We start from the raw sequence: 144179 nt of genomic DNA on the forward strand, positions 1-144179 counted from the left end.
CTGACTTCACAAGACATCAGTGCCTGCCCCGCTTTCAGCCATCTCCGGCCCAGATAAAAGTCAGATCAGACTAAAGCCCTGTGTACACATGCGACTTTTCCCGATTTTTGATTCGATTTTGCTTATAGAAGCAAAATCGAATCGAATCCTAAACGAAATCGAATGTTTTTTGTGTTAATTTCGATCTACATTCGATCCGATTTTCACAAAATCGAACAGAAAAATCTACTGTGCAGCCAAGGAAATATCTAATTCGATGTACCATGAATGTATATCGAATTTGATATTGAATGCAAAAGTACAGATCTAATGCCAAATCGAATGGAAAGATCTAATGCCAGATATAATAGAAAATCGAATCTAACATCGAATCAAAAGCAAATCGATGCATGCAGAGGTAAAAGTCATTTGATGGTCAACGCCTGCATGTGAAGCGATGTCTCAGCGCACACATCCATTTGCATGCCGCCACGGGCATTCAGTCGGCGAAGGGGGGGCAGCTGTTTGCTCCCCAGTGGGTGGTTTAGCAAGATAATCTGAATCAGGCCCCAAATTGCAGTTACCTTTAATTTACGCCGCAGAGATAATCCTGTGACATTTATACCTCCTGCACTTGTGATACAATGCAGACTAATTGGGTTATTTTAATATTGCTACTACTGTATACGTCAGGTATGTCCAAACTATGCTCCTCCAGCTGTTGTGAAGCTACAAGTCCCATCATGCCTTGCCACAGTTTTGCTATTAGAGAATGCTAAAACTATGGCATGGCATGCTGGGATGTGTAGTTTCACAACAGCTGGAGGGCCACAGTTTGGACCTGCCTGGTATACGTAACACATCAAAAGGTATTTACAAATTACAAGTTGCCATTTTTACCCTTTTACCAAGGAGAACGTGTGCAAGGGGCAAACTTTAAAGGTGACGGTCTAATTGGTAAACCAAGGGCTGAGCTCCATGGCTGACACAGCGTTCAATTTCGGGCACATTAATCGTAACCTTAGCCGCAGTCTTGGATCTGTCTGAACCTCTGCAAATGAAGATTTATTGTCTCTCTCCCTTCTCCAATATCTCCTGTAATTTCTGGCAGGGGAAGTGTTAACTGATAAATTAAATTAGCCTCCTTTGTATGTTTGTCTGAGTGCTCAACTAAAACGATGAAGCTGTAATTATGCTTAATTAGTGCAGCGGTGTCTAGAATGCTGGCAATTACCTAGAGGTACAGCCGTTATTTCGGGCCAGGTTACAGATCGGTGTCTCCATTCCCGAGCGACTACAATTAATACACACAGAATTTCTCTGGGTAATGTAAATGAGCACAAACTGGTGTTAGTACATTGTCATTGCAGACTGACTGCCCATTATGTCATAGCCGAGTGCTGCTTCTCTTTCACCTACGGTACAGGGTCTGGAAGCCGGATCTGGCCGGAAGATGAGTTTCTTATACCAGCTGTCTGTGGCATTATACAGGAGCATATATAAGGGGGGTTATTCAAGTTCATTCGGTCCTCCGTGCATCCGATGTTGCGCGTCTGTGCATGTGCGTGGTGGTATGATGTATGATTGCCATCACCTGTGTTCAAGCACCTATCTCATCAATTAACCTTTGCAACACAGGTGATGGTAATCATACATGAGAGGGAAGTCCAGGAGCAGAGCATTGTGTCCCTCCTGGAGAGGGTTATGTTGGGAGGTACCCTCAAACATGACCCATTCCATTAGGTACAAAATGCTCTGCTCCCGGACTTCCCTCTTTATGTATGACATACTTGCCTACCTGAGCCTCTCCATGAGGGAAAAAATGCTTTGTTCCTGGACTTCCCTGGTAATGTATGATTGCCATTACCTGTGGTGAAACACCTTTCTTATCAATTGCCTAGCTCCCCACAGGTGCTGGCAACAGGGCAGGGGGGGGGGGGGGGGGAGCGGGTACTAATTACCTGGGCCCAGGCTTGCTTGCAGGGGCCCTGGTCCGACCCCTCCCTTCCCCCTCCATCCCTCCCAGGCAGAAACAGCAGCACACACCTTCAGCATTTGCTGTGCTGACAGCAGGCTCAGCATGAGCGTCTCACTGACAGCATGATAGCTCATGCTGAGCCTGCTGTCAGCACAGCACATGCTGTAGGTGTGTGCTGCTGCTGAGTTTAGAGTTTTCTTTCATCCCTGTAAACATTTTTGGGGCGTGGCCTAAGCGATGGAGGTGGCCACACCTCCCACACTTAGGCCACGCACAAATTTTTTTACAGCGGCCCGGCATTCCTCTTGGCTGCCCTGGCTGGTGGCAATCATACATTACCAGGGAAGTCCAGGAACAGAGCGTTTTCTCCCTCATGGAGAGGGTCAGGTAGGCAAGTATGCTGTATGGTTGCCGTCACCTGTGTTGATCTAGTAAATTTATAAGAAAGGTGTGTCAACACAGCATACTTGCCTACCTGACCCTCTCCATGAGGGAGAAAATGCTCTGTTCCTGGAATTCCCTGGTAATGTATGATTGCCATCACCTGTGGTGACCTACTGTAGGTAATTGACAAGAAAGGTGGCCCCACAGGTGATGGCAATTATACTTTAAGAGGAAAGTTCAGAAACAGGTCATGTTGTACCTAATGGAATGGGTCATGTTGGAGGGTATGGTAAAACAGAAATTAAGCACCGCCCCTAGAATTGGGGTACTTGTCTCCAAACAGCTTATAAGAGGGTGTTGTCTTATTTTTACTTTGTTTTCAAGTCTGCACATAACAGAAAAAACGCATCCTTGCAAGATCCTTCACCGCGATCCCACGACACCCACTGCGCAGAGCTCAGATGCCGAATTCCACTTTTTGCTCAGACAGTTACCTGGGCTGAATTCATTAGCTGATGAGAAGGGTGTTTTAAAACAACAATTAAGTGATGAGAAGGGTGTTTTCAAACATCAATTAAGTGATAAGAAGGATGTTTTTAAACATTCATTAATGAATTCAGCTCTGTAAATTGCAGTAAGATAATAAGTGGGAAGTTCGGAGACAGAGAACACGTTGCGTTGTAAGGAGTAGCGATGGAGTGGCGGCGTGCTCAGCGTCTGAAGTTTTTATTGGAAAAGTCAACAGTTCTAGAAGACGTGGAGTAATGCGGGATACATTAAAACAAACAAACAAACAATAACCAGAATAATTAACTGCGTCATTATAATATCCTTGCAGTGTTACCTTCCCAAATCTATTATAATGAACAGAAGGGGGAGTTTATTCAGATTAAACTGGCACGAGTTTAAATTCTCGCCCCAGATGCCGCAGAGGCCTCTGGTTCCCACCTGACAGATGATTTTGTTTGAAATTGATTTGACAACTGTACAGTACAGTATAGAAGAAGGTAACATCCACGTGGATCTGTCGCAGGCACTCAGGGAGACAATTTCTCCTGATCCTTCGGTCAATATTGAAGCAGCGATGATCTCGACGTGTAAATAAAGCTTAGGAATGACTCCTGGTTAAACAAGACTTCCCAGTGTGAATCGGCAGCCAATAACAGAGTGATCTATCTCCCCTGAAGTATGTAGCGACACCGTACAGTCCTTACAGATCATCTGACGAGACGGACTCTATCTGGTGCATGTGGCCTGAATTCTAAAATATTCCCCGGGTGCTATGTGATTCTGTGGGGGAAATTGAATGGGATGAGAGATTCAGAAAGTGAGAGATTTGGTAAGAAAGTTCCTGGTTTTTTAAAGCGGCAATCATTTACACTTTAAAAACAAACCGGTTTTGCAGTGTAAATTATTGCCGCTTTTAAAAAACTGGAGATTTCTTACCAAATCTTTCATCTTTCTGAATCTCTCATCCTATTCAATTTCCCCCCATGTCCCCCATTTTCACCCCCACCTCTGCAATCATCTTCAGTTTTGACAGACTTAACTGTTGCAAAACTTTTCTTCCAGCTGTAAACGCTCGCTCACAATAGGAGCTGATTTCAATTTGAAAAAAAAAAGATAATTATATTAATTAAATTTCAAAGATAAAAGCGAGTCCCATGTCCTGGACTTGAACCTTAGCGTAAAGGACCCAACAGATTAGGCAACCTGGTCGCGGTAGGCGGACCAGTATTTATGGCCCAAATTATTACCTTTCCTCCAAATGTCCGTGCAGACCCACGTTATTCCTGACACACCCAGAAAACGGCCATGTGACATGCGCAAAAGCCGGCTTCCTGTCAATCAACTTGCGTACTGGCAGCGATAAAAAAGGAGCAGGATTTTATTGTAGTATGGCCTTACGCATGTGTACTGCGAGCTGTAAGAATGCGCAGTTGTTAGATAACTCATGCCCATGCAGTCAGTTCTGAATAACCCCCTAGGTTATATTGCAGAGTTTATTATAATGAGCAGTGGTAAGCATGTACAGGTCAATTTAAAAAAAAGCATCTAAAAATAGAAAGAGGTTATGTTGCCCATAGCAACCAATCAGATTGTGTCTGTTATTTTTCTATTGCATCTTTGAAAATGAAGAACAGAATTTGATTGGTTGCCCTTAGAAACATCCCATGTGGAAATATAAATCACAAATTCCACCCTACAAGTCTCAGCATAGTAGCACCTGTAATACCCAGAGTTTAGAATTAGGATGTGCAGCCCAAGCGTGGGGAGGGTGAGGAGCAGGGTACTAAATACACAGGCCCAGGCTGTAGAAGGGGCCCTGGTACACTCCACCACCTCCCCCCCCCCATGCCATCTTCCTGGAGATATCTTCAGGAAGATGGTGCCACACATTGAAAGAAAACACTCTAGGAAGGGGATAGGGGTCATTGGTTCTACAGTATGTTGGTCAACAAGCATTGGGTCAACACCGTTAGGTCGGCATGGGGAAATGTCGACATGGTTCTATGTCAACATGGGTCAAGGTCGACATGAGTCTAGGTCGACAGGTCATTAGGTTGATACAAGCGTTAGGTTGACAGTGTCTAGGTAGACAGTCAAAAGGTCAACATGGTGTAGTGGGAGAATAAAATAGTGTACTGAGCACAGCGAGGGACCGTGCCCGAAGCATCGCGGGCAAAGTGGTGCACTGGAAACTGTGTCCATGTCGACTGTGTGGACATTAAGGTAAAAAAAAAAAACTGTGAAAAACCCCATGTCGACCTAACGCTTGTGTCGACCTAATGATCTGTAGTCCTAAACCCATGTCCACCTAGACCCATGTCGATCTAACGGTGTCGACCTAATGCTTGTCAACAAACATGCTGTATACCAAACGATCACAACCCCTAGGAAGATAAAACTTCCCAATCAAGTTCCCAATCAATCCACCCCCCACCCCCCCTCCTTCTTGCAATTATTTCTTTTTTTACATTATTTAATAATAATGGTTGTTATCGTGTTTTTAGGACACACCCTCTTTACTAGGACCTGGAGTGGCTCTCTATGCCGCTGGGTTTGATAGCTCTTCCACTGTATTTTAAATAACTGAAGCTGATTGGTTGTTTTGAGCAACTTCTCCACACTCCAAGGCTTGATAAATAGCATCCAATGTATGAGAATACGCATAAACTATTATTTCTGGAGATTAAATGCACTGCAATGTACACAGATTGTGCCACCTACCTGTAATTGTGCATCTATATAACTTACTTGATGAGAAGCCGTATCATTAAGACCATCCGGAGGAGAGGATATGGAGCACAGAGGATTTGTATTGATTTGCATAGCATTTACATCTTATTGCACGGTACGGTTGGGAAATTTCAATTTTAACAAATTTAGCATCTAGTCTAATGAATGATGTGCAGGCTAGCCTGAAAAGTGTATATTGTATGCAACAGCAATGTCTTGTATATACTGTATCATAATGTAGAGACTCCACAACTACTTTCTGTAAACCGTTAGCCGTCCCGTAAGAACCTTCTGTGTTTTAGTGTTCTTCTTGCCTCTCTAGTCCTTACTATTGAAGTCCATGGTAACACTGGTCGTCTTTTCTGTCTTTAATAATCCACTTTTCTGAATTTCGTCCACTCTGTTTAGATGTCTTTCTAGTTTAGATTACTGCCCCAAGCTGCAGAATCGGAAGAGAATACATAGGAACAAGCCCATCTAGGGACATCTTGACCCCAGTCTTAGGAAACCTGACCTCCCCTCAAGCTTAGATGATTCTTCTTCTGCCGTAGGATAGCTAGAGTCATGGTGTGAGGTCTAGATATCTCTGAGGACATCACTTTATCATAGTCTATGGGGCACTCGTGTCCAATTTTCCCATTTCTGCATTGATGAACTGCACTGACCTCCCATTCATAGGGTCCAAAGTCAGCAGTGGTGTGCGGCGGAGTGAGGCAGGTGAGGCACAGGCTTTACTGTCACATTAACGTATATGCTGGAGTTTTGAATTTATAAAGTATGTCAAAAATATAAAATATATATTAAAAAATTCTTATTTTTATTATTCTAATCATTTTTATAGTCAAAACTCTGGAGTAAAAAGTATATGGCAGGTGAGGCAGTGGCTCACCTGGCTGCCTTCTCTTATCAAAACTCAGCAAATCTCCAGCAGTGTATAAATCCGGCATGTATAATGCCGTGGGAAGGGGGTCATGAAGAAATGAAAGAGGGAGAGAGAAAAAGAAAGAGAGAGAAACAAGGAGAAATAGATACAGAAAAAGGAGATAGCAGTAACAGAATGTGCACGTGAGGTGCCCGGGATACTACTTTTTATTATGTGTATGTGATGTCCTATAAGTATTAAATACATTTTTTTATCATACTGGTTGGTAAATTATTCCTCAAAGCGCAGTTTCTCTTTCTTTTTATCTTGTTAATTACTAAGGACTGACTATCCTTAACCAAAACTGCTGCTAAATTTGAGTCAAAACCCTAAGCAGCGCCTGGTATCAACCCTAGTGGTGATACACCCCATTTCTTTTTACCTCCTGCCAGTATACGAATACGACCTTCTGCCTGCATACCACCCCTACCTGCATACCACCTTCTGCCTGCATACCACCTCCTACCTGCACACCACCCCCTGCCTGCACACCACCTCCTGTCTGAACACCACCCCTACCTACACATCACCTCCTGCCTCCATAACTCCCCCTGCCTGCACACCACCCCCTGCCTGCACACCACCCCTACCTGCACACCACCCCTGCCTGCTTACCACCCCTACCTACACATCACCCCCTGCCTCCATACCACCCCCTGCCTGCACACCACCTCCTACCTACACACCACCCCTACCTGCACACCACCCCCTGCCTTTACACCACCCCTGCCTGCACACCACCTCCTGCCTGCACACCACCCCTACCTGAATACCACCTCCTGCCTGCACACCACCTCCTGCCTGCACACCACCCCCTGCCTGCATACCACACCTACCTACACATCACCTCCTGCCTGCACACCACCCCCTGCCTGCATACCACACCTACCTACACATCACCTCCTGCCTGCATACCACCTCCTGCCTGCACACCACCTCCTGTCTGCATATTACCCCCTGCTTGCATACCACCTTCTACCTGAATACCACCTCCTGCCTGCACACCAACCCTACCTGCACACCCCGTCCTGCCTGCACACCACCTCCTGCCTGCACACCACCTCTGCATACCACCTCCTGCCTGCATACCACCCCCAGCCTGCATACCACCTCCTGCCTGCACACCACCTCCTGCTTGCATACCACACCCTGCCTGCATACGACCTCCTGCCTGCATACCACCCCCTGCCTGCACACCACCTCCTGCCTGCACACCACCTCCTGCCTGCATACCACCTCCTGCCTGCATACCACCTCCTACCTGCACACCACCCCCTGCCTGCACACCACCTCCTGCCTGAACATCACCTCCTGCCTGCACACCACCTCCTGCCTGCACACCACCTCCTGCCTGCACACCACCTCCTGCCTGCACACCACCTCCTGCCTGCACACCACTCCTACCTGCATACCACCCCTACCTAAACATCACCTCCTGCCTCCATACCACCGCCTGCCTGCACACCACCCCCTACCTGCACACCACCCCTACCTGCACACCACCCCCTGCCTGCTTACCACCTCCTGCCTTCACACCACCTCCTGCCTGCACACCACCCCTACCTACACACCTCCTGCCTGCACACCACCCCTACCTGCACACCACCTCCTGCCTGCACACCACCTCCTGCCTGCACACCACCTCCTGCCTGCATACCACCTCCTGCCTGCATATTACCCCCTGCTTGCATACCACCTTCTGCCTGCATACCACCTCCTGCTTGCACACCACCCCTACCTGCACACCACCTCCTGCCTGCACACCACCTCTGCAACCACCTCCTGCCTGCATACTACCCCCAGCCTGCATACCATCTCCTGCCTGCACACCACCTCCTGCTTGCATACCACGCCCTGCCTGCATACGACCTCCTGTCTGCATACCACCTCCTGCCTGCATACCACCTCCTGCCTGCATACCACCCCCTGCCTGCACACCACCTCCTGCCTGCACACCACCTCCTGCCTGCACACTGCATTTGCATACCATCTCCTGCCTGCACACCACCTCCTGCCTGCATACCACGCCCTGCCTGCATACGACCTCCTGCCTGCATAACACCCCCTGCCTGCACACCACCTCCTGCCTGCATACCACCTCCTGCCTGTGATTAGTAAAATTAAAAACTGTGATGCGATTGTGGTTCTAGAATCTAGATATTCATGTGTGACTGCAGCCTTAGTAAGTTTGACCTTACTCAGACTTGCAGTCACAGGAGGCCTTGCAAGGCCAAGGAAATGGTGTTTGCAATGCAGTCCTTGTCCTTTCCACACCCGGACAATGGGGGTGAACGGGTTCTGCGTGTGAGCTGGAATTGAGAAACTGCGCACTTATACACTCCATTAGGAATTAGACACTGTGGGGGACATTTACCAAAATGGATTCGTAGAAAAAAGGTGTATTCGTAGGCAGAAATACACCTTTTTTTTACGAATTTGTATTTTTGGGATTTACAATCCCAAAAATACAACAATTCGTAGTCCTAAAGATGAAACATTCGTATTTGTATTTACAAATACGAATGTCTACACCATCGATAGGATACGACAGAAATCACCATTCAAAAGAATGGTGGTTTCTGATTTACTAAGCAGCCGTACTGACAATACGGCTGCTTAGTGGTGTAAAACACCCACGCAAATACGACAGGAAAATAGAACACCATTTTCCTGTTCTATTTGCGTTTTAGCCTGCACGGATCAGTCAGATCCGTGCAGGCTTCAGTGTAAAAAAATAGAAAAATAAATAAATAAATAAAAAAACGGCGTGGGGTCCCCCCCACAGCTATAACCAGCACCAGGCTGAAGGAGCCGGGGCCGGTAATTAAAAATCAGGGAGCCCGACAAATAGGGGTTCCCCGATTTTTAACAACCAGCCCCAGGCTCCAGGTCCGGGGCTGGTTCCCAAAATACGGGGGACAAAATGAGTAGGGGTCCCCCGTATTTTAAGAACCAGCCCCAGGCACAACCAGCCGGCAGGGTAATGCCACAGCCGGGGGACACTTATAATATAAGGTCCCGCGGCCAAAACATTCTCCCTACCGAACAGTCAGCCTGGCCAGGGGCCCTGGGGGAGTGGGGACCCCCCCAATGAAGGGCTGGTGCTGAAGCCTGGTGCTGTCCTCGATGCCCCTGGGCGGTGGGCATCGAGCTGATAAATGGTGTAAAAAAAAGATGAACCTATTGTTTTTTACTGTGGCACTACAAGTGCCAGCAAGCCTCCCCAGCAAGCTGGGACTTGGAGAACCACAAGTCCCAGCCTGCTGGGCATTAAAGGGCCCGCTGGCACTTGTAGTTCTACAGTTAAAAAAATAGTGCACAAAACACACTGACACACTTTTAAAATAAAACTTTATTACACACAAAGCCCACACATACTAATACTTACCTATCTTCTTCCCATAGGTCGCCCTGGTCCTGTGTCGGCGTCTTCTGGTCCTGTGTCGTCTTCTTCCTCCATGTCGACCGTCGCTGTCGCCGTCCGGATCCGACGAAATCCATTTGGGAAGCTGTGGAAGGAAACCATACTCACCTGTCCCAGCGCGACGTAGTCCAGGTAAGGGTCTTTGCAAAAAAACAAACCGACACCCCGAAACCAGACCGGACTGACGGAGACGCACGGTGTTTACATCGTGCGGCTCCGCCTCCCGAATGCCGCTATTGGCCGCCTTGCGGCCTAGCGGCCAATCAGGAGCCGCTAGGCCGCAAGGCGGCCAATAGCGGCATTCGGGAGGCGGAGCCGCACGATGTAAACAAACACACGTGCGTCTCCGTCAGTCCGGTCTGGTTTCGGGGTGTCGGTTTGTTTTTTTGCAAAGACCCTTACCTGGACTACGTCGCGCTGGGACAGGTGAGTATGGTTTCCTTCCACAGCTTCCCAAATGGATTTCGTCGGATCCGAACGGCGACAGCGACGGTCGACATGGAGGAAGAAGACGACACAGGACCAGAAGACGCCGACACAGGACCAGGGCGACCTATGGGAAGAAGATAGGTAAGTATTAGTATGTGTGGGCTTTGTGTGTAATAAAGTTTTATTTTAAAAGTGTGTCAGTGTGTTTTGTGCACTATTTTTTTAACTGTAGAACTACAAGTGCCAGCGGGCCCTTTAATGCCCAGCAGGCTGGGACTTGTGGTTCTCCAAGTCCCAGCTTGCTGGGGAGGCTTGCTGGCACTTGTAGTGCCACAGTAAAAAACAATAGGTTCATCTTTTTTTTACACCATTTATCAGCTCGATGCCCACCGCCCAGGGGCATCGAGGACAGCACCAGGCTTCAGCCTGGTCAGGTAAGTCCTGGAGGGGGGGACCCCTTCATTGGGGGGGTCCCCACTCCCCCAGGGCCCCTGGCCAGGCTGACTGGTCGGTAGGGAGAATGTTTTGGCCGCGGGACCTTATATTATAAGTGTCCCCCGGCTGTGACATTACCCTGCTGGCTGGTTGTGCCTGGGGCTGGTTCTTAAAATACGGGGGACCCCTACTCATTTTGTCCCCCGTATTTTGGGAACCAGCCCCGGACCTGGAGCCTGGGGCTGGTTGTTAAAAATCGGGGAACCCCTATTTGTCGGGTTCCCTGATTTTTAATTACCGGCCCCGGCTCCTTCAGCCTGGTGCTGGTTTCGGCTGTGGGGGGGACCCCACGCCGGTTTTTTTTTTATTTATTTATTTTTTCTATTTTTTTTTACACCTTGCAGCCTGCACGGATCTGACTGATCCGTGCAGACTGCTAGAAATAATTCGTATTAGCGGCCGTATATACGGCCGCTAATACGAATCATTACACCATCGGAGGGTTACAAAGCAGTCGTATATGACTGCTTTGTAACTGATCCTCCGGAACACGACTTTGCATACGACTTAAACAGTCGTATGCAGTCGTAGGGAAAATACCAATACGAAAAACTAGGTTTTTCATATTGGTAAATTTCCCCCGGTACCTTATAAAATCTCACTTTTATAAAAAAAAATTATCAGTTTTCTCTCTGCGCTCGTCTTCCGCGTCACCATAACATCGCACCACATGACCCGGCAGAGAGCGCGCCATCACAAACGTCCAAGGTAGATTGGTGCTGCAGGGACTGAGAATTTAATGAAAACCAAAGTTAACGATGAATGATGACTTCGTACCCTTAAGGCAAATGGATATTTCATTTGGTAGAATGTAATTATAAGAAATGAATATCATGTTAACATTAATGACCAGATATAACAGATCTGCCATATTTAATTAATATCATGTTAACCTTAATGAATGAATCTATTTTCTATACAATATTGTTATATTGCGGAGGGTCCAAAGTCCCCAACGTCAGCTGCAGAGAGGACTAAGCTCTAGGGAATGAGATTGTTGGTGCAATGCGTGTAGACAAACTGCCCGAGAGTCTACTGTGGCCTAATACGGGGACTGTTGTCCGGCACAAACCTTGGGGGAAGAGCACGGCCTGGACATTTGCAGCACATAACAGAACTGAGCCTATTCCCAGCAAGTCAACGGATTTCCTGTAGCGGAATAAACAGATCTATGGTTAATTGCCGACTGTTCCTATTTTTTTTTTGTACATTATGTTCCAGGGAGACCAGACTGGGGGCAGATGGCTGACATCACATGGCGCACATCAGCGCTCACCGCTCCTCATCACCGTCTCAAACACATCTCAAAATTGCCCAGTGTGTACGGGCCTTTAGGGGGCTATTCAATCTCAGGTCACGACTGTCGGTACGTCCCACCCGCCATGACCTTGGCCCGATTTCATTTTGCATGCCTGCAGACTGGCCGGTGGGATTCAACAAGATCGGCAACAAGTGGGCGTGGCCACGTAAGCGTCCGTGGATTGTCGAGTTACGGCCATGATCGCGGCAATTCACGGCCGTTTTCTGCAAAACGGGCCCAACAGAAGTCGGTCTCGTTCTGTCAATCTGCCTCTTCAATGCTGTTGGTAAAGACAGCATCAAATAGGCGCTCGCCGCTATTGCCCCCATCAGAAATAGCGGCGGGGATCGGATATCCCCCTAAATGATAGCTTCCATGTTACTTTGCAATACACTAAAATGTGTGATGCCTTTATTACTAGTATAACATTCTTTGCTATATAATCATCTCAGATATGTGCATCCCGGTAAAGCAGCGCGGCTTTCATTGCCCCAGCTACAGCCAATATTAACTTATTATTCAAGAGGACAACAGGGGAAATTAGAAATATATTAAATAGCAAACAATCAATAAATCGTAATGAAAGAGGGGCTACCGCTGTGTGCGCGGGAAGCTCTCAGAGTTGTTATATAATTACCTGCTCTACGCCAGCTCAATACCTGGCAGATACCATTACTGGGATCCCCGTGTTACCCTATAACTCACCCTGCTGTTCCGAGACTCCCAGCCTCTGACCAATATTCCTGCAGTGACTGAGTATACTTATATGGCCTATACAAGGATACTCAGTCACTTCAAGAATATTGGTCATTGGGGTGATTCACGTTGGCTCGCAGTCATGCAAATTCGCCACAGGACGTCGGCCGCTACCCCGTCTTCGTCCAGACACTGATAAATAAAAGTCATCCTGGACTGACTTTTATTTGAGAATGGATGGAACAATGATTTTTTCCCCCATACACTCGCATGCGAATGGATGTGTGCGTGTACGTAGGGCCGGATTATAGTGGGGGCACAGGGGGTCAGTACCTTTGGGCCCCCCTCTATCTAGGGGCCCCCTGTGGTTGGCATGTCTTTTTTTTTTTAATGGTTTTGTGCATGGGAGTGGGGTAGTGCTGCAGCTTTACCTGTCTGCCAATGTGACAATGATTAATGGTGCTGAGCATGAGGAGCCATGGCACACTGACTGCACAAGTGTGCAGTGCATTACTGGGAGTTGACTAAATCCCATAACACTTTGCGCAAGAGGTCAGAGGCTGAGAGGCTTGTGCTGAGCTCTGCTTGGTGGAGCTCATCATATGCTTCTCAAGACCATGAAGGATAGCAGCAGCAGCTGCCTTGTCATGGGAGGGTTTTTAATCAGAGGCAGCGCTGAGCCTGTCAGGGCTCCTACAAAGTAATATATATATATATATATATATATATATATACATATATATATATATATATATATATATGTGTTTATATTAATCCCTCCTGCCTGCAGTCTAATATTCTCCCATACAGTTTGCGACCAGTAATGACAAGTAGGAGGGGGTCCCCCTTTCTAAAGTGCCCTAGGCCCCCCAAAGGCTTAATCCAGCACTGCGTGTACGCGTCCATTCACATGCCATTCGCTCGGGATGAAGGCCGGGAGTTTGCTCGCCCAGTGGGCGGTATCTAACCGCTTGGCTAGCAACCAATGTGAATCACCCCCATTATGCTGTATAATTAGCAGAATTAGACTCTCCACTTGCCTCCAAACTTTCAAGCGTTCCCTGAAAACTCACCTCTTCAGGCAAGCCTATCATATTTAAGTACCACACACATAACCAGGCACTTTTGTATTATATAGCTTCCCTTCTGGACTTGTAACTTGGTGGGACTGCTATGCTATTACTGGTGCCTGTCCTTGTGTTCCCCTCCTACGCCCCCTATAGATTGTAAGCTTGCAGCAGGGCCCTCCTACCTCCAAGTCTGTCTGTTGTTACCCAGTTTGTTTTATCACTGTCTACTATTGTAAAGCGCAACGGAATCTGCTGCGCTATATTAGAAACTGTAAATAAATAAATAAAACTGAAGATCTTCTATATAAAGTGATATCACACGGTGACCTGAAATATTTATTTCCTGTACCTAAGAGTGCTACGGACAGCTGTTCAGATGCTTGGTGAAATAATTTATGAAGTTGTAAGTACAAAACTTCTGCAGGTAACATTGGTTGTTGCACTGCAGGCAGGATTAGAGCAGGAAAATATATATTTTCTTGCGGAACGTTCTGGATTTTTTTTATTTTTTATTTTATTAACAATTTCTTATATAGCGCAGCAGATTCCAATGCACTTAACGATTGGAAACAGTGATAAAAAACAAAACAAAAAAAAACTGGGTAGTCACAGACAATAAAAACCAAAACTGACAAAGAAATCCGTGAACCTAGATCGAACATGCCTCTTGTCCAATGTTACAATCAACCCCACTCGGTTTGGAAATTTTAAAAATGAATGATGTTTATGGCATAGTGAGTTCATGTCAGTAACAAAAATTGAGTATTTATTTAACAATATAAACAGTGGTGTCAATATCGACCCGATTCAGGCAAGCATGTTAATGCCGCCCGACTAATGCACAGTCCCCCCCCCTTCTCCGTCCATCTGTGCCCCTGTGCAAAGCTGCGAATGGATGTGGATGGGTACACATCTGTTCGCCAGCGCCCGCACAGATGAAAAATCATTTGATTCTACATTGACAGGGAAGACCAGGCACAGAGCATTTTCTCCCTCATGGAGAGGGTCAGGTAGGCAAGTATCCACGTTGGCATGGAGTTGATTTTAGATAGCGTGGCGAGCCACCGAGCCCGTAGCGTGGGCGAGCACAGCAAGCCGCGCAAGGGGACAGAGAGGCATGGCACCATGCTGGTGCCGTGAAAGTACACAAGTGCCGTAGATTGCAGGTTAGTAAAAGAGCTGTAGTTGAAATGCAAGAAGGGTGCTGTGAGAACAGGAGGGAAGAGGGCCCTGTTCTAAGGAGCTTACAATCTAGAAGGAGGGGGAGACAGACAGGTGACATGGGGTGCAGGTAGGGAAACCTTAGGCAAGAAGTGAGGATGGCAGGGAGGGCCAGGACATGAGACAGCAGGGAGAGAGAATGGACAAAGTAGTCATCTCCCTCCCCCTATCCTGGATTACACAGGGAGAGAGCAGTAGTATATGTGCCTGGGTTACACCAGGTGAGAGCAGTAGTATATGTGCCTGGGTTACATCGGGAGGAAGCAGTAGTATATGTGCCTGGGTTACACCAGGAGAGAGCAGTAGTATATGTGCCTGGGTTACAGCAGGAGAGAGCAGTAGTATATGTGCCTGCCTGGGTTACACCGGGAGAGAGCAGTAGTATATGTGCCTGGGTTACAGCAGGGGGGAGCAGTAGTATATGTGCCCGGGTTACACAGGAGAGAGCAGTAGTATATGTACCTGGGTTACAGCAGGAGAGAGCAGTAGTATATGTGCCTGCGTTACAGCAGGAGAGAGCAGTAGTATATGCACCTGGGTTACAGCAGGAGAGAGCAGTAGTATATGTGCCTGGGTTACAGCAGGAGAGAGCAGTAGTATATGTGCCTGGGTTACACCGGGAGGGAGCAGTAGTATATGTGCCTGGGTTACAGCAGGAGAGAGCAGTAGTATATGTGCCCAGGTTACACCGGGAGAGAGCAGTAGTATATGTGCCTAGGTTACAGTAGGAGAGAGCAGTAGTATATGTGCCTGGGTTACACCGGGAGAGAGCAGTAGTATATGTACCTGGGTTACACCAGGAAAGAGCAGTAGTATATGTGCCTGGGTTACAGCAGGAGAGAGCAGTAGTATATGTGCCTGGGTTTACACCGGGAGGGAGCAGTAGTATATGTGCCTGGGTTACATCGGGAGGGAGCAGTAGTATATGTGCCTGGGTTACACCGGGAGAGAGCAGTAGTATATGTGCCTGGGTTACACCGGGAGAGAGAAGTAGTATATGTGCCTGGGTTACATCAGAAAGGAGCAGTAGTATATGTGCCTGCGTTATACCGGGAGAGAGCAGTAGTATATGTGTCTGGGTTACAGCAGGAGAGAGCAGTAGTATATGTGCCTGGGTTACATCGGGAGAGAGCAGTAGTATATGTGCCTGGGTTACAGCAGGAGAGAGCAGTAGTATATGCGCCCGGGTTACATCGGGAGAGAGAGCAGTAGTACATGTGCCTGGGTTACAGCAGGAGGGAGCAGTAGTATATGTGCCTGGGTTACAGCAGGAGAGAGCAGTAGTATATGTGCCTGGGTTACAGCAGGAGATAGCAGTAGTATATGTGCCTGGGTTACACCGGGAGGGAGCAGTAGTATATGTGCCTGGGTTACATCGGGAGGGAGCAGTAGTATATGTGCCTGGGTTACACCGGGAGAGAGCAGTAGTATATGTGCCTGGGTTACACCGGGAGAGAGCAGTAGTATATGTGCCTGGGTTACATCGGGAGGAAGCAGTAGTATATGTGCCTGGGTTATACCGGGAGAGAGCAGTAGTATATGTGCCTGGGTTACATCGGGAGGGAGCAGTAGTATATGTGCCTGGGTTACACCGGGAGAGAGCGGTAGTATATGTGCCTGGGTTACACCTATCGAGAGCAGTAGTATATGTGCATGGGTTACACCAGGAGAGAGCAGTAATATATGTGCCTGGGTTACAGTAGGAGAGGGCAGTAGTATATGTGCCTGGGTTACAGCAGGAGAGAGCAGTAGTATATGTGCCTGGGTTACAGTAGGAGAGAGCAGTAGTATATGTGCCTGGGTTACAGTAGGAGAGAGCAGTAGTATATGTGCCTGGGTTACACCAGGTGAGAGCAGTAGTATATGTGCCTGGGTTACAGTAGGAGAGAGCAGTAGTATATGTGCCTGGGTTACAGTAGGAGAGAGCAGTAGTATATGTGCCTGGGTTACACCAGGAGAGAGCAGTAGTATATGTGCCTGGGTTACAGTAGGAGAGAGCAGTGGTATATGTGCCTGGGTTACACCGGGAGGGAGCAGTAGTATATGTGCCTGGGTTACAGCAGGAGAGAGCAGTAGTATATGTGCCTGGGTTACAGCAGGAGAGAGCAGTAGTGTATGTGCCTGGGTTACAGCAGGAGAGAGCAGTAGTATATGTGCCTGGGTTACAGTAGGAGAGAGCCGTAGTATATGTGCCTGGGTTACAGCAGGAGAGAGCAGTAGTATATGTGCCTGGGTTACAGCAGGAGAGAGCAGTAGTATATGTGCCCGGGTTACATCGGGAGAGAGCAGTAGTATATGTGCCTGGGTTACAGCAGGAGAGAGCTGTAGTATATGTGCCTGGGTTACAGCAGGAGAGAGCAGTAGTATATGTGCCCGGGTTACAGCAGGAGAGAGCAGTAGTATATGCACCTGGGTTACACCGGGAGGGAGCAGTAGTATATGTGCCTGGGTTACAGCAGGAGAGAGCAGTAGTATATGTGCCTGGGTTACAGCAGGAGAGAGCAGTAGTATATGCACCTGGGTTACACCGGGAGGGAGCAGTAGTATATGTGCGTGGGTTACAGCAGGAGAGAGCAGTAGTATATGTGCCTAGGTTACAGCAGGAGAGGAGATTTCACACGGAATTAACCGTCCATTAAAGTGTTTAAGATACAGCAAAGCCGGTGGGGCAGGAGCACTTGTATTCATGCTGGGGTAATAGGTATCATCTATAACACTGGACCGTGACCTGGACACATTTATAAAGCCTGTTTATTTCCCTAAGTTTGCAGAATAGCTGTGTCCACCACTGCAACCCAACTCCATCTGTAACCATTTGAGCTATAGTGTCTGACGTTGGAAACCTGCCACATCCATCAGGGCCCCCCAAGTACAAGCAATTCGAGGAATGGGAGGGTTTGATGGAGCAGGGAGCAGGCATAGCCGGCGAGCCAGGCCGTTACATTTTATGTTCCTATATATTTCAACCGGACAATAAATAAAGGTGAGAGAAAAGCCAGCGCAGCTGGATAGTGGATTTCATTCTCTTTACTGGAAGAAGCAGGAGTTTAGTTTATTTCCCAGTAACTGCCAGAGGTCTCTATAACGGGTCAGAGCAAGACATTTGTATCACGTGTAATAAAACTCCTATGTGTCATTTTGTGATTCTGGCTGGAATGTAACAATGGTTATAGCTGTGCAGGATTATGTCCGAAGTTGGGCAAAATCACCTGCCGTTATCTCCTAAATCACGGTAATGCGCCGTCCTGCAATCCCACATGTCAGGGACAAGTTTATGGTACTGCAGTATCCATGAGGGGCTTCGGAGAAGCAGGGGGGCAGGTTTTGTGCTTAATGTTATATCTTTTAGCACCTATGCTTAAGCCTCTTACCATAATGGCCCCCGTACACTAGGGCCAGCCTCGAATGAAATGATCGCGCTGCTTCCTGGTTGCTAGATCGCATGCGGTCATTTTGCAAACGATGTATCGCCTGCAATGCCATTCACGGTCCCATGATTCGATGAATGTTTGGTGCATTGGTGACATCGGAATTGTAAGTAAATGATTTGTAAGATTTGTCACTGTTACACAAAGCCACGATTCAGGGTATTGTATTGAAGGGGGCGGGACCATGATGCTGCAAATCAGTTCTGCTGGGCTGCAGGAACCGCTAAGGAAGTGGCTGGCCAGTGTAGCATTGATTGCAGGATACATACTGTACTTACCTTTTCCCCAGTAATCCCAGCAGGCACCACTGCTCCCACAGTTCCCGTGGAGATCTCATGCATACTTGGCCAAAAATCAACAAATAATGGATTTTGTGAGTCTGCGGCGAGAGGGAGGGGCTAAAATGACGCAAATAGCATAATTTTGTTTTATTTTAGCCCCTCCCCAATCCACAAACCCGCAAAATGCCACATTTGACTGGCATGGGGGCAGGGCTTGGTGATGTCATCCACTGAGTGGAGTAGTCAAGTATGAGCTCATGAGACCTTGCCTGGCCCCCAACCAGGAAGACTCCCTGCCATAGCAGCAATCTCCCTCTCTCCCTCATTACTCTAGCAATCTCCCTAATTTCTCCCAGCCCACATTACACCATTACATCATAGTTACCTCCTCCCCTGCATTCTGCAAGAGACTCCCTGACATAGCAGCAATCTCCCTCTCTCCCTCATTAGTCTAGCAATCTCCCTCATGTCACCTAGCCCACATAACACTGTTACATTTTTTGGGGAAAAAGGAATGAGAGACAGATACATTTACATTGAATCATCAGCACCATTTCCCAGCACTTTACCAAGTATAGTATCTCTTACTAACTGCTGTGAGGCTCATCTACATTTGGATATGTCATTTTAAATTATACACCTAGGTGCCACGTTCACAATCTCTTTTCACAATCTCTCCATATATGGAACTAGACACGCCCTTTGGGAGGAGCATGACACGCCCCCTCAACGGGGCTCTTTGCAAAATTCTGCTACCAACTATAATCTCCCTGAAACTAGTTTTCAAAAGTAGGCAAGTATGGTACTAGCTATAAAGCAGAATATATGGCTTAATATATCCTACACAGCGATTCATCAGGCTGCAGCTCCCGGTAGCGGAGATCTACATGTTAAACATTACTGTCCTTTTGGAGAAAGAAATACTCTAATCGCATTACCCTCTCACCAAACTAATGTGACAATATTTTGCTTAAAGGCCTTTAACGGGTTTTGGATGTGTGCACTTATTTCAGATAAACTTAACACATTCAATTAATCACACAATAGTTCAGAGTCTTTAGGCATTGACAGAGGAATCAATACGTAATGGATTCCGGGCAGCTTTGATTCGTGGAGCCTGTGCTCGCACCAAGATCTACTGCAGAGATAAACCGATGCTAAAATGTAACCAGGCTGCTTCCGCTCTGGCCTGTATGTACAGTATATAGCGTCTGTTCTAAGTTACTGCTGGACTTGGTGTGTAGATCTTTCTTTATTGCACGTAATTATATTTTTGTTTTGGGTTGTGTCACCCTTGTTGTTAGTTAGTGTCTGACATGGGTTTGAATATTTTTTATCAACATTTTAAACCTTTTCTGATTTGTCCTTTGCTTGTGAGAACATAATTCCAGCCGACGTGCTGACAGAATGCCGTTAGCGGATTACAATGAGGCGTTGTGATCCCATGTAATGTACTCTGGGAAAATAATTGCGGATGACAGTGTTTGGCTCTTAATGCTCCGTTGCCTGAAAGTATTTCTGTTGTATCAGATATTTAACTAATATTGTTTTTTTTTTTTATTACATTTTTTGGGTCATGACTACTCACTCACATGTCACCTTCATATCACATCATGGGCGGGATTCACTAATAACCCCCGCTGCACATCGTTGTTAATAATCGCATATGCACTAACATATTCGATTATTAACTCAAATGCGATGGCCGGCGATGTGCAGCAGGTTACCCTTCCCTGCCTGCACCCTTACACGGCTGTAAGGGCTCTGTTTCCTCCTCCCTGCACTCGGAAGAGGTGCAGGGAGGAGGAGATCACTGGTCCGGGTAGCACAGCAGGAGGCTGCCCGGACACAGGTGAGTGGGGTGCTTCCATGGGGTTACGCCATCTAGAACTGGCGTAACCCCCCGCAGTGAAGCCCCGGCGGTGGGGCTTTGCTGCATATGGAAATGCGGTAAAAACCCCGAAAACGTTTTTTTTTACGGCATTTTCAGTTTGGTGAATCTCGCCCCATGTATGACGTTTCCAGGTGGGAACATCACAGAATCGTATCAATCTGGCTTATTCATTCTTTGGGGTAATTCCAGTTCCCTTGCAAAGGGTGAGAGGTTCCATTGTCGCGGCATGTAAACGCAGGCAAAGGCACAAGAACTAGCATCCCCCATCTTTTAGGGCCCATGCGCAGATATTTGCTCACAGCCCTCGCGAGACGGCGGTGCCATAAGGGTGGCATAGCGCCACACTTACTCGCACTCGTGAAAACATTGCAGGGGATAGAATTGACCCCTATGTGTTGAGTGTCAGTTAATGGGGTATATTCAATGACAGGGGCAAGCTGTGACAGCGGACAGTGCTGGGAGTTCTATTTTAGATGAGATGTTGCTATGGGCAACCAATAAGATACTGTCACGGACCCACCGGTCGCCTGCTCCGATACGTCAATCTGAGCAGCTCCGGCCGTGACTGGGGTTCACTTTGGACTCTCGGGTCTTTTACTTGAGGTTTGAGGTACACTGCCACCAGCCAAAACCTGATTTTAGCGCTTGAAACTGCTCAAGGGGCGGCTTGGCTCGCACCTGACCGCACAATACAATATACAAATGGTAACACGCTGGAGCGTTCTCTTCTGAGGCTAATGAGTCTTAAGAACACAGAACCACGACTGAGAATATGTACTATTTATTCCTAGAAATACTACAGAGCTTTAGAAAATAGTTACAAAATATTACAATGATTTTAAAAGTACACACAAGATTAAATGCAATTTCAGAAATAAAATAAAAGGGAAAAATTACAGAACCGTATCTTACACTTAAGTACCAATCCTGACGTGGGGGGGGGGGTTTCTCCACAAGAAATCTCTGGTCGCTTACAGCCTGTTTGCTAGACCCCCAGGTAGTGACCACTGACTATCCCAAGGTACATAGGTTTTATCTGCAGCCTCCCTCATCCCTCCCACCCTTGGGATTTTTAACCATTCCCTTGCTGAGCCTAGTGAAGGTCCCTAGATATAGGATCTTTCCCATAAAGAATTTGTCCCTGCTTTGAAGTAGATTTTATACATTCCTCAAGTGATAAGAGGTAATTTAGTGGAGGGCCAGAGCAACTTTGGCCTGTTGGCTGGACACTATTGCTCTCCTCCCCAATCTGGTTTATGAGGGGTCTCAGATCTTTATCTTACATCCTAACTCCAGAGGAGTCCACAGATGTCAAACAGAGGGAATTCAGGCCTCAAACTCAAACCAGGGTCACCTACAGTTTACCCACATAATAAAAGACATGTCCTGATTCCAATACTCACAGGAGACATAACTTTACAACAATACCAGACATACATTGATCGAACAGATAATCATAACAGGAGGCATACGTTAATTTGATCGATCACCTGATCTGATCGTTACAGATACTATCTATTATATTCTAGCAGGTGTTAAATAAATAAGAAGTAGATTGTGATTGGTTGCCCATAGCAACATCCGATGTGAAATAGAACTTCCATCTTAGTAAATTTACCCCACTGTGTCTAAATGTATTGGAAATGTATTTGGCCATACTGGCACACCCTCCTAAAACTGCTCCCAGGCTCCTGAATAGTGGGTGGCACCTGAGCTGGCAACAGAAATCACAGTAAGGTCTATGAGGCCCCCACCTCGACCCTGCACCCCTATCAGTGGGGGGTTACTTTTAGGTTTAACATTTTTTTCATATTATTGCTCTGCCAGCCAACAATATTGTTAATATTGTTACTTTGTGACCCCTAAGCATTTTGGGACCATGCAAGAATCGGGGGCCCTCGATGTCTTGGAGCCTTTGTACCCCCATGTTGCAGGGCAAGGGTGTCAATCCCAATCACTTGGAAGAATTGGCAAGTGTCTCAATTGCAGCCCCAACATGCCCCCTACTAAGTGAAGCGGGTGATCTGGGCATCTGATGACATCAATGCCACGCCCCCTGCTGTAAAATGCGTATTCTCAGCAATATTGTCACATCCACCATGGCGTTTGCCCAAGAGCCCTGTGCTGTGCTCAGCCCTGGACCCTCTAGGTGCACTGGAACCATGGCGCTCACCTTTGCTTATGTCTCTGGCTCCACAGGGGTACATATGGCCGCGCTGTCACCGCGTGGTGACACCGACGTGTTGTGCTCCAGTTTCATGCAGGATATGGGTAGCGTACCGCCATGTGTGTTTGTGCCTGGTTGGCGTCTGTGTAAAAGCCGGTGCTTGCGCAGCTGCGTACCATCAGGGCTGGCTAGAATCTGTCACCCTCTCTGGCGGGCGCCATCTTATTGGTTTCCCCAGCCTCTCCTGCGCGGCTCCGCCTCCCTGTCTGATTGCCTGACCAATCCCGGCACAGCTCACCTGGTAAGTACTGACTGTTCAGGCTAGTCCGGCAGTCAGTACAATGATGTCCACCCCGCAGCATCATTGCTCCTACCTGGCTCTGTAGTTACTCGCTACGATCCTGAGCTTATCCGCTCCTACCTGGCTGTAGTTACTCACTACGGTCCTGAGCTTTTCCCTGAAGAGATCCTGCTGGCCGTTCACTGCTTCACGTACCACTGGACTCTGCTTACCGCCAATAAGGACCACGCAAGGTCAGGTCCTCTAAGGGGTCTCACCTTGCTACTCTCCCAACGGTTACTTCCACGGTTACCTCTGGCAGCAGCCACGACCTCATACAGCAAAGGACAACTCTTCTTCATTTATTATTCTTCAACCAACCATCCAATCTTCAACCAACCATCCAATCTTCCAATCTTCAACCAACCATTTAATCTTCCAATCTCCATCCAATCTTCCAATCTTCAACCAACCATCCAATCTCCAACCAACCATCCAATCTTCCAATCTCCAACCAACCATCCAATCGTCCAATCTCCAACCAATCATCCAATCTTCCAAACTTCAACCAATCCTCCAATCTGCAATACAATCTTCATTCGTTCTTCAAATCATCCAATCATCAATTCCTTCTGCAACCCTTAAGTATTCAACTCCAGTTTATATTCATTTCCACTCTTCAAATTATATTGCAATATTCTTCAAGTACCAAGCTTCGTCGTCTATTACAATAACCTACTGGACAATTGACTTTATATTTGCATATCTGCCATATACCGTTTATACCATCATTATCACTGTTTGCAATATCTTTATTAAATCCATTATATTTTATCCTCATTGTTTCATCTATTCTGTCGTGGATGCAACCCCATATGTCAAGGCACCCAACTTACGATATTCTACAGCTGGTGCTACTCAGGACGTGACAAATATATTGTGTGGGTGTGGCTACAATGATGAAATGACAGTCACCACGCCCCCTATACAGCCTCCATTGATCAGTCACAACCCCAACCCCTATTTTGCATCATGCCGACCTGCACGGCCCCCTGCTGCGTGACCTCCCAGAGCAGGCAGCCCCGATGTTGGCAACTATGGCATTGGATGTTCCTGAGCGGTGACTGATCAGACTTGGAGCTGCTGCAGGTTGCAATGGTGCATCGTCCGATGGGGAGCCGATAGAGATGTACAAAGTGGGATGTTGCAACTGCAGCCGCTCACAGTGGGTGCCCCAGCCCTTGCACTTTCAGATGCGCCTAATGGGTTCCATAAAGACTTGTCCTGTTGGTATCCCCACATGCAAAAATATTCTATGACATCTTCACACATACAAACTTCCCACTGGTTGATTTATAGTCAGGCTGCTTAGCGAGCAGGTAAACACCGCCTGCCGGTTAAGCGAAAGCCCGCCCCCCACTGCTGTACGAATGGCCGCGGCTTTATGCGAATGAATGGGTACGCCTAAACATCCATTTGCATGCAGCTGTACGTACAAAAAAATCATTCGATGGTCGCTGACCATCAAATGTTTTTTTTTACTCACCCCCGTCCGATCAAAGCTGAATCACCCCCATTGCTTTCAATTAAGGACCACTCAAAATCTTGGGTCATCACTTTGGGGCAGATGTACAGTATGAAGCAGTGATAAGGGAGGAGAAGTGAGCCAGCGGAGAAGTGGCTGTGTCGCTGGGGGCCCGGACTGAAGGTCACAACATTTCTAGTGGCGGCCCTGCATCTAACCCATTATAACCCGTTTTTTTATTTGCGTGTGCCAGGACAAAGACAAGGCGGGCGATGTCCTGAGACGTCAGCCCCCGCCCCCAGCACACAACAGGCCACCTGCATAGCCTTGGGAACGCCCAGCATTGTATTGGGGACGCACATAAAACGCTGGCCATTCTCATGGCTGACCCCCGTCCCCGCCTCCGTCCACCCTGAACCTTGCGAATGGTTCGTCGCCTATTCAAGTCGCCAAAGCCATTCACAAAAGGAGAGCTGCACAAAAGACTGTGCACTTGCGCAGACCCCCAAACATCGGAAATGGGCCGAAGTTGACCCGTACGAAGGAATGAGGATGGCCCCCCAGTATCCCCTGTTGACTTTAAATAGCCTTATAATCAATAATACGTCATACACTGTTCCCTGTGGACAGCGCCCATTGCCAGTCCAGCCTGGCACAATTATTACAGAGTTCTGTGCACTGGATGGGAAGAATGCAGTGCTCCTGTATATTTGTAAATGGTGAGAATCCCAACAGCAAATCCTCCAGTAGCATTATTCTGAGAGCGTGCGGCACTTAACGGATTACAATGTTGCAGCACGCGGTCCCCAGGCAATTAGCGTGCCGGGTAAACAGCAGACAATGCACTCAGATCATTATTGTGCTAAACTGACTCCATTCCGATGATGAACTGCCCAAACTCATCTGGCAAAGTGCAGGGGCTTTCTGCGCTCAATACCATATTGCTACACATCTGCTAATGACTATTTAACAATGAATTTAACATCATTACCAACTGTAGCCAATTGATAGTCAATAATAGCGTGTTGTGCATGGCTGTGTTTGCCAATTACTGCGCTGGGAATATTCCTTTGGTGGCGTCAGCAGAGCACACAGCAATTTGTAGCAATGTCAGGGAAGGTGGAAACCTCATTGAAGCACTAAAACACACACATGTATGGATTCTCCTCCTTCACCAGCCTGCTATTAGATTACATAGGAGCGGAGATCAAGGGCCCAATTCAGAACAGTTTGCAGGGCTGTGAAATTTGCAACCCTGCCGACTGTGCATACACACGTTTCCTAGTGTGCAAGCTCAACCTGCAATTGAAAGGCAGCAACGGATTTTCATCGCTGGCCGTATGCAAGATGATTGACAGCCGGATGACATTTTTGGGAGGCACCCGGCTGTTTACAGGGCGTGTCGGGGAAAACCCCTCCCGGGGTTGGGAGGAGTGATGACCTCAGCTCCCCAGTAAGTGTCTGGCTACTCAGGCTGCTGCACACGATGAGTAGCTTTCCCACAGTCTAACACTAACCCTAACCACCCACTCCCACAGCCCAACTGTAACCTCTCATTCCACATTCTAACACTAACCACCGACTCGCACAGTCTATCCCTAACTATTCACTCCCACAGTCTAACTGTAACCTCTCTTCCCGCAGTCTAAACCTAACCATCCACTCCCACATCCCAACTGTAACCTCTCATCCCACAGTCTAACCCTAATCTCCCATACTGCAGTCTAACCCTAACCCTCCATCCCACAGTCTAACCCTAACCCTCCACTACCACAGCCTAACTGTAACTTCTCATCCCACAGTCTAACCCTAACCTCCTATACTGCAGTCTAACCCTAACCCTCCATTCCCTAACCACCGACTCCCACAGTCTAACTGTAACCTCTCTTCCCGCAGTCTAAACCTAACCATCCCCTCCCACAGCCTAACTATGACCTCTCATCCCACAGTCTAACCCTAACCTCCCATACTGCAGTCTAACCCTAACCATCCATTCCCACAGCCAAACTGTAACCTCTCTTCCCACAGTCTAACCCTAACCTCCCATACTACAGTCTAACCCTAACCTCCCATAATGCAGTCTAACCCTAGTCATCCACTCCCACAGCCTAGCTGTAACCTCACATCCCGCAGTCTAACCCTAACCTCCCATACTGCAGTCTAACCCTCCACACTCACAGCCTAGCTGTAACCTCTCATCCCACAGTCTAACCCTAACCTCCCATACTGCAGTCTAACCCTAACCCTCCATCCCACAGTCTAACCCTAACCATCCACTACCACAGCCTAACTGTAACTTCTCATCCCACAGTCTAACCCTAACCTCCTATACTGCAGTCTAACCCTAACCCTCCATTCCCTAACCACCGACTCCCACAGTCTAACTGTAACCTCTCTTCCCGCAGTCTAAACCTAACCATCCCCTCCCACAGCCTAACTATGACCTCTCATCCCACAGTCTAACCCTAACCTCCCATACTGCAGTCTAACCCTAACCATCCATTCCCACAGCCAAACTGTAACCTCTCTTCCCACAGTCTAACCCTAACCTCCCATACTACAGTCTAACCCTAACCTCCCATAATGCAGTCTAACCCTAGTCATCCACTCCCACAGCCTAGCTGTAACCTCACATCCCGCAGTCTAACCCTAACCTCCCATACTGCAGTCTAACCCTCCACACTCACAGCCTAGCTGTAACCTCTCATCCCACAGTCTAACCCTAACCTCCCATACTGCAGTCTAACCCTAACCCTCCATCCCACAGTCTAACCCTAACCATCCACTACCACAGCCTAACTGTAACTTCTCATCCCATAGTCTAACCCTAACCTCCCATACTGCAGTCTAACCCTAACCCTCCATTCAACATTCTAACCCTAACCACCGACTCCCACAGTCTAACTGTAACTTCTCATCCCACAGTCTAACCCTAACCTCCCATACTGCAGTCTAACCCTAACCCTCCATTCAACATTCTAACCCTAAACACCGACTCCCACAGTCTAACTGTAACCTCTCTTCCCGCAGTCTAAATCTAACCATCCACTCCCACAGCCTAACTATAACCTCTCATCCCACAGTCTAACCCTAACCTCCCATACTGCAGTCTAACCCTAACCATCCATTCCCACAGCCAAACTGTAATTTCTCTTCCCACAGTCTAACCCTAACCTCCCATACTACAGTCTAACCCTAACCTCCCATAATGCAGTCTAACCCTAGTCATCCACTCCCACAGCCTAACTGTAACCTCTCATCCCGCAGTCTAACCCTAACCTCCCATACTGCAGTCTAACCCTCCACACTCACAGCCTAGCTGTAACCTCTTATCCCGCAGTCTAAACCTAACCTCCTATACCTCAGTCTAACCCTAACCCTCCACTCCCACAGCCTAACTAACCTCTCATCCCACAGTCTAACCCTAACCTCCCATACTGCAGTCTAACCCTAACCCTCCACAGTCACAGCCTAACTGTTACCTCTCATCCCACAGTCTAACTGTAACCTCTTATCCCACAGTCTAACCCTCCACACCCACAGCCTAACTGTAACCTCTCATCCCCCAGTCTAACCCTCCACACCCACAGCCTAACTGTAACCTCTAATCCCACAGTCTAACCCTCCACACCAACAGCCTAACTGTAACCTCTAATCCCACAGTCTAACCCTCCACACCAACAGCCTAACTGTAACCTCTAATCCCAGTCTAACCCTCCACATCAACAGCCTCACTGTAACCTCTCATACTGCAGTCTAATCCTGACCTCCCACACCGCAGCCTAACCCCCTCTCCCACAGCCTAACTGTAACCTCTCGTCCCACAGCATCATCCTAAACCCTCACTCCCACAGCCTAATCATAATTGTCAGAATACTGAGACTGTCAGCATTTCTTATGTTGACATCTCAAATGTCGACAATGTGAAAATATCGACATTTCAACAATGTCAACATTATAATAGTCGATATTGTGATGTTGACACGACAATTGCCAACATTGTAAACATCAACATGACAACGCAATCTCCTAGGGAGCAGATAGTTGCGGACATTGTACTTGTAAGTTGCACAGAGTTACCAGATGGCTTTCTTGTCTGGTACTTTTTATGGGCAAAAAGAGCAACACTTGGAACCAGTGACGTCACTAGGGTTGGTGTCACCAGGTGCAGGGTGTCACACCCTCTCCCCAACTTTCTGGAAGCTGGAGACGGGAGGCTTGTGCGCGCCGGAGGTGTGTCGGAAAAATTAGGGGCATGGCCTACCAGAAGGGGGCATGGCCTGTATGTGCAACTCTGCCTGTGCAGCAGGTGACATGGAAACATAACTATACATCCTCTGCTTTTTCAACTGCAGAGCCAGACTGCTTGTCTGCAATAATCTGCAACTCAAAGTCCCCCCAGTGTCTGGCAGCCAGAGATTCCCAGCCAATGCCGGGCCTAGCAGCTGCCTGCAGCCCAGCCCTTCCAAGGGTGAGCTCCTCCTTTGCATCCTGGGCAACCTACTGTACCTGGCTCCATGGTGGCTGGTGCCCGGGCCCCGCCGGCCACTGTCCTGCCGCTGCGCCTGCCTCTGCTCCCGGTAGTTGTCACATCCAGTGATGTCACTTGACATACGCGGCGTGCGCCTGCCCATGCTGCGTATCTCCTGTGCCCCCTGCACATTGAGTGACACTATGAGGTATGTTATTAACTGTTTTTATATTATGCTAAATTGATTGTTTTGCACACAGGTGCACATGATTCACCTGAGTACTTCAGGTATAAATACCCCTATCCCTGCCTGTCTCAAACCACCTTGAAAAAGCTGGTCTGTGCAGTGAAACGCGTTGGCTCAGGCTCCTAACTGCCCACCACAATACGCTGCCCTCCACTGCCACCTATTTCCACTGAGAACCGTTTAGAGATTTCTACTTGCTTACCACCACCGGCCATACCGACCTGGAGTGAGGCACTCACCTCTTAAAGGCAAGCCGCCTATCTAATACCCACCCAGGGTCCCACAGCGGACACTCAACCACATTTCCGATCCAAGTTGGGAGGATCGCTACCCCCTACTACAATTGGAAGAAAAACTACATTTGAGTACCGCCGCGGCCAGTTTTTGACATATCCATCTGCTCCTCAATTTAACGGTCATCCATTGGACTGTGGACTCAAACCAGGTGATATCACTTTAAAAGTGGACGCAGCTATTTTCATACATCCTTGCCATTCCCCTTTTCCCCTTCTTTTATATTGTGTACCTCATTATTGTGTACCTTGCATTTTATATGTTTATTATAGCATGCTATTTGTATAATTAAAATACTATTTTTAATTCCTCACTCTGTCATCAATGAGCGCAGTCAACCATCCTTTTCTTGCATACCCTCTCCCCAACTTTCTGGAAGCTGGAGACGGGAGGCTTGTGCGCGCCGGAGGTGTGTCGGAAAAATTAGGGGCATGGCCTACCAGAAGGGGGCATGGCCTGTATGTGCAACTCTGCCTGTGCAGCAGGTGACATGGAAACATAACTATACATCCTCTGCTTTTTCAACTGCAGAGCCAGACTGCTAGTCTGCAATAATCTGCAACCCAAAGTCCCCCCAGTGTCTGGCAGCCAGAGATTCCCAGCCAATGCCGGGCCTAGCAGCTGCCTGCAGCCCAGCCCTTCCAAGGGTGAGCTCCTCCTTTGCATCCTGGGCAACCTACTGTACCTGGCTCCATGGTGGCTGGTGCCCGGGCCCCGCCGGCCACTGTCCTGCCGCTGCGCCTGCCTCTGCTCCCGGTAGTTGTCACATCCAGAGATGTCACTTGACATACGCGGCGTGCGCCTGCCCATGCTGCGTATCTCCTGTGCCCCCTGCACATTGAGTGACAGGGCAGGCCCAGGGTACGCAATGCATACTGAGGTAGGGCTGCCGAGACTGGCCGGTGCAGTGTGCGAGGGGCATGGGGCGGCGGCTGATGGACACGCCCATGGGAACACCCATCGTTTCATGGGTGTTCCCATGAAACTGCTGGGGATTCCCATGGAAATTAAGCTGCTGGGGGGCAGGCAGCTAACATCACCGGTTGTCAGCTGACCCCCTGTCCTTGGACAGGGCGCACGCAAAGCTAAGATACCTGAGAGTGTCTACGTTTTGCGTGCTCATTCCTCATCATTCGATGGTTGGCGTTTATTGAATGATGTGGTCCTCGCCCAGAGGCTGCAAATCGATGTTTAGGCAAAACATCCAATCGCAGCCGTGCGGGTGAATTCGGTGAGCGAGAGAGGGCAGCGTTGCGAATGGTGCAATGCTGTCTGTGAACCAGAATAACCTCCTTAGTATTTTCTGCAAATCTAATCCTTTGTATTATTATTATTATTACATTGCTGAAATGTAATGTTATTATTTATATTAATAATTCCTCCTTGCATTTGAAATATTGACGTAAGAGCTAACATTTACTGCTGTTCGACTAGGTGCAGCGGTCCGCTTGTGCGAATTCCCCCAGAAATTGGCCTCTCTATAAGTGTGTGACTGGGCCTCTCGTCTACTCGCATTGTCTCAGCTGTCACCGCAGTACAGACCCATCTAGAACCCAGCATCATTTAGAATCCACAACTGTGCGACAGTACTTTGTGGATATATTTAGAAGATTATTAATGTGCGGCTTTAATATTACTTAACTGCACATCACACAAGTAGAGCTTGACGTTCCGTCTCTGGAGACTCTAACAATTACACTCTCGGTTGGACTTCCTATTATATCCCGCTGTTTCCTATACATCTAAGGCCAATCACCTGTCACAGCTGTGAAAATTGTTGGATTCTCAGAATCAATACATACAAAATACACAAAAACAATGTATAGCTGAATATGTGCAAAGACATTTTCATTAGAAGCTACAAGAATAATGAGGTTGTTTAGAAACCGGCAAGGCCGGAATTTCACGTCACTGTATATAAAAGAACTGTGTGGACCTACTGTACTTATGTATAAATACTTTATAGTCGGATTACCACTGTACTGGGACTTGGCGATCACTCTTGTGCCAGAGTCCATGCTATCTTCTGCACATTCGCCATCTTTCCGAAGACCTCATGGAAAACATGGCTATGCCGGCAACAGGTATGGGGTTTTGCTGCACAGATAGGTCTGCTGTACAGAGGACCGGGGACTTCACATGTGCCTTCCTTTTCCCAAAATGTCCCAGTGCTCTAGGTGCTAGGAATATGGTGACGGATACTGTTCATATGTTTTATGGGGCTGGTAGCATACCAGTGTGACTTATGCCTTGCAACAGTACCACTTAGATAGGACGGAACCAAATTGAGGGCTGCGTACAGCCTTCTCTAATAAAGGGCAAGTTTGGATTGTAAGTTTGGAGGGCTGGTTCCCAGCTTCTAGTCTGTTCCCTCAGGATTGGCAGGATGGGGGTGTTTGCGAAGTGGGTCTCATGAGCGGTGAGACCACTTCATTGTGGTTCCACACCCCCCCCCCCCTGCTTTGCATTGGCGCAACTGCCAACATTGTAAAGTGGGGCGGAGCCACATTTATACAATTTAGCACAAGGCACGCCATCATCAACAGTCACTTGAGGAAGCGTTGGATGGCTTTGGACAGCCTCTTTGAGACTTACCTACTTTTCCAGCCATCCTAGAGCACCACCTGAGATTTGGGAGCCTCTACAACACTCCAGGAGCATAGGCAAGGATGGTGTGGGGCAGTCTAGTCCATTGCAGTACTTGGCATCCGCCTGGGGTTGTAGTCGTGTGCATGCAGGGCTGCTGACAGGGTCCTTTGCTGAAATTTTGAAATGGCTGAAAAATTCAAAGCATCTCTGACCCAATGAAATCACTAGGGACAAATGACATCACTGAGGCTTGAGTTCCTCGATGAGCGGAATATTAGTTCAAAATGGCCGCCTCCTGAGTGTATTTGTACAGGACTGGCTCGCTTTAAGCAAAAGAAGTTTCTTTTTGACTCATTTTTTTTTTCACTTTTCCCAAGACACGTTGTTATATTTGCAGATAACTGCAGTGAAATGACCTTGTTTATTAACAACATACACAATTAGTTATGCTTGACAGAATATCCGTATTTATAATACACTGACCTATGCAGCGGTATCTTTGTAGAATAAGCCTGAGCTCAAGGTCGTTAAGGAATGTCACAGGGAAATGATGCAAGTAGCTGCACATCCCTTCTGTCTCCGTTTGCAGTTGGATCATTTTTTTGATTCCAAGAGGCAGCTGAAATGTGGTCGGGATTTTAAAGGCAGCCACCATCTTTCATCCTAATGTCTCACACTGATAGGAGAACAGAAGTGCATTAATATGTACCTTCATCTGCTAAATGAAAGCCCTGCACTGAGTCCGCAGCGGGCCGTAACATCGCCATGGCGTTCGCTGATACATTAGCCAACTAGCAAGGTTAACACAACCAACACATCAATGTACTGATTTTATTATATTATATTTTTCTTTGCAGCGTCTGGTAACCGTCTGACAGACAATGATGTCTAGGTCGACATTCAACGGTTGACAAAATCTGGACCAAATACATATGGTCGACATAGTGAAATGGTTGACTCAAGGAATATGTCAACATGGCTATGGATGGCACATAGAAAAGGTCAACATGGTTTTGGCTACACAATCCATGGGTGTGGATCAGTTGTTCACCAGCAAGGTGTTAGTCATTAGGTCGACACGCATTTAGGTCGACATGTGTCTAGGTCAAAATGCAGGAAGGTCGACATGAGTCTAGGTCGACATGAGTCTAGGTCGACATGGGTTAGATCGACAGGGTCATTAGGTCGACAGAGGTAAGGTCGACAATGAAAAAGTCAACATGTTTTTTTATACAGTCAATATAAACACTAAAACGTACCACACTATTTTATTCTCTTTATGCTCGGAACACATTTTATTCTCCCACCACACCCTAGTGGATGGTAGGGCATGAAATACCGCCTGTCGGCACATGTTGTGTCAACATGGGCAATGAAACGTACCACTGCATCCCCTCTCATCTGCTTCGGGCACGGTGCCTCGTTACGCTCGGCACACTATTTTATTCTCCCACCACGGCCTAGTGGATGGTAGGGCATGAAATACCGCCTGTCGGCACATGTCGGCTCAAAAAACAGTAAAAATACCCATGTTGACCTAATGACCCATGTCGACCTAATGACCCTGTCCACCTAACCCAGGTCAACCTAATGACCCTGTCCACCTACCCCATGTCGACCTAAAGTCTTGTCGACGTTACTGCATGTCGACCTAAAGTCACGTTGACCTAAAGTCACGTCGATCTAAACTCATGTCGACTTAGTGTTGTCGACCTAATGCTTGTCAACCTACTTGGTAGTATCCCCTATCCATTTGCTGCCATGTAAATGATCCTCCCTATGTATATAGAAGTTCTACTTTTATTACACACTTGTTTATTGTCCTATTATACATCCCCATAAAATATGTTGCCAATATATACATAAACCATAATAATCCCAGCGTCGGCTGTTTTTAGTTTCTAAGCTTCCATTATAGACATAATCAGTGTCAACTTCACTAAAACAACACAGTGTCTACAAAACAACACAATTGCTGTAATTACCGCACAACAACTGCGCAGGACCTGGCACGACAACTGTTCACTAGCGCAGTCAGCTCCCTTCACCTTCCCCAATGTCTATTTTGGTCTGATTTGCCGCACAGTGCTCTCCTACAGGGGGACATTGTGAGTACTTCTTGCTGAAATCATTCAGGGTAGATTTAATTAAAGGCAGTGGGTATGGTAATTAACAAAGTCAGGAGAATAAAAGAAGGTACAGTTGGAACACAGTGATGGCGTCTTGCAGATCCAGACAAAAGAGAACCAAAATGTAAAATCACACAATGTCTTTCTTTACATTAAAATCCTTCTGATCAATACTTCTATGTGACTTTAATGTGACCACTGTGTTATATTGTTACATCGATCCGATGCTATTGTTATAGTACCCGCTATATTAGCTAACACTGTATTCTGCAGATAGCCTACCTGTGGCTTACCAGCTAATTATAAATTACATGTCCCAGAAAGCTGCTATTGTTACATTGCACCATACTGTACTGTATCTTATTTTCAGAGTGACTTACAGAGCAACGGATTCCATAATATAGACTTTCAGCGAGCACCCTCTTACCGCTTTGTCTATTTCTTAATATCTAGAGTGGCGCTAAGGTGCTGCAAGTTTGCATAAGAGAGAAACTGGGCGAAGCGACAACGCTAAAGTGAGGCAAACTGGAATAAGTTGCGGAGTACCCGCTGATTGTGCGCAGTAGGGGGCCAGAGTCGTAGGGAGTGTGTGAGCGCTGGGATACGCTGTGTAAGTGCTGCTGTTAAATACTATTGAGAGTATAGGACATATATGAGAGATACTGAGAACCAGGGGAGGCTCCGGCGATGGGGATGCACAGCAATTGCCACCAACTGCCATTCCAAACTCACTCACTGTCAGTTTCTGTGGCTCCCCTATGTGAATTTTGGACTGTTCTGCAGCTGATACTGAAATTATCATTATATTCATAGAGATATTAGAAAGTATATTAAAAGTGCGACACCAAGAGGCTGATGTACAGATCTGTATGTTCAGACAGTATGATATACATCTTGTTTAAGGTAGTAGTGCAACAGTGACTGAGATTGAAAGTGTAGAGAGTGAAGAAGCCATTTGTGTGAATCCTTAACTGATTACAGAGTACAGAGTACAGAGTACTGTGGGATTGAGATATTGATACTGTGAAGTGCTTAAGATAATTGTTCTGTTAAAAGAGGAACTTTGTTTTTGCACCATATTATTGGAAACCCAAAGCTATTGTTTTCTGGAACTAGGAAAGACCAGTACTAGATGCAAACCTTATTACTACAGCCTATTGTGGATTACCAATACATGCATTTTGTAGGACAGTGACCATTCAGCAACAGAGTACTCCAATGAAAAAAACTTTTAAAGTGAAATTGAATGTCATATTTATAGTGCTCATTATTTTCATCATATGGAGACCTGCCATACACCTATATCGGCCAACACCCCTATAATACATCTACTTGTCAAGACTGTTACTATATGTCACCTTACTGTGTGTATGGGGCAGGTATCCCTGCTATAGCATGGGGTATCTAGCACTCATGGAGTCAATGTCAGAGAGGAAGGAAAACCCCATAAAGATGCTGGGTGAAATTTAATAGGATGAGAGATTCAGAAAGTGAGAGATTTGGTAAGAAATCTCCAGCGGCAATCATTTACACTGCAAAATCAGACTGGTTTGTTCCCATTCCCAGTCCCCATGTGTTCCTCAGTCCTTATGTGTTCCTCTGTCCTCTGTCCTTATGTGTTCGTCTGTTCTCAGTCCCTATGTGTTCCTCTGTCCTCAGTCCCCATGTGTCCCTCTGTCCTTATGTGTTCCTCTGATCTCAGACCCCATGTGTTCCTCTGATTTCAGACCCCATGTGTTCCTCTTTACTCAGTCCCCATGTGTTCCACTTACCTCAGTCCCCATGTGTTCCACTTTCCTCAGTCCCCATGTGTTTCTCTTTCCTCAGTCCCCATATGTTTCTCTTTCCCCAGTCCCCATGTGTTCCTCTGTCCTCAGTCCCCATGTGTTCCTCTGTCCTCAGTCCCCATGTGTTCCTCTGTCCTCAGTCCCCATGTCCTCCTCTGTTCTCAGTGCCCATGTGTTCCTCTGACCTCAGTTCCCATGTGCTCCTCTGCCCTCAATCACCATGTGTTCCTTTGCATCCAGTCCCCATGTGCTCTTCTGTTGTCAGTCCCCCAGTCCCCATGTCAGTCTGACCTCAGTCTCCATGTGTTCCTCTGCACCCAGTCCCGATGTGCTCCTTTGTACTCAGTCCCCATGTGTTCCTCTGCCGCCAATACCCATGTGTTCATCTGCCCCCTGTTCTTCTCTGTCCTCAGTCCCCATGTGTTCCTCTGACCTCAGTCCTCATATGTCTCTCTGTCCTCAGTGCCCATGTTTTCCTCAGTCCTCAGTGCCAATGTGTTCCTCAGTCCCCAAGTGTTACTCTGTCCTCAGTCCCCATGTGTTCCTCTGTCCTCATGTGTTCCTCTGTTCTCAGTCCCCATATGTTCCTCTGTCCTCAGTCCCCATGTGTTCCTCTGTCCTCATGTGTTCCTCTGTTCTCAGTCCCCATATGTTCCTCTGTCCTCAGTCCCCATGTGTTCCTCTGTCCTCATGTGTTCATCTGTTCTCAGTCCCCATATGTTCCTCTGTCCTCAGTCCCCATGTGTTCCTATGTCCTTATGTGTTCAGGGGTGGGCAACAGGTGGCCCGCGGGCCGGATGCAGCCGGGAGACGCTCAGGGCTGGCCCGCCGCACTGACCTATATCCCAATGACAAGCGGCCTGAACCGCTTGTCATTTAACTCGCAGGGCTAAAAAGTGCGGTGCCGCTGCCGTCGCCGATACCCGACTGCGCCCACCCCGCACAGCATTACTGGGAGTGTGGGAGGGGATGCGGTCACACGGCAGCCGCCTCCCCGCTATTGGTTGGGACGGCCGCCGCGTGACCGTGTCCCCTCCCACACTCCCAGTAATGCTGTGCGGGGCGGGCGCAGTCGGGAATAGGCAGCGGCACGACTCTCCTGGCTTCCCCTGACCTCTCCTGGCTTCCCTCGCTCAGGCACCACGGCACTGAAAAATAATAAACAAAAGTAAGGAGCTGCCAGCCGATTCTTTTATGTATATATGTAATATAGCCGTATTATATATGCTGATTTAAGTGATTTTCTTATCAAGTCCCCAGGATTGCTGCATATACTTGCATATATATATATATATATATATATATATATACATACATATACACACATATACATACATATACATACAGTACATATACACACAGGTATATATGCAAGACATGTATACTGTACACTCCTGTGTATGTACGTGCATATATATGTGCTATATATGTTGGTGGAATGTATGTACATATGTATATATGTGTTATTGTTTTGTCCTGATGACGGGGCGGTGTGGCCCCGAAACGTAGACCAGGGAATAAATCTGGTCCCACCAGTTTTCTCATGCCAAACTGACTCTGAGTGCCACTTCTTCATCTTCATATATCCTAGTGGGGCTTTCTGGCCTTCCACAGTGGGGGCACCGGAGCAAGCTATTTGGATATAACCCATACTTGCCTACCCTCCCGCATTCAGCGGGAGACTCCCGCTTTTTGCAGGAGCCTCCCGCTGCCCCGCAAACCTGCCCCCACCTCCCGGTTTTTGTGGGGACTCCTGCAAAGTCCTTACTGCGCATGCGCGCGCACGGATACCCGGGGGGCGCCGGGCGCTGCCTGCACGCTGCTACATGACAGCCGGCCGACGTGCTGTGGGAAGTCTGTGTAGCAGAAGGAGCAGGAGAGCCGTCAGTCAGGGCTTCCCTGCTGCTGGCCCCGCCCACCTCTCACAGAGTGAGTGAGCTCCGTGCAATGCTCTTCGGCTCTTCCTGCTCCTGTCACCGGCTGCCATGTGCTTCATCTACCACAGTGCCAGTTCCCTGCTGCACCTCCCAGGAAGGGACAACACAGAAAGGTGAGTGCTGTCCTGTGTACTGGGGGAGTGAGGGGATGTGTGTAATGTGGCACTGTGGGGCTATGTGTACTAGTCTGGGGGAGGGGGGCTGTAAATACTGTGGGTACTCTGTGTAGTGTGTGTGTGGGGGGGGGGACTGTGTAATGTAATATGGGGGGGCTGTGTATAATGTAATATGGGGCTGTGTATAATGTAATATGGGGGACTGTGGGGGGACTGTATAATGTGTATAATGTAACATGGGGGTACTGTGTATAATGTAATATGGGGGGACTGTGTAGTGTAATATGGGGGGACTGTGTAATGTAATATGGGGGCTGTGTATAGTGTAATATGGGGGACTGTGTATAATGTAACATGGGGGTACTGTGTATAATGTAATATGGGGGACTGTGTAATGTAATATGGGGGGCTGTGTATAATGTAATATGGGGGGCTGTGGGGGGACTGTGTATAATGTAACATGGGGGTACTGTGTATAATGTAATATGGGGGGACTGTGTAATGTAATATGGGGGGGCTGTGTATACTGTAATATGGGGGGGCTGTGTATACTGTAATATGGGGGGCTGTGTATAATGTAATATGGGGGCTGTGTATAATGCATACTTGCCTACCCTCCCTCATTTAGCGGGAGTCTCCCATTTTTTTTCAATCCTCCTCCCGCTCCCTTGCAAATCCCTCGGTTCCTCCCGCATTTTTGTCCCCTCTCCCAAAATGTTTTACTGCGCATGTGCAAACGGCATGTTCCGTGGGCCACCGCGGGGCTGTGTGGGTAGCCATGGTGCATCACTGGGCAGCAGTAGCAGCGCTGAAGTGAGCGGCAGCAGCAGTGCGAGCGGGAGCCGGAAGCACCAGGAGCAGGAGGGCAGCGGAGAGGAGGAACTGAGGTGCGGCACCAGCATTGAACAGTGGCAGTGAGCCAGAAGCACCAGGAGCAGGAGGGCAGCGGAGAGGAGGAACTGAGGTGCGGCAGCAGCATTGAACAGTGGCAGTGAGCCGGGCAGCGGGAGCCGGGAGGCCGGGAGCAGCAGTAAGTATAACATTGTCTGATTCTTTAACCTCTCTCCCACCCACTAAGCCTGATCCTTATTGATCCTCTCTCCCACCACCCCCGGGCCCCGACTGGCACCCAATACATGCTCCACTCCTCCTGTCATGCTCAGTAATTTACTAGCTGAATGCCTGCCTCACTGATTATTCCAACAAGGGGCACTTACCTATTGCTTTAATATTTGGTTGTTGTATATTTTTTCATACTATTTTATATTTATGCTGCACATTTCCTGTATAGGATCTGTATAGGATCCCCCATTAGTTGCTGGCCAGCGATAAATAGACGCCTCGTCTGACTCCGCGATTATAGGCCACACCCCCTCCCGCGGCAAGCCACGCCCCCTAATTTCGGGCGCGCGCCTACGGCGCGCGCAAGTGTGCCTCCTCTATTGTGATGTATGCTTTCATTTTGCTACCATCTAAAATCTCCCTCAAACTGCTTTTCAAAAGTAGGCAAGTATGGATATAACCTCATAAGACCTGAGTGATGGATGTTCTATCTATCTATCTAAATATACATACACAGTATATATATAGGCTTTCATTACCAAAGAAATGCCAAAGCGTTGGTGGTTGTGGACCCAGTGTATTGGTTTGGCTGCCCTTATCTTGCTTGCTCTCTCTGGTCGTCTTGCCCGCCCTGGAGTCCTGATTAGAGAAGCATGCAGCTGCTGGTAATCCGGTGTGCCTTTGGAGGGTGCAGCGGGACTAAACCTCTAAAACAGGTTATATCAGACACCATGGTGTATGCTCTGCCCAGTGCAGCCCCTCCACTCCCCATAATGTGAATTTGGGCTCAATTCGGGTGACATAACATAATTTTGGGCTCAAGCCGGGTGACTTAAATAAATTTGGGCTCAATCTGGAAGGCATAACTTGAATTTTGGCTTAATCCCAGTTGCATAACGTGTATTTTGGCTTATTCCGTGTGTCATAATGTGAATTTTGACTCCCTCCATGTGAATTTTGGCTCATTTTGTGTGGCATAATGTGTAAGGGGCAAGTATAAAGGGGTCCACTATTGTCATGCATAATGTGAATAAGGTGTGGTACACTACACTCAAGGACAACCCCCATTTTGGTGACCACACCCCCTTTTACATGGCCACACCCACTTTGCCTGAGCTCGGCCCTCGAACATTTACTGGAAGTGTTAAGCGGCCCCCCAGCTGAAATTATTGCCCACCCCTGCGTCTAATCTCAGACCCCATGTGTTCCTCTGATTTCAGACCCCATGTGTTCCTCTTTCCTCAATCCCCAAGTGTTCCTCTGTCCTCAGTCCCCATGTGTTCCTCTGTCCTCAGTCCCCATGTGTCCCTCCATCCTCAGTCCCCATGTGCTCCTCTGACCTCAGTCCCCATGTGTTCCTCTGATCTCAGTCTCCATGTGTTCCTCTGATCTCAGTCTCCATGTGTTCCTCTGCACCAAATCCCGATGTGCTCCATTGTACTCAGTCCCCATGTATTCCTCTGCCGCCAATACCCATGTGTTCCTCTGCCTCCCAGTCCCCATGTGCGTCTCTGTCCTTAGTCCCCATGTGTTCCTATGCCCCCAGTCCCTTTGTGTTCCTATGCCCCCATTCCCCTTGTGTTCCTCTGCGCTCAGTCCCATGTGTTCTTCTGTCCTCAGTCCCATGTGTGCTTCTGTCCTCAGTCCCATGTGTGCTTCTGTCCTCAGTCCCATGTGTGCTTCTGTCCTCAGTCCCATGTGTTCTTCTGTCCTCAGTCCCATGTGTTCTTCTGTCCTCAGTCCCATGTGTGCTTCTGTCCTCAGTCCCATGTGTGCTTCTGTCCTCAGTCCCATGTGTGCTTCTGTCCTCAGTCCCATGTGTGCTTCTGTCCTCAGTCCCATGTGTGCTTCTGTCCTCAGTCCCATGTGTGCTTCTGTCCTCAGTCCCATGTGTTCTTCTGTCCTCAGTCCCATGTGTTCTTCTGTCCTCAGTCCCATGTGATCCTCTGTTCTCAGTCCCATGTGTTCTTCTATCCTCAGTCCAATGTGATCCTCTGTTCTCATTCCCCATGTGTTCCGCATTCCCCATATGTTCCTCTGCCCTTGTCCAAATGTGTGCTTCTGTCCAGTTCTGTAGGGGTTAGGCAGGAGTCTTATAATCCACTTCTCTGGGAGCAGAGACTTCGCGCTATACTTCAGCATCCCACTGGGAGTGAGATAATGGGTTAAAAAGCATTGTATGTATGGTGGGAATGGCTGTATGTTTCATTTGTACTGGCCCACACAATCCTGGAGGAGGTTACTTTGGGCATCTTTGGCCCCCGGAACATTGTACCCCTTTCAGTTCTTCTGAGAATGAGCAGTGCTGTACAAGGTCATTCCTTCCAATGTAGCTACAGTATAGATCAGGGGTGGGCAATAAGTTCAGCTGGGGGGCCGCTTAACACTTCCAGTAAATGTTCGAGGGCCGAGCTCAGGCAAAGTGGGTGTGGCCATGTAAAAGGGGGTGTGGTCACCCAAATGGGGGTTGTCATTGAGTGTAGTGTACCACACCTTATACACATTATGCATGACAATAGTAGACCCCTTTATACTTGCCCCTTACACATTATGCCACACAAAATGAGCCAAAATTCACATGGAGGGAGTCAAAATTCACATTATGACACACGGAATAAGCCAAAATGCACGTTATGCAACTGGGATTAAGCCAAAATTCACGTTATGCCTTCCAGATTGAGCCCAAATTTATTTATGTCACCCGGCTTGAGCCCAAATTTATGTTATGTCACCCGAATTGAGCCCAAACTCACGTTATGGGGAGTGGAGGGGCTGCACTGGGCAGAGCATACACCACGGTGTCTGATATAACCTGTTTTAGAGGTTTAGTCCCGCTGCACCCTCCAAAGGCACACCGGAACACCAGCAGCTGCATGCTTCTCTAGTCAGGACTCCAGGGCGGGCAAGACGACCAGAGACAGCAAGCAAGATAAGGGCAGCCAAACCAATACACTGGGTCCACAACCACCAACGCATTGGCATTTCTTTGGTAATGAAAGCCTAGATATATACTGTGTACTGTATGTATATTTAGATAGATAGATAGATAGATAGAACATCCGTCACTCAGGTCTTATGAGCTTATATCCAAATAGCTTGCTCCGGTGCCCCCACTGTGGAAGCCCAGAAAGCCCCACTAGGATATATGAAGATGAAGAAGTGGCACTCAGAGTCAGTTTGGCATGAGAAAACTGGTGGGACCAGATTTATTCCCTGGTCTACGTTTCGGGGCCACACCGCCCCGTCATCAGGACAAAACAATAACACATATATACATATGTACATACATTCCACCAACATATATAACACATATATATGCACGTACATACACAGGAGTGTACAGTATACATGTCATGCATATATACCTGTGTGTATGTGTACATGTATATGTATGTATATGTGTGTATATATATATATATATATATATATATATATATATGCATGCAAGTATATGCAGCACTCCTGGGGACTTGATAAGAAAATCACTTAAATCAGCATATATAATACGGCTATATTACATATATACATAAAAGAATCGGCTGGCAGCTACTTACTTTTGTTTATTATTTTTGAGTGCCGTGGTGCCTGAGCGAGGGAAGCCAGGAGAGTCACGCCGCTGCCTATTCCCGACTGCGCCCGCCCCGCACAGCATTACTCGGAGTGTGGGAGGGGACGCGGTCATGCGGCGGCCGTCCCAACCAATGGCGGGGAGGCGGCTGCCATGTGACCGCATCCCCTCCCACACTCCAAGTAATGCTGTGCGGGGTGGGCGCAGTCGGGTATCGGCGACAGCAGCGGCACCGCACTTTTTAGCCCTGCAAGTTAAATGACAAGCGGTTCAGCTAGTCGGGCCACTTGTCACTGGGATATAGGTCAGTGCGGTGGGCCAGCCCTGAGCGTCTCGCGGGCCGCATCCGGCCCGCGGGCCGCCTATTGCCCACCCCTGATCTATGTCCACTTTTACAGCACTGAAATTTTATTTTGCAGATTAAAATTATTTTAACAAGAAAAACATATGGAGAGGGTGTAATGTCAGGGGTGTTGCTTCCCCTTCTCTGCCACTCCCATTTCCCATAAGGACTTTCTGAAGATTTTACTGTATATTGTCCTATACTTTTAACGAGACAAGTCCCTATGCAGTGTACAGTACATTTTTGTCCCAAATAAAATAAAATGCAATTGAAATCAAAATAGCCTGCTCCACCCCCAAATACTCACTCCACCCCAAAGCCAGCCTACCTGGGCTAGTTTCCGGGGGCACCATCCTTTTCATAGTGAAGCACGCCCATATGCGTTTGATGGACAATCAACGTACATTAAAACAAGTTAAATTATGAATCTTATTCACATTGCTTATGCAGAGATCCTCACATGCACAAGGGGAATTACAGACGGAAAATGTGTATGGACCGTAAGTGCAATAAGCAGTGTACACATGGAGCAATATCGCTGGCAATATGGTGGCTGAACCGTGTTCAGCCCCCTAATGGTCGCTGATTCCCTCTGTGGCTCCCCCGGCAGAGTCCATCAGAGACCATCGCTGGTCGCTGATGAAAACTGGAGACTGATCAATATATATATACTATACTATAATATATGCTAAGCACTCACAGTTTGACTGACAGGATGTTGGCATTTGGGATGGAAACCTGCTGTTTTCTGGCTGTGTTATATGTGTGCAAATAAGAAACACATTTTGATCAAGAGAAGCACTAGTGAAGATGAGGTCAAGTCTCCCAGGACCTGGCACGCCAAGGAGCTGTGTTGCACGACTGAAGCCACAGTGTAATGGGACACAGTGAGAACCACCTTACAGCTCATACAGTTGTGCCACCCAGGGTATACGACGGAGCTTTGGGTCAGTGGGTTCCACCAGGAGTAGCCTCAGCCCACCACCCTAATGAAACTCATTCCCGTAAAAAACATTTCTAGAATGAATGTTTGTTTTGTCAGATTCCATTAAGGTCCCAAAATAAATCAGCAAATATTATTCTTCCCCAGTATGTATGCATGTATGTATGTATGTATGTATGTATGTATGTATGGGCGACAACAGCTTGCATTGAAGAAATCTGTATGGTTCCCCCATTTATCAATAAAAATAAAAACAGTCCACAAAGGTTTTTAACCCCTTCCCGACATTTGACGTACATTAACGTCATGGTCGGGATGTACTTCCCGACACATGGCATAAATGTACGTCATGAGTTCAAACTGTCACCGCGTCTATAGACGCGGTGACAGAGGGACGATGTCTGCTGTCCCTGACAGCAGACATCTTCTCTCATTGCCCAGGGGGGGCAGCGATGCCCCCCGCCATTGGCGATCGCTGTGATTGGCTGTTCAATGTGAACAGCCAATTACAGCGTTTTCTGTGTACCGGCGAATAACGTTCGCCGGTGACACAGGGATCGGTGGTGATTGGTGCTGTTAAGTACAGCACCAATCACCACCGGGTGTAAGGGTGACGCTGGTGGTCACCCCACCTCACCCCACCTGCCCCCAAAGGCTGTGATTGGTCCGTCGGACCGACGGACCAATCGCAGCCTTTACACCTCAAATGAGGTAACGGAGACAGCCCTGCGGCCGCCATTCCGGTCAGGAACAGTGTGCAGAGCGGTCTCCGTGCCCATCTGTGCCCTATACTTACCTGATCAGCGTTGGTGGCATCCGTGCCAGCTCCTGTGACTTCCTGGTGCTTGTGTTGCTGCTGCTGCTGCAGCAGCGTCATTGTGTCAGAAATTGTGTGATATAATTTTGTATCTGCTGCCCCCTGCTGCCCCCCTTTTGTGCTGATCAGTATAAACTAACTGATCAGCACCTGGGGTGTAGTTTGCAAAATGGGGTCACTTGTGGGGGGGTTCCACTGTATTGGTGCTTCGGGGGTCTTGCTTATGCGACATAGCACCCACCATTCATTCCACCAGAATGTGTGCTGCAAAATCCAAATATCACTCCTTCCCTTCTGAGTCCTGCCGTGCACCCAAATGGTATTTTTTGGTCACATATGAGGCATTGCCGTACTCGGGAGAAATTGGGGCACAGATTTTGGGGTGCTTTGTCTCCTTCATTCCTTGTGAAAATGAAAAATTTTGAGCCAGAACTGCATTTTTGTGTAAAAAATGTAATTTTTCATTTTCACAGCCCAGTTGTACCAAAATTGGTGAAACCCCTGGGGGTTTGAAATGTACACTATACCCCTAGATGAATTCCCTGAGGGGTGTAGTTTGCAAAATGGGGTCACTTGTGGGGGGTTCCACTGTATTGGTGCTTCGGGGGTCTTGCTAATGCGACATAGCACCCACCATTCATTCCACCAGAATCTGTGCTGCAAAATCCAAATATCACTCCTTCCCTTCTGAGTCCTGCCATGCACCCAAATGGTATTTTTTGGTCACATATGAGGCATTGCCGTACTCGGGAGAAATTGGGGCACAGATTTTGGGGTGCTTTGTCTCCTTCATTCCTTGTGAAAATGAAAATTTTTGAGCCAGAACTGCATTTTTGTGTAAAAAATGTAATTTTTCATTTTCACAGCCCAGTTGTACCAAAATTGGTGAAACTCCTGGGGGTTTGAAATGTACACTATACCCCTAGATGAATTCCCTGAGGGGTGTAGTTTGCAAAATGGGGTCACTTGTGGGGGGGTTCCTAACTTTTAGCATCTTATGGTGCCTAGAAACCTACATGGTGCCTAAAAAATAATCTCATAAAAAGGAGGCTCCAAAATCAAGTAGGTGCTCCTTCTATTATGAAGCCTGTGGTTTGGTCAACTTGCACACTAGGGCCACATATAGGATATTTATGAAAACAAAAGAATTGGGGGAACCAATTTTTAGTCACATTTCTCTAGTAAAATCTACTGTGTTCCTTAGAAAAATGTATTAAAATTGAAAATCTGCAAAAAAAAATGAAATTTTGAAATTTCACCTACACTTTGTTTTAATTCCTGTGAAACACCTAAAGGGTTAACAAACTTCCAAAATGCTGTTTTGAATACTGTGAGGGGTGCAGTTTTTGAAATGGCATCATTTATGGGGGTGTCTCACATACAAGTCCCTCAAAGTCACATCAGAACTGAACTGGTCCCTAAAAAAATCAGTGTTTGAAATTTTCTTGAAAATTTGAGAATTTGCTATTCATATTTTAAGCCTCCTAGTGTCCAAAAAAATTAAAAGGAGGTTGAAATAATGATGGAAACATAAAGTATACATATGGTCTATGTTAGTTATTAACTATTTTGAGTGGTATGATTATTTGTCTCACAAGCAGAAAATTTAACATTTTGCAAATTGCAAAATTTTCAATTTTTTTACGACATTTTGGTATTTTTCACAAAAAAACACAGACTGTATCGACCAAAATTTACCACTAACTTGAAGTACAATGTGTCACGAGAAAACAATCTCAAAATCACTGGGATAAGTAAAAGCAAAAAAAAGTTATCCCCACTTAAGTGATACATGTCAGATTTGAAAAAAAGGGCTCTGTCAGGAAGGCAAAAACAGGCTGCGGCGGTAAGGGGTTAAAGGGCTTCTGAAATGTCAGATTTACTGGAGACCCCAGTAGCCAATGTCATCCTCAGATGGCATTATTTTAGAGTACTCTATAGACTGCATGCCACAATTATTTCCAGGAGAAGGATTTATAGGATATCTTTCCCACACAATTGTGCATTTGCACTAGTGCAGATGAGTCCCGATCATTACAAGGACGGTCTCTGATCTCAGGCAGTCCTTGCATGTGACCAGTGATATTCCCCAGGCAATCTTTAATTTTTCATTACCACAATAAGTAATGATCATTTATCGGGACCAATACCTGAGAATTAATAAATACGCCCTTAAAATGTTGCTATTATTATCGCACGGTTAAGGAGATGGATTGTCTTCTGCAACTGGAAGGTGCCGCTGTTGGAACTGATGTCCATCAATGGTTTTGAAGAGGACTACTCTGTCCTCCGCAGATAGCAAAATCCTACAGATCCTAAACATGCTCATAATAACTACGGGAAGGATTCTAACAAGAAAAAGCTATTTCCTCCCTAAAGGTGCCCATACACAGCATTTCAGCAGAAGTGTCTGATTATTACTAGCACAAATAGGTGCAATCAAGAATCTCTGGAGAAAAAAAAAGTCTTTAATCTAATTATTTCTTGGTGTGAGAACTTGAATACAATGAATCTATTTTAAATGTCTCACAAAAAAAAAAAAAAACTCTGACACCCGGATAAATCATTAAAAGAAAGTTTTGGAAGTGGGCGGGGAGGGCAGAAGACAAAGTTGTTGCGCACATGGGAGGGGGGGGGGGGGGGTGGCAAGTTGTTTATTTTCTTGGATCTCAGGAAATAGAAATGCGCTCTTGGTATTTATCCAGCTTCGTGTGTAGGTGGATATTAACACAGCATGAAATTAGGTATCGCTGAACTAGGTTACAACTAGGGATCTTGAGAAATAAAAATAAATGAGTGAGAAGGGGGTGGGGGGGGGGGGGGGTGGGGTAAGGACTAATCAAGAGAAATTTCCACAGAACTGAAAAATATTCAATGTATTTTTTCACCCAGCGCCAACGTCAAGAGTAGCGCGATGGGGGTCAAATATTCTCATGATATTTACAGCAGATGGGCAACATTCTAATTAGTTGTGTCTAATATTCCCCTCGTTCTGCAGTTCACCTCAAACCTTCACATATAATATTTATATTGTCTTTAAATGTTCTCCAGTCCGACATGGTCCGAGCACTCTTTAGGGACTTTAAATTCTGCAGAATAAAAACTCAAGTGATCAGTGCGGAATGGCGCAATCTCACTGGTTTATTACTAAATTACTGCACACTTTCATCCATCTTTACAAAGTATCATAGGTGCCGATTCTGTGGGTCCGAGTCCCGCTGCTGGGCCGCCATATTAAGTTGCTAATTTGCGGCTGCAGCACCCACGTTGCCGGACCCGCCACCTGGGAAACAGTATGCCGGGAAGAGTGTATTCTGTCCGCCGAGTACCTGCACTGTGGGGGCATTTATGTACCTGCACTGTGGGTGCATTTATGTATGTGGAACTCTGTTGCTGTAATTTGAATATTGGAGACAACTGTGCTCCGTAATATAAATTGGTATTATTTTGTGGCCACACCCCTTCCCCATGAAGCCACTCCTCTATATTTTTGGCTTGAGCACCCACCAGCAAAAACATAAATCGGAACCTATGCAAAGTACTGTATGGGTATGAGTGATAGGGACGACAGAACTTGACACACGCATCATGTCGACATGAAAAAAGGTTGACATGAGGTTTTTATTTGGTGTCTATGTTGGCTTAAATCGACATGGACACCGGATAAGTGTACAGCGTTCCCTCGCATGCCACCCTTCGCTCTCCATGCTTTGGATATGGTGCCTCGCTACACTCAACACACTTTTATATATACTCATGCCCACTTGGATAGTAAAGTATGAAAAAAACACCATTTTTGAAAAACAAAATAGGAAAAACTCATGTCAACCTTTTACATGTCGACCAAATGCTTTTTCTGTATTTATTTCTAGGGATGCATGGACCAGCCTCCTGTGATTAGGCCACACCTTTGAAAAGTACCTGGGCCCAGACAGGCTCTCTACTGCCCTGAATAGAGGTGTTGTTATCATGTAGAATAAAATAGAGCGATGGTAATAGGGTGCAATGAACTGCTAATTAGATCAAATAGAATAGAGGGATGGGAATGGGGTAGAATAAAATAGAGGGGTGCTATGACAGGTGGTAGTCAATCCGATTCCCAACCGTAAATAAAACACAAAAACCAAGGAAATAGCTGCACTCAAAGCATAACAAATGATATGTACAAGAATGGGACGTCATAAAAGGGGAACATAAACTCAATTTGAGCTCATTAAACAAACACTGTTCACCAACTGGGTCAAGGTAAAGCGATGGTTGGTATTTACCGGACTGGACTTGAATATATAAGATACATATAGGGCCTTATTCTGGTTGGAGCGGCCGGGCCGTACGCGTACGTCCCGGGATTTTTTTATGATCTGCGCATGCGTACATTCGCTAATGCGCAGGCGCGAACACTCCACAACGCTTACGGACGGGTCTCTCCGTGCGAAAAAACCTATACGCGAGTGTACGGGCATTGGGGGCGGCATAGGGGCGTGATGAGGGGAGCGGCCGAAATAATGAGGGAAAATGGGCGTAAATATGGGCGTACACGGGGGTGTGCACCAAAAATGAGCGGTGCTACTACCGCACGATCGACTAAAGCACCGTTCATTTCGGACACAAAACAGGCGGCCGCCAACCGACATCTCAAACCACCCCTACAGATACCGCATGCCAGCGTGCGCCTGGATGTGCTAATTTACGCTGATTACTACCAAACACATACACCTGAATGTAATAACCAATGCTGCAGTCTATTAAGTCCAAACCATGATTTCACTACCTGCAAGCCACACACAGCACTCAAACACATTGGAAGCTTATCTTTCGAAACTTCTCAACATTTAAAGGTTTGTTTAATTTAAGGTAAGAATCTTTTTAAGACCTGCTTATATATGCTAAGGTAGGTATTTGTTAAACAGTTATACACATTCACTACGTGCTTTCATAGACTTTACACAGTAGCACACTCAATCTACACAAGTCGACATGTGTCAACGTGTTCACTCTAATACAAACATAGGTTTTGTATTTAGGATACAATAACATAAACCACATCTAACACCTACAAAGGATGTTTCAGCAATGTTTTAAGCCCATGTCCACTATTTTGCACATTAATTAATTCGATCAATTAATTAATTTTCATCATTATAGTTCAAAGGCAAGATTTGCAGGTCCATATATATGAAGGGTATGTCAGCGTACACGGACGTACGCTCACTCTCACGAGCGGTGACATAAGCTGACTTTTCTATTGAAAACAATAGGGACCCGTCCGTGCAAGCTGGCGTACGCTCAGATAGCCGCAAGAAGTCGGTGGGAAGACGGCCGAGAGACGTCCGTAAACGGTGGTGTACGCTCAATTGTACGCCAGTTGTCGGAGTGTAAGGGCTGGCCCGTCCGTGTACGTTGGCGTACGCACATTTGTACGCCACTCCCCTTCGACGTTGTTTCTGGCCGTACGTATGCGGCTGAGTTGTGGGTGGACTTAACCCCAACGGCCGCGTACGGATAGCGTACGTTGTTTTGGAACGTACGCACGTTTGGCCGCTACGATCAGAATAAGCTCCATAGTTCCTCATAGACGGTCTATATTGTGATACAGAAAATAATTACCCACGACCAAACCCACTGAAGAGATGCTGGAGCCCTGAAAGGTCTTTTTCTGCAGAGAATCTTCTCAACACCTGCGGCTGTACCTCTGGGAATTGTATTCAGCTTGTATTCAGCCCCACCCCTGGATACGCCATTAATCCCTAACACTCTGTTTAATACAAGTGCTGCAAGGGTTTTCAAAAAATTTCAGGCAGTTGCAAACAAGTACATGAACTGTGGCATTGCATGATGTCCATTTAAAAATGTCCTTTCAATAAAGCTTTTTAAAAAAAAATATATATATTTATGGCCAAAAAAGATTGTGTTCCCGAAATAAGCCCTTGATGGTCACGCCTAATAAAATATTTAGCAAGACAGCCGAATGTGAGCCTGTCTGTTCCGCCTGTTATCTCTTTGATAATCAGCTTTCTCCTTCCGACAAGATTTTCACAGACTGAACTTAGAAAACAAGCTCTCTACAGGTGCTAGGAACCGTTCCCACTGGAATGTATTTAATGCCGCACAGTATATCTGAAATAAGAGGCACTTTGCAACATAAAATAAAACCATTATTAACTGTGAATTACTAGGGGATTATGTGATTGATCCCACAACTCGGCACATGTTCAGTTCGTTAAAGTCGCTTTGCTCAATGCAAAAAAAAATATTGGTGTTTAATTATGTGTAGACAAATATGGCTGCCCCGGGACTGGTTTATTAAAATGATTGGTGGATCTTTTACTCGCCATAGCCTGGACTGTTTCCCCAAGGAGCAACGTAATATTTATGTCGTTTATGATAAGAGTCGAAATATTCCGTAATGTTTTTATATGAGGGCATGTACTGGCATCCTCATAGTCACACAGCCAGTTATGCAGTACATGGGTTACTATTTAGCTTTTACTCATGCTTGCCTACTTTTGAAAACTAGTTTCAGGGAGATTATAGTTGGTAGTAGAATTTTGCACAGCGTCCCATTGAGGGGACGTGTCATGCTCCAACCAAAGGGCGTGTCTAGTTCCATATATGGAGAGATTGTCAACATGGCACCTAGAAGCGTGGGTGTGTACTGCTACATCTGAGAGGAATATTTTAAAATGACTTATATCCAAATGTAGATGAGCCCCAAAGTAGTTAGTAAAAGCTACTATACTTGGTAAAGTGCTGGGAAATTGTGCTGATAATTTTATGTAAATGTATCTATCTCTATATTTTCCCCCAAAAATATAACAGTGTAATGTGGGCTAGGTGACATGAGGGAGATTGCTAGACTAATGAGGGAGAGTGTGAGATTGCTGCTATGTCAGGGAGTCTCCTGCAGAATACAGGACGGGAGGTAACTATGATGTAACAGTGTAAGGTGGGCTAGGTGACATGAAGGAGATTGCTAGACTAATGAGGGAGAGAGGGAGATTGCTGCTATGTCAGGGAGTAGGAGAGTAGGCAGCTATGCTTTTACTGTGGATACAAATGATCATCTGAGTCTTAGGGGCCCATTTATCAACTAATATTTGCGGCTAAATCCCCGAAAACAATTCGGGGGTTAACCGCAAATATTAAGTTTCACCTAAATGTATTAAAGGGGACCGCAGCAGGAATCTCCGATCCGTGCTGCGATCCCCCCCTGCAGCGCCACTGGCCGCATCCCCCATAGAAACCTATGTATCAACATCGGGCAGCCCGGCATCGCACCCCTGGGCTATCGCCATTCTGATATGGCGATAGCCCATTGTAGCCAATGGCTACACTTCACACTGCCCGAGCGGCAGTGCAGTCAGCGGGGTCGCGGGGGGTCAGCGCATAACCGAGCATGCACAGACCCCCCGGCTTCCGGCTCTAGGCATCGCAGGGACGGGCTCCTTTCGGAGCCCTGTCCCTGACAGATGATACATCCCGGCGGTATTGCAGGGTACCGCAATGCAATGTCGGGCGATGTCACTGCCCCAGCATCACATTCCAATGATAAATGCGCCCCTTAATCATCAGGCACGCACCAGCAGCAGCGGGGGTGTCTCGTGCATGCAAAGGGCATATGTGCTAGGGTCGTAAAGACTTTGGGCAATCCCATTTGTGATGGGGATGGGGGGGGGGGGGTGATGACTAGAGGGGCGTGTCTATACCTGTTTTCAGGGTTCCCATCAGAAATTATGGCTCCGGGACTGTCAAAAAAGACATGGCCCCCTGTATATATATGTATGTATGTATGTATGTATGTATGTATGTATGTATGTATGTGTGTGTGAGAGAGAGAAGGGAATAGGTGGAAATGGAGGGAGAGAGGGAGGGAGAGAGAGAACTTAGCAATAGAGAGATCAGCCTGAACAAGAATATATAAGACAAGTACTCACTGTGGTGGGGGCTGACAGGGAGATCCTTGCTGCAGTGTTTGCTTTGGATCCCTGTAAATTGCTGGGTCCTTCTCCTCCCCTCATCCGCACAGGCAGTGCACCATATCTCCTCTTTCCAAGAATTGCTTTCAGGCATCCATTAGTCTGGTCTGCTCTGGTCCCGGGCAGCAGGGGGCTGCTGGGACATGTAGTTTTGTTCAAAGTGCCTGGCTGCCAGACACTTAAAAAAAAATACATGTCCCAGCAGCCCCTGCTGTCCGGGACCAGAGCAGAGTCTGGCTGTAGCAGAGCCGATGGACACACCACAGGGACAGAAATCAGAGCCAGATACATATCTGGTAAGGAGCTATTTAATATTTATAGTTGTAGGACCAGGTCTGGACCCCCTTCTCTGTCAGGTCTGGGACTCCAGCCCCCCCCCCCCCCCCCCCCTTGTTGGTGGGCCTGCATGTTTTGCGAGCTTGGCGGTACAGCGGAACAGTATCTAATTAGTGGGAACAACTAAAAGCTGGGAAAGTTGTGAGGTATAAGTGTGACCTACCGGTAAGTATTTCCTCTTCAGTCCTTTCTCCTTTTCAGGTACTTCAACTCACAATAACATTGACAGTTTAACACAGTAATTCACACAACCAATAAATAACAGATATTTTTATTATGCAGGAACACTGCTTCTTTTCTTCTATGGAGAATAACGGTTAATTGCATGCAAACGATTCATTGAATGAATGAAACAGAACGATCACAGCACAAATACAAGTCAACAATTTATAGTAATGACCTCAACAATTACCTGAGGTTACTTAATGCATTAAGTATTATCCTAACTGCAGTAAAAAAAAAACTTGAATAAGCAATTGTATGTCTTTTGTATCCCTAGATGGAGTTCCTATTTGAGTCTATACCAGAGTCTCGGAAGCTATCCTGCCTAAACCAACAGGTGAATAGTTCGTTGAGTGGTAATTAAGAGCTGTTAAGTGAGCTTGCTTTGTCTTGTTACTTTACTTGTCCGATACAATAGTTTTATAACTAACCGGAAGTTTATAACAAGTAGGTGTCCTTAAGGGATAAACTCCTCTCTTCTGACTGCAGTAGAGCTCTAGAATGAATGACTAACCAGGAAGAAATGTTTTACGGGACACAGGAAATGGTGGGCAGTTTCTGTTTGATAACAAGCCCTGGCAAATCCACCCCTAGGAGATTGTAAATTGGAGGGCTATTAGTTTAATGTCTTGCACAGATAAGTTATACTCCTTCTCTGCAATCACTTAATTCACTGGAGTCCTACTGAAACACTCCTGCGATGAATGGTCTCTATCTCCCTCTCTTTCACTACTCACAGACTTGGTTCAGCAGTTTATCTGTAGGTTCAGGCAGTTCTAAGTGTAGGTGAAATCTTTAGTATAAGTGGTTTATGTAGTAGCAGGCAAATATCCTGAAACTGTAGGCTTCTCACATTAAATACTCACAGCACGGAGTTAAGGGGTTTTAGATAACGATGATAGAACTTTCTAGCTGTTCTCAGATTTATGTACACAGTTGGGGATCAAAGAGCATGTATCCAAAACAAATGGGAGATGGTTACAGTATGTTATTTCCTGAGGTAATTCTAGTCTCTACTGCACTGATATGTTGAACTTTGATCTGCTGGGCTACAGTATACTTTGACTGTCCACTTTTAGTTGTTACACGCTGACTAGCTGTACTGTGGTGAATTGCTGACTCTGAGGTGATGCTGAATTAACAACCATGGGAGGTTTGCTTAGGGATGGACTGTGGGCGGTCTCTAGCCTGCGTGGGGCTGGTTTATCACTCACCGCTCCCTTATGTTTATGCCGACAGGTCTCTCCTGGATCTCCGCCCACAATGACACTTCCCGGCCTGAGGACCGCCCAACAATGGCGCCCACCACTTCTAGTGCCTGCTGCCGGGTGCCGCACCTCGTCCGTCACCGGAGCTGCTGCCGCCTGTCTGCACTGAAGAGAGGGGCTCGCCGTCATCACCGGAGCTGCTGGTAAGTTACCTCTGTGTTCCAGCACCGCTTCTTCCTTCCGCTCTGCTGCGTAGCTCTGCCTGCACCAAACTCCTGAAGGAAACTGCGCCACCGCCGTTACCGGCTCTGTCTATTTATAACCTTGTCCTCGCGCTGGACCAACTTGCCCGCTCAACCCGCGAGCTGTGTAGCTTTATTAGTATCTGTATTCGTTGCCAACTGTCACCAATTTAAGTGCCCCTTCAAACGGGACACATGGATAGGTCCTGCGCTGTCCTTTCTGAAGTGGCTCAGTCCAACTCCCCTCCAGGAGGGGATTTCAGTATATGTTAATAATGGAGCCAGTCCTCCTTACTTTCTATGAAAGTCTCCACTGCCTTCTGTGAGGGAATTATGTACAGGGCAATATGGGTTTCCCCTATGGGGATAAGCTATGCCATAACCTTCAGTAGCCTCTATGAGGCGCATATCAAGTATAACATCATATGTCTGTTAATGATACCTACATATATTCAGTGCTACATTATGGGGTACATTCACCCCGTGCTGGTGACTATCACACACTACCCCACTGAAATTTGCATGTCCCCATGCAACAAGTTAAAAAAAAATTAAACATTCTTATTATTCAAAATAAGATTAAAAAGAAAGAAATCAATAAACTGTATTATACATGACTTAGTCAATAATACATACAAACTTCTATCTTTAAATTCGGTACCTGAGAGGTAAGACGCCTTTGGTACTCCTGCTGGAGCATCTTAACTCTGAGGTACTACAGGTTAGGTCATCCGACAATCCAAGAGCATTATTAAAGTCAAATGGCAATAACAATGGATCATGAACCTCATGTACATTGGATGGTTCACCAGCATTTACAGGGCAAGGATACATGCAAGTATTCATTCCCGGCCAAAACATTTTCAGCATATCTTGGAAAGTGGTATTGGGATCTGGACCTTCCCTAAAATCCGAGTCTCCGATCCCATGTGTAATTGGCACGGTCAATTCAAGCGGTGGGCTATGGCATTTTTTTAACTGGTTCCGGTGCACTACCATCGTAACATCTTCTCCGACTTTGGAGATTTGATAAACATCTTGGCCAGGTTTGGGGATGCTTCGAATGAGGTAAGGTTGACTTTCCCAGTGTGGATCGAGTTTGCTATGGCGGTTATGTCGTTGCTTCCACACCACGTCACCAATTTGCAAGGGTTCGGCCATGGCTCTTGCATCGTAGTTCTCTTTCTGTCGTTGCTGACACTGATCCCTTCTCTGATCGACAAGTTGATAAGCCTTCTTTAATCTGTCACGATGTGCCTGAACCCACTCTGTGCTAATGTTAATGTCTTGATCCAGATCGGAGGGTACATCCAGTTGTATGTCAGCTGGTAACTTTCCATTCCTACCGAACAAAAGGAAGTAGGGGGTGAAACCGGTGGTGGCATGCTCGGTATTGTTATACACAAAAGTTATTTCGGGCAGAAGAACAGGCCAGTCCTTTCTTTCTTCTTCGGGTATGGCTTTTAGGATGTTAATTCGAGTCTGATTTAATCTCTCACATGCCCCATTGCATTGAGGGTGATAGGCAGTGGTGTGGACTTTTTTACATTTGTACAAGGCACAGAGTTCGTGGAACAATCTGGACTCGAACGCAGATCCCTGGTCGGTCAGAATTTTGTCAGGATACCCATAGGGTCTGATGAATGCCCTCCAAAGAAGTTCAGCAGTGGTGCGTGCGGTGATATCTCTTACTGGAAGAATGACAGCAAATTTTGAGTGATCGTGATGGCGTATTGGTAGCCACTTCTGCTCGGTTCCAGCTTTACGTGATCGATCATGAGCAACTCCAGGGGATGATGACTTGAGGATTGGGTGTAGCGGTGCTTTTTGTGTGGGGGCAGGTCTTTTCTTTAAGGCACAATTACTACAGTTCTGGCACCATAATTCCACATCCTTCCTAATGTTGACCCAGAAGAAACGTTGTCGAATAGTAGTTTCCAACTTCTCGATTCCAAGATGACCTGATTGGTCGTGATATGCATGCAATATTCTGCTGATTTGCTGCCTGGGCACAAGGATTTGCGTCACTTGCTCATGTGTCTTCGGGTTGACACTCCGACGGACAATCAGATCTTTCTGAACTCGAAGTCGATCTCTCTGTCTCCATAGCTGTAGGAACTCTTCGCCCTCAGACTGAACTTCCTCTTTGCGCAATGTTTCCTTGGACAGGAGCAGAGCTTTCAATTTGATCAATGCTGGGCTGGCATTCTGGATTTGTAGCCATTCATTGGACGACCCCACAGCGGGTATCTCTGGTAGATGCTGGGCTTTATTCACTGACTGCACCCTGGTAGATATGGATTTTTGCAGAGTGAGCATGCCATAGAATGCGGGCATCTCCACTTCCTCCCATTCATCTCCTGGGTCAGCTGCAAACTGTTCCTGGGGGATACGTGACAGGGCATCTGCATTGGTATTGCTCTTGCTAGCACGATACTTGATGGTAAAGGTGAAGTTGGATAGTCTCGAATACCACCTCTGCTCCAGTGCTCCAAGTTGAGCCGTGTTGAGATGAGCCAATGGGTTGTTGTCTGTGAAGGCGGTGAAAGGTGTTGAGAACAGATAATTACGGAATTTCTCTGTGACTGCCCATACTAGGGCCAGCAGCTCTAACTTAAATGCACTATAGTTGGCGTCGTTTCTTTCAGTTTTTTTCAAGTTTCTGCTGGCGAAAGCAATGATTCTCTCCTTTCCGTTTTGTTCTTGTGAGAGTACGGCCCCTAAGCCTCTGAAACTGGCGTCGGTATACAGGTTGAAAGGACGAGTTTAGTCGGGGTAGGCTAATATGGGAGTCTCTGTCATGAGTTTCTTCAGCTGATCAAAGGCAGCTTGTTGTGATTCCCCCCACTGTACCAGCAAACGTTTGTTCTGTTGACTGCGATTTATCCCCCGTAACAGTTCATGTAATGGGCTAGCAGTCTGGGCAAAGTTTTTGATGAATCTCCTGTAATATCCAATGAAGCCGAGGAAGCTCCTTACGTCTCGGACAGTTCTTGGAATGGGCCAGTCTTTTACAGCGGAGATTTTATCTGGGTCTGGAGTGACACCCTGAGCACTGACAATGTGTCCTAGGTAGGCCACACTGCTTTTTAGCAGGAAACACTTGGATGGTTTGAGTTTGAGTCCGTATTCGGCTAACCTTTGGAAGACTTCATGAAGGTGCTGAAGATGATCATGGTACGTTCCCGAATATATGATGATGTCATCTAAGTACAGTAATACGATTTCAAAATTTTGGTGCCCCAAGCAGTGCTCCATCAGTCTTTGGAATGTTCCTGGCGCATTACAAAGGCCGAAGGGCATGCGGTCGAACTCATATAGCCCCATGGGCATGGTGAAGGCCGTCTTCTCGCGGTCTGCATCAGACATTTGAATTTGCCAATAACCGCTCGTTAGATCAAGGGTTGAGAAGTAGGAAGCTGATTTTAATGCGGCCAGGGACTCCTCTATTCTTGGCAGAGGATAGGCATCACGATGGGTAATTTGGTTCAGTTTTCTATAGTCTACGCAGAAACGTAAGCTGCCATCCTTTTTTTTTTACGATTACAATGGGGGCGGCCCAGGGGCTGAAACTTTCATGGATGACTCCGCTGGCCTTCATTTCCTCCAACATTTTTTTGACCGGTTGGTACAGTGCAGTGGCAAGTGGCCTATATCTTTCCTTTATTGGGGGAGCATTCCCGGTGGAGATATGATGACGAATCTTTTCAGCCTTTCCGAAGTCAGATGCATGCTTGCTGAAGGACTTTTCATTTTCTTTCACAACTCTTAGAACTCCTTCCACCAATTCACTGGGTGTACCAGCTTCCCCGACATGCACCTCCGTCCACCACGGGCACACTTCCTTGTATTTTTCTGTCTGCGCAGTGACACCCACATTGAGGTCAACAGTTGTGTTTACATCCTTAAAGGTGACCCACGTCAGTCTTCCCTTGGTGTGATTTTTGGTCAACCGGATGGAATAGTCGTGGGGATTACACACTCGCACTGGAACTCGGCCATTCGCCACCGTGACTAGCGTTCTTGCCACGACGAAGTCGGTTCGAGATGGCGCCTTGCAAGGTTCAATGATGGCATCATAAGACATTCCAGACGGGCCGCATCTGGCTTTACACCATAGGATAGTCTCTGTGTTGGGACGTAGTACGATAGCTTTATGATCCACGAACTTGACTTTCCCGACTTCGCCTGTTTCTCTCACAAATCTTTGTCGGTTTTGTAGCACTCGGACCACCTTGCCCAAAGCTTTCTGGCAATTCTGGGAAACACCTGGGAATTCATACTTCAGGGCTGTTAACAGTTCATCGGGGCAGTTCTGCAGGATATTCATACCAATTATGATAGGAGGGATGGTAGAGGCTTCGGTATGGGTGATACGGCAACCTTGTCGGGTCAACTGGGTCTTTCCAATTTTGACATCAATTTCACAATAGCCCTCACACGAGATATCTAACCCATTTCTGGCCAACAGCCTCAGCCATGTGGGTGGAGGAGGTATAGGGCTCTTCTGACTCCAGAGTCGGCAGAAGATCTTGTAGTCAATTGTAGTTACTTGGGAGCCAGTATCTAAAGTGGCTAACACTTGAATGTCGTCAATATGTACAGGCAGCACAGGGCATTCTCCAACATACCGCGGGCACCACTCTTCAGGGGTAGGACCTATTCTTGGTTATTCCCCCGGGGAGCGCCCTCTGTCCCCGGGGTCTTGACGTTTAAAGGACTTGCATCTTCCTCTCGACAAGCACGTTCCACATGACCACTGCGTCCACATCTGCGACAGATAGGGCGCCCTTGACTGTCAAATTCATCTGTGGGTCTCCGGCCCCTCCTTTGACTATTGCCACTCCATTCTCCACGAGGGTAACGATTTCTGGACCTCCAATTTGATTCATTTTGCTCGTTTGATTGTCGACTAGCAAGACGTTGGATCTCCCTCTGCATATTAGCCATGCTGGACACCAGATCTTCGATCTGTCCCTTTAATACGTATGATAAATCTTGCGAAGATGATTGGGCTCCTTGAGCAGCCATTTGTTGCGTTTTCACCTCCCTGGTCACTTCTGACTGACCTTCTGATTCCTTCACCATGCTATCCTGGTATCCTGGATACTCGGGGAACTTCACTTCTGGAGTCCGTTTAGGCCCGATTATCTTAATTGCGACGAAAGAGTCCTCCGCCTTTTGTAATCTTAGGAGTTTGAGCTGTGTCTTTTTGTCACTGTAGACCCCCTCGATCAACCGATTAACCAAGGTTTGATTCATCTCGTCTACGTCGTGTTCTTCCGGGTCTAACTCTTGTATGTCCTTGTACATCTCCTAAAGACTTAGCACAAAGTCTCTTAACGTCTCCTCGGCTCCTTGATTCCGAGCATAAAAACGTGACTTGAGTTCTGACAGTGTATCAACGTCAAAGGTAGTGGCCAACCGCTTGAATATTTGGTCCGCTGTTTGTCTCTCGGTCACTGGCCATGAATACACTTCACGCAAAGCAGAGCCTTTTAATTGACCTAACAGTATCTCTACCTGTTGCTGAATGGTCACTGGATACAGTTTGTATATTGATTCCAATTTTTTTTTGAATGTCTTCAATGAGCTGGAATCTATTCCGCCTTCCCCAGAGTACATCGGGATCCAGGGTACTCCGAAGTAATAGGGTAGTGTTATGGGGTTGCCTGCCATAGCCGGTTGTGCGGGTGTGGATGTTGATACACCCGTTCCTGATGCTGATGCTGTTTCCTCGCTGGACATCTTTCTTTTCCTGTTCTTATCCTGTTCGTGGGACGCCAATTTCTGTGTGACCTACCGGTAAGTATTTCCTCTTCAGTCCTTTCTCCTTTTCAGGTACTTCAACTCACAATAACATTGACAGTTTAACACAGTAATTCACACAACCAATAAATAACAGATATTTTTATTATGCAGGAACACTGCTTCTTTTCTTCTATGGAGAATAACGGTTAATTGCATGCAAACGATTCATTGAATGAATGAAACAGAACGATCACAGCACAAATACAAGTCAACAATTTATAGTAATGACCTCAACAATTACCTGAGGTTACTTAATGCATTAAGTATTATCCTAACTATATTGCCCTGTACATAATGCCCTCACAGAAGGCAGTGGAGACTTTCATAGAAAGTAAGGAGGACTGACTCCATTATTAACATATACTGAAATCCCCTCCCGGAGGGGAGTTGGACTGAGCCACTTCAGAAAGGACAGCGCAGGACCTATCCATGTGTCCCGTTTGAAGGGGTACTTAAATTGGTGACAGTTGGCAACGAATACAGATACTAATAAAGCTACACAGCTCGCGGGTTGAGCGGGCAAGTTGGTCCAGCGCGAGGACAAGGTTATAAATAGACAGAGCCGGTAACGGCGGTGGCGCAGTTTCCTTCAGGAGTTTGGTGCAGGCAGAGCTACGCAGCAGAGCGGAAGGAAGAAGCGGTGCTGGAACACGGAGGTAACTTACCAGCAGCTCCGGTGACGACGGCGAGCCCCTCTCTTCAGTGCAGACAGGCGGCAGCAGCTCTGGTGACTGACGAGGTGCGGCACCCGGCAGCAGGCACTAGAAGTGGTGGGCGCCATTGTTGGGCGGTCCTCAGGCCGTTAAGTGTCATTGTGGGCGGCAGTGGAGGCGGAGATCCAGGAGAGACCTGTCGGCATAAACATAAGGGAGCGGTGAGTGATAAACCAGCCCCACGCAGGCTAGAGACCGCTCACAGTCCATCCCTAAGCAAACCTCCCATGGTTGTTAATTCAGCATCACCTCAGAGTCAGCAATTCACCACAGTACAGCTAGTCAGCGTGTAACAACTAAAAGTGGACAGTCAAAGTATACTGTAGCCCAGCAGATCAAAGTTCAACATATCAGTGCAGTAGAGACTAGAATTACCTCAGGAAATAACATACTGTAACCATCTCCCATTTGTTTTGGATACATGCTCTTTGATCCCCAACTGTGTACATAAATCTGAGAACAGCTAGAAAGTTCTATCATCGTTATCTAAAACCCCTTAACTCCGTGCTGGGAGTATTTAATGTGAGAAGCCTACAGTTTCAGGATATTTGCCTGCTACTAGATAAAAGCACTTATACTAAAGGTTTCACCTACACTAAGAACTGCCTGAACCTACAGATAAACTGCTGAACCAAGTCTGTGAGTAGTGAAAGAGAGGGAGATAGAGACCATTCATCACAGGAGTGTTTCAGTAGGACTCCAGTGAATTAAGTGATTGCAGAGAAGGAGTATAACTTATCTGTGCAAGACATTAAACTAATAGCCCTCCAATTTACAATCTCCTAGCGGTGGATTTGCAAGGGCTTGTTATCAAACAGAAGCTGCCCACCATTTCCTGTGTCCCGTAAAACAAAAGCCGCCTGTCTGCACTGAAGAGAGGGGCTCGCCGTCGTCACTGGAGCTGCTGGTAAGTTACCTCCGTGTTCCAGCACCGCTTCTTCCTTCCGCTCTGCTGCGTAGCTCTGCCTGCACCAAACTCCTGAAGGAAACTGCGCCACCGCCGTTACCGGCTCTGTCTATTTATCACCTTGTCCTCGCGCTGGACCAACTTGCCCGCTCAACCCGCGAGCTGTGTAGCTTTTTTAGTATCTGTATTCGTTGCCAACTGTCACCAATTTAAGTGCCCCTTCAAACGGGACACATGGATAGGTCCTGCGCTGTCCTTTCTGAAGTGGCTCAGTCCAACTCCCCTCCGGGAGGGGATTTCAGTATATGTTAATGATGGAGGCAGTCCTCCTTACTTTCTATGAAAGTCTCCACTGCCTTCTGTGAGGGCATTATGTACAGGGCAATATGGGTTTCCCCTATGGGGATAAGCTATGCCATAACCTTCAGTAGCCTCTATGAGGCGCATATCAAGTATAACATCATATGTCTGTTTATGATCTCCACGATTCCCGAGGATAAAAACAGATTAATAGGGGGACATAATTAAATCACATATAGTTATTAATATTGTGGTATAGAATTTATAGTATTGTATAAAGTTTATTTACACTGGAGTAAGATAAAAAGAAGGGTCAATATATAGAGAATAAGTATAAAAGTCTGAGTTCAGATTAATAGAACACAATTAAAATATGGAGAATGAAGCACGATGATTATAGAGATAGAATTTGAGCACTTATCACGCTAAAAGGTACAATTCATAGGCACAACTAATTATTAAAGAAGACACAATTAAATATTTGAATTGAATAAGAATGTTTTGAAATGGGATAGAGTGGAGTTCACACCACGATATGCGAGAAACGTGTAAACCATGTTAACTGTGAAAATACATTGAAGAGACTGTAAACCCCCGGAAACAACGGTTTGGGCAATGCCCTGAAGGCATATGTTGTTTTTTAAGAATGTAAGTGAAAAATAAAATAAAGTTGAAATTCAAAAAAATATGTCTGTTTATGATATCTACATATAGTCAGTGCTACATTATGGGGTACATTCACCCCGTGCTGGTGACTATCACATAAGGACACCTCTGTTAGTTAGGGGAGCCCCTTGGATCCTTGCACCCTAGACAGCTACCTAATAGTAGAGCAGGCCCTGACAGCATGGTAGTATGATAACAATGGAGAGCAGAGTGATTCAGGACTTACCTTATAGACTACCCCAGCATTCAGTAAATCAAAAAATCAAGTAATTTTGTGTCTGGAATCAACCATGTCGGTGTGCAGGGGGAGCAGATACATTTATTATATTGTTTCTGTGCAGGGTAAATAATGGCTGCCTTTACATGGAGCCACAGATGTTAGATTTATTTTTGCACCGCAGTGGAAAACCTGATAGGAAAATAAATAAGAATTATACACGGTATGCCGACAGTATCTAGGTTAAAAAGGTCGACCACTATTGGTCAACAGGCAGAAGGTTGACACTTGAAAAAGGTTGACATGGTCAAAAGGTCGACATGACTTTAATTTTAAAACCAAATTCTTCGTACTGTACCATCCCACTGGGCATAGAGAGAGAGAGAATATAATGGCGTACCGAGCGCAGAGAGGCACTGTGCCCAAAGCATGTCGATCACACTAATATGGTGTCCATGTCGACCTCTGTCGTCATTGCCACCCTAAAAAAACCATGAAAAATGTATGTCGACATATCCATGTCAACTTTTGATTATGTCAACCTTTTTCAGGTGTTGACCTTCTACCTGCTGACCAATCGTGGTCGATTTATTGACAGTGGATCTAGACACTGTCCACCAAACGATCCACACCCCACTATTCACCACCTGGACAGCCCGACACCCTGATGCAGAAACAAATGCAGCTGCAGACGCTCCCAACAGGCATTGCTGGCATGGATTAATATCAGGGTTGCCTACCCTCCTGGAACGTCCCAGGAGGCATCAAAAATTGGGTCCCCCCTACCGGTCCCCCTCCCTGCTCCGCCCCTGATTGGAGCGTCCTCCCCCCCGACTGCATTATTTAAATACTGCAATCCACGGGTCTCCGAGGAGGGGGTGGGGCTAAAATGTAAAAAACTAGTCATTGTAACCCCGCCCCCTCTCTATGGAGATCTGTTAATCAGGTTATTTTACATCCTGGGGCGGGGCTTGATGACATCACGCACACACCCCCCCCCCCCCCCCAGCCAGCCGATCAGCTCCTACCTGCCATGTCACAGACTGTGTTTGAAAAATGTCAGGCAGGTGCTGATTGGCTGGCTGTTTATCACTCTCCATTTTATCACTTTTGAAGCTTAGTGCATTTGGTCTAGGGAGACTAGAAAAGTAGACAACCCTGATAAATATGCGTATACAGTATGCATACCTCCCAACAGTCCCGATTTTATCGGGACAGTCCCGATTGTCAGGGCCTGCCCCGATGTCCCACCCGCGGGCGGCAGTGTCCCGCGGTGTGGGGGGGCTGTTGGGAGTCCCCCCTGTCAGCTGCTAAGCAGCGGGGAATAAACGCTGTGCGCACGCGCACAGCGTCTATTCCCGCAGCCAGGGGACTGGGGGCATGGCTAGAGGCTCACAGAGCCTCTGGGTCATGCCCCCATAGCGGCAAAATGGGGGCGTGGCCTCGCGGAAGAGCCGCGAGTATAGGTCACGCCCCAAATTAGGCCACGCCCCCCGAAAATTTCAACGCGCCTCCGGCGCGCAGGAGCATCGTCCCGTTTGACAAATTTCTAAAGTTGGGAGGTATGAGTATGTTCGGAATAACAATATACACATCTTATGGTGGGCCGGCCACGGTGTACGGTGGGTGATGTATCGTTATATACCGTATCACAATAATGTTACTTCTTTGCACTCTGTTGTTGTAAATGAGCCCCTATGGCTTTAAGCCCTATGTATTATAGGAAGCCCCGTTCCCGCAATGCTGTTCATACGGCCAGCAATCGGATGGGCCTGGCAGATTCATTAAGCTGGGCACTGATACACAAGTGACAGGTTTTGTACATAAACGCATTACACTTTAAATACAAACCTAGTGCATAACGGCGAGAATTGGCTGCTAAGTAGCCTAGGTGTGAGATGGCGAAGTGCTAATTGCTGTATTTGTTGGAAAGCGAGGACGGTATTTAAGTGTTTGTGGAAATAATAGCCGGTTATGTGCAGATTCTTGGAGTGGGCTGAGATCCCGCTGGAAACTGCAGCAGTCAGAGGCTGTGATTATGAGAGAGACATTAACGAGCCTTCGGTTCTAGGAAAAATGCCGGACGCTCAGGTGGGGGGGCAGGCACACCGCGTCTCCATCATATGGAACCTAACAGATGTTATTCTTCATGCAGGCGCTGGCTGCATTTATATTAAAAACTTGTAAATGCCAAACATGGAAAACAAATTGCCAATAAATCCTGTCGGCCAGTTACAGAGGTCAATAAAACGCCAGTCAATCCATAATAGGCCGAGAGGGCCCCGCATCATCAGCTGCGCTTTTTATTGGTTTGTTTATTTGCGCATTTATTACAGACTTTTGTTATCCACCTAAAAAATCATATCAGCTCCGCCAATAGAATGCTTCATTTTCGGTGCTATATGCGCACAATTATAGTAATCTAGTTCCCCTAAGGGGGTGATTCTGGTTGGTCCGCCCCCTCTGGCAATACCCCCAAGGCAGCAAAATGGTGGCGTAGCCCTCCCCTGTGTACCTATGCCCCCTTTTCAAATAGGCCACGCCCCATACCGGGAGCTCGCCGCTTCAGGGCACCCGGAGTCCCTCTTTACAGACCTCCAAAGTTGGGAGGTATTTCTGAGGTAAATTACCGTAAGTGACCACTAGAGGCCATTCGACAGACCAAATTACTCCTTAACAGAAAGTGAAAGCAAAATGATCTGTTTCACACCTGCTGGATATGGAGAGAGGGATCTGTGAAGATAGAGATTGGAGGTAGAAGCAGATAGGGACTAAGCCTTCAATTTGATGGGCTTTTACCTAGTATATATATATAAATGGTTGTTACACATTATTTCATAACATTGCATTTAGGGGTAAAATAATGCAGGAAATCATTAAGTTCTATACAGTGACATCACTACAGTCCCTCCACTCTCCGCTGCCTCACATTGGTTAGTTCAAACCAGCACCAGTGGATGGAGCGATGATGCAGAAACAGTGATTGGCTCACTGCAGCCATCACTGATTGGCTGTTGGTCCATGAGCTGTGACTTCGCTCTCAATTAGTACTAAATTCAAACTGCCGCTGTTTACTCACCAGAACTGGGTCAGGAAATACATATGATCCAGATGCTGGGTATGCCAGCGGTCAAAATTCAGACCCTGGGATTTTGATACAGAGAACCCAGGCAGCACCATAGCCACCCTAACCCTCTCCCCATACCCCCTAACTAGGGTTGCCACCTCTCCAGGATTTCCTGGATTCTACCTGAACTGGTGGCAACCCTCCAGGACGTTTTTGCAGTCTTCCGGATTCTGGGATTCTCTCGGAATCTAGTTGACTTTGAAACCCTCCACAGCCTCCCAACTGAGTGTGCACACTGTCAGGGGCTTAGGGAGGGTGGTTCCCAGTGGAACGCGAGCTCCGGGTGCCAGAAAGGCCACAGGAAATGCACAGTGTGTCTCCAGCACTTGCGAGTTGCTGCCCGCCCCACAGCTCCCTCCACCTCCAGAAATATTTAACTGGGCCGCAGGAGAGGACGGAGGAGCACTGTGCAGCCAACAGTTTAGGATGCTGCAGCAGTGCTCCCTCCCAAACTGAGTCTCAGAGGAGAGATAAGCCGGCTGCTACTGTGTATCAGTCCCAGGGCAGAGCCGTCTGTGCTGTCAGCTGAGGAAATGGTGAGGCCAGTGTGAAGGGGGGGATTTGTGTGTGTGGACGGTCAGTGTTTGGGGCAGATATGCATGTTAGAGAAGTGAGGGGGTGGGGGGGAGGTTGCTGTGAAGTTGTTGTCACTGGTGTCAGGGTGAGGGGAGGATGTATGAGGTATCTCTGTGTAGGAGTTGTCAGTAGGGGAAATGTGTTATTAAATGTAACAATAGGGACTTCAATACCTGTCTGTATTAGATGCCACGCCCACTTTTCCGAAGACGTCACGGCCGTTTACAAAGCCACTTTTCCGGGACCGCGCATGCATATGAAGGTGGGGGGGGGGGGATCTCCAGGTATCGAAGATGCCTGAGGTGGCAACCCTACCCCTAACCCACCCTTCCGGCAGCCTGACCCTAAACCTCCCCGCTAGTGCCTAACCCCATCACCCGCCACCTAAACCTTAACCCCCCCTGGCATGCAGCCTAACCCAAATCCCCTTCTAAGTTCATAAACCTAACCTTTTCAGTAACAGCATGGCAGTTCTCAGGTTACAGCAATGGTAGTTCCTACAATAGGGGTACGTCCAGAGAATCCCTAACGTAATCCCCGGACCCCGCAAACCTATTGTCCAAGCACTAACTGCCATTTGGAACCCCAACTTTCTGTCTTGAACACACACACATATAACAGAAAGCACCAGGTGCTGCTAATCAGCCAGTGATTCCCAATACATCCTAGGAAAACCTGGGCTGGATCTTCTTAGCCCTGCTGCTGCTGTTCTAAATCCTGGACTGGATCTTCCACATTACCCTTATGTGGATGTATGCTGTCCCTGCCACACTATATATATACCGGAATGGCCTGGAGGCTCCCGAAAATTGGGTCCACCTCCTGCCGCCCCTCCCGAAAAGGTGGGCAACCCTCTCGGATACCGGTGCCCCCCCACACACACACACACACACACACACACACACATCTCCCCCGTGGCAGCCTCAATTTCCAAGGATTCGCTGCTTTTTAGGGGGAGGGTCTGAAGATGCAAATTCCGGGGTTTGCTGTACTGGGGGAGGGGCTTGATGACTTATATATCAGCCCCCCCCCCCCCCTCCCCCCTGAAGTGCTGCTGAAAGTCTCCTCTCGCAGAGAGCAGACTTTAAAAGTAGGCAACCCTGATATACACTGCTCAAAAAAATAAAGGGGACACTTAAACAACACAATGTAAATCCAAGTCAATCACACTTCTGTGAAATCAAACTGTCCACTTAGAAAGCAACACTGATTGACAATCAATTTCTCATGCTGTTGTGCAAATGGAATAGACAACAGGTGGAAATTATAGGCAATTAGCAAGACCCCCCCAATAAAGGAGTTGTTCTGCAGGTGGTGACCACAGACCACTTCTCAGCTCCTATGCTTTCTGGCTGACGTTTTAGTCACTTTTAAAAGCTGGCGGGGCTTTCACTCTAGTGGTAGCATGAGACTACAACCCACACAAGTGGCTCAGATAGTGCAGCTCATCCAGGATGGCATATCAATGTGAGCTGTGGCAATAAGGTTTGCTGTGTCTGTCAGTGTAGTGTCCAGAGCATGGAGGCGCTACCAGGAGACAGGCCAGTACATCAGGAGATGTGGAGGAGGCTGTAGCTGGGCAAAAACCCAGCAGCAGGACCACTACCTCCGCCTTTGTGCAAGGAGGAACAGGAGCACTGCCAGAGCCCTGCAAAATGACCTCCAGCAACCACAAATGTGCATGTGTCTACTCAATCGGTCACAAACAGACTCCATGAGGGTGGTCCGACGTCCACAGGTGGGGGTTGTGTTTACAGCCCAACACCGTGCAGGACGTTTGACATTTGCCAGAGAACACCAAGTTTGGCAAATTCGCCACTGGTGCCCTGTGCTCTTCACAGATGAAAGCAGGTTCACACTGAGCAGGTGACAGAGTCTGGAGACGCCAAGGAGAACATTCTGCTGCTTGCAACATCCTCTAGCTTGACCGATTTGGCAGTGGGTCAGTAATGGTGTGGGGTGATATTTCTTTGGGGGGCCACAGTGGCGGATTCAGGGGGGGGCACCCGGGCACATGCCCCCCCTGTCATTTATTTTGTAGCTGAGGACCAGGGCTTTCTAACGAGCCCAGCCCCGTGTCTCTAGCCCCCCGGGAACCGGAGATATCGCCTGGCAAACCTGTAACGTTTTTCCCTGTAGGATAATATGGGACCCGTCAATTCGGACCTCCACCCGGTTCTGACGGCTGCCAGTTCCCGCCTGGCATCACAGAAGCTTGTGGTTGATTTCATTCAATTCCAAATCGCTGGGCCTTCAATATGATACCAGGCTGGTCCAAATCGGTCAATCGGTTCCAGAGATATTGCTTGTAAACCGATTATTTTAATTTTTTAAATGTAATTTCATGGCTGTTCATGTTCTTTGTGGGCAGATTACTCTGGAACCAAACGTTCCGGTTTCACTGGACCAAAATCATTCAAAGCCCACTCAAAAGTTCTTCAATATAATACTTGTCTCATGTAAATGGGTCAGTTGGTTCCGAAGATATAGCCAGTTAAATGAGATAACTAGTTAAAGGGGGGAGGGGTGGTTTTCTCTCCCCCTCACACCAGAAAATGCAGGGACTAGGCTGGTGTAAAAGGGGCCAACCTGGGAATGCATTTTCTGGTGTGAAAGGGGTATTATTTCAAATAGCCGGGACCTGCAGTGCTCTGAATACAGCCAGGCTCTGCCACTGTCACAGTGGCTATCACTTCTGCCTGGCGGCGGCTGTCCCCCATTTACCACAAGCATGTATTCCCCCTTGGCAATGAGCATGTAATCCCACATGGCAACGAGCATGGAACCTCTGGCAATGGGCATGGAACCCTTTGCAATGAGCATGTAGAGAAGCAGCACTTATGTAGCATAATTTTTAATAGGCATTATGGTGTTTGGCATAACACATAATGGACATAATGGTGTGTAACTTAACGTGTAATGGACATTATGGTGTAAATGTTTAATGCGAGCCTTTGGTGGACAATGTCCTTGTTTATGAAGTGTATTGTGAATTTTGGCTTAATCTGTGTGGCATTATGTGAATTCTGGCTCAATCCATGTGGCATTATGTGAATTTTGTCTCAATCTGTGTGGCATTATGTGAATTTTGGCTCAATCCATGTGGCATTATGGGAATTTCGGCTCAATCCGTGTGGCATTATGTGAATTTTTTCCCAATCATGTGGCATTATGTGAATTTTGGCTCAATCCGTGTGGCATTATGTGAATTTTGGCTCAATCCATGTGGCATTATGTGAATTTTGGCTCAATCCGTATGGCATTTTATGCGTTTGGCTCAATCCGTGTGGCATTATGTGAATTTTGACACAATCCATTTGGCATTATGTGAATTTTGGCTCAATCCATGTGGCATTATGGGAATTTTGGCTCAATCCGTGTGGCATTATGTGAATTTTTTCCCAATCATGTGGCATTATGTGAATTTTGGCTCAATCCGTATGGCATTTTATGCGTTTGGCTCAATCCGTGTGGCATTATGTGAATTTTGACACAATCCATGTGGCATTATTTGAAGTTTGACACAATCCATGTGGCATTATGTCAATTTTGGCTCATTCCATTTGGCATCATGTGTAAGGGGCAAGTATAATGGGGTCTAGTATTTTGTTGCATAATGTGTAGACGTTGTATATGGTGTTGACACGCCCCTTGTTGATTGGCCACACACCCTTTTCCGGAGCGCGCCTTTGGCGTGCGCACAACTACATCCTTCACTTTTGTCGCCATGGTGGGCCTGCGTACTTTAAATGCCAGGGACTATTTTTAATTCCATTCCCACCCTCTCCTGCCGCTCTCTTAGCATGTACACTGGCACCACTAACACCGCCCCTCCCCCACACAAACCCTTTTTTATCATGGTGCCCCCCCTGTCATTTTATCCTGGATCCACCCCTGGGAGGCCACACAGCCCTCCATATGCTCACCAGAGGTAGCTTGACTGTCATTAGATGAGATGAGATCCTTTAGACCCCTTGTGAGACCATATGCTGGTGCGGTTGGCCCTGGGATCCTCCTAATACAAGACAATGCTACACCTCATGTGGCTGGAGTGTGTCAGCAGTTCCTGCAAGGCGAAGGCATTGATGCTATGGACTGGCCCGCCCGTTCCCCAGACCTGAATCCAATTGAGCACATCTGGGACATCATGTCTCGCTCCATCCAACAATGCCATGTTGCACCACAGACTGTCCAGGAGTTGGCGGATGCTTTAGTCCAGGTCTGTGAGGAGATCCCTCAGGAGACCATCCGCCACCTCATCAGGAGCATGCCCGGGAGTTGTAGGGAGGTCATACAGGGACCTGGAGGCCACACACACTACTGAGCCTCATTTTGACTTGTTTTAAGGATATTACATCAAAGTTGGATCAGCCTGTAGTGTGTTTTTCCACTTTAATTTTGAGTGGGACCCCAAATCCAGACCTCAATGGGGTAATATCTTTGATTTCCATTGATAATTTTTGTGAGATTTTGTTGTCAGCCCATTCAACTATGTAAAGAACAAAGCATTTAATAAGTATATTTCATTCATTCAGATCTAGGATGTGTTATGTTAGTGTTCCCTTACTTTTTTTGAGCAGTGTGTATATATATATATATATATATATATATATATATATATATACATACACACATATATTGGTAATAATAACACGAGGCCCTCCGTGTGTGTTTGAAGAATGTTGTGTTGTTACATACACACATACAAGACAGGAACCCACTCATTGTAAACACCGTTAGCTACTATCCAACAGGGTACAGGTGTTAAATCTTCATTATAGTCAGTCTATACAGTGATATATGAGCCACAGGCCGTGGGGAAGTACGAGCGTCACCCTGCATCTATATTACACAGATATAATATGTAGGCAGCAGAAGTGGTATTAGTATTGTATTATACTCTGATTTCACGTCTTTGTAACCTGCTGAGAATCTTCGATCCCATCCACTGGATTGAGTTGCTCATAAATCAGCTGCAGAATCAATGAAGAGAGCTAATCACCTCCCCCCTCCCCTCCTGACCTGTTCCCCGCTGGCTCCTTACTGTCTGTCCTGGGTTTAGAACCTCGCTTGGATTATTCACTCCCTCGACCATTTCGCAGAGTTTCTCATTATGATATTAACCATTTATAAAAGTTCCAGGGAGAGGACCTGCGTCACAGTGGTAGAAATGTCTGGGGCCCGTAGCACAACGCTGGTGGGGACTCCACCTCGCCAACCCACTCACTGGCTAAATACCGTCATTATAAACAACAATGCAACACTAATGATATGTTTACCAATAGGATACAATCACAGAGATATAAATACTTTTACCATCGGAGCTGCTGATTGCAGCCAAGTAGAGAATGATACAACAAGTTACAGCAGGGGGTCAGGGAACTATTTTACCTTTTACCCCAAAATATATTAAGATACACTGATGTTCTCTTCTTGATTTGAAAGCATAGTTGCCTACCCTCCAGCATTCTGCATGAGACTCCCTGAAATAGCAGCAATCTCCCTCTCTCCCTCATTAGTCTAGCAATCTCCCTCATGTCACCTAACCCACATTACACTGTTACATCATAGTTACCTCCCCTCCTGCATTCTGCAGGAGACTCCCTGACATAGCAGCAATCTCCCTCTCTCCCTCATTAGTCTAGCAATCTCCCTCATGTCACCTAGCCCACATTACACGGTTACATCATAGTTTCCTCCCCTCCTGCATTCTGCAGGAGACTCCCTGAAATAGCAGCAATCTCCCTCTCTCCCTCATTAGTCTAGCAATCTCCCTCATGTCACCTAGCCCACATTACACTGTTACATTTTTCGGGGGGAAAAAGGAATCAGAGATAGATACATTAACATTGAATCATCAGCACCATTTCCCAGCACTTTACCAAGTATAGTAGCTCTTACTAACTGCTTTGGGGATCATCTACAGTTGGATATAAATCATTTTAAAAGATTCCTCTCAGACGTCGCATTACACACCCACGCTTCTAGGTGCCACGTTCATAATCTCTCCATATATGGAATTAGACACGCCCTTTGGACATGCCCCGTCAATGGGGCGCTTTGCAAAATTCTACTACAGATGGAGCAGGGCTTATTATTGCTGGCGGAGCGCCAGGACCGTGTCCCTGGCGATCCGCCAGCAATCTGGCGCTCTGGCTGAATGAGACGCTCGTGCGTCTCCCACGCACGAGCGTCTCAATAGCCGGGCGGCGAGGCGGCGCGGCGGGTGCAGTCCTGCCCGTCTCCAGCTTCAGGGAGACGGGCAGGGCTGCGGGGGGCTGCGGGGGGGCGGTGTGGACCGGCGGGGACCCGGGGAAGCCGGCGGGGACCCGGGCAAAAGCTCCGTCGGAACGGGACGCGCGTGCACCTCGTGCACGCGCGTCCCCTTCCGACATACAGATGGCGCGGGGCGGGGGATGGCGGGTGGCGAGTCCTCCGCCATCCCCAGCAAAGACAAGCCCTGTACTATAATCTCCCTGAAACTAGTTTTCAAAATTAGGCAAGTATGTTTGAAAGTAAGGAAATTATATAATTGTAATACACATGGCACACTAGAAATTGATGCTAGATCCTGCTAGTACGGTACACAGCCTGGCAGCCCTTGATGATGATTACCCTGTATTGCTGTGTATGATACAAAATTACTATACATGGTAATCATCATCATCAATGGCTGCCAGGCTGTGTGTGGTATAGCCATTGATAATGTGATGTCCAGGCAGCTATTAGTGTCAGTATTACAAGATGATATAGTGACAGGCTGTGCAATGTTTCCCGTAGACTACAGATGGGAATACCCTGACAGGAGCCTATCACAGGCAAAGACACTCGGCGCCACAGCAGCAGTACAGACTGCTCACTGCCGAGATGGCGCAGCAACCAGTTGACTCTACTGAAGAAGCGGGCGGACTTGGAGGCGGGGCCCATGGCATCACGCAGGGAAGCATGTTATACACAAGGGCCTGCACCAGGTCCTTGTACACTACCTTACTGTAACACACACAGCCGGGCATGCATATACAATCTGTATATAGATTCTATATGCAATGAAATTAAATTCCTGGGGTAATAGACGGTCGCGCTGCCCAGACACAGCCGGGCATCTATAAAGATTCATATGCATGCCTATATAGGGGCATTATGCATAATATGTGGCTTAATGTGTAAGGGGCATTGCGGTGTGCAGCATCATGTGTAAGGGACATTATGTGTGCAGCATCATGTGTAAGGGACATTATGTGTGCAGCATCATGGGTAATGGGTGCTATGGTGCGCGGCATCATGTGTAATGGGTACTATGGTGTGCGGCATCATGTGTAATGGGTACTATGGTGTGCGGCTTCATGTGTAATGGGTACTATGGTGTGCGGCATCATGTGTAATGGGTACTATGGTGCCATCAAGCAAGAACCCCCTAGCAATGAGCACGTACGTAAGCAGCACTTATGTCGCAAATATGTAATGGGCATTACGGTTTGTTATATAGTATGTAATGGGCATCATGATGTGTGGCACAATGTGTAATTGGCATTACGACGTGTGGCTTTATGTGTAATGGGTATTACAGAGTTTGCTAAAATGTGTAACGGGCATTACTGTGTATGGTCTAAAGTGTAATACCACACCCCTTTTTGTGATGCCACACCTCCTTCCCATGAGGCCACGCCCCTGCTATTATGTCTAGATCTGGGACCACCCATTACCAGAATTCTAGATTCGCCTATGGATGTACGTGTTCTTGTTTTCTTCAGGGTATATCACTTGTATTTATGCTTCGTATACAGAAAAATAAACGTGGCAGCATTTGACAAAGTTAAGGTTGAGATTTATTCATTAAATCTATTGATTTTAGAATTCCCTTTACAGAAATCTTGCATTGTGCCTCATAATATACAGTAGGTTACGTTTGTGTGTCAAAATTACCTCTGAGCCTCTCTCCCCTATAGAATCTGTATCCTATTATCAATGAGTGATAAACGGAGAGGAACAAGACATAAAAGCAGGAACCTAGACAAGTATGAGAACCCGCTCATATCTATTAACATACGGCAGCTTATTATTATTAACATTTAGATATGACCATTATGCAAAACAGATGCTTTTCAGGTGATTAACATAGAAAATAGCCTATACTGATCGCTGGATTACTAAGCAGGGATCTTTATGATGGCAATTATAGCACACAGCCTTTGTGCTGACTAGTAAAACACAGTCACACTAGTAATCCAGCCAGGGGTGGATTTAGGGGTGAGGGCGCCCCTTGGCACAACAATAACAGGTCCCCCCCCCCCCCCCCCGGCGTGCCTAATTGTATTATTTTAATTGATTACTAATAAGCCCTCATTTAATAATAGTACATTTAATAGTATAATATAAAAGCCACTAACTGCCATTTTTTATATTTTATTATGTATACATATTACTAAGTAGGATAGATTACAGGGCAGTATCTGCATATCCTATCCATTTACACTCTATTCAGGTTGACAGTACTGTACCTGACAACGAGTATGTAACAATTGGCAACGAGCATGTAACCCCTTTCAACAAGCATGTAACCCCTGGCAACAAACACGTAGGTAAAAAAATTACAATGAATTATGGGAAGGGGTGGGGGGGAACTAAACAGAAACTATTTTGCCATTTCTAGTTACGCCACTGCCTGTGGAAGTTGTTTTCAATGCTGATATATATCCTGGTGTTGTGGCTGCCTGCCATATTCCTCAGTTGTAATTATAAAGTCTGCACCCTTGTACTATGCAATGCAGGGAAGGGGGGGCGTTCTCTTCAGATGCTACAGTTATCTTCATTTCCATTTTGTTTAATGTATTCCAGAATCCATACTGTGATATTGGGATAATAATTATCTCATGGTGTTGGAAACAGAATTAATGCTGCAAAAGACTTGTGACATTTTATAATTCAGGCGGCATCTGTTAACTCCATGGAGTCAGTGACATCCTTTATACAGTACTACTATAAATTATTGGGCTGGTGGAGCCACCGTACCAGACCTCCACTCAAAATAAACCCAACAATCTAAAACAAAAACTACAGTAATGGGCCCCATACATCAGCAATCACAATTTATGGATTTTCAGATATTGGGATATTTTGGCCAGATAAATGGATTTTCAGATCTATCTGACTTTGCCCACACATTACAGTTTTTTTCAGTGATCGGCAGATTTTTCCATCTAAAGATTGCATCTTCATATCTGGAAATTGCCCCAATCGATTGTCATTTCAGCTGTTCATAATGTAAATAGATGAAGAAAACGAATTGGGAATGCCCACACATCTAAAAAAGATCTGCAGATAATACCAGATTATTAAACATGTTTAAAAACCTGATTAAGCAATCGATTGGCGATTGTGATTGGGATTGCCAAAAGGGGGAGCCCACACATCTAAAATTAATTGTGGCAATCATCTACATATCTGAAAATTGTCACAATTAATTGCTGATGTATGGGGCCCTTAAAGCCATACTCGCCGACTTTTTAATGTCACTCTCTGGGAGTTGCCCGGAGAGGACAACCAAATGTGCAGGTCGGGGGGGGGGGGCGGGGAGAAGGCTGATGTATCAAAGCACTGCTAAAATAGCGCGAAATGACGCGCTTCGCGTCATTTTAGTCCCCCAGACCCGTGATTTACGGCACCTCTTTCCCCAGCTCCGGGGGGTAGCGGGGACTCTGGGGGGAATGTGGGAGACTTGCCCACCTTTCCGGGGGGCCGAGAGGGGGACCCGATTTTTGGGAGACTCCCGGCCATTCCGGGAGGGTAGGCAAGTATGAGTAAATAAAGCATTATGGCATACCTATCTACCCTCCTGGAAGGGTGGGCAAGACTCCCACATTTCGCGCCGGTCAAATAAGGGAATTTGCGGCTCTTCAGGGAGATGGCGGGGCTACAATGATGCAAATAGCGTCATTTAGTACCACCACCTCCCCAAAAAGCCATGAATCACAGCATTTACCGGAATGGAGGTACGGCAAGCCCTACCCTCCCGGAAAAAGCACCCCCCCCCCCCCAAAGAGGAGACACTCAAAGTAGACAAGTATGCATTATGGGGATATATGGGGTGATTCAGGTTCACTCGGCAAATATACGCACGTGCAGACCCGCTGAGCGAACATCTTCGTCGAGAATCACACTCGCCAAATCGTTCGTGTAGAGCGGAACAGGCAGGGGGCTGTCTCATGGGAAGGCCCAGCGTTTCCAGCGTGTGCCAAAAAAAAAATGGTGGGCGCGCCCAGAAAAACGCTGGGTGTCCACATGTCGAAAACTGACATCAACTCCCGCCCCGAATTCGTTCATTTCCAAATCAAATAAAAGTCAGTCTACATTGACTTTTATTTGCGAACGGGTAAAAAAATAGTGATTTTTCGGCCATTCGGCCGCATGCAAATGGATGTGCAAGTGCGCACATCTATTGGCTGACATTCGTGAGGCAGCGGGGGGGTGGCCGTTTGATTACCAGCCAGGCGCCATTTACCTGCTCCCTAAGCAGAGAAAGAATGCTGCTTAGCAAGCAGGTCTGAATCAGGCGTATTGCATGTTGGAGAGGTATAAATGCATTATTATTATTATTATTATTATAAATAAAATAACCACAAACTTGGATTTCCCGGTAATTTTACATTTAATACAATATTAAGGCTGAGCTAGGATACTGCCCAAGGCATCTAGGTTGTTGATAGACAAGGAACCACCGAACCATCTGATCTTCCAGTATATAGAGATCCTTAATCCTGCACCGAGCAGAATATTTCCTCTCCGATGACAATGTTCTGAGAACTCGATGCTATTTGTGTAAGCAGACCTCTGGAGACAGAGAAAGACAGCAAGGCTGCAATCCGTCCAAGGGAAAAACCACCTGCATCATATTGTCAATTTTACCATCCATTAAAATGATATGAAGCAATAAAACTCTTGTTTTTAATTTTTAAACTCACTCTCCCTGAAATCTATTGCAGCTTATACACTTTCTACCCTCCGCTTGTTCCGCATTCAGAGTAAAGTGTTGCCAGCACCAAGAAATAGCTTGTGATAGTTTTCCCCAGTTGTGGCGCTAGGTATGGACTATCCACATCAATAATAATATAGTTACTGTTGAAGCGAATTAAATATTTATACATGATGTAAGTAGGGTCTCGGGCAACATAAATAGATGCAGCTATGAGCTGGCAAGGCTGAAAGTTATGAGGCCGGTGGATGGGGTGTATCTAAACTTATAGGGCTCCATAGCAAAACAACATTTCCATTGGCACTATTTAGTGTGGGGCAGGTGTCCATCTGTAGTACATACGGATGGCTGGCGATGGTAAGTCGACAAAAGATCAACAGCAGTGCCACAATGGTGTGAATCCCAACATTGGTTTGGTAAACAAATATACATACCTTCTCATGGCCACCAGCTCCCCCTTCTCTCCGTTAGTGCCTAACACTAACTCTTCCTCCCCCATTTTTAGTGCCTAACCCTCACTTCCTGCAGCATTTGACTACATCCTACCCAGAGCAGTTAGTGTGAACTTTCTAGAGCAGGACAGAGCGCTGTGGGTACTTCAGAGGTTGTGGGGTACATCGGCATCACCTGACACCCCTTACCTCTGGGCCCTGTGGTACCCTTCCCTCTTGCTCCCATGGTAGATTTTCTACTGAACCAAATAACCGCAGCGGTTCTCACATGGCGAATCCCCACCAGAGATTATAAGCAGAAAACATAAATTTTGAAGAAAAGGCAAGACCCTTGCTCAGACACACAGTTAGTAGACTTGGGGCTCATGGAGTACCTGTCAATGGTCAGATATGCAGTTAGAAGACCTGGGGCCCATGGAGTTACTATCACTGGTCAGACATATCATTAGTAGACCTGGGACTTATGGAGTAACTATCACTGGTCAGACATACAGTTAGTAGACCTGGGACTTATGGAGTAACTATCACTGGTCAGACATACAGTTAGTAGACCTGGGGCCCATGGAGTAACTATCACTGGTCAGACATACAGTTAGTAGACCTGGGGCCCATGGAGTAACTATCACTGGTCAGACATATAGTTAGTAGACCTGGGACTCATGGAGTAACTATCACTGGTCAGACATACAGTTAGTAGACTTGGGGCTCATGGAGTAACTGTCACTGGTCAGACATGCAGTTAGTAGACTTGGGACTTATAGAGTAACTATCATTGGTCAGACATACAGTTAGTAGACCTGGGGCTCATGGAGTAACTATCACTGGTCAGACATACAGTTAGTAGACCTGGGACTTATGGAGTAACTATCACTGGTCAGACATAGTTAGTAGACTTGGGACTCATGGAGTACTGTCACTGGTCAGACATACAGTTAGTAGACCTGGGACTTATGGAGTAACTATCACTGGTCAGACATACAGTTAGTAGACCTGGGGCTCATGGAGAAACTAGCACTGGTCAGACATACAGTAAGTAGACCTGGGACTTATGGAGTAACTATCATTGGTCAGACATACCATTAGTAGACCTGGGACTTATGGAGTAGCTATCACTGGTCAGACATACTGTACAGTTAGTAGACCTTCGACTTATGGAGTAACTATCATTGGTCAACATACAGTTAGTAGACCTGGGGCCCATGGAGTAACTATCATTGGTCAGACATACAGTTAGTAGACCTGGGGCCCATGGAGTAACTATCATTGGTCAGGCATACAGTTAGTAGACCTGGGGCCCATTGAGTAACTGTCACTGGTCAGACATACAGTTAGTAGACCTGGGACTCATCATAGTTGTGGTAACTCACTAGTCAGACATACAATTAGGACAGTAGACCCAGGACAAATTGTACTTGTAATGGTCACTGGTCAGGTATACCAATAGTATGGTAGATTCAGGATTCATCTAAAGCTGGCCATACATCTACAGATTTTTATTGTCCGATCTGGCTGGTTGGACCAAAAACCTGATATTGGGTGAAAACAGCTTTAGTCATAATAATGGGCAACAGTCAGACATAATTAGTACACCTGGGACTCATCATAGTTGTGGTAACTCACTGGTTAGACTTATCATAGGTCAATGTAACAGTCACTGGCCAGACATATGAATAGTAGAGTATACAAAGGAATCATCATTATTAGTCTATTTGGTACTTATGTACTAACTGGGCTGCCGATTTTGAAATCGGGTCCATCGCATCGCATCCGACCATATCGCATGCGATGCGATGCGATGGACCCGACGGTATTCTGTGTACGCTCGCCACGCTTCGGGCTCGGTGGCTCGCTACGCTCGCCACAGGTTTATATCCAACTCCATGCCCACTTGGATAGTAGGGGTATGAAAAGGACCCCTTTTCCCATTCCATGTTAAAATGGACTCAGTCCATTTTAACATTGAATCCTATGGAAAAATCGGGTCATCGCATCGCATGCGATATGGTCGTATGCGATGCGATGCAATATCGCATCGCATCTGATTGTATGCCTTAAGTTAAGACATACAATCAAAAAATCGGCAGCCCAGATAATACATAAGTACCGTCTATTTTATTTATAAGGCGCCACAAGTGGTACGCAGCACCGTACATATAGCACACATTAGAACTGTACAGGGTGCACAGAACTAAACATAACAGTGACAGTAGAACTAAAACAATTAACAATTAGCAGCACAATACTTAGTGCACAATACAGCTGAGATACAGGGAAGCGAGTAAGAAGAGGTGCAGACACACTAAGACTCTTCTCTAGCCTCCAAACTTTCAAGCGTTCCCTGAAAACTCACCTCTACAGGCAAGCCTATCATATTCAGGAACCCCACACAACCTCCAGTAGCATTCATATCTCACCGTCTAGTAATCTGATGGGACTGCCATGCTACGGAATTCTATCCTTATGTATCCCTCCTATTATCCCTATAGATTGTAAGCTTGTGAGCAGGGCCCTCCTACCTCCATGTCAGTTTGTATCTACCCAGTTTGTTTAATCACTGTTGTTTCCAATTGTAAAGCGCAACGGAATATGCTGCGCTATATAAGAAACGAAATAATATTAATAGTCTTTGAATAATCAGACTCTAGCTACAGGAGATTATTGCATCGGTTAAAAGCGCAATTCATGACAACATCCTCATCTGCTTCACCACCACCAGCCCCCCATGATCACCACTCATCTTCATTGCTATATAATAGACAATGTAATAGGGAAACGCATATTGAATCATTGATCTGTGATACATCGCACCAGAATTATACGATCAGTTCAGGTCCCAGAAATGATTACTTATTGCTGTTCTGAACCCAACGCAGGCTTAAAATTTCATTCCCCTCCACTCGCTCCTTCCCAGTCCACCCCACCCGTCCGTCATTACCGACTGCACAGGCCATGGGTCATTGCTGAGTGTGTTAATATTTCACACTGCGGAGTCCAGGACAACCTTTAATGAGCCATAAGTCTCCACTGTCTTTACCTGAATACATTAGGATTTTGTTAATAAATCAGAGGGCGTCCCAGCCATTGAACAAGTAATCTGTCTGTAAAGGAGAGCAGCGCGGTCTTACTGCCTCTTTGCTGAGTAACCCCTTCATCGCTGCTCGGCCGTCCAGCCTGGTCGCTGGGATTTGATCATTGGATGACCTCGCAAACTCCGATGAGCTCAGAAGTGACTGACATTTACATGAAACATATTTATCTGAAATCAGACACTCTGATGTATCTAATGCTGAAGATAATCCAGGTTAGCCAACGTATCAGTGATGAATCATACGATGGATGAGTGGGCTTACCCTTTATATCATTTGATGCCAGCTTACAGTATATCAGTCATCTAGTTTACACACAGTGGGTGCAGCAGTATAGTGGGATCGATCAATATTCATGAGATCGCTGAATATCAATATTCAAGGAACCAGTAAGTCACTGCAGGGCGCACATTCATCCTTCCAAGTAAATGAATGGTATAGAACTTCTCTGTCGCCACATCCTGTTTTAAAGGGGGGTTGGGGGGCCTGAATGGCACAGTAATGTAGGGTACACACCAGGACGACCCGCTCACGATGCATATCGTGAGCGGGTCGTCAGTGTCTCGTCCGACCCGCTCACGGTGACGCGGGGGGGCACGACCCGCTCACGATGTGCTCCGTGAGCGGGTCCGATCCGATGGCGACCCGCACCCGGCTGTATGGTCGCCATTGAGATCCTACCTGCAGCAGGTAGGATCTCAATAACGACCGACCCGCGGGACCGTGCATCGGGTCGGTATCGGTCCACACCAGGTCAGAAAAGGGCCCAATCAGCACACAATCTACATCCAATTGATCGGAATTGGATCTAGATTGTGGGGATCGGGCCCTAGTCGTCCTGGTGTGTACCCAGCATAACTTTTCAAAACTATTAAAATAGTTCTGGAAAATCTCTTCATGATTTGGTCATTCTTCATTGTATGGGGGGCACTAGTACACATTCAATTACAGCTGCAGGCACTATCGTTCACTGTGGGTCCCATTTATCATACAATATTTGTGGCTAAACACCCGTTTTTGGGGGTTAACTGTAAAAAATGAGGTCAGTATTCAATGCTCCGGATTCACCGGGGTTTTTTTTCGGCGAATCGGGCTGTTTTCACTCTGCGGTGAATCTTTTCACTGAAAATCTGATTCACCCTATTCAACAGCGAACAGTGAATGCCGGCCAATTCTCCGTTTCATGCTCGCTGCAATTCGCTGGTGTATTTCAATGGGGTGTCACTGTGATTCCCCGAGAGTGTATTCAATGCTAGGATGGAGAACCGCTTTCACCATGATTTTCGCCATGAATCACCGTTTTGCATTCGACAACTTTTTAAAGTGAACTGGGATGTGTTCTTTTAAAATAAAGTTTTTTGTTTTTTTCTTTGGTGTCAAAAAATCACTAATTTTATTATGTGAAGGGGCATGCTATTTGGGTTCAGGTGCTTTCAGCACATGAATATACAGTATGTTTAATAAAAAATTTTTTTTTTTAACTTGACGTCAGCAGGGGGGCGGGGAGCCGCTCATTAGATATTCGCTGCGCCTGGTGCCGCTCATTACATATACATTGAGCGGGACCAGCGCAGCGCTCCCTACACCACCTCCCCTGCCAGCTCTGCTGCCTGTGTCCCCGCCAGCCCTCCTCCTCCCCCACACAGCATCCGGCGCAGGCAGGGAGGCTTCCATCTCCCTGTCTTCCGCCGTCCCCCTGGCTCCTTGCGGCATTCCCCGGGGGGGTTAAAATTCGCCGCCAAGGGGCGTTTAATAGGAGGAGAGGGAGGGCTGGCTGCGAATGCTACAGTCCTCCAGAACCCGGCGAGCGTGCAGCGAATCCTAAACAGGATTCACTGCACATAGTGAATATTCTCATTGAACACCTACCTAAGTATTACACGAATGTATGTAGGAGGGACCGACCTCTGATCCCTGCTGTGATCCCTTGCGTCGCCTGCCACATCCCCTATAGGTTTCTATGGGGGACGCAAAGCTGTCCAATGTATCAACATCGGGTAGCAGCGCTTTGCATCCCTGGGATACCATTATTCTGAGATGGCGGTAGCCCATTGTAGCCTACAGACTACATACCGCACTGCCGGCGGTCAGCGCTAACTGCGCATGCACAGACCCCCAGGCGCCCGGATCAGCACATCGCAAGGACCTGCGCACGGGGAACAATACATTCCAAAGATAGGATCGCATTTTAAATGCAATCCTTCATAAATGGGCCCCTGCATACATGCTGGGCACTAGAACCCAGGTAGTCCTTTCCTCCAATCTTCTGTACTGCTGCAGCATGAGACTGCAGACAATTTTTAGCTCTTTCCTTAGTACTTTGAGAGTGTGGAAGAGATGTGATGGACTCACAAGCCTCCCGCTGAGCTCCAGAGAGACCTACAATATAGAAGATGTTCCAACAACCCTGTATAGAGCCACACTAAGCTAAATCTTCAACCCATCCTCATTATGTATACAACAGTGAGTATGGCTGAATCTTTCCTATAAACCACCACTGGTTGAGAACCTGAGCTGTTCAAAGCATGAGTTGCCTGCTGGTGTGTAGCTATATAACGCTGCAATATCAGCACCTGCACCTATATTATTGCATATATATATCATAACACAGGCTACACATATTATTAAACATTAAAATTGTCATAGATTAGAGACAACTTGGATTCTGATCTTTCTGCCAAAGCAGATACAGCAAGTAAAAGGCATTTCGATGTTTCAGGGTTACAAAATATACTCCGGATAACATGCATATAAATTGCCCTTTAAATGTATATATAACTTTCTAACTATTGCTATGCAGAACATGTAGGATCCAGCATGTCATATTGTGTTCGAAGCCACAGCTTAATATTCAAATTCCTTTTGGGGCTCCTCCACAGGTGGTGAACTCGCTGTGTTTCTGTGCATCTGTTATCAGCCCTGCCAGGGAAGACACGAGCTGCATGCATTTGTCTATTTAAATGCCCATTGTAACCTAATTAATGCTCTGTGCCAGTGGCACTGGGAGAGGGGTGGAAGGGAGATGGCTCCGAGAGTAGGGGGCGCAGATCTGACCTCACAATACCATTTGGTAGATATGTCCCATGGGGCTTTTCCGCAGTGCTCAGCAGAGACATCCCTGCTGGAAGGCCAGGAACATCTGTAGTGGAGATGAGGCAGCCCCACAGCCCGTAATGAACTCGTGTGCATGTAATGAGGAGCCAGGCCTGGCTGCGTGTCCTAAGGCATGATCCTAAATTATCCCGCATAGCCCATAGTCCTGCGACACAAGCTGACATACCAGCTCCTGTTGTCAGTAGTCTGCTTATGTGTGTCAGTTAGAACCTGCTGTTAGAGAGGGAATGTGAATATTCTCCATATTTAACCTTGAGCATAACAGAGGACATGAATTACTACATAGAACAAAGGCTTGGATTATGCCAATGGCTGGAACACGTCTCCTGTGACTCTCAGCCGGCAACAGGTGGGATAATGAAGATCCCCATGTACAGGTCTAATGGTCCTTTGTCAAATGTCACTTGCAGGTCATTGGCTTGTTTAATTAATGTTAAAAAGCTACTGATCCCTGCAAAAAGGGGAAAACATATCCAGTTACTTCTCCAGAGCCTCCACCCAGATCTGACTCAGGTTCTCGCTGGGCAATGAAGGGTCAACCTGGGGTAACCCCTGTCTAGCTCAGACATAACACAAGCTCACAACGGATCCCAGCAGTCAGAATGCCGGCGTTCTATATGGAAGAAGTCCAGCGCCAGAACCTTGGAAAGGCTCAGGATGTCGATGCTAGAATACAGACAGCTGGCAGGTCGATCGGTAAGACAGTGGAGCGGCTGCAGAAGGAGGGGGGGTAGAAGGGGTGATAGGGTTAGGCTGTAGAGTGGGCAGTACATTGGGTCAACAACTGAAGGTCAAAGGACGTAGGTCGATACCTGAAATAGGTCGACATGGCTAAGGTCGACAGGGTTGAAAGGTTGACTTGGCTAAGGTTGACAGGGTTGGAAGGTTGACTTGGCTAAGGTTGACAGGGTTGGAAGGTTGACTTGGCTAAGGTTGACAGGGTTGGAAGGTCAACATAAGCATTAGGTCGACAACGGCATGGTTGGCAGTCAAAAAGTCGACATGAGCTTTTTCATACTGTTGACATGGACTCCGTTTTAGTGTGCGGCATCCCCACGCATAGCTCACTGCGCTCGCCATGCTCCGGGCACAGCGCCTCGCTATGCTCTCCCATACTTCAGGCACGGTGCCCCAGTGCGCTCGGCACACTATTTTATTTCATAGTGTATTGAAATACTGCCTGTCGGCAGATAACGGCTCAAATAAAATTTGAAAAACCCATGTGGCCTTGCAGGAGCGTCGCAAGTGTAGGCCACACCCCATTTCCACAAGGCGACACCCTGTAAACTTTTGGCTCGCCTCCGGCATGCATGAGTGTCCCTCCTCCTTCCTCATCAAGGTTGGGAGGTCAGGTATCGGCTTATGACCTCTATACAGTTGTTAGCTGTTCCTGTCTGCATCTATGGACTTCCGCATCCTGTGATTGCCTTTGTATTGATGCCTAATATTGTCAACCGCATTTATCTGACTTCTGTGCATGACTGCCCATGTCTGCCCATGACTTGGACAATTTGCATATTGTGTCCATCGATTGTTGCTGGTCACCATCCATCAATGGTTTGCGAATGATCAGTGATATTACTACCGATGACCGAGCCTTGATGGTGCATAATTCTCATCTTTCTTTATTGCGTTTGTGCAGCCTCCAACTGCCACCCAAAGCCCAAGCACAAACCATTAATGAATCCACTATGGGTGGTTTCCTGCAAGGAAACATCCCACCTTTGGTGCCACCACTGCATCCAAAAATTAAAAACCATTGACAATGTATGGTGGCTACTGCTTCCATGGACAACCATATGAGCATGTAATCACCAGCAATGCAACTACTGTATTTGACCTCTGACAAATGAGTTGCTCAGTCAGGGGTTAAAGTGATAGTGCACGTAGTTCCAACTCCACCAAAGTCCTGCACAGTAATTCCAACAGAAAAGCCCGTACCAGTGGCTTCCTATTCCGCTACAGCATATGTGATGTCTTGCTGTCACCATGATAAAGCAAAGAAGAGGTACTAATAGGAACAGGCTCTGTAAATTCGGAAAATGAGGTGAGATGGGGCTAGAGGGACACAGAGAGGAGAGGAAGCTGCTGGAGGGACACAGGGGCGTTGAGCTTTTGGAGTGACAGAGACAGATATGTGTATAAGGGGTACTACTGCTGTGGGCATTATGTCTATAAGTGGCAATACTACTGTTGGACTTACAGTAATATAAGGGGTTATACACTGGGGATTTTTCTGTCAGAGAAGAGGCTGACAAAGAAAGAAAAAAAAAAACGCTTTTTGGGCGCACTCTTTTGTTAATGAATTTATTGAATGATTTAAAACATAGCTTTTATTAAGGACTTTTTGCTGCAGGAAGAAGCCTTACAGGCGAAACACGTGTCCAGCTCAAGCCCAGCCTCACTCCTCTGGCTCCTAAGCAGTACGTGAACGGCGAATAGCGGGGTTCACACGCTGACATCTACAGCCTCAGCTCCGGCAAGAATACCAAAGGGATCGGACCTCCCGCCCCCCGCACACCGCGTCCTTTACTCCGAAGTACCCAGCGGGTCCAACTCCCCTTTTCCACGGCGGCGACCAAGCCCCACCACGGAACGGCACCGTCACCTGGATCGCCACATCAGCCGCTAACTAAGGCAGCGGCAGAAGGTAGACGAGCGCTCCCTCACTGCAGGCTGCAGCTGGGAGACGCTCCACTATTCAGTGTTTGTCTTTGTCCTTCAGCCCCCCTGCTATCTGTTGTGGCACGTTACATTGTATAACTATTACATCAGGGTCTCAATACAAAATAACTTTTCTGCCAATTGGCTAATGGTGATATAAGCAACACTGTGTGTGATAGACGTTAAGTGCTGGAACAAAGAATAATCATCTCAATAAGAAAGATTCTTTTTCTCCCCCTGTCTGGGGCACCAGATACATAGCAACCGGGACATTCTTCTTATATGTATTCACCTCGGTCAGAGGATCATTAATCAGTGTGTCTGCAACGAGGGACGGTATCCTAGCAATTAAGATCTCATAATAATTATAACCAACCATTATGTGACAATACAAAAAATATATATATATATATTTTTATATCAACACTGCTCTCCTAAAAAAAAACTTTTTTTCCAGATATATATACCTTTTGAGAGAGATATATATACTACTTTGAGAGATATATATATATATACAGTGCATATATATTGTTATACATACACCCTTGTTTGCCTGTCTGCTGGTTATCGTGCCTGCATCATACCACTCTGACTACCCGGCACCAGAAGACTGGGAAACCAGCCAGTATCTTTTACGGCCCCATTCCCATTTAAAGCCTAATATTCTGTCTACCAAATTGTGAGACCCATAGGTTGCGCCATTTCTACTTGCAGCCAACAGATTAATTGCTTGAGATACCAACCCTGATACATTGCCACCATACCCCACTGGTTTGCCCAAACCCTCTCCGAACTTGGAAGCCAAGCAGTGGAGGGCCAGGACAGTACTCAGGTGGGAGACCCCTGGGGAAGACCAGGTGTGGCAATATAAGATCAAGGGGTAATAGCCGCCGTACCAATTAAATCTGTATTAATGACTGCCAGAGTGAGTTCTCTATTAAAGAATAATATTTGTAGAGGCTGTGTTATTTCTTTTCCCATATTAACCATTTAAGGTATAAGATTCTGTGTCTTTAAGCACATTATCTCACAAACCCAGGGGATTGGAATCATTTTACTGCCTATGATCATAGATAATTGTACCTATGATCACAACAGTGCTCAAATGATAAAGTAATGTGTGACAAATTAACGAATAATCCTTAAATTAAATTACATTATTTCAAAGGATCACACTACATTTTTAACCAAATGTGCCAACTTTTTTTAGCAAAAAGTCCTTAATAAAAGCTATGTTTTAAATCATTCAATAAATTCATTAACAAAAGAGTGCGCCCAAAAAGCGTTTTTTTTTTCTTTCTTTGTCAGCCTCTTCTCTGACAGAAAAATCCCCAGTGTATAACCATTGATTTCAAACGCTGGGCGCACCGCCAACTATCCAACTACCAGAATCTATCCAGTTTGTAGTTTAAAAGTTGGTTTCTAAACAGGTATATAGATTGTTAGTCTGTGCGGATCTTCAGCTCTCCTTTTTTGAGTAATATAAGGGGCCCTACTGGGCATTGAGTATAAGCGATACTACTGTGTGGCATACATGTTTAAGGAGTACTACTGTGTAGCATATCTTGAATAAGGGGCACTACTGTGTGTCATAATGTTAATAAGGGGCACTACTATGTAGTGTAATAAGAATCAGGTAATCTGCTACTGTATGTGCTATAATATGAATCAGGTGCACTACGGTGTAATGTGAATATGATTGTGTTACTGTGTGGCGTATTTTAAATTGGTGGTATTATTGTGTGACCACACCCCTTTCTTATGAGACCACTGTCCCTTTTTAAGGTTCAGGAGATAAAGCACAAATGTACAGTTTGCAGGGGGGTGCCAAACACCCTGGCCCTGGTTCTTCCTAATGGGGGGTCATTGGCAGGGTAAATGAGTTCCGTCACCTCTCCAGGACTTCAAGCTCTCCTCTTAGTGATCATTTAAAAAAATGTGGAGAACAGTAAAATAATGCATTGGGCACGGTGTGACTATATCAGAGATCCCTGCAGAACCCAGGTATCGCTTGAACGTCCTACAGATCAGTGTGACCTGACACAAGTCATTAGTAGAACACTATTCGAGGAGATGCTGTTAGGGAAATATGCAAAGCTGTAAGACTCAGGGCCAGTGTTCTGCAATCCTTAAATGTGGCCTGGAGCCCTCTCTATCCGCTAATTAGAGATTCTGCTTCTCACATGCCTTTCCTCCAGACTGTGTGCTCGTTTTCCCTCCCGCTCTCCGTCTCTCATCGTCCTTTGGGTCTCCCTGTTGTCATGAATGATCTGGAAAGGAACAAGTCATTATCCAAATTTGTCAGTGTATCATTAACAGCAGTTAAATGACAGCTGCGATTATAGCGGGAAGAGAGACATCAGTCTCTCAGTCACAGTGTTACAGCAGTCAATTCATTCTGCGTTTTGGACGCAATCTGGCTCAGAACAAATGGGGGAACGTTATGAGAGCTGGCAGCGCTCATCAAGATCCATCAACTCGACCCGGAACGAAACAGATGAGATACTGAGTGGGCATGATAGGAAATAGCAGGGATCTCTCCCCAGAGCGCAGTGTTGGAGGAGTGATGCGCCGCCATTTGCTGTTATTTACAAACACGGGCTGCAATCGCAGAGGATGTTACCCCTGCGCCGGCTGCACCTGCCGTAAGTGGAAGGCATTCTGCTCATTAGTGTATCGCTACCCAGAAGACATTGCTGGCGGGCAGCTGAGTGACATGTGAGTGCGTTGGTATAGCAGAACGATGTAATGAGTTTTGCAGATTGACTCAAGGGTTCTGTGTCTTTCACACATCAGTGCCAGGGCTGGCGAGGGTGGGCTGCGTGATCTCTGGGCTGTTAGCATTAACTCTGAGGGCTGCAGGAAATTCTTTAACTTTTTACCCGACATGCAGTGAGCTGGCTCCAGGATGCTCAGGGGCAAAATGGAAAGTTAATCCCGGATGTTAAAAATTATACCTGAGGTAAAAATTTTAAGGATTTTTAAAATACATTTTCATTTTATAGTTATAGTAACCATTGCCCCAGGTGTTGCGTCTCTGCAGGGGCGTAGAGAGCCAAATTGGGCCCTGGTCAGGAATAGGCCTAAAAGGGATCCAGAGTCTGTGCTTTCAATGTGTGGGTGCCATCTTCCCGAAGATATCAATGGCAACATTGGCAACAATCAGGAGGACAGTCAGGACCACACATCTAGTGTTACAGCATCATTAATGGTCACGGGAATGCTGGAGTACAGGCGGAAGCCTAATACTCTGGCAATGTGTTGTGTGCTGGAGAGAGAGGAGGATGAGGCTGGAGATGGAGATACAGAGAGGAGGATGAGGCTGGAGATGGAGATACAGAGAGGAGGATGAGGCTGGAGATGGAGATACAGAGAGGAGGATGAGGCTGGAGATGGAGATACAGAGAGGAGGATGAGGCTGGAGATGGAGATACAGAGAGGAGGATGAGGCTGGAGATGGAGATACAGAGAGGAGGATGAGGCTGGAGATGGAGATACAGAGAGGAGGATGAGGCTGGAGATGGAGATACAGAGAGGAAGATGAGGCTGGAGATGGAAAGACAGAGAGGAGGATGAGGACAAAGAGACAGAGCAGGATGAGGCTGGAGATGCAGAGTCAGAGAGGAGGTTGAGGTTGGGCAGTACGGATGGTTAGCATTACTGCCTCACAGCACTGAGGTCATGGGTTCCATTCCCACCATGGCCCTAACTGTGCGGTGTTTGTATATTCTCCCCGTACTTGCGTGGGTTTACTCCGGGTACTCCGGTTTCCTCCCACAATCCAAAAATATACTGTTATTTACATTGGCTCCCAACAAAGTAACCCTAAAATGTCTGTGTGTATGTGTATATGTAGTAGGGAATATAGATTGTAAGCTCCACTGGGGCAGGGACTGATGTGAATGTTCAAATATTCTCTGTAAAGCACTGCGGAATATGTATGCGCTATATAAGAAACTGATAATAAATAAGTCTGTAGATGGATAAAGAAAAGGATGAGGCTGGAGATGGAGAGATAGACAGGAGGGTGAAGCTGGAGATAGATAGGAGGATGAGTTTGGAGATGGCGAGATAGAGAGGAGGATGAGGCTGGAGGTGGAGAGATAGAGAGGAGGATGAGGCTGGAGATGGAGAGATAGAGAGGAGGATGAGGCTAGAGATGCAGAGACAGAGAGAAGGTTGAGTCTGTAGATAGGAAGATAGTGAGGAGGATAAGGCTAGAGATGAAGATGAGGATGGAGATGGAGAGATAGAGAGGAGGATGAGGCTGGAGATGGAGAGACAGAGAGAAGGTTGAGTCTGTAGATAGGAAGATAGTGAGGAGGATAAGGCTAGAGATGAAGATGAGGATGGAGATGGAGAGATAGAGAGGAGGATGAGGCTGGAGATGGAGAGATAGAGAAGAGGATGAGGCTAGAGATGCAGAGACAGAGAGAAGGTTGAGTCTGTAGATAGGAAGATAGTGAGGAGGATAAGGCTGGAGATGAAGATGAGGCTGGAGATGGAGAGATAGCGAAGAGGTTGAGTCTGTAGAGGGAGCGATAACGAGGAGGATGAGGCTGGAGATAGAGATAAAGAAAGGAGGATGATGCTGGAGATAGAGATATAGACAGGAGGATGAGGCTGGAGATGGAGTGATAGAAAGAATGTTGATATAGCGAGGAGGATAAGGCTGGAGAAAAAGAGACACGGGGGGGCAGGAGATGGGGACACAGAGAGGAGGATAGAGGAGCACAGATGGAGATAGAGAGGAATATGAGGCTGTAGAGACTCAGGAGAGCTAGAGAGATACAGGGGGGCTAAGGCTGAAGAAACATAATGAGACTGGGCTGCACTTGAGTGTACCAGTCCTCAAAATTTCTGTTGCCAGCCCTACTGGAAGGGGAGCCAAGTGGGAGGAATGAGGGAGAAGTGTGTTGCAATCACATCATCCTGGCCCGACACCTACTTGCAAATCTGACATATTCAAGCCATATCAAGCCGTGTGGCTGCGGACAACTGAGAGCAGATTGCCAACTGAGTTCTGTGAGTCTCCCGGATGTTCCAAGCAAGTAGGAAACTATGGAGCTTTATAGATTTTGTAACCCCTTCACCTTGTGAAGACCGTTCCCCACCATCACCTCCGCCTCCATGTGATAGTCGCTATGGTGGACATCCACAGATCACAGTAGCAGCTGTGGAACAGTGCCAGACACCCATCATCTGCTCTAACATCACCCCCTAAATACATCACACAAATGATGGCGCAGATGGCAAATGCCGGAGGGGGTTACATTGCAGATAAACTGTTGGGTCTGCTATGGGTTCTGGGTGCGCCTTGCAGAGCCCCCAAACCAGTGGCCATGTGCACCCAATATAAATACGCCATAATGTATATATATTATATTATTTATAATAACAACGGAATTGGAAGTATATTCAGGGCCAAGTTATTAAAGGGTTCAAAAAAACTTATTCTGGGTAAATTTTAAAATGATTACGTTTGTACATTGTGTTAACATTTTTATATAGAATTTACCTTTCATTATAAACAGCTTATACCAGTGATGGCTAACCTTGACACTCCAGCTGTTGTTGAACTACATATCCCAGCATGCCCTGCATCAGTTTTAGCATGGCCACATAGTAAAACTGTAGCAGGGCATGCTGGGATGTGTAGTTCAATAACAGCTGGAGTGTCATGGTTAGCCATCACTGGCTTATCCGAATATTGAATCATTCCCTTATTCATTTGCTCGTTTTAACAGGACCTTTAAAATTATCCACATGTTCAAACATCCGGACCATAACCAAACCTATATCCCCGTAGCGCGTAAGAGAAACGCATGCGGAGGTGACCAGGTGGCGGGTTGGATATAAGTGCTTATTCAGACCTGTTAGCGATAAACCCTGCTGCACTGCAGGTGGGGCAGATGTAACATGTGCAGAGAGAGCGTTAGTTGTGGGTGGGATGTGTTGAAACTGAAATCTAAATTGCAGTTTAAGAATAAAGCAGCCAGTATTTACCCTGCACAGAAACAAAATACTTGTGACTCCCCCAAATCTAATGTAGGGCACACACCAGAACGATCTTGATCGTTAGCAGATTGACCGTACGATGGTTGCAGCACACGATCTGTTCACGATCTGATTACGATCTGTACCCAGTTGAAGGGGTCGTTTTCAAATCCTGACTGCGGCAGGTACAATCTGCAAAACGAACAGCGGGATCGAAATCGGATCTAAAACATGGCCAATTTACATACAATCGGTCGACATTGTATTGAAATTGGGGGAATTGAGGCCAAATCGTTCTGGTGTGTACCCAGCATATCTCTCTCTGCACCTGTTACATCTGCCCCACCTGCAGCTCAGCATAGTTTTGTCCATTTGCAAAAAAAAATGCAGCTCGGAATCAGATCGAGAGTTCCGCATGCTGGAATCTGGAAGCGGTGATATGAGAGAGTGTCCAGTGGTTTCTTTCCTCCAATTAGTCTATGAGCAATTTGCTGTGCCAGAGAGAAAAATTTAGTTGATAATGCAATGAGACATATGCATTGGCATAGTCAGCCCTGGCCCTACTGTCATCAATTAACTTCCTTCCAGGCTCACGCACAGTATGGCAGCAAAGCACAACCCACAGAAATGGTCCTGTGCTTCCCTGAACACAAGAGGCATCTGAAGCAGATTCTGCCCAGCACAAAGCAGGTGCCTCTAATCAAAGCGCCATCACACAGTCTGCAACACACTGCTCGGCTGTTCCCCCCCACACTTCAAGCTGTGCCGAGCTGAGATCTGCTTTTTGTTTAATTGTTCTGCACACTCTGAGGTTCCCGCAGATACAGTGGCTGCTGTGCGCCTGTAATCCAGGGATACAGCTTACTCGGGGGACCACTGCGAACGCCAGGCTCCCACCTACCACTTAACCCATTTATTCCCTGCTTGGTAGAACATTTGTCAATGGGCGTTCTGACTTGGCGGCTTGCCTGCAGCTAGAATATGGAGATATCAGGTAAATTGGGTCTCCAGTGACTGAGTGAAATCCCTGGGTGATACTATGCTTTCCTACATGAGTGGTTTTAGTGGTTTTGCGATCGTTGCTCGCGGGTTTTTCCCAAAATTGTGGTATCCGAAGGCAGTTTATGATAACTAATTATTAGTACGGTCTGAAGTGCAGGCTCATTAAAGCTGCTCAGATTTTGTGTAATCTTGTGTAATTGCAGGAAAGCAACAAACGAACAATCAAGCAATTCCGCTCAGTGTTCCTTTCCCTGTACATAAGTCTCCTACAGCAAACAGACAAATGCAAGAACTTACTGAACTGAGCTTATTGTTACAACCGATTTTGATATTGTAGAGAAAACATTTAATCGATCACAGTCAGATCATTCAATGGTCAGTCTGACTTCATCCACGGGCCCAGCAGGCATCGAGGGAGCCCAGGTCACCCTGACCTGTTTCCGTGTTTTGTTTTTGATTAAACAGAGGGACAATGGAATCCCAGTGCTGTTTTACATAGTATACACAGGTATACATAGTATACACCGAGATGTATACCAGACAGAGACGTTTCTAGACAATTTAGCTCCCAGGGCGAAGAAATAAAAATGCCCCCCCCCCCAATACATAACATGGTATTGAAGAAATTGCGCGTGCCAAAATAGGGGGTGTGGCTTAATGTTAAAAGGGGTGTGGCTTAATATAAGGGAGGGGTCTAGCAGGAAAACAATTACCTTACATCACACTTTTGCAACCTGCATGACCAGACATTGGTTACCGCAGGAATTACACATTACGCTGCACACTGTGATGAGAATTTCACATTACGCCACACACTGTGATGACAATTACATATTACGCCTCACGTGCCGCTACCGCACAACTGATGCCGTTTACTAATATGCCCCCACAGTGCCAAATATGCCCCCACAGTGCCACACATATATGCCCCCACAGTGCCACACATATATGCCCCCACAGTGACAGCTATGCCCCCACAGTGCCACACATATGCCCCCACAGTGCCCCCTCCATTCTTCTGCTCCACCTGCTACCTGGTCTTCGGCATCTTGTAATTAAAACAAAGCATGCGCCGGGTATACATCATCCCAGACGAACATTAACCGGCGCATATGCTGTTTTAATTTGAAGGCGCCAAAGACCAGGATGCAGTCGGTGAACATTGAACACTGTAAACAACTGCGCATGCGCCGGTGACACATCGCGAGACAAGGTACAGTATCCAGAGCATGCGCAGATCAAAATCCATTATGGGAGGAAGCATATCCCCATCGGGTGGGGATAACGCACTCCCATAATGAACAGTTTGGAAATAATAAATTCAGGCGATGTGCGGGGCCGCTTCACCACGAAAAAGTGGATTTTTTCAAATGTACCAGTGAATAATAAGTACACCTGTGCAGCAGCGAGGTTGTCTGGAAAATGTACACTGTTGGTAGCTCTCGAGGACTGGAGTTGGCTGCCACTGCTCTACACAGTGCGGGGAAATCTTAACATATAGGCACACTGTGTAGCTGCCCAAGGCCCACAATTCTACTGGCTTCCGAGCAGGAGTGGGTGGTGGTCACACAATCAGAGCAGTGAAACAGCCTTCTCTACCTACATCCCAGCCTGCAGCCAGACAGTGAATGACTATCAGCATGCCGATTGGTGGATGATTGGAGCTATCCACCAATTAGAGTGCAGCATTCTCTACTTACATGCCAGCCCGCAGCCAGACAGTGAATGACTGTCCATATACTAATTGGTGGATGACTGAAGCTATCCACAAATCAGGCAGCATCATTCTCTACCTGCCTCCCATCCTGCACCCAGGCAGTGAATGACTATCAGTATGCTAATTGGTGGATGACTGTGAACATGCTATTGGAGGATGACTGGAGCTAATCACCAATCAGAGTGCAACATTCTCTATCTGCTTCCCAGCCTGCAGTATGGCATTACTCCGGATCCTGTGTTGGCAGACGCCAACACAACTACCTTGGAGTAACGGCGAGGGACGGTCGGAAGGAGATCAAGGAAAAAGTTATGTGCTAGTGCGCCACCAACGGTACAGGGACGCCAACCCCTGGTGACAGTTATAGCACCATCACTACCCTGTGACTCACCCCCCTACCATCACCGGACATTACCCAAACCCTGTGACCACCCACAGGCATCTTCTCATTAACTTTCAGACCGGGTTAGGTGTCCTGTAGTGCTTATGAACAACTTGCCTGTCACACTGTGGAGTATTTTTTCCATACTGTAAGTCTCCACTTTCTTACAAAAAGGACAAACGGACCGCAGACACCTTTTTAGGTGCAGCGGTGTTTGTAATTTATCATTTGTTGCTAAAGAAGACCAGATACTGACAACATCAAATGGCAAAACATGTGGGGCGATGTTCTTATTTCCGCACATATGGGTCCAAACATTAATCTCGTATACAGTATATGTATGTGGCTGTATACCAGGCATTTCCAACCTCGGTCCTCAAGGCACACAGAATCCAGCTTCCAGTGGCATCCAGACATGAGCACAGGGGACTTAGGGCCTTATTCTGGTTGGTGCGGCCGGGCCGTACGCGTACGTTCCGGGGTTTTTCATGATCTGCGCATGCGTACATTCGCTAATGCGCAGGCGCGAACACTCCACAACGCTTACGGACGGGTCTCTCCGTGCGAAAAAACCTGTACGCGAGAGTACGGGCATTGGGGGCGGCATAGGGGCGTGTTGAGGGGAGCGGCCGAAATAATGAGGGAAAATGGGCGTAAACATGGGCGTACACTGGGGTGTGCACCAAAAATGAGCGGTGCTACTACCGCACGATCGACTAAAGCACCGTTCATTTCGGACACAAAACAGGCGCCCGCCAACCGCCAGCTCAGACCACCCCTACAGATACCGCATGCCAGCGTGCGCCTGGGTTTGCTAATTTACGCTGATTACTACTCAAACACATACACCTGAATGTAATAAGCAATGCTGCAGTCTATTAAGTCCAAACCATGATTTCACTACCTGCAAGCCACACACAGCACTCAAACACATTGGAAGCTTATCTTTCTATACTTCTCTACATTTAAAGGTTTGTTTAATTTAAGCTAAGAATCTTTTTAAGACCTGCTTATATATGCTAAGGTAGGTATTTGTTAAACAGTTATACACATTCACTACGTGCTTTCATAGACTTTACACAGTAGCACACTCAATCTACACAAGTCGACATGTGTCAACGTGTTCACTCTAATACAAACATAGGTTTTGTATTTATGATACAATAACATAAACCACATCTAACACCTACAAAGGATGTTTCAGCAATGTTTTAAGCCCATGCCCACTATTTTGCACATTAATTAATTCAATCAATTAATTAATTTTCATAATTATAGTTGAAAGGCAAGATTTGCAGGTCCATATATGTGAAGGGTATGTCAGCATACACGGACGTACGCTCACTCTCACGAGCGGTGACATAAGCTGAGTTTTCTATTGAAAACAATAGGGAACCGTCCGTGCAAGCTGGCGTACGCTCAGATAGCCGCAAGAAGTCGGTGGGAAGACGGACGAGAGACGTCCGTAAACGGTGCCGTACGCTCTGTTGTACGCTAGTTGTCGGAGTGTAAGGGCTGGTCCGTCCGTGTACGTTGGCGTACACTCAATTGTACGCCACTCCCCTTTGACGTTGTTTCTGACCGTACATATGCGGCTGAGTTGTGGGTGGACTTAACCCCTACGGCCGCGTACGGATAGCGTACGTTAATAGCGAACGTACGCACGTTTGGCCGCTACGATCAGAATAACCTCCTTAATTAGTACCCCAGTTACTCTGATTTAACCATCTGTGCTGACGTTTGGCTAGCACTAGGACCTGGACTACAGGCTGGGAATGCCTAACATATACTGAGGCACCACGTCTGCACTAGTAGTATATACTCCAGGCATATACGGTAATATACACTCAGACGCACTTTTATTCACAACATGGACATGCGCACAGGAAAAGTATTTTTAACATTTGTTCATATGGTTTAAACATATTTGCTGGTTAATTCTATTTAAATAATAATAATAAAAAAAATGTATATTACAGCATTGGATTCCTTGACGAGTATGTACATATGAAAGTAACAAAATATATAAATTACACCCAACATATAGTACAGGCAAACGTAATGAAGAGATGAATCTGCAATCATCCAATCGGAAGCAGCAAGCCCAGTGTGTCCCTTATGGTTACGGTATATTAGATTTAATATGCCTAGGTCTGCACTAAAGTCAAAAGGTCGACCACTATTGGTCGACAGGGTCAAAAGGTTTGACATGTTCACGCCCAGAAATGTCAATCAAACTGCGACTACCATGCAATCGAAAACCTTATCACAAATTGCTGTTCGATAGGCTTCGCACAGCTACTCCCCCCCCCCCCCCCGCTCTGCAGCGCCTGGAAGGGGGGACTCCCAACTGTCCCACCACCACCACGGGAAACTGCTGGCCCCGCGTGGGACGCTAGCCCGCCCCAATAAACCAGGAAGATTCTGCAAAAAGCGGGACAGTTGGGAGGTATCTGTCTTGGGGGAATTTTAATAAATGGGATGCACAGCTGATACTTATGAGATTATTATGCAAATGACATATTTATGTTCCCACCCTCGCCACCACTTCACAAGACTGTGGGTGACGTCTGAGTGTGTAGAACAGGCAAGAATGTCCCTACACCCACTCTGCAAGGATGCGTATCATTGTGCACTATTGTCTGATTGCTATTAAATTATTCCGGTACTTGTGTACTAGCACGGCGCCCCGATAATTAGTCGCCCGATTTTTTAATCACATCGCATCGCATGCCATACACCCGATGGCATGCGATGCGATTTTAACGCATATACGATATTAAATTGTATAAGCACCCTAATGGGTGCTTTTAAGCACCCTGATGGGTGCTTACAATGCTTAAATGCACCCCCACGCCACCCCCCAAGTATACATCCTACGACCTTTTCATACCCCCACTATCCACGTCGGCGTAGAGTTGATTTCATAAAGTGTGGCGAGGGGACGCGGATACCTGTGAAGCCTGCGAGGGGACGCGGATACCTGTGAAGGTATCCGCGTCCCCTCGCGGGGCTCGCTACGCTTCAGGCTCGGTGGCTCGCCACACTTTATTAAATCAACTCCATGCCGACGTGGATAGTGGGGGTATGAAAAGGTCGTAGGACGCGTACCACCGCCCCTGGCGGGCTCGCTACGCTCGCCACACTTCGGATTCACGTTTATACTTGGGGGGTGGCGTGGGGATGCAATTAAGCATTGTAAGCACCCATTAGGGTGCTTATACAATTTTTAATCGCATCGCATTGTATGGCATTGTATGCCATATACAATGGCATACAATTTTAAAATTGTATGCCATTATAGAACATCGGCCGATATAGCGTCGCATCGCATGCGATATGGTCTGCGATGCGATGGGCGCCGTGATAGTACACAAGTACCATTATTCCTTTATAACGCAATACAACAGTGAACAATGTCGCCATAGGAAACACCCATCTTCTTACAATATTCTCATGAATATACCCGCTGGTATTACTCTGTATTGTCAGGCAAACATAAGTATATAGAGGAAATATGTGCACTGTAACAGGTGCCGGCTAGAACGTCTTTATATCTGTACACAGAGTGCTGACATTCAGTGTATGGGTCTAGGTGGGGGTCATGCCAGTAAAGTCCAGAACACTTTCTAAAACTGGCGTGAAATGTAAACACTTTTTTGGCATATTTTAAAAATATTCTAATTAGGGATGTGCATCTGCCAATTTAACCCCTTCCCGACATTGCCTTTTATGGTAATTTTTTTTTTTTTTTCCTCCTTGCGTTCAAATAAGCGTAACTTTTTTAATTTTCCGGGTATATAGACACATGAGGGCTTTTTTTTTGCGGGACAAGTTGTACTTTGTAATGGTACCATTTACTATACCGTATAATATTCTGGGGAATCAGGAAATAATTCAATGTGGGGTAAAAAAAAAAAAAAAACGCCATTCCACAATTTTGCGCTGGTTACGGTTTTTTTGAAGTTCATATTTCGTTTAAAATGATGGGTTATCTTTATTGTATGGGTCGTTACGATTCCGGTGATACCAAACTTATATAGTTTTCGTTACATTTTACCACTAAAAAAAAAAATAGAAAATGTTACGGTTTTTCGAATTTGCGTCGCGTCGCCATGTTCTGCGGCTTATAACTTTTTTATTTTTCCACCTACGGACCTGGGTGAGGGCTCATTTTTTGCGGGCTGAAGTGTACTTTTTAATTAATACCATTATGGGATATGGGCGACTTTCTGATCTCTTTTAGCTATTTCTTTTTGGGTAGGCGATGCGACCAAAAAACGTAGTTTTGGCGTTGGGGATTATTTTCCGTTTACGCCTTTAACCGTGCGGGATAACTAATGTTATATTTTAATAGATCGGACTTTTAGGAACGCGGCGATACCAAATATGTTTATTTTTTTTATTTTTTATTTATTTTTATTTGGGAAATGGGGAAAGGGGGGTGATTTGAACTTTTAATATTTTTTTATTTTTTTTTTACTTTTAAACTTTATTTTTTTTTTTTTTACTTTTACTACAAGGCCCCCTAGTGTACTTGACCACTAGGGGGCGCGATCGCCTGTACTAGGTTCAGCCATAGAGCTCTATGGCTGAACGTAGTGATTTTATGCACTTCCTATTACATCCTGCCTCAGGCAGGATATGATAGGTATGCAGACACGGCCAGCACAGGGGTCTACATTAGACCCCTGGCTACCATGGCAACCGATCGGCACCCTCCGATCTCGCTGCGGGGGGCCCCGATCGGCGCCGGAGGGGGGCGCCCCCCCTCCGATCAGCTATTTAAGCACTGCGGTCGCTTTGCCCGCGGTGCTTAAAGGTAACAGACAGACAGCGGCACTCAATGGGTTTTTCAAAAGTAGGTTTAGTGGTACTCCAACGTTTCGGGGACTAGCCCCTTTGTCAAGGTGTAGGAACAAGTGTTGTTCCTACACCTTGACAAAGGGGCTAGTCCCCGAAACGTTGGAGTACCACTAAACCTACTTTTGAAAAACCCATTGAGTGCCGCTGTCTGTCTGTTACCTGGATTACACCTGGTTACACCTACATTATATATAGATATATATATCTATAGATATATATCTATATATAGATATACTAGGTGATTCATCGCGCCCTACGGGCGCTCTTCACACCGTCGTAAGGGGCTGGGCCCCCTTAATTTGTGAACGTTTGTATATGAGAAATATGGTTAGAATTGTATGAAAGATGCCTGTATTGCAACTTAGGTGTCCGCGAATCGCGGGAGGGGGGGTCGCGGAGGGTGCCGCGAATTGCAGGAGGGGGGGTCGCGGGGGGTGCCGCGAATTGCAGGAGGGGGGGTTGTGGGGGGGTGGATGCTGCGAATCGCGGGAGGGGAGGGATTGCAGAGAATCGCGGGAGGGGGGTCGCGGGGTGGGTTGCCGCAAATCGTGGGAGGGGGGTTACGGGGGCGGGGGTTGCGGCGAATCATGGTAGGGGGGTCGCGGGGGGTGTGCCTTGAATCACGGGAGGGGGGGTCACGGGGTGGGGTGCCGAGAATCGCGGGGGGGGTGTGTGTGTGCCGTGAATCGCGGGAGTGGGGGTTGCGGGGGGGTGGGGGGGTGTGACGCGAATCGCCACAAGAAAAAATCAACACAGAAAGGTCAACACATGTAAATGTTGACATAAGTGTGGCACTTCATTGGTGTCCATGTCGACACATGAGAATGAATATGAAAACATTCAAAAAATGAAAAAAAAAACTTCAAAAACTCATGTCAACCTTTTTCATTGTCGACCATAGCCATGTCAGTGTTTTCCATGTGCAATTTAATTCTGGAGCTGCCGCGAATCGCGGGGGGGTGCCGCGAATTGCGGGAGGGGGGGTCGCGGGGGTGGGTGCCGCGAATCGCGGGAGGGGGGTTACGGGGCGGGGGTTGCGGCGAATCATGGGAGGGGGGGTCGCGGGGGTGTGCCGTGAATCACGGGAGGGGGGGTCACGGGGTGGGGTGCCGAGAATCGCGGGGGAGGTGTGTGTGTGTGTGCCGTGAATCGCGGGAGTGGGGGTTGTGGGGGTGGGGGGGGTGTGACGCAAATTGCCACAAGAAAAAATCAACACAGAAAGGTCAACACATGTAAATGTTGACATAAGTGTGGCACTTCATTGGTGTCCATGTCGACACATGAGAATGAATATGAAAATATTCAAAAAATGAAAAAAAAACTTCAAAAACTCATGTCAACCTTTTTCATTGTCGACCATAGCCATGTCAGTGTTTTCCATGTGCAATTTAATTCTGGAGCTGCCGCGAATCACGGGGGGTGCCGCGAATTGCGGGAGGGGGGGGTCGCGGGGTTGGGTGCCGCGAATCGCGGGAGGGCGGGGTTCACAGGGGTTCCGGTGGGGGGTTGCCGCGAATTGCGGGAGGTGGGGGGTCACGGGGGGTGCCACGAATCGCGGGAGGGGGGGTTGCGGGGGGGTGTGACGCGAATCGCCACAAGAAAAAATCAACACAGAAAGGTCAACACATGTGACATAAGTGTGGCACTTCATTGGTGTCCATGTTGACACATGACAATGAATATGAAAATATTCAAAAAATGAAATAAATCTTCAAAAACTCATGTCAACCTTTTTCATTGTCGACCATAGCCGTGCCAATGTTTTGCATGTGCCATTTAATCCTGGGGCTGCCGCGAATCGCGGGGGGTGCCACGATTTGCGGGAGGGGGGGGGTTGCGGGGGGTGGGTGCCGCGAATCGCGGGAGAGCGGGGTTCATGGGGGTTCCGGTGGGGGGTTGCCGCGAATTGCGGGAGGGGGGGGGTGCGCGGGGGGGTGCCGGGGTGCCGCGAATCGCCGGAGGGGGGGTTGCGGGGGGTGTGACGCGAATCGCCACAAGAAAAAAATCAACACAGAAAGGTCAACACATGTAAATGTTGACATAAGTGTGGCACTTCATTGGTGTCCATGTCGACACATGAGAATGAATATGAAAACATTCAAAAAATGAAAAAAAAAACTTCAAAAACTCATGTCAACCTTTTTCATTGTCGACCATAGCCATGTCAGTGTTTTCCATGTGCAATTTAATTCTGGAGCTGCCGCGAATCGCGGGGGGGTGCCGCGAATTGCGGGAGGGGGGGTCGCGGGGGTGGGTGCCGCGAATCGCGGGAGGGGGGTTACGGGGCGGGGGTTGCGGCGAATCATGGGAGGGGGGGTCGCGGGGGTGTGCCGTGAATCACGGGAGGGGGGGTCACGGGGTGGGGTGCCGAGAATCGCGGGGGAGGTGTGTGTGTGTGTGCCGTGAATCGCGGGAGTGGGGGTTGTGGGGGTGGGGGGGGGTGTGACGCAAATTGCCTCAAGAAAAAATCAACACAGAAAGGTCAACACATGTAAATGTTGACATAAGTGTGGCACTTCATTGGTGTCCATGTCGACACATGAGAATGAATATGAAAATATTCAAAAAATGAAAAAAAAAACTTCAAAAACTCATGTCAACCTTTTTCATTGTCGACCATAGCCATGTCAGTGTTTTCCATGTGCAATTTAATTCTGGAGCTGCCGCGAATCACGGGGGGTGCCGCGAATTGCGGGAGGGGGGGGTCGCGGGGTTGGGTGCCGCGAATCGCGGGAGGGCGGGGTTCACAGGGGTTCCGGTGGGGGGTTGCCGCGAATTGCGGGAGGTGGGGGGTCACGGGGGGTGCCACGAATCGCGGGAGGGGGGGTTGCGGGGGGGTGTGACGCGAATCGCCACAAGAAAAAATCAACACAGAAAGGTCAACACATGTAAATGTTGACATAAGTGTGGCACTTCATTGGTGTCCATGTTGACACATGACAATGAATATGAAAATATTCAAAAAATGAAATAAATCTTCAAAAACTCATGTCAACCTTTTTCATTGTTGACCATAGCCGTGCCAATGTTTTGCATGTGCCATTTAATCCTGGGGCTGCCGCGAATCGCGGGGGGTGCCATGATTTGCGGGAGGGGGGGGTTGCGGGGGGTGGGTGCCGCGAATCGCGGGAGAGCGGGGTTCATGGGGGTTCCGGTGGGGGGTTGCCGCGAATTGCGGGAGGGGGGGGGTGCGCGGGGGGGTGCCGGGGTGCCGCGAATCGCCGGAGGGGGGGTTGCGGGGGGTGTGACGCGAATCGCCACAAGAAAAAAATCAACACAGAAAGGTCAACACATGTAAATGTTGACATAAGTGTGGCACTTCATTGGTGTCCATGTCGACACATGAGAATGAATATGAAAATATTAAAAAAATTACAAAAAAACTTCAAAAACTCATGTCAACCTTTTTCATTGTCGACCATAGTCATGTCAGTGTTTTCCATGTGCAATTTAATTCTGGAGCTGCCGCGAATCACGGGGGGGTGCCGCGAATTGCGGGAGGGGGAGTCGCGGGGGTGGGTGCCGCGAATCGCGGGAGGGCGGGGTTCACAGGGGTTCCAGTGGGGGGTTGCCGCGAATTGCGGGAGGTGGGGGGTCACAGGGGGTGCCGCGAATCGCGGGAGGGGGGTTGCGGGGGTGTGTGACGCGAATCGCCACAAGAAAAAATCAACACAGAAAGGTCAACACATGTAAATGTTGACATAAGTGTGCCACTTCATTGGTGTCCATGTCGACACATGACAATGAATATGAAAAAATTAAAAAAACTCATTTCAACCTTTTTCATTGTCGACCATAGCCATGTCAGTGTTTTGCATGTGCCATTTAATCCTGGGGCTGCTGCGAATTGCGGGGGGGGGGGGGGGGGGTGCCGCGAATCGCGGGAGGGGGGTCGCAGGGGGGGTGCCGCCAATCGTGCAAGGGGGGGTCGCGGGGGGGTTCTTTTTGCCGCGAATGGGGGGGGTCACGGGGGAGGGTTTGCCGCGATTCGCGGGAGGGGGGGTCGCGGGGTGGTGGTTATGCCGCGAATTGCGGGAGGGGTTGTGGGGGGGTTCTTTTTGCAGCGAATCGCGGGAGGGGGGGTCGCGGGGGTGTTTTTGCTGCGAATCGCGGTAGGGGGGGGTCGCGGGGGAGCGGGTGTTTTTGCCGCGAATCGCGGGAGGGGGGGGGGCGTGGGGGGGGAGGTTTTGCCGCAAATCGCGGGAGGGGGGCGCTCACCTGGTGGCTGTGGAGTAGCAGTGCTGGGCAACATGGGAAGGCAATGGGTGTCTGGCACTGTCTGTGGGCTCACTGGGCTGGTTCTCTGTCACATACCTCCCAACATGACCCTCTCCAGGAGGGACACAATGCTCTGTTTCTAGACTTCCCCTTAATGTATGATTGCCATCACCTGTTTTAAACAGGTTAATTTCTCAGAAAGGTGTTCAGCACAGATGAAGGCAATCACACATTAAGAGGAAAGTCCAGGAACAGAGCGTTATAGACACAGACACCCACTTTGAGTGACAGATGTAGCCAAATATATAGGAGATATATATATAGATATATATATATAGATATATCTATATACTGTATATAGATATCTATATATATAGATATATATCTATATATATATATATAGATATATATCCTTTTATCCAGACACGTGGTGGGATCAAGGAAAAGGGCCACAAATCCAATATATATATATATATATGTAGCAATGGAAAAAGATATCGGCGACTAATTATTGTGAATATAACGGTAAAAAAATTTAATGAGATGACAATAAAAGATAAAAACACATTTGTACACCAATGGACATATATTGCACAATAAAAACTGGCTTTAAAGGTATATAGGTGTAAAATACTGTGTTTGGGTACGAGATGGGGTGGGGATATGGGTTGGGATCATTTGGTCTATTGCATTATGGTAGAAAGTCATTAGGTCGAATACATTAGGTCGACATGCTAAAAGGTCGACATGATTCTAGGTCGACATGGGAAAAGGTCGACATGATTCTAGGTCGAAAGGTCATTAGTTCGACAGGTCATTAGTTCGACAAGGTCATTAGTTCGACATTGTCTATGTCGACATTCACAAGGTCGACATGGGGTTTTTCACTGTTTTTTTACCTGAATGTCAACACAGTCGACATGGACACAGTTTAAAGTGCACTGCATCCCCTCGCATCGCTCGCTGCGCTCGCTATGCGTTGGGCACGGTGCCTCGCTACGCTCGGCACACTATTTTATTCTCCCACCACGCCCTAGTGGATGGTAGGGCATGAAATACCGCCTGTCGGCACATGTTGGCTCAAAAAACAGTGAAAAACTCCATGTCGACCTTGTGAATGTCGACATAGACAATGTCGAACTAATGACCTTGTCGAACTAATGACCTGTCGAACTAATGACCTTTCGAACTAGAATCATGTCGACCTTTTCCCATGTCGACCTAGAGTCATGTCGACCTTTTAGCATGTCGACCTAATGGATTCGACCTAATGACTTTCTACCATAATGCAGTAGACCAAATGACCGCATCCCATATAAATAAATAAATTTTTGTATATATAAAACAAAAAAAAAAAGGGTTACGTATAAAGAGAGGTGTTAATAAAAAGTTCTTAACTTTTTGAGGTGATAGGAGGTAGGTAGCCCAACGCGTTTCGTCTGGGGTGACTTCTTATATATATATATATAGATAGTAGGGTTTAGGGGGGGGGGGTGCAAAAGCATTCATCTTGCCTCTGGGCACCTGAGACGAACTTACGCCACTGGCTGTACCATTGGATTTAACGGCATTTCCACTGGACTTGGGAGAATTCGACGCGGGATGATGACGCCTCGGATAAGGTAAGTTCGGGGGCGTTCGGCTCTCTAGGATCCGAAAGCACTCCTCTCTTATGGCAACCAATCAGATTTGGTACTTGTGACTTATCTGGGCGCCCGATTTTCTTCATCGCACCTAAAAATCGCGTCAAATCGCATCGCATACAATCAGATTGCATGCGATGTGATTGGCTGTGATTTACCGCAATTTTAATATGTGAAGGCACCCAGATGCCTGTTTCATATGTGAAATGGCCCCCCAGACCCCATTTTTAATTGTATACCCACCCTGATGGCTAAATGCCCCCCATTGTTAACACCACCCCACTATCAATGCCAACCCGAAGCGTGGCGAGCGGCGGCGGTATGCGTCCTCCGACCTTTTCATACCCCCACTATCCACGTCGGCGTGGAGTTGATTTTATATAGTGTGGCGAGCGCAGCGAGCCACCGAGCCCGAAGCGTGGCGAGCGCACTCGGATACCTGTGAAGCGCGCAAGGGAACGCGTACAGCTGTGAAGATATCGACGTCCCCTCGCTGCGCTCGCCGCGCTTCGGGCTCGGTGTCTCGCTGCACTAGCCACACTATATAAAATCAACTCCACGCCGACGTGGATAGTGCGGGTATGAAAAGGTCGGAGGACGCATACCGCAGGCGCTCGCCACGCTTCGGGTTGGCGTTGATAGTGGGGTGGCTTTAACAATGGGGGTCATTTAGCCATCAGGGTGGGTATACAATTAAAAATGGGGTCTGGGGGGCCATTTCACATATGAAACAGGCATCTGGGTGCCTGTACATATTAAAATCGCATCAAATCGCATCGCATGCAATACAATATCATACAATGTAACACGATTTTCTCTTCAAGGGAATTTCAAGGGAAATCGCGTCAAATTGCATCAAATCGCATGCTTAGGGTACTGGCATACAATTTCAACATCGGGCACCCAGATAAGTCACAAGTCACCTCAGATTTTACTTCTTATTTATTAAGCACTTTTTAGAAGATCGCAAATAGAATCTGATTGGTTGCTAGGGTCAACATCTATTCTTAGTAAATTTACCCCAAACACCCATATGTGTGTGTGTGGTGTTAATGCACGGCCGGTGTTACTCTAGCAGTGTTCAGCAGATAAGCGTTGACACTGGTCCCTGAGTGTCACCGTTGTCACCGCAGACATGTCCTGCATGCAGAGGCTGCGGCAAACATGTCCTGCATGAGTCTCAGCGTCCTTGTCCATGAGTGATATAAATGGTTCAGCCTGAAGCTCTAACCTTGCGCTGGAGTAAGGAGAGCGATTTAGCCGGTGACCTGCTCCAAGGCTGAGCTGCGCCTGGTATTTTTAGAGAGAGAGGAGCGGGACAGGGCATTGGGTATAAAGGGAGATCGATGGTGGAGGAAAGGAGGGGGGGGGCACGGGGTATAATTACCTCCTTACATATGACCCATTTGGATTTAAAACACCACTATTCGCTCTGATTTCAGATGGATTTTACGACCACAACCGGAGCTCCAGAGATTCTGACGTTCTTTAAATGAATTCTATTACTGATGAACAAAATTCCATTAATAAATTACGTTGAACTCTAGGCGTAATTGTGCAGGTGGAAAGAGGAATACACCACTGACGGGTTATGACATGAAATTACATTGCAGTACAAAGGCAAATAATAGCTGCGCTGGCATAATCTAATGTATGACCTCCATTTATTCATTCTGATTTATTTATTCCAGATGACTCTAAACACTGCCGGCCCTGATTATTCACTAGGCGCATGCTTTGGATGCAAGAGGGCGTTAAAGAGGCAGGTACGTGACTGGAAGCTGTACAGGGGTCCCTGGGTGCTGTTAAACTACAATGAAGTCATCGCACATTACAAATAGAACTTTCAAACCGAAAATTGAGATTATGAAACATTTTAGGTCTAAAAATATTTCTCATTTGTTTTCCTGTCTCTGGGCAGCACGGTTGGCTTAGTGGATAGCATTACATCCTCACAGCTCTGGCATCATGAGTTCAATTCCTGAACAAGGCCTTATTTGTGTGGGATTTGTATGTTCTCCAATTTTGGGGTTTCCTCCAGGGACTACAGATTTCCTCCCCCAGCCAATCAGCTCCTAACTGTCATGTTACAGACTGGGTTTGAAAAATAAAAAAGTTAGAAGCCAATTGGGTGGTTGTTTATCACTGTTACTTTTTGAAGCTTGATACATCTGGCCCTCAGTATCAAACCTGTTCTTCCCATCTTAAGAGGACCAAGTAATTTTTTCAATTATTATATTTTTTCCCCACTAAGGCTATTGTACAATTCTCCCCACTGAGCATCAGCAACGACTCAATCCAGTTCTGAATACAGCAAAATAGCAATGTCCTTTTTTTCTTTGGGCCTGATTCAGAGAAATGAATTCAATGTTAAACCACATCCCTGATGGTATAAGATCTCTGGGTATGGTATAGATCAAAGACAATGGAGGTTATTCTGATCGGAGCGGCCAAACGTGCGTACGTTCACTATTAACGTACGCTATCCGTACGCGGCCGTTGGTGTTAAGTCCACCCACAAATCAGCCGCATACGTACGGGCAGAAACAACGTCGAAGGGGAGTGGCGTACAATTGAGCGTACGCCAACGTACACGGACGGACCAGCCCTTACACTCCGACAACTAGCGTACAACAGAGCGTACGCCACCGTTTCCGTCCGTCTTCCCGCCGACTTCTTGCGGCTATCTGAGCGTACGCCAGCTTGCACGGACGGGTCCCTATTGTTTTCAATAGAAAACTCAGCTTATGTCACCGCTCGTGAGAGTGAGCGTACGTCCGTGCACGCTGGCATACCCTTCACATATATGGACCTGCAAATCTTGCCTTTCAACTACAATTCTGACAATTAATTAATTATTCTAATTGTTATTCAATTATTGTTTTCTATTAACTCAATTGTCTACCTTAATAAAGACAGTCCTGTATTTTGGGTACTATACAAAGATTGTGTGCAAAATAGTGGGCATGGGCTTAAAACATTGCTGAAACATACTTTGTAGGTGTTAGATGTGGTTTATGTTATTGTATCATAAATACAAAACCTATGTTTGTATTAGAGTGAACACGTTGACACATGTCGACTTGTGTAGATTGAGTGTGCTACTGTGTAAAGTCTATGGAAGCACGTAGTGAATGTGTATAACTGTTTAACAAATACCTACCTTAGCATATATAAGCAGGTCTTAAAAAGATTCTTACCTTAAATTAAACAAACCTTTAAATGTAGAGAAGTATAGAAAGATAAGCTTCCAATATGTTTGAGTGCTGTGTGTGACTTGCAGGTAGTGAAATCATGGTTTGGACTTAACAGACTGCAGCATTGCTTATTACATTCAGGTGTATGTGTTTGAGTACTAATCAGCGTAAATTAGCAAACCCAGGCGCACGCTGGCATGCGGTATCTGTAGGGGTGGTCTGAGGTGGCGGTTGGCGGCCGCCTGTTTTGTGTCCGAAATGAACGGTGCTTTAGGCGATCGTGCGGTAGTAGCACCGTTCATTTTTGGTGCACACCCCCGTGTACGCCCATATTTACACCCATTTTCCCTCATTATTTCAGCCGCTCCCCTCAACACGCCCCTATGCCGCCCCCAATGCCCGTACTCTCGCGTACAGGTTTTTTCGCACGTAGAGACCCGTCCGTAAGCGTTGTGGAGTGTTCGCGCCTGCGCATTGGCGAATGTACGCATGCGCAGATCATGAAAAACCCCGGAACGTACGCGTACGGCCCGGCCGCACCAACCAGAATAAGGCCCAATGTGTAGACAGTCGATAGGACAACACCAAAAGTTAGGCATGCATTAGTTATTCATGGACAAAAGTTAGACATGCATTAGTTAGACATTGACAAAAGTTAGACATGCATTAGTCTGACATTGAAAAAAGTTAGACATGCATTAGTTAGACATTGACAAAAGTTAGACATGCATTAGTCTGACATGGACAAAAGTTAGACATGCATTAGACACTGACAAAAGTTAGACATGCATTAGTTAGACATTGACAAGAGTTAGACATGCATTAGACACTGGCAAAAGTTAGACATGCATTAGTTAGACCAGGCATTCCCAACCACGGTCCTCAAGGCACACCAACAGTACAGGTTTTAGTGATATCCTGGCTTGAGCACAGGTGACTTAATTAATACCTGAGTGATTCTGATGAATCCATCTGTGCTGAAGCCTGGATATCACTAAAACCTGCACTGTTGGTGTGCCTTGAGGACCGTGGTTGGGAATGCCTGAGTTAGACACTGACAAAAGTAACGACACAAGTAAAATGCCGACATGAAAAATCAACACCATTTAAGTGTACCACATCACCTTGCATGGATCGCTCGCTTGCCATGCTTCGAGTACGGTGCCTCGCTGCACTCGGCGCACTATTATATTCTCCCTCTATACCCACTGGGAAGGTAAAGTATGAACAAGTTGCATTAAAAAAAAGTCAGTTGTCAGGACATTGAGTGCGCTGGCATGTCAAACTTTTGTCAAAGTCTAACTAATACACGTGTAACTTTTGTCAATGTCTAACTAATACATGTCTAACTTTTGTCAATGTCTAACTAATGCATGGCTAACTTTTTTCAATGTCTAAGTAATGCATGGCTAACTTTTGTCAATGTCTAACTAATGCATGTTTAACTTTTGTTAATGTCTAACTTTTGTCAGTGTCTAACTAATGTATGTTTAACTGTTAATGTATAACTAATCCATGTCAAACTTTTGTCAATGTCTAATGCATGACTAACTTTTGTCAATGTCTAACTAATGCATGTCTAACATTTGTCAGTGTCTAATGCATGTCTAACTTTTGGTGTTGACCTGTTGACTTTCTGAATAGACATTGTCAGTCGTCTGGAACCCAAGATCTCTACATGCGCAGCAGCTGCACTCCATAGTGACATCACTACTGGGGTGCAGGATGCACTGGCGTGAATGCTGCTGTGAGATGACACCGAAATGCTGTCTCCCACTCAGTGACAGGAACCATTTGCTGCATTGTAACATTACATGCAGCACTTGGCTTCTGTCAAAGTGTAGGGGCCGGCACTGTAGACAGGCAGTCTCTGGGGGCAGTCCGACATCCCGGGTCCTCCAGAGTGATGAAACCGGGGACAGATTGCATAAGTGAGTGGCTGAGGGGCGGTTGCAAAGAGACAGAGGGGGGTTACAGGGACTTGCCCACCTTTCCAATGAGCCAGGAGGGCCACATGATTTTCAGTACCCCGTGGCCATTCCAGGAGGGTATGCTAGTTACTATGAGTAATTGCGCTTGTCCAGTACATTTATCATAAATCCTAAATACTGTACAAACAGGGAAATATAGATGTGAATAATTCATGTCATTTTCAATTTTGAGGACACAGCGGGAAAATGAAAGTAAAGAGTAAAGAATGTTTGGTAATGGTTTGTTTCGATTTGTATTTATGTCTTTGATTCTCCTCACTAATTATAAAATCCTCAGAGACTCGCAAAAGAAATTAATTAGGAATAGATACAGATATGCAGTCTGCTGCTTTGTTGCAGGGACCATTGGCTGGATTTACAAAGCTGCGGCGGCGGCGGCGGCGCTACAGAGGCTGCGGTTCTGACCTGGAAATTTAAAGCGCTGAAAAAATGAGTGAAAAATGTGTTGTGCGCTTTATATTATTGCAAAGTTTTATTTCTAGGTCAAACTAGGGATGGCCATAAATGTGTCCTCCCTGAATGGTCTCTGTTGATGATGGGTGCTTCGGGTATGGTATAGCTCACAGACAACTTCATGTTCGACAGTCAGTAGATCAGCATGTACAAGGTCGACACTGGAAAAAGGTTGACACAAGCAAAAGATCAACCCAGAAAAAGTCAACACATGCAAAGATCGAGAAGAGTTTTTTCACATTTTTGTGTGTCAATGATGACACCTGAGTGGACCTATAGTTTGTGTACCACGTCCCCTTGCTTTACCGTTCCAAAGCCAAGTCCACGTGGATGGCAAATTATAGAAAAATTTTGACCAATACCATGCTGACATATTGTTTATGTCAACATTTCACCATATCAACCATGTGAATGTCTGACCATATGGTGTTCACCTGTTGACTGTCACCCTAGACCAGGGCTGGGCAACACCGGCCCACCAGATGTTGATGAACTGCACATCCCAGCATGCCTTGCATCAGTTTCAGCATGGCCACATAGCAAAACTAATGTTAGTTAATTAGTTAACTTAGTTAGTTAAACTAATGTTAGTTCATCCCCATCTGGAGGGCCGGTGTTGCCCAGCCCTGCCCTAGACATTGTCTGTGGGCCATTAAGGTACCAGGTTGTTTGCATTAACGGCATCGATGCTGGAAGTGGAACTTGGTCAGCTAATTACACTGTACCAACCGGATTAGTACGCACTCCCCACCTGGCCCGGTATCTCCAGAACTTGCCAGCTCTGCAACATACCTCCCGGCTGTCCCGATCACAGCGGGACAGTTCTGCTTTTTGGAGACTGTCCTGAGATCCCTCCCACGGGTGGCAGTGTCCCTGCGGGTGGGGGGAGGGGCAGTTGGGGGGAGATGCCATTGCAAAGCAGCAGTGATCACTGGAGAGGTGCTATGCGCCTGCTCACAGCATCTCTTCGGGGCAGGGAGGAAGGAGGCAGGGCAGCGCTGGACACACCCAGAAAATGACAAAAACAGGGGTTGTGGCATGAAGTCACGCCCCTTTCCCAAAATCATGCCATTCCAACAGTAGCTCCGCCCATTCTCGGACCGGGCACGCCTTCGGCGCAGCAGGTCCCGATTTCATATCATCAAATATTGGCAGCAGGTCCCGTTTTCATATCATCAAATATTGGGAGGTATGTTGGGAGGTATGCTGCAATATAACCAGTTCTAGAATATATATCATTTATAATGAGACAGTAGAACCACCCTGATTTGCTTTTAGCAGTGGATAACTAATTTGAGGACAACTCATTGAGTTCCAACTATGTTCTAACTAGATCATCTGCTCCCTCTAGTTCTGCTCTGTAACTGGTCAAGACAGAATCTTGCTGGTAAATGAGACTTCACAGAGTTCCCAGCCTGGATTAAGCCTCAGATGTTGGTTCCTGAACTAATAAGGAAGAGAATGCAAAACATAAAGACGGGGAAGGAAACATAAAATGCTTCTAATTTATTCACACGCGGCACAGATAAATTCATACTGAATATAACTAGGAGGAGGAAAGGAAGATAAAACTGCCTGCGAGATAGGCAACACTGAGGAATGTGCCTACCTGCTCCGCCAGACGGATGTATCCGGCTATATATTGTACAAGAAGAGGTTCAACGGATTCAGTCACTTTCTCAGGGTTACAGAAGGAAACAAGGAAATAAAAGGAAATATAATATATTCTATAAAAGTTACAGTTAATAAGGTTAAAAAAAAAACACTGACCAAAAAGGAAGTACAGTATATATCATTTTATCTAAAACAAAGCTGCAGGGAGAGGGTTGTTAGCAACGCGCGGGAGGGTGCATCATTAACAACACTGAGGGAGAAATGTACTAAGATGGGAGTTGTATCTCACAGGGTATGTTACTATGGGGATGCGGTCATTTGGTCAACAGTATTATGGCCGACCCCATTAGGTCGACATGGGAAAAAGTTGAAAGGTCATTAGTTCGACAGGTCATTAGTTCGACATTGTCTAGGTCGACAGTCAAAAAGTCGACATGGAGTTTTTTGAGCCGACATGTGCCGACAGGCGGTATTTCATGCCTTACCATCCAGTAGGGCATGGTGGGAGAACAAAATAGTGTGCCGAGCGTAGCAAGGCACCGTGCCCGACAAATTGCCAGCGGATGCGGTGCACTTTAAACTGTGTCCATGTTGACTGTGTTGACATTCTGGTAAAAAAAAAACAGTGTAAAACACCATGTCGACCTTTTCACTGTCGACCTAGACAATATCAAACTAATGACCTGTTGAACTAACGGCCTGTCGAACTAATGACCTTTCGCTCTAGAACCATGTCGACCTTTTCCCATGTCAACCTAATGGTGTCGACCTAATGACTGTCGACCATAATGCTGTAGACTAAATGAACCCAACCCGTTACTATGGGGTTTATTCTGATTTGATTTGGTCCCACGATGGACCACGATGCTTTGCAGCTATCGAATGCGCAGACGCATTTCAGCACATGTGCAGATGCAGGGTGTGAGTGGGCACGGGGGAACTACATGTTCACCACCCCGCTCGTGCCTAGCTGTGTGTGGAGTGGCGACGGGGGACAAAGCCCATGGGAAAACCCAGCGTTTCATGGGCGTTCCCATGCAAATCGCACAGTGACGCAAGTGCGGGAGTGGGCAGCGGATGTCAGCTGCCCGTCTGCTTCCCGCACAGGGCGCTCGCAGATCAGAGCGCAGGAGAAACCATTCAATGGTCGGCAACCATCAAATGATTTATACTTCCCGCACCCAAGGCTGCGAATATGCAAATCATCTATTTGCAGCTGTGTAGGGGATTGGGCATGCAAGGGGAGGGCGGCCGTGCGGGCGCCATCTGCAAATTTCGCAGCATTGCAGGTCAACCAGAATAAGGACCCGAGGGCCACAAATCAAAATCTACTATATATTTAGCATATTCTAGAACATAATAGATAGTATCGGATTGGTTGCCCATGGCAACATCCCAACTAAAATAGAACGCTCATCTTGGTCTTAGGGCCCTTCTGAGCAATATCTTTTACATTCTTTTCTAGTGTGTGTATTGAGCTTAAGGTTAATTATACTGTCTATCTACACACAAAATATTTGAAAATTTCTGCTGCATGCTGCCATATTTACAATACAATCTTGCACACATTCCAAGTCATAAAGTATTATGAACTAGGTGATTCATCGCGCCCTACGGGCGCTCTTCACACCGTCGTAAGGGGCTGCGCCCCCTTAATTTGTGAACATTTTTATATGAGAAAGATGGTTAGAATTGTATGACAGATGCCTGTATTGCCACTTGAGTTATAGGTGAAATGTGTTAAATAGAGAGCATATGATTTGGAAGGGGGTGTGTATTGTTTTGTTTAATTAAAAAGCAGTTACAGAGTAAGATGTACATTGATAGTGTGGATGGTACAGTGACATTTGTGGGTGTGAGGGGGAGCTGTGTGTGCATGTTGTTTAGGTGTGTGTGTGCAATAGTATAGTAGGGTGTTTTTGAGTCAGCAGCTCCCCACTGGCGGAGGTCACAACACAGGAAAACAGGAGGCTGGGTAGTGATAGGGGTGTGTGGGCATAAGGGGACTAAAGAGGAGGGTGGGAGATACTGTGCAGCTTCTGCCAGTGGGTGAGGGTCCAGTGTGGCAGTACAGGAGTACAGGATGGTGGCCCTGAGTCAGTGTCTCCTCCTACTGGGTGGGAGTTAGTGTCCATGAGAGCAGGAGGCTGGGCTATGAGGCATGATAGGGGCATGTGGACAAAACAGCGTCAGCGACTCCCCAGTGATGGAAGTTATGGTTCAGGAGAGCAGGAAGCTGGGTAGTGATAGGGGTGTGTGAGTATACGGGGGACTAAAGAGGGGCTTAGGGGTGCCGTGAAATGTGGGAGGGGCGCGGGGGGTGCCGTGAATCAAGGGAGGGAGATGGCGCAGGTGTCCGCGAATCGCGGGAGAGGGCGGGGGTCTGCAAAGCGTGGGAGGGGCGTGAGTTGCGGGAGGGGGGGGTTGCGAATTGTGGGAGGGGGGGTGTGCGGGGGGTGACGTGAATCGTGGGAGGGGGTGTGAATCGTGGGAGGGGGGGTGCGCGGGGGGTCCGTGAATTGCGGGAGAGGGGGGCACGGGGCGCGATGAATCACCTAGTTGGTTATATATTCTTGTAGAAGCATGGTAGGATGTTGCTGTCATTCAGAATGCATTTACATAAACAGTAATAGTAGCAGTAAAAGATCTGACTTAAAACACCTACAGTAAAACAGAACAGGTGTTATATATTATACAAAGAATTGGTTAATGATGTGTAGTTTGACGTGCACATAGTTGTCACTGGAAAAAAATTGCTACAAGAAAAAATCAACACAGAAAGGTCAACACATGTAAATGTTGACATCAGTGTGGCACTTCATTGGTGTCAACACATGAGAATGATGCCCCTTTCCCACTGCAGCCTTAAAACGGTATTTTGCCGATTTTTGAGGGAAAAATACCGTTTAAGGCTGCAGTGGGAAAGCGCCAGAGTTGAAATACCGTTTAAAGTTAAACGGTATTTCAACCCGTTTTCAGAGCAGGGTTTTGCACGGTAATCTACCGTTTAAGATGCAATGGGAATGCAATCATCTCCGTGTGTGTACGCTGCCGGGCTGAAAGATTAACCACTTTCAGCCCGGCGGTACGCCCCGCTGCCCCCCGCCCCCCCCCTCCCCCTCCCCCTCGCCCCCGTCCTGTTATACCCCTTTTACACCTTTTACACGGGTCCCGTGTAAATGGCGGTGTACATGGTCCCGCTGCGGGTGCAGGCACCCGCAGCGGGTCCACAGCGTGCAGCGCTGGGCAAGATGTGCCCAGGTGCTGCGGGAGGAGGGGGGTCCCTGCTGCTGCTGAGGGGAGAGGGGGTACCTGTCAGCCTGACACGGCGCTGCCGCTGCTGTATCTCCCCCCGGCGGCCGCTGCCGCTGCTGTATCTCCCCCCCGGCGGCCGCTGGCGCTGCTGTATCTCCCCCCCGGCGGCCGCTGCCGCTGCTGTATCTCCCCCCCGGCGGCCGCTGCCGCTGCTGTATCTCCCCCCCGGCGGCCGGTTCTTGCGGCGGATGTACAGTCAGTGTTGGCGGTCCCTCTGGCGCAGGGGAAATAGTACTTATTTCCCCTGCGCCAGAGGGACCGCCGACACTGACTGTACATACGCCGCAAGGACCGGCCGCCGGGGGGGAGATACAGCAGCGGCAGCGCCGTGTCAGGCTGACAGGTACCCCCTCTCCCCTCAGCAGCAGCAGGGACCCCCCTCCTCCCGCAGCACATGGGGACAGCTTCCCCCCTCTACCCCCACAGCACCCGGGGACAGCTTCCCCCCTCTACCCCCTCCAAGCTGCCTGTCTATCCTTGTTGATAGATATATATCTATCTATATATATATAGATCTATATATATTATATATATATATATAGATCTATATATATATATATATATATATAGACATAGATCTATATATATATATATATATATAGACATAGATCTATAGATCTATATATATATATATATATATATATATATATATATATATATATCTATCAACAAGGAAAGACAGGCCTGACCCATTGTCACAGGCACTAAACGTTTTGAAGAGCTAAAACGTTTTACCTGCAATGGGAATGGTACTTAAATGGCATTTGAAACTGTAATCTGCTGCAGTGGGAATGCTAAATACCATTTAAGATTACCTGTAAACTAAAACGGGTCTGCAGTGGGAAAGCAGCATAAATATGAAAACATTCAAAAAAGAAAAATAAATCTTCAAAAACTCATGTCAACCTTTTTCATTGTCGACCATAGCCGTGTCAGTGTTTTGCATGTGCCATTTAATCCTGGGGTTGCCGTGAATCGCGAGCGGGGGGTGGGGGGGAGGGAGGAGGTGAGGAGTGTTCGCGAATCACGGGAGGAGGGGTCGTGGGTGTATGCCGTGAATTGCGGGAGGGGGGGTCGCGGGGGGGGTGTGGGTGCCGCGAATCGTGGGAGGGTGAGTCGCGGGGGCGGGGGGTTTCGCGGTAGGGGGGGTCGCGGGGGGTGGGGGGAACCGCGGGAGGGGGGGCCCGGGGGTTGGCGCAAATCGTGGGAGGGGGGGTCGCGGGGTGTCACGGGGTGGGGCCGCAAATCGCGGGGGGTGTGCTGTGAATCGTGGGAGAGGGCTCGCCAGGGGGTGCCGCAAATCGCCACAAGAAAAAATCAACATAGAAAGGTCAACACATGTAAATGTTGACATAAGTGTGGCACTTCATTGGTGTCCATGTCGACACATGAGAATGAATATGAAAACATTGAAAAAGTGAAAAATAAATCTTCAAAAACTCATGTCAACCTTTTTCATTGTCGACCATAGCCATGTCAGTGTTTTACATGTGCCATTTAATCGTGGGGTTGCCGTGAATGGGGGGGGGAGGTGCATACCTCCCAACATGACCCTCTCCAGGAGGGATACATTGCTCTGTTTCTGGACTTTCTTCTTAATTTATGGATTACCATCACCTGTGCTTAAACACCTTTCTTATCAATTACCCTGTTTAAAACAGGTGATGACAATCATAAATTAAGATGGAAGTCCACAAACAGAGCATTCTGTCCCTCCTGGAGAGGGTCATGTTGGGAGGTATGGAGGTGTGGGGCGCTCACCTGGTGTGTCTGGTGTGTAGCTGTGTCTTTGCTGTGTAACATGGAGAGGCAGAGGGTGTCTGGCACTGTCTGTGGGCTCACTGGGCTGGTTCTCTGTCATGTGAGTCAGTCATGTGAGTCAGAGGCTCCACCCAGCGTTACAGCTGCAGACACACTTTGAGTGACAGATGTAGCCAAATATATAAGAGATAAAGACAATTATTTGCATGTAGCAAAATACTAATATATATATATATATATATATATATATATATATATATATATATAAATAATTGTGCATATTTGTTTTGATTATTTTAAGTATAACTGCAAATGCAAATACAGTGTAAAAGTGTAGGGATTATATATATATATATATATATATATATATATATATATATATATATAGACGATGGGTAGATAACCGGCACTCTCAGGACTTGTAAAATAAAGGCAGCAGACACGGAGGTCTTCAGCAACGTTTCGGTTTATTACAACCGTTATCAAGCTCACAAGGACAGTAACACAGTGCATACATATATAGACTTACCAACACCACAGTGCAGGGCGCCCGCACCCCTCCGTCAGCCCGGATCACATGACGTCACCCTCATGGGACGCGCACCAGCCGGTGCGTCCGGACCTCCGTTGGGGTTGCTAGGCGACCTGTAGTCAACAATAAAAGAGTGCATAAGTGAATAAGAGGTTAAAAACCAAGAGTTCCCAAAATATAATGCAGTGTCACGAGTGTGACCACGAGCCCAATGTGTCAATACACAATCCTTGGGTAAATGCAAATAACATCAAAACAGCAAAACAATTAAGAGTGAGGAACAGCAATGGAAAACACAGCTGGGTATAGTCTGAAACCCATACATACTGTGCAAAGAGGAATGACGAGCGGGGGGGATTTACAGGAAACAATGCAGACTGCAAGATTCGATAAGGCCAAGAGGGTGCACAGTATTTAATCTGTAGATCCACCTAGCTTCTCTTTGAAGAAGTAAGAGATCACGGTCCCCACCTCTGAGACTTGGGGGTATCTGATCAATGATCTTGTACCTTAGTGTCGCTAAGTTATGTTTATGTTCCCGAAAGTGACGAGGAACGGGTTGTTCGTTGGGGGGTATCCTTCCTTCTAGGGAGGCTCTGATGCTAGAACGGTGTCCCGCCATTCTGGTCTTAAACTGGCATGTCGTTTTACCTACGTATAGTAGGCTGCAGGGACATCTGATGATGTAGACCACATGTGTCGACGTGCATGTCAACACATGCTTAATCATAATGGTTTCGCCAGAGTGGGGATGTTTAAAGGAGTCACCTGTCTCAAGGAAGCCACAAGTGGTGCAGTTAATGCATTTATAGCAACCTGGTTTGCGTTGCAAGAAACCAGGTGTTACAGTCGTGCTGAATTTAGAGATATCATTGTGCACCAAGTAGTCCTTGAGGTTGCGGTTCCTCTTGTAACTAGGTAATAATTTGTGGCGAGCGAAACATTTAAGATCAGTGTCACTAGTTACCATGGGCCAAAGTTGTTTGGCAGCTTTGGTAATAGCTTGTGAGGAGCTGTTAAAGGATTGAACAAACGGGATACTGTCATGTAGGGCCGTCCTCTCTCTGACAGCTAAGGTGTCTTTTCTGGGGGTATTAAGGGCTTTTTGTTTGGCACTCAACAAATCGGGCAGTCTGTATCCCCTGCAAACAAATTTGTCAATCATCTCATTAATTTCCTTTTCTGCATCACTCGGGTCATCGCAGATTCTGCGTGCCCTGAGGAATTGCGAGAAGGGCAGGCCTCTCTTAGTGGACTCTGGGTGGGCACTAGTGGAGTGCAACAGGGTGTTGCGATCTGTCGGTTTTTTGTACAGATTGGTGGAGATCTTGTTGTCACATAGCGTAATTTGGACATCGAGATAGTGAATGGAGCTATCGCTGATGTCATGGGTGAACTTAATCGTGGTATCTAAATTGTTTATATAGGTGATGTGGTTTATAAGCTCTTCTTTGGTACCTGACCAGATCAACAAGAGGTCATCAATGTACCGTGTAAACAAAATAATTTTGTCAGAGATGGTTTTATCGTTAAAGAAGAATTCCTTTTCCATTTTGAACATATACCCATTGGCAAACGCAGGGGCTACGCAAGATCCCATCGCGCAGCCCCTGCGTTGCAGATACCATTTTTTGTCAAAAAGGAAATAATTCCTTGTCAGAGTCAGCGTGAGCAATTTCATAAACAGTTCAATATTGGGACCAGCATACATGGGGTTATTCTCAAGCAGGGATTTGACAGCCTCCACACCTTGCCTGTGTGGGATGTTGGTGTAGAGGCTGACAACATCAAGGGTACACAGTAAACAGTTATCAGGCAGTGTGGGTAACGACATCAGCTTATTGATAAGTGTCGTGGTATCTTTAAGGTAAGTCGGTTGTACCTGTATGGACGGTTGGAGATGGTAATCCAAGAATTTGGCTACCTCATAATAGATAGAGTCACGTGCCGCAATAATGGGGCGGCCAGGAGGGTTCAAAGCATCCTTATGGAGTTTGGGCAGGGAGTATAGGGTAGGGGCAATGGGGTGCTCACGGAAAAGGGCCTTGGCGATATTGTCCGTAATCATTTTGTCAGTGGTCGCCTGTTGTAGGACTTCCCGGAGTTCAAGGTTGTATTCTGCCGTAGGATTGTTGGGCAACAGGAGATACACATCCTCTTCCGACAATTGTCGCAGGAGTTCATTCCGATAATCATCTATGTCCTGTATCACAATGCCCCCTCCCTTGTCCGCGGGGCGTATGGTTATAGATGTATCCTTTCCCAGGTCCCTTAGGCATTGGAATTCTTTTTTGGACATATTGGGTGCTTTGTTAGTAGGGCGATGTCCTTCTGTTAGTGCCAGGTGATCCAGAGCTCTATTGTATGATTTAAGCGCTTGGCTGTTAGTAGTTGGATCAAATGTCGAGCGGGGACGGAAAAGCATCACATCGGGGTTAGTCTCAGCAGCTGGTAGTGTCTCCGTTTTTTTTGAGAAGAATTCTTTAAGTCTGAGTTTGCGGTGGAATTTATATGATTCTATTTTCCACTGGAAGTCATCGAAACCAGGTGAGGGGACGAAGGACAAACCTTTACTTAGGATTGTCATCTCTTCGGGCGATAATTCCCGGCTGGAGAGGTTGAAGATCACCTGCTCTTGTTGTACCCTCGTCTCCTTCTTGTGGTTCCTGAGCCACTGGCCACCTCTTCTGGCAGGACGTCCCCGGACTCGATCCTCTGTGCCCGGGTTTTCACCCCTAAAGGGAGCCTCTGCTTAGGCTGGTCTTCCCTTTCACTTTGTGAGGATGCTCCCCCACTAGAGTAGTCGGTATCACCCCAGCGATTCCTGCGTCTGGGTGGTCGTCTGCGGTCGGTACGCTGCCTGTTGCTGGAACTGCTGTTGATCCAGGAATATACTTTTTGTTCCTGGTAGTCACGCTGTACAATTTCAAGTTTGTTCCTCTTGAATTTGATTAAGTCTTTCTTATAGGTCTCAATCTGTGTTGTGAGTTTATCTTGCCACTTAGTATCAGGGTCACTTTGAAGGCCAGGTAGATGTGCACGTTCAAAGGTGCTGATTTTTTCTTTTACTTCTGTCAGTTCCTTCCTTGCCTCGGAGATGACTAACAGCATCAGGTCTAGGCTGCACTTATTGAGAATTGCAGCCCAGCGTCTGCAGAAGTCTGGATTGTACTTCCCTATAGTAGGGGTATTTCGGACTCTGAAGCCCCGGGGGATAAGGCCGGCACGGTGGTAGTCTGAGAGGGACACACCGTGCAGGTAGAAGTCAACTTCCCTTTTCTTTAGGCGAAGGAGTTGTGTAAACAGTGTATCATTGGTTTCAGCACCACCAGTGACCGCAAGTTTATCCTCAAATCTAATGCTGTCTGCATCGGTATCAGAGTAGGTGAGAGTCTCTCCAGTGGTGAGTGTCACATTCCTAAAACCGGCTTGTTCTTGCATAGTAGTGTGCATCAGCTTTTTGGAGGGAATCCGGTAAGGTGGTGTGGAGCAGTTTATGCTGGGGGTGCCATATCGCGCCAATAAATTTGGGCTATGGATATAGGTAGAAAGATGATCGGCACTCCTGTTGATAGCGTAGAAACACCTGGTTTCTTGCAACGCAAACCAGGTTGCTATAAATGCATTAACTGCACCACTTGTGGCTTCCTTGAGACAGGTGACTCCTTTAAACATCCCCACTCTGGCGAAACCATTATGATTAAGCATGTGTTGACATGCACGTGGACACATGTGGTCTACATCATCAGATGTCCCTGCAGCCTACTATACGTAGGTAAAACGACATGCCAGTTTAAGACCAGAATGGCGGGACACCGTTCTAGCATCAGAGCCTCCCTAGAAGGAAGGATACCCCCCAACGAACAACCCGTTCCTCGTCACTTTCGGGAACATAAACATAACTTAGCGACACTAAGGTACAAGATCATTGATCAGATACCCCCAAGTCTCAGAGGTGGGGACCGTGATCTCTTACTTCTTCAAAGAGAAGCTAGGTGGATCTACAGATTAAATACTGTGCACCCTCTTGGCCTTAACGAATCTTGCAGTCTGCATTGTTTCCTGTAAATCCCCCCCGCTCGTCATTCCTCTTTGCACAGTATGTATGGGTTTCAGACTATACCCAGCTGTGTTTTCCATTGCTGTTCCTCACTCTTAATTGTTTTGCTGTTTTGATGTTATTTGCATTTACCCAAGGATTGTGTATTGACACATTGGGCTCGTGGTCACACTCGTGACACTGCATTATATTTTGGGAACTCTTGGTTTTTAACCTCTTATTCACTTATGCACTCTTTTATTGTTGACTACAGGTCGCCTAGCAACCCCAACGGAGGTCCGGACGCACCGGCTGGTGCGCGTCCCATGAGGGTGACGTCATGTGATCCGGGCTGACGGAGGGGTGCGGGCGCCCTGCACTGTGGTGTTGGTAAGTCTATATATGTATGCACTGTGTTACTGTCCTTGTGAGCTTGATAACGGTTGTAATAAACCGAAACGTTGCTGAAGACCTCCGTGTCTGCTGCCTTTATTTTACAAGTCCTGAGAGTGCCGGTTATCTACCCATCGTCTACTGTATAGTGCTTCCTCGCACTAAGACAAGGCACCGGGGCATTATCCTTTCTACGCTATCAACAGGAGTGCCGATCATCTTTCTACCTATATATATATATATATATATATATATATCAACCCAACATGTTGGATTCCTTCCGATCCCCCCAAGCCAGCCGTCAGCAGAATGGGGAATTGTGTCAATCAGTCACAGGTGTATGGACCCCATGACAGTGAGCATTTCCGTCTGCAACGTGCGACGTGCGATGTCATACCAGTTACAGACTAGATTCAAGCTCTGGGGATTTATTTATCCCCCAGTCAATCCACAGTGCGACCTTCACAAGGTCATTTCACCTCCTTCACTATTGTGCATGAGGATTCTCTAAAATAAGCCAAATGCAAAACAAAACTGAATATATTGTTATTACAGCTTGCTGTAGCAGAACACAGGATTTATCCTCCGGTCCTGATCACCATAATATAATGCATCCGCTTTTCATTACATACATAATGACAGGAGAGGGCAGTTTCTCAGTAGCCGGCAACGTCGATAAACATTGATACTTGACATATCCAGCTGGGTAGACAGAGGATATAAAGCTGCTAATCCGGCTGCTGATTTAATGAATGATCGTTAAGGTTTCAGGTTTATGAGAGCACTGACCTATCACTTCGGATTTTGTAGTGAATGGTTATGTAAATTATTACTCGTGGTGATTTTTTTTCTCCTCTCGTTAAATTTAAGGAATAAATGACTCTGTCAGTAGAGATATAGGTCGGGGAACGCTTACTTAACAAAACACATTTCACATTATTTACAAAGGATTATCGCTTATTTGTGGTCGTTCATCTTCAAATCGGTTATGATAATACTCTGCTGGTTATATGAAACATTATAGGTTGGATGCAGTTTCAGCTGCCGTGGTTTTTTTTTTTTTTTTTTGTGTCCACTAACACCGCAACAAAGACTTTTCCCTAGCATGCATCCGTAGACAAATGGCGCTATGCCCGTCTTTTGTCGCCGCTGTAATTCGCAGCATCAAACATGCGCCAGCTTTATGGCCGATACCTAATAATAATTAATAATAATTTTATTTATATAGTCCAATTGGACTCAAGGGGCTTAACAGATAGAATGAATGTAACACAGTACAGGAACAATGAAGTACAGAAAAGCTTTTCATAAATGATTAGACTTAAAGGAATTACGGTAATGCTTGAGTAAACAGGAAAGTCTTGAGCCTGTTATTGAAGGATTCCAGAGTGGGGGTCTCTTGAACTGTGCGGGGATGTAGCCTCTACATCTGAGTATGGACTCCTAAGTCAGCAACTGTGCCGCAGGCGGATCCTGCGGAATGGTACACAGGCAGGAGTCATTGGTTGGCGGTCTTGATTTCTTTCTGGGTGGGGTGCGGTGGCGATGGGCTCTTCTCTGAAATGATGGAGGTGTGGCTCTGCCATTTAGGGGTCGGGAAGTGGTCTGGGATCTCCGCCGTACCTCCTGTGGTGCTTAGATTTGATGCTACAGTACATCCCAGATTGCAGCTCGGATCACTAATGCAGCAGAAGGCGCCTGCATTTAATAGACGCCTCCTGCTGCATTTACATACAGCACTATTCAAGGAAGCAGCAGTGATAGCAAATCCGACCGTCACAAATGTGACAGTCTGGCCATGCAATATTCTCTACTGGGGCGCAGCTTGCAGCCAGACAGTGAATAGATGTCAACATGCTGATTGGTGGAGCTATCTTCCAATCGGAGTGCTGACAGACATTCACTGCCGAGAGGCATCTGGAGAGATGGCTCGGGACTGCAGAAGGGGCTTATTATGATGTTTCTAATTAGTATTTAGTCTCATGAATGGGTGGGTAGTGGCTCCATTGAAATGCTTTGCCCTCCGCATACAACCCTGTCGGTCTGTATTTCTTTGTCTCTCCTATGATGTTTTCTCTATAGAAGGGTTCACTGATTGTATAAAGGATCTTAGGAGATAGTAACAGATATATGTAACAATAAAAGGTACTTGTGGACAATCACGGCTCCCACGATGTCCATCGCATAGTAAAAAAATCGCATCACATGCGATCGCATGCGATTTTTAACAGAAATGCATCCAAATGCATTGAAATTAGTATCAAACATGTTCAATGGCCCCCAAATGTCATTTTTCAGGCTGTACCACCCCCACTATCAACGCGAACCCGAAGCGTGGTGAGCGCAGCGAGCCCGCGAGGGGCGGCGGTACGCGTCCGACAACCTTTTCATTCCCCCACTATCCACGTCGGTGTGGAGTTGAGAATAGAAAGTGTGGCGAGCGCAGCGACCCACCGAGCCCGAAGCATGGCGAGCGGACACGGATACCTTCACAGGTATACGCGTCCCCTCGCGGGCTTCACAGGTGTCCGCGTCCCCTCGCGGGGCTCGCTGCGCTCGCCACGCTTCGGGCTCGGTGGCTCGCTGCGCACGCCACACTTTCTATTCTCAACTCCACGCCGACGTGGATAGTGGGGGTATGAAAAGGTCGTAGGACGCGTACCGCCGCCCCTCTCGGGCTCGCTGCGCTCGCCACGCTTCAGGTTCGCGTTGATAGTGGGGGTGGTACAGCCTGAAAAATGACATTGGGGGCCATTGAACATGTTTGATACTAATTTCAATGCATTTGGATGCATTTCTGTTAAAAATCGCATGCGATGCGATTGCGATGCGATTGCATGCGATTTTTAAAAATGCATAAAACGTCAATAATCGCATGCCATCGCATGCCACTACATATGGCATGCGATGGCATGCGATGGGAGCTGTGAAAGTCCACAAGTACCCAATAAGCAAGTCGTACAACACCAGCGTTGATAGAAAAACGATAACTGGAATGATATTAGTGATGATAGATGGTATTATTACACCGGGAGCCCATCAGTCGCGCCCAGAGATGGTGCCCTCCACTTCTATTACACTTCTCTCTGAAATAATCCATTTATGAAGAGTGATACAGTGATCCTGGTCAGTAATGGCCGACATTGATTAGTTCTGTAATGGACAGGCATTTATGGGAGATATTTCTGTATACAGCTGAGTCTCCAAGATACAGTAGCTTATGTTAGACATTAAGGGGAGATGTATCAGAAGAGATAAATTGGAGATTAATTGGACCTGGATTAGATGCTTTAAGCAACTTCCACACTTTGGCCCTTATTCTGGTTCACTCGCAAAGGTTTCTTCTCCAATGGACAAAACCATGTGCACTGTAGGTGGGGCAGATGTAACATGTGCAAAGAGAGTTAGATTTGTTTGAGTTATTTTATTTCTGTGCAGGGAAAATACTGACTGCTTTATTTTTACACTGCAATATAGATCTCACTTTGAAGTAAAACCCCACCCAAATCTAATTCTCTCTGCACAAGTTACATCTGCCCCACCTGCAGTGCACATGGTTTTGTCCATTTGAGAAGGAATTTGCCTTTGCAAGTGAACAAGAACAAGGGCCTTCATCACCCTCAAAAGGCTTCTTACATCTGCCCCACCTGCAGTGCAGTATGGTTTTGCCTGTTGTCCTTTAACAAGATGGCCGCCAATACGTCTTCTACGCATGCACTTTGCCAACGTGCCACCGTGTGTTTGAGAGTCACAGGACTACACCTCCACCACTTTCACTCTTCATACACATGATCCTGATGTGTATGAAGCGTGAAAGCTGCACTAGGACCATGGCTTCTGGGCCACACTCAGACAGGGAGAGAGGGAAATATAGGGTTTTGCCTGCCCACCTAGTCACTGTAGACCAGTGGTGTCAAACTCAGGGCCTTCCAGCTGTTGTGGAACTACACGTCCCAGCATGCCCTGCCACAAATTGTATATACTGGATTGCTAAAACTGTGGCAGGGCATGCTGGAATGTGTAGTTCCACAACAGCTGGAGGGCCATGAGTTTGACACCACTGCTGTAGACCTATAACCTGGATACCATTTTCCTTTCTGCTTCCAAACGGGCCTCTCTTTAGTGATATCTCCTGCCGATGCAGTATCTGCTCCCGACATCAGCCTATCACAGGACACGTGTCATCTGTGCTTGCCGGTAACACCACACATGTGTGGAAAGCAATGTCAATATTTTTGCATTTAAATGCTTTGGGAGACAGCACTTTGTTGGTATAATGATCACTTTTTCCAGCCAAAAGGAGTTACGACTGCTTGTTAAATATACCCCCAAACTTTCAGGCCTATTAAAATTTGTGTAAAAGCCACAAAAATATGCATGCCGTATGGCCACATACCGCAGCGATTTTCAGGCCAATGTGTTATACTCTCTGCACATGTTACATCTGCCCCACCGGCAGTGCTACAAGGTTTTGGCCATTTGAAAAAGAAGCAACTTTGCGATCAAATCTGAATAACCCCCATGGTCAGATACTATAAAAATGTGTCCTCTCAATGAAAATAGCTGAATTCAGAGTTTGTCTGCATTTTATTATAGTACATTTCCATCACTGAGGGTCAATTTCACATCCCACCCTCAGGTACTGTAGGAGATATCCCCTGGTGTTCCTATAATCTACAAGGAGATATCCCCCTGGTGTTCCTATACGCTACTAGGAGATAACCCCCTGGTGTTCCTATACGCTACTAGGAGATATCCCCCTGGTGTTCCTATACACTACTAGGAGATAACCCCCTGGTGTTCCTATACACTACTAGGAGATAACCCCCTGGTGTTCCTATACACTACTAGGAGATACCCCCTGGTGTTCCTATACACTACTAGGAGATACCCCCTGGTGTTCCTATACACTACTAGGAGATATCCCCCTGGTGTTCCTATACGCTACTAGGAGATAACCCCTGGTGTTCCTATACACTACTAGGAGATATCCCCTGGTGTTCCTATACACTACTAGGAGATAACCCCCTGGTGTTCCTATACACTACTAGGAGATAACCCCCTGGTGTTCCTATACACTACTAGGAGATACCCCCTGGTGTTCCTATACACTACTAGGAGATACCCCCTGGTGTTCCTATACACTACTAGGAGATATCCCCCTGGTGTTCCTATACACTACTAGGAGATATCCACTGGTTCCTATACACTACTAGGAGATACCCCCTGGTGTTCCTATACACTACTAGGAGATATCCCCTGGTGTTCCTATACACTACTAGGAGATATCCCCCTGGTGTTCCTATACACTACTAGGAGATAACCCCCTGGTGTTCCTATATTCTACAAGGAGATATCCCCTGGTGTTCCTATACATTACTAGGAGATAACCCCCTGGTGTTCCTATACACTACTAGGAGATATCCCCCTGGTGTTCCTATACACTACTAGGAGATAACCCCCTGGTGTTCCTATACACTACTAGGAGATATCCCCCTGGTGTTCCTATACACTACTAGGAGATAACCCCCTGGTGTTCCTATACACTACTAGGAGATATCCCCCTGGTGTTCCTATACACTACTAGGAGATATCCCCCTGGTGTTCCTATACACTACTAGGAGATATCCCCCTGGTGTTCCTATACTCTACAAGGAGATATCCCCCTGGTGTTCCTATACGCTACTAGGAGATAACCCCCTGGTGTTCCTATACGCTACTAGGAGATATCCCCCTGGTGTTCCTATACACTACTAGGAGATATCCCCCTGGTGTTCCTATACACTACTAGGAGATATCCCCCTGGTGTTCCTATACTCTACAAGGAGATATCCCCCTGGTGTTCCTATACGCTACTAGGAGATATCCCCCTGGTGTTCCTATACGCTACTAGGAGATAACCCCCTGGTGTTCCTATACGCTACTAGGAGATAACCCCCTGGTGTTCCTATACGCTACTAGGAGATAACCCCCTGGTGTTCCTATACACTACTAGGAGATATCCCCTGGTTCCTATACGCTACTAAGAGATAACCCCCTGGTGTTCCTATACGCTACTAGGAGATAACCCCCTGGTGTTCCTATACACTACTAGGAGATAACCCCCTGGTGTTCCTATACACTACTAGGAGATAACCCCCTGGTGTTCCTATACGCTACTAGGAGATATCCCCCTGGTGTTCCTATACGCTACTAGGAGATAACCCCCTGGTGTTCCTATACGCTACTAGGAGATAACCCCCTGGTGTTCCTATACGCTACTAGGAGATAACCCCTGGTGTTCCTATACGCTACTAGGAGATATCCCCTGGTGTTCCTATACGCTACTAGGAGATAACCCCCTGGTGTTCCTATACGCTACTAGGAGATATCCCCTGGTGTTCCTATACGCTACTAGGAGATAACCCCCTGGTGTTCCTATACGCTACTAGGAGATAACCCCTGGTGTTCCTATACGCTACTAGGAGATATCCCCCTGGTGTTCCTATACGCTACTAGGAGATAACCCCTGGTGTTCCTATACGCTACTAGGAGATAACCCCCTGGTGTTCCTATACGCTACTAGGAGATATCCCCCTGGGGTTCCTATACACTACTAGGAGATAACCCCTGGTGTTCCTATACGCTACTAGGAGATAACCCCCTGGTGTTCCTATACGCTACTAGGAGATAACCCCCTGGTGTTCCTATACGCTACTAGGAGATACCCCCCTGGTGTTCCTATACGCTACTAGGAGATAACCCCTGGTGTTCCTATACGCTACTAGGAGATACCCCCCTGGTGTTCCTATACGCTACTAGGAGATAACCCCCTGGTGTTCCTATACGCTACTAGGAGATAACCCCCTGGTGTTCCTATACGCTACTAGGAGATACCCCCCTGGTGTTCCTATACGCTACTAGGAGATAACCCCCTGGTGTTCCTATACGCTACTAGGAGATAACCCCCTGGTGTTCCTATACTCTACTAGGAGATAACCCCCTGGTGTTCCTATACACTACTAGGAGATAACCCCCTGGTGTTCCTATACACTACTAGGAGATAACCCCCTGGTGTTCCTATACGCTACTAGGAGATATCCCCCTGGTGTTCCTATACGCTACTAGGAGATAACCCCCTGGTGTTCCTATACGCTACTAGGAGATAACCCCCTGGTGTTCCTATACGCTACTAGGAGATAACCCCTGGTGTTCCTATACGCTACTAGGAGATATCCCCTGGTGTTCCTATACGCTACTAGGAGATAACCCCCTGGTGTTCCTATACGCTACTAGGAGATATCCCCTGGTGTTCCTATACGCTACTAGGAGATAACCCCCTGGTGTTCCTATACGCTACTAGGAGATAACCCCTGGTGTTCCTATACGCTACTAGGAGATATCCCCCTGGTGTTCCTATACGCTACTAGGAGATAACCCCTGGTGTTCCTATACGCTACTAGGAGATAACCCCCTGGTGTTCCTATACGCTACTAGGAGATATCCCCCTGGGGTTCCTATACACTACTAGGAGATAACCCCTGGTGTTCCTATACGCTACTAGGAGATAACCCCCTGGTGTTCCTATACGCTACTAGGAGATAACCCCCTGGTGTTCCTATACGCTACTAGGAGATACCCCCCTGGTGTTCCTATACGCTACTAGGAGATAACCCCTGGTGTTCCTATACGCTACTAGGAGATACCCCCCTGGTGTTCCTATACGCTACTAGGAGATAACCCCCTGGTGTTCCTATACGCTACTAGGAGATAACCCCCTGGTGTTCCTATACTCTACTAGGAGATATCCCCTGGTGTTCCTATACGCTACTAGGAGATATCCCCTGGTGTTCCTATACGCTACTAGGAGATAACCCCCTGGTGTTCCTATACGCTACTAGGAGATAACCCCTGGTGTTCCTATACGCTACTAGGAGATAACCCCCTGGTGTTCCTATACACTACTAGGAGATACCCCCCTGGTGTTCCTATACGCTACTAGGAGATAACCCCCTTGTGTTCCTATACGCTACTAGGAGATAACCCCCTGGTGTTCCTATACGCTACTAGGAGATAACCCCCTGGTGTCCTATACGCTACTAGGAGATAACCCCCTGGTGTTCCTATACGCTACTAGGAGATAACCCCCTGGTGTTCCTATACTCTACTAGGAGATATCCCCTGGTGTTCCTATACTCTACTAGGAGATAACCCCTGTTGTTGATATACACTACTAGGAGATATCCTCCGGGTGTTCCTATAACTTTCTCAGATGAAGTTTGGTGTCTGTCTGCCTCTAGATCTAAATGAATAAGCGTTTATTGCTGTACCGTATTGTAGAACGCTAAACCGTGCCACAAGGCCACTGTACGAAAATAATCCATCAGCAAAAAAATGAAGTCTCTTCATTTTAGGGGAGTGAACGCAGACCCGGCAGCAGTGAAATGAATCGATACAAACATCCCATCCTGCCCTATTTCTCATATAAATTAATATAGCACAAACATCTGCTGCTGTACAGTGAGGGATTACAGGCCTGTGTTCTAGGTTCTCAACCAGGAAAAGGCTAATTACTGGGCACAGTTAATAAATTCAGAAGAGGAATTCTCTATTTTATAGAATATTCAGTACCATGCTGATATATGTACAGGGTTACTGAGCATAAGATGCTGCATAATTCCATATGGAAATGCAAAGATGTCTATTATACATTTTCTATATGCGGGCATTAAAAAAAGCTGTCGTGTAGCTGCAAAAGCTATTACTTTCTGTTAGCAGTCTTTGCAGATGCAAGCCAGCAATTAGATTAAAACATATATTTTGTTTAAAAAAACATCAGTGTCCTAATCTTCAAAATTAGATTATATCTGTAGAAAATACTTTAGCAAAGCCATTATTGGCATGGGACTGACTATTGATTTTTTTAATATAGTGTGTGTGTGTGTGTGTGTATATATATATACTAGGTGATTCATCGCGCCCTACGGGCGCTCTTCACACCATCGTAAGGGGCTGCGCCCCCTTAATTTGTGAACATTTGTATATGAGAAAGATGGTTAGAATTGTATGACAGATGCCTGTGATGCAACTTGAGTTATAGGTGAAATGTGTTAAATAGAGAGCATATGATGTGGAAGGGGGTGTGTATTGTTTTGTTTAATTAAAAAGTGGTTACAGAGTAAGATGTACATTGATAGTGTGGATGGTACAGTGACATTTGTGGGTGTGGGGGTGCTGTGTGTGCATGTTGTTTAGGTGTGTGTGTGCAATAGTATAGTAGGGTGTTTCTGAGTCAGCGGCTCCCCACTGGCGGAGGTCACGACACAGGAAAACAGGAGGCTGGGTAGTGATAGGGGTGTGTGGGCATAAGGGGGACTAAAGAGGAGGGTGGGAGATACTGTGCAGCTTCTGCCAGTGGGTGTGGGTCCAGCGTGGCAGTACAGGATGGTGGCCCTTAGTCAGTATCTCCTCCTACTGGGTGGGAGTTCGGGTGCATGAGAGCAGGAGGCTGGGCTATGAGGCATGATAGGGGCATGTGGGCAAAACAGCGTCAGCGACTCCCCAGTGGTGGAAGTTACGGTTCAGGAGAGCAGGAAGCTGGGTAGTGATAGGGGTGTGTGAGTATACGGGGGACTAAAGAGGGGCTTAGGGGTGCCGTGAATTGCGGGAGGGGTGCCGTGAATCAAGGGAGGGAGGGGGCACAGGTGTCGGCGAATCGCGGGTGCCAGTGTTTTGCATGTGCCATTTAATCCTGGGGTTGCCGTGAATCATGCGCGGGGGTGGGGGGGGAGGGAGGAGGTGAGGGGTGTCCGCGAATCACGGGAGGAGGGGTCGTGGGTGGATGCCGTGAATTGCGGGGGGGGGGTGTGGGTGCCGCGAATCGTGGGATGGGGGGGCGCGGGGGGGTTGCAGTGAATCGCGGGAGGGTGGGTCGCGGGGGGTTGCCGCAATGACAGGAGGGGGGGTCAGGGGTGGGGAATCGTGGTAGGGGGGGTCGTGGGAGACACCGTGAACCGCGGGAGGGGGGGCCCGGGGGGTTGGCGCGAATCGTGGGAGGGGGGGTCGCGGGGTGCCGCGAATTGCAGGAGGGGGGGGTGTCACGGGGTGGGGCCGCGAATCGCGGGGGTTCCCTGCAAATCGTGGGAGGGGGGTCGCGGGGGGTGCCGTGAATCGCCACAAGAAAAAATCAACACAGAAAGGTCAACACATGTAAATGTTGACATAAGTGTGGCACTTCATTGGTGTCCATGTCGACACATGAGAATGAATATGAAAACATTGAAAAAGGGAAAAATAAATCTTGTCAACCTTTTTCATTGTCGACCATAGCCATGTCAGTGTTTTGCATGTGCCATTTAATCGTGGGGTTGCCGTGAATGGGGGGGGGGGGGGGGAGGTGCATACCCAACATGACCCTCTCCAGGAGGGACACATTTCTCTGTTTCTGGACTTTCTTCTTAATTTATGGATTACCATCACCTGTGCTTAACCCCTTACCGACGCAGCATGTTTTTGCCTTCCTGACAGAGCCCTTTTTTTCAAATCTGACATGTATCACTTAAGTGGGGATAACTTTTTTTTTGCTTTTACTTATTCCAGTGATTTTGAGATTGTTTTCTCGTGACACATTGTACTTTAAATTAGTGGTAAATTTTGGTCGATACAGTTTTTTTTTTTTTTGTGAAAAATACCAAAATGTCGTAAAAAAATTGAACATTTTGCTATTTGCAAAATGTAAAATTTTCTGCTTGTGAGACAAATAATCATACCACTCAAAATAGTTAATAACTAACATAGACCATATCTAAACTTTATTATTACATCATTATTTCAACTTTCTTTTATTTTTTTTTTACACTAGGGGGCAGCAGAGTCTAAATTTTACACATCACACAGTAAACGCTGCTTTTGGCTGTTCACGTTTGAACAGCCAATCGCAGCGATCGCCCATGGCGGGGGCATCGCTGCCCCCCCTGTGCAATGAGGGAAGATGTCTGCTGCCGTCCCTCTGTCACCGCGTCTCTAAACGCGGTGACACTTTGAAGTCATGACGTACATTTACGTCATGTGTCGGGAAGTACATCCCGACCATGACGTAAATGTACGTCAAATGTCGGGAAGGGGTTAAACACCTTTTTTTATCAATTACCCTGTTTAAAATGACAGGTGATGACAATCATAAATTAAGATGGAAGTCCACAAACAGAGCATTCTGTCCCTCCTGGAGAGGGTCATGTTGGGAGGTGTGGGGCGCTCACCTGGTGTGTCTGGTGAGTAGCTGTGTCTTTGCTGTGTAACATGGAGAGGCAGAGGGTGTCTGGCACTGTCTGTGGGCTCACTGGGCTGGTTCTCTGTCATGTGAGTCAGAGGCTCCACCCAGCGTTATAGCTCCAGACACACTTTGAGTGACAGATGTAGCCAAATATATAAGATATATATATATATATATATACTAGGTGATTCATCGCGCCCTCCGGGCGCTCTTCACACCGTCGTAAGGGGCTGCGCCCCCTTAATTTGTGAACGTTTGTATATGAGAAATATGGTTAGAATTGTATGAAAGATGCCCTGTATTGCAACTTAGGTGTCCGCGAATCGCGGGAGGGGGGGTCGCGGAGGGTGCCGTGAATTGCAGGAGGGGGGGTCGCGGGGGGTGCCGCGAATTGCAGGAGGGGGGGTTGTGGGGGGGGTGGATGCTGCGAATCGCGGGAGGGGAGGGATTGCAGAGAATCGCGGGAGGGGGGTCGCGGAGGGGGTTTGTGTGTGCCGTGAATCGCGGGAGTGGGGGTTGCGGGGGGGATGGGGGGGGTGTGACGCGAATCGCCACAAGAAAAAATCAACACAGAAAGGTCAACACATGTAAATGTTGACATAAGTGTGGCACTTCATTGGTTTCCATGTCGACACATGAGAATGAATATGAAAACATTCAAAAAATGAAAAACAAAACTTCAAAAACTCATGTCAACCTTTTTCATTGTCGACCATAGCCATGTCAGTGTTTTCCATGTGCAATTTGATTCTGGAGCTGCCGCGAATCGCGGGGGGGTGCCGCGAATTGCAGGAGGGGGGGGGGTCGCGGGGGGGGGTGCCGCGAATCGCGGGAGGGGGGGTTACGGGGCGGGGGTTGCGGCGAATCATGGGAGGGGGGGTCGCGGGGGTGTGCCGTGAATCACGGGAGGGGGGGTCACGGGGTGGGGTGCCGAGAATCGCAGGGGAGGTGTGTGTGTGTGTGCCGTGAATCACTGGAGGGGGGGTTGGGGGGGTGGGGGGGGTGTGACGCAAATCGCCACAAGAAAAAATCAACACAGAAAGGTCAACACATGTAAATGTTGACATAAGTGTGGCACTTCATTGGTGTCCATGTCGACACATGAGAATGAATATTCAAAAAATGAAAAAAAAAAACTTCAAAAACTCATGTCAACCTTTTTCATTGTCGACCATAGCCATGTCAGAGTTTTACATGTGCAATTTAATTCTGGAGCTGCCGCGAATCACGGGGGGTGCCGCGAATTGCGGGAGGGGGGGGTCGCGGGGTTGGGTGCCGCGAATCGCGGGAGGGCGGGGTTCACAGGGGTTCCGGTGGGGGGTTGCCGCGAATTGCGGGAGGTGGGGGGTCACGGGGGGTGCCGCGAATTGCGGGGGGTGTGACGCGAATCGCCACAAGAAAAAATCAACACAGAAAGGTCAACACATGTAAATGTTGACAGAAGTGTGCCACTTCATTGGTGTCCATGTTGACACATGACAATGAATATAAAAACATTCAAAAAATGAAATAAATCTTCAAAAACTCATGTCAACCTTTTTCATTGTCGACCATAGCCGTGCCAGTGTTTTGCATGTGCCATTTAATCCTGGGGCTGCCGCGAATCGCGGGGGGTGCCGCGATTTGCGGGAGGGGGGGGGTTGCGGGGGGTGGGTGCCTCGAATCGCGGGAGAGCGGGGTTCATGGGGGTTCCGGTGGGGGGTTGCCGCGAATTGCGGGAGGGGGGGGGGGTCGCGGGGGGGTGCCGGGGTGCCGCGAATCGCCGGAGGGGGGGTTGCGGGGGGTGTGACGCGAATCGCCACAAGAAAAAAATCAACACAGAAAGGTCAACACATGTAAATGTTGACATAAGTGTGGCACTTCATTGGTGTCCATGTCGACACATGAGAATGAATATGAAAATATTCAAAAAATGACAAAAAAACTTCAAAAACTCATGTTAACCTTTTTCATTGTCGACCATAGCCATGTCAGTGTTTTCCATGTGCAATTTAATTCTGGAGCTGTCGCGAATTGCGGGAGGGAGGGTCGCGGGGGTGGGTGCCGCGAATCGCGGGAGGGCGGGGTTCACAGGGGTTCCGGTGGGGGGTTGCCGCGAATTGCGGGAGGTGGGGGGTCACGGGGGGTGCCGCGAATCGCGGGAGGGGGGGTTGCGGGGGGGGGGTGACGCGAATCGCCACAAGAAAAAATCAACACAGAAAGGTCAACACATGTAAATGTTGACATAAGTGTGCCACTTCATTGGTGTCCATGTCGACACATGACAATGAAAATGAAAAAATTAAAAAAATTAAAAATAAATCTTCAAAAACTCATGTCAACCTTTTTCATTGTCGACCATAGCCATGTCAGTGTTTTGCATGTGCCATTTAATCCTGGGGCTGCTGCGAATTGCGGGGGGGTGCCGCGAATCGCGGGAGGGGGGTCGCAGGGGGGGTGCCGCCAATCGTGCAAGGGGGGGTCGCGGGGGGGTTCTTTTTGCCGCGAATCGCGGGAGGGAGGTCGCGGGGGGGGGTGTTTTTTCCGCGAATCGGGGGGGTCACGGGGGAGGGTTTGCCGCGATTCGCGGGAGGGGGGTCGCGGGGTGGTGGTTATGCCGCGAATTGCGGGAGGGGTCGTGGGGGGGTTCTTTTTGCAGCGAATCGCGGGAGGGGGGGTCGCGGGGGTGTTTTTGCTGCGAATCGCGGTAGGGGGGGTCGCGGGGGAGCGGGTGTTTTTGCCGCGAATCGCGGGAGGGGGGGGGAGGTTTTGCCGCAAATCGCGGGAGGGGGGCGCTCACCTGGTGGCTGTGGAGTAGCAGTGCTGGGCAACATGGGAAGGCAGTGGGTGTCTGGCACTGTCTGTGGGCTCACTGGGCTGGTTCTCTGTCACATACCTCCCAACATGACCCTCTCCAGGAGGGACACAATGCTCTGTTTCTAGACTTCCCCTTAATGTATGATTGCCATCACCTGTTTTAAACAGGTTAATTTCTCAGAAAGGTGTTCAGCACAGATGAAGGCAATCACACATTAAGAGGAAAGTCCAGGAACAGAGCGTTATAGACACAGACACCCACTTTGAGTGACAGATGTAGCCAAATATATAGGAGATATTTTTTTATTTTTTTTCTGATTCTTTTAGCGGTATTCTTTGTAATACAACAGTACAATCTTAATGTGATTGTGATTTTTAGAAACTACACAAATGTTTAAATTTAAACTATTTGTTTATGTATTTGTGACTATGTACTATGGGTCTATGTACTGCATATAGGGCTGCCACTAGGAATTTTGGGGCCCTGGACTCATTTCCAATTAAACTGCAGCACAGAGCTCGTGTACCGGCAGCTAAAGGTACCTGAGCTCTGATTGGCTCAAAAGCCGGTGCAGCATTTTAATTGGCCGCCGGCGTCCTGCATTGAAGAAGCCTGTGCTTCGGAACCTGCTGAGTCCCTAGGACCAAGCGCAGCGCAGGCAGCACAGCGGAGGGTTGCCGTGGGCAAAATAAGCTGCCCGGCCCTTCCAGAGGTCAGATTTGTTGCCCATAGCAACATCCCATGTGAAATAGAACTCCCATCTTAGTAAATTTCCACCCATTGTATATGATAAATGGTGCTTCAGCCAATTGCCTCCCAACTGTCATTTTTCAGAACATATGACAGACCGGATCCGATTGGCTGGAGCGCCAATTATCAAACGCAACGATTTTTAAATAGCTAAAATTCATTTAAACACAAAATTTGCTCGTTGCACCTGGGATTCGTGTGGAGCTGCTCTGTTAAAGAAATTAGTTTTTGGGGGTATGGATACAAAGCGCTGATGGTAAGGAAGAAGAGTAGGTGAGACAAACGTAGGTGGATTGGGGAGAAAGAAGAATATGAAGTTATAGAAGAAAAAAAATTAATGAAGACAAAAAATAAAAGTAAACATAATAAAAAAAAAAAAATGAAAAATAAATAATAAAAATAAAATGAATAAAATAATAATAGCTGCAATGATATGTTTACACTCTTTATAGAGTAATTTGATTTGGCCGGGACCGGGTTGGAGCAATGAAAGAACATTGCTCCAACCCGGTCCCGGCCAAATCAAATTACTCTATAAAGAGTGTAAACATATCATTGCATCTATTATTATTTTATTCATTTTATTTTTATTATTTATTTATATATATTTTTTTATTATTTTTACTTTTATTTTTTGTCTTCATTCATTTTTTTCTTCTCTAACTTCATATTCTTCTTTCTCCCCGATCCACCTACGTTTGTCTCACCTACCCTTCTTCCTTACCCTCAGCTAAAATAATTGATAACCCAAAGTAGCCTTTAACCTGGCAATTAGGAGCTGATTGGATGTTACTTTATTGGTGTCCTTTACCTTTATCCAAAGTTTAGTACATAGGGGGTCATTCAGACCTGATCGCACAGCTGCAAATTCACAGACCGGATAATTATCGATAAGCTGCACATGCGTACAGATCATAGCCCGCACGCGCAAGGCCGTTCTGCAATAAAATCTAAAATGTTAATCTCGGTACTTATGTATTATCTGGGCTCCCATGGTAAATGCACCCCATTTTTTCATACCCCTACTATCCAACTATGCATGGAGTAGATTTTATATAGTGTGGCGAGCGCAGCGAGCCACCGTGCCCGAAGCGTGGCGAGCGCAGCGAGCCCCGCGAGGGGACGCGGTCTCATAAGAAAAACGGGAGCCCAGATATTACATAAGTACCTTAATCTCTTGTCGTATGTAAGGAAGCTGACATTTTCTGTGAGAGTCAGAGAATACGCAGGTGTGCCCAGGTTTTTGACAGGAAGTCATGTGACACCAGCTCCAGCCCCCATCAGCCTGTTTATATCGCAGCCGCCGAGTAAGTCCTGGGCTACGCACAGACTGCACACACTGGGGAATCATTCCTTGGTTACTGGCTATTATGTGGGAGTGTCAGGGATAATGCAGGCTTGGCCAGGGGTATGAGGGGAAGTCATGTGACGTCAGCTCCGTCCCCGATCAGACTGTTTCTATCGCAGCCGCCGAGTAATTCCTGGGCTACGCACACACTGGGAAAAATCATTGGATGATGAGCGGGTTGCAAATGCAATTGCAGCTAATCACTGATCCAGCTAATTTTTGCAAGCCCTGCAATTTAGCAGCCCAGCAATCAGGCCCGAATAACCAATATAGACCCCGTAACTGCTTTAATATAGATCTTTGTGGGGATTTCATAAGCAATAAATGATAAACTACTATAAAGGTTTTATATATAATTTGTGAAATGAATACTTTATAGTTTATTATCAGTCTCACAAAACACAGTGGTCATTTACTAAGTGCTATGAATATGTACCATATAACCCAGATTATTGCTGAGTTAACCCAGGTCCATGCTCAGTGGAAAATGTTTCCAAAAAATGTACCCTGGTAAAGCTGCCGTGTAACTGGGTCATCTGGGTCACCTGACTCGGGCCTAGTACAAGCATAGGGAGAGCCGGATCATCCGTGCTTGGATGGAGATGATGTCATCTACAAGCGCCAGCTGAGGTAAGAAGACTGCACATGGGTGCATACCTGGGAATAACCAAGGTCAAAGGATTAGTTTAAACAGGGTCTGATCCAGTTTGGAACCTTGGGACTGATTCAGTGATGAACAGTATTGCAAAGCTGCTTTGTATTCCATCCACCAAAATGAAAATGCAGTAGGAGGTGTCTACATGAAACAGATACTTCGCCCTCAATGATCACACCAGCCCTCAATGACTACACTAGCACTTGCATTTCCTTTTTTAAACAATGGGGGTTATTCAATCTGTGTCGATATTTCCCGACCTATTCAATACTGCCGTTACCGACAGCGTTGAAGGGTGTCAGATCTGACTGTTTTGTCGGAAATGGCCATGGATTGTCAAATTCACTGCCGTTTTTTGACAATCCGCTGCCGTTTTTGCCGCTCCACGGACTTTCTGACACTCGACAATCGGAACATTGAATGCCAACTTCCAGTGGCGTAACTAGATTCATGTGGGCCCCATAGCAAAAGTTTGTAAGGGCCCCTATTCATCACCTAATGCTAAAAAATGTATATAGCACATGATCCTTTGACATAAATGAAATATAAAAGGAACATATGTTAGCAGTAATGAGTACATAGTGCACCTGTTAAACCCCCTCTGTTTTGCCATCTTAAGGAAGTAGGGGGCGGGGCCAATGGAGTGATGCAAAAGGGTCAGGATTGGAGGCGGGGCTCATCAAAGGAGCCTGTGAGTGGTGGTGTGGCAGTTGTGATCACTTCCTCTTGGCCACACCCAGCATTGTGCAATGCCTGTATACTGGCATTACACAGCTGGGGGCAGAGCCAAAATGATGCAATTTGCGTCATTTGGTTCAGACTTACCGACCTTTCTGGGGGACCAAACGGCAGAACCGATTTTCCAAAGCCTCCAGGTCATTCCTAGAGGGTAGACAAGTATGCCCCAAAATGAAAAACAAAAAAATAGGGAAACGTGCCACGCCCTCCTAATCAAGGCCACACTCCCATTTAGATACACTCCCCCTTTTTGATGTCCCCCTGTTTTGTCGGAAATGGCCATGGATTGTCAAATTCACTGCCGTTTTTTGACAATCCGCTGCCGTTTTTGCCGCTCCACGGACTTTCTGACACTCGACAATCGGAACATTGAATGCCAACTTCCAGTGGCGTAACTAGATTCATGTGGGCCCCATAGCAAAAGTTTGTAAGGGCCCCTATTCATCACCTAATGCTAAAAAATGTATATAGCACATGATCCTTTGACATAAATGAAATATAAAAGGAACATATGTTAGCAGTAATGAGTACATAGTGCACCTGTTAAACCCCCTCTGTTTTCCAAAGCCTCCAGGTCATTCCTAGAGGGTAGACAAGTATGCCCCAAAATGAAAAACAAAAAAATAGGGAAACGTGCCACGCCCTCCTAATCAAGGCCACACTCCCATTTAGATACACTCCCCCTTTTTGATGTTAGGGTCCCAAGTGCAGCACAAATATGACTGGGAAGTAAGACCTACATAGATGCGTAATGCTCCCACCAAATTCAGACTTGGCAATTTGTACCTAACAGCGATGATCCCCAAATTCCGTTCGACTTTACTTGTAAGTGCTACAAGATTTACATATTCAAATAATTTTATTTTGTATTTTAATTATCCTCCAAAACCAATATATGGGGTTACGTCACCCCAAACATGTATCCCCGTATACCACTATTAATAATCTACGCCCAGTTTCATTGGTTAATGGGGGACAGAGACCTACATCTGCATTACTAATTATCCCGCCGCACCCGGCCTCTATAACTCACTGCTGAGGGCTGCGGTATACAGCGGAGACAATAATTGGTAGTTTGTAAGATTTAAAGGCCACACAGAATTTCCTGAACACTCCGAGATCCTGTTTACACTGTCCAAGGTGGAGATGTGCCAGAGAGGGAGGGAGAGATATATTGGATATAGTAAAAAATTATTAACGCAGCTAAAGTACCCCCTTAAGTTTCAGCCTGCGCACATTTACTGTTCTTTCCCCAGCTTGGGAATCCCTGTAAGAGCTGATTAAGAGCAACTCATGGGAACTGTCTTTCAAGATGAGACTTCTTAAATCCTTTCACATCGCATGACTCTAAACCTGATTTACTGTAAACCTGCCACACTCCACATAACTGTACAGCACAGGCCAGCTGGGGACATTTATTAAGGCCACTGGAAGACGTTGGCTGGCGCGTGATAAAATCCAGCACTATCTTAAAGACTCAGCAAATTTATAACAGGGCTGAGATCCCCAATGCGATGTACCAGACCTGCTGGGCCTAATTTGTATGTAACAACCGCTGAAGCCGTGTCTCTCTGCACTAGGAAGTTTGCATTGGATGTGTATATCAACTGTCATCCATTCATCTTCTCGTGTCTCACAATTCTATCGGAAACATCGGAGGTGGTGTATCAAGCCTTGAAGACAGATAAGGGGGGGTTATTCTGGTCCATGTGAGATGTGAATTCGCATTCTTGCAAGTGAACCAGATCCCGTGCTGCGAATGGTGGTACGCCGGCCCACTATTCGCAAGGCGCGTATGTTGGCACTGGATGCGGAGGGATGTTTTACATAAACATCCATTCGCAGGCCACTGGGACCCACCCACATCCGACCATCGAAAGATGTGGAAGGTGTATACACATATGCGTGTATGCTCAGG

General features: G+C 47.0%; 1 long non-coding RNA gene and 1 pseudogene across 1 annotated transcript; both read left to right on the forward strand.

Annotated features, from left to right (window-relative positions):
• Window positions 1-37888: 37888 nt before the first annotated feature.
• Window positions 37889-114678, forward strand: LOC146026691 (uncharacterized). The gene is made up of 4 exons (XR_014454521.1): window positions 37889-38280; window positions 53828-53887; window positions 109119-109193; window positions 114420-114678. It is a non-coding gene; the product is annotated as an uncharacterized LOC146026691 (long non-coding RNA).
• On the forward strand, window positions 88353-88471 carry LOC146029712 (5S ribosomal RNA; annotated as a pseudogene).
• Window positions 114679-144179: the final 29501 nt, after the last annotated feature.

Source organism: Crinia signifera, chromosome 8 (assembly GCF_055691185.1).
Source record: "Crinia signifera chromosome 8, ASM5569118v1, whole genome shotgun sequence".
NCBI classification, from domain to species: Eukaryota; Metazoa; Chordata; class Amphibia; order Anura; family Myobatrachidae; genus Crinia; species Crinia signifera.